This window comes from Diospyros lotus, chromosome 1 (assembly GCF_014633365.1).
Source record: "Diospyros lotus cultivar Yz01 chromosome 1, ASM1463336v1, whole genome shotgun sequence".
NCBI classification, from domain to species: Eukaryota; Viridiplantae; Streptophyta; class Magnoliopsida; order Ericales; family Ebenaceae; genus Diospyros; species Diospyros lotus.
The window spans coordinates 24,182,575-24,284,488 of NC_068338.1; the positions used below are offsets into that span (position 1 = coordinate 24,182,575).

Here is a 101,914-nt window from a genome sequence, read left to right on the forward strand (position 1 = left end):
GTTCCATAACTCATTTATCTTCTCAGACGCGTTTTCTGCCTATATCATGCAACAAGTTCCATAAAACAAAATGCAAGTCAAATTTAATTTCTGCTAGCATTGAATGCCCAATCAACCACGATGGTCTTATATTAAGGGCCTTTTACTGGTTTCTTCTCAAAACAAAGCTTCCTATTCTGTTCAAATTAGAATTATTAACAAAATTGCAACAGCTCCAATCTACCCTATATCGACATGATAGAAAGATATTCAATACTTAGATAGAAGAAAGAGCCTTTCCACAGAAACATCTTCACAGCTACAAAACTAAAGAAATATCAAAGTACCTAATGATGCGCACATGTAAGCATAAATCACATTAGAACACAAGCATCTCATGGCATTCCAGAAAAAAGGTCAAAAGCAAGGTTGCAGATAAAATCCATCATAAGGCTTTTATTCATAATCCACATAACTTGAGCATCAACCCCACATATTCATGTGGGCAAAACAATGGGATGATTACAGACAACGAAGATTGTTGGCAATACAACAGAATCGAAACCTAAAAACCTCAATCAACTGTAAACTATTATCTCCCTCCCTCAATTCAAGAAAGAACGAAGAATTTTTCTGGCACCAAATGTGGTTCAAAACAATTGTATAATTGTCAAGTTATATAAATATATGATTCTATAAAACCAAAATTGTGGTATTACCCATTGATCTAGCTCTTAGCAATCTCCTCCTCATGCCCTCCAGCCTCAATCTTCCTCTTATTCTTCTCAATCGCGGCCGCGACCTCCTGTGGCATATACTTTTCATCATGCTTCGCCAGCACCTCCGTGGCCGCAAAATAACACTCGCCGCTCCTCGCCTTGCCCGAAACGTTCTTAGGAGGCACCTCTCTCTTGATCTCCTCCGGAATAGGCTTAACAAAGCCTTCCACCACCACCGAATGGCCTTCACGGAACAAGTCGGGCAAGGAGCCCTGGTATCGGACCAAGATGTCGGTGATTAGGTCGGTGATGACGAACTCCATCTCGGTGGAGTTGGCCGGGTGGGCGACACTGCCTTCGAGCACCAGACCACCGAGCCGGAACTTGTTCTTGGTAGGGTTTGCGTTGTATTTGGCGAGAGCATCGGTTGGGGTCACATAGAAGACCAATTGGTCCTGGAAATTGTTGAGCACGATCACGACGAAACCCGCGATGCAGCTAAAGGTCAGGGCGTAAGTCCAGAGCCGGCGCTGCTGGAGCTGCCGCGCTCGGGCGCCGATGTCCACCCGGTTCGAGCGGACAGGTTGCCGCCGGGCGATCGAGAAGAAGCGGAAGCCCAAAGGGAGGTCGGAGGCGGTGATGGACGGCTCAGATTGGAGGATGGCGGAGGAGATCGAGGGTGGGAAGTTGGAGGAGAGGGAGAAGATTGGAGGATGGTGGTGGTGAGAGTGGAAGTGGCGGCGGAGAAGACGAGCAGCGAATCGGGAGCTTAGTGCGCAGGCCATCGCGATTTTCTCGGGAAAATTTTCTAAAGGGGAGAAAGTGAAAGAAAGGAAAAGAGGGGGGTTTTGAGGGGTTTCCACGGAGGCGCGTGATTAGCTACTTGGCTACTTCGCCTCGGTCAATCTCGCACAACAATTTATAAATAGTAATAATAATAATAATAATAATAATAATAATAATTTGATGGAACGACAAGTTAGATGATCAAATAGAACTTCGTCGTTTGAAGTTTAATTGAATTTTATGATCAAGCTTCATTCAAAGGCAGTAGCGGCAAGTGACGAGATGGTCAGTGGCAATGGACACGAGGCACAATAGCGAGGCAACAAGAAGATGCAATCGTGATCATACAAGGTACTTTAACGGAGCGACAGTGAGATACAGAGGTAGTAGTCCAAGGCACTATAACACGGTGACGAGAGGATACATCAACATTTAGCGAGGTGAAGCTTGCTGGAGACGACCGTGATAGATGAGAGAATAGGCAACCAAGGGTAAGGATGGTAAATTTACAAATTAGATGAGAGTATTTTTATCATTGGACATTTTTAATCATTCTCTCACTACTCAATTATTTATATAAGTAATATTTTTTTTTTAATTTTTCACGTGTCACTATATAACTAAATCTATTATCTATCTATTCTATTATATATTAACCTTTTTTATTATTTTGATGTTAAAGTTATTGACAAAGTGATTTTTAAAACATATTTTATATTGAAGAGATAGTATGTAACATATTCATACCTAATATTTTTTTTGTAAAATGGTGACGAAATTCTTTTCATTTTTTACTATAGGTATTTCATTAATTTATAATAGTAGGCATCAAACTAATAAAAGATAAATTTTGATCATAGAAAAAATTCTCTTCAAACAACCAGTCTATCATAACTTAGGTTTAAACTTGAAACTAATTTTACCCCTATACTAAGAATCTTTTTGACATAAATTTTACTTAAAAAATCTAAAGAATTGAATTTCAATTATTAAGTATATTTTTTATTTACACGTAAGCACGAGACACATCATTAATACCTATTTATATACAATTAACAAGGATTTAGAGTTAAAAACTCACAAAATTACACCTTATTTTTTTTTATTTAAGAGAGAGATAAGAGAATATAGTGAAAATTTTCAATAAAAAGAAATTTTATGTCGTAATTCAATCGCGCCTAACAATTGAAAATTAAGTCATTTTTATAGTTATAAAGATTCACATCTCATCAAAGAAAATTATAAATGCATCAATATCGGAATAACATCAATAGAAATTAACTTTTCTCCTCCTATGATATATTATATAAAATATTTGTGTTTTTTAAATATGCTTCAATATAACAATAAATTATCAAGAGACGCGTAACTACCTTAATCTGCCAATAATGCACCTAAACATTTATTTCTATTTATTTAGTAACATGTGGCCACCCCTACAATTGAGATTTAACTCAGCCTGCCAAATAAAAACTCTTTTAACATTAAATGAGTACAGATTTTTGGTGAATATTCTTTAATATATTATTGCCCAATAGAAATGTAATATGCACCAAGAGAAGGTGTACTCTCCTGCGTTGCCATATCCGTCGTGCTTTGCCTCTCTCAATCGATCTCCATTATTATTGTTGCCCAATACCGATGCAAAACACTGAAAATAAATTTTTAACAATATTTCATATTACAACCAAATAACCAAAAAACACATTTCAAAAAAATTCTTTTAAGAAATTGTTTCAGAAAAATTATTTTCCATCATAAAAACACTTTCCCCCAAACCAAACAAACAGAACCTGATTTTTCTTTGCTATTTCTTTACTTGAAAGCTTCTAATAATAATAATCCAGAACAGATAAAAGTTTGCTATATTATCTTTGTATACAGACGGCAGAGAGATTAATTTACCACAAAAGGAATGGCCGATAGGTTTGTTAATGATCAGCAAAAATACAGATCCATATATACACACCCATGTAGTGAGAAAACATAGGAGGGCATGGCTAAATATATTACCAACAAAAAGCTAGAGCTTCTGTAACAGCAAGGGCTTCTTCCTATTCTATGCTGCCGGCCTTTACACAATGTACAATGAAGCCAACCAACACCACAGTGCTTAATCCAATCTGAAGCCATCAAAATGAGAGAAATTTGTTATATATCCAGTCATTGTACCTGGGCAGCAGATTCAGATTCATTCTCTGCTGCAGAGGAAGAGTCCTTTGCCCCTTCAGACCCAGAATCGCCCTGCTGAGACGCTTCTAATCTATGTTGTTCCTCAGAGGGCCTGTCATTAAGGGGGGGATTGGGAGGAATTTCAGAAGGGGCATCAACTTCAGGCCCTGTAACCAGGCTTTCTTGCATGACATCTGTCAATTCTTCCAAGCTTTCAGGAGGACCAGTGTTTATCTGGTTTTCCGAAGGACCAGTATTTAGAAGATGAACTCCGTTTTCTTGCACTGCTGCATATTCCCTCCCTGCTGGCATATCAGCATCGATTACAATGGCCTGAACTGTGATTGCGGTGTCAGAAATTGAAGCATAAGGAACATCAGGTTTCTCACAAGGCACGTTTCCAGAAGAACCAACCACACTTTTACAATCTTTTCCTTCTGCACTAACTTCCTTCTCAGACATCTCAATATCAGGATCAACTTCCGGAGCAGCTCTTTCCAATATTGACATTGTTGAAACACTTTTTTCCTCCAATATCTTAGTCTCCCCATGATCTGAGGCAACTATGTCATCAGGAGCCTGACATTCCACTTCTTGTTCTTTAGCTTCATCTTTCCCAGATTGACTCTCAAATCGTGCTTCTGCATTAACCACCTCCTCAGACATCTCAGTCTCAGGATCAAATGCTGGATCACCTGTCCCTGACACTGACAAAGTTGAAAACTTATCCTCCTCCAAGATCTTACTCGACCCTGGATCTGAGCCAACCGCACATTCAGGAGCCGGACATTCAGTTTCTTGTTCTTTAGCTTTGTTGTTCCCTGATTGATCCTCGAACGTATCCACTGTAAGGTCTACACCTGGAGATTCCTTTCCCAAAACTGGAGGATCAGGCACAAGAAGTTTCTCATGACATTTGTCTTCCAATGGATCGGAAACAGCTGAAGAGTATTCCATGTTCGTTCCTGCACTAGAGTTTGCTAGGTCTGGACCTCTAGGATCTGCCTCATGTTCATAAGAACCAGAATTGATCTTTGTTTCTGGTCCATAAACCACAGGCTTAGCACACTGCAATAAAGGATCACTGCACTTTTGTGCTTCTACATCAGCTTCCTTATCAGTCTTTCCAGTTTCAGCATCAACTGAGGCAGCTGTTTCCAAAATTGACAGAGGGTAACACTTTTTCTCCTCAAAATTCTTGGTCACCCCAGGCTCCAAAATGACTAAATCATTTAGACCAGAAACCTTCCTTTCTTCTTCAACATTAGTCCCCACAATTGAGTTTGCTTGGACTAGACCTATCGGATCTGCCTCATATTCAAAAGAACCAGAAGCATTCTTGGTTTCCAGTGCAGAAGCCTCAGGCATTTCATCAATAATAGCCTGCGAAATAGGATCACTGCTCCTTAGTGTTTCTGCAACAGCTTCCTTCTCAGTTTCAGCGTCAGGGCCTGGAGCTTCTCTTTCCAACGTTGGCAAAGTAGAACACATTTTCTCCTCCAAGTCCTGTATCTCCCCGGGCACTGAAATGACTAATTCATCTAAACCAGAAGCCTTGCTTTCTTCTTCTACATTAGTCCCCACAATTGAATTTGCAAGGACCAGACCTCTTGGACCCGCCTCATGCTGAATAGAATCAGAATTGGTTTCAATTTCAGGTCCACAAGCCTCATCTGTAACAACACCCTGCAAAATACAATCACTGCTCTCTTGTGCTTCTCCATCAGCTTCCTTCATTTTTTCAGTATCAGCATCGATAACTGGAACTTCTTTTCCCAACCTTGACAAAGTACAAGTCTTCTCCGAATTCTGAGTCCCCCCAGACTCTGAAACAACCAATTCGTCTAGACCAGAATATTTCCCTTCTTCTTCTTTGTCATCTTGCTTCGTAGATTTAACCTCAGACTTGTCTAGAAGATGACCTTTGTTTTCTTGCTCTGCTGCATAATCCCTGCCAGGTGGAATATCAGCATCGATTACAATGGCCTGAACTGTAATTTCAGTGTCAGAAATTGAAGCATCAGGAACAGCAGGTTTCTCACAAGGCACATCATTCAGTGGTTCAGCATTGACATGGTCTGTAGGGCCCAATACATTTCCAGACGAACCAACGACACTCTTGCAATCTTTTCCTTCTGCACTAACTTCCTTCTCAGACATCTCAATATCAGGATCAACTGCCGGAGCAGCTCTTTCCAACATTGACATTGTTAAAAAACTTTTCTCCTCCAAAATCTTAGTCTCTCCATGATCTGAGGCAGCTATGTAGTCAGGATCCAGACATTCCACTTCTTGTTCTTTAGCTTCTTCTTTCCCAGATTGATCCTCAATTCGTGCTTCTGCATTAACCTTCTTCTCAGACATCTCAGTCTCAGGATCAGATGCTAGATCACCAGCCTCTAACACTGATAAAGTTGAAAACTTATCCTCCTCCAAAATCTTACTTGACCCTGGATCTGAGCCGACTGCACAGTCAGGAGCTGGACATTTAGTTTCTTGTTCTTTAGCTTTGTCCTTCCCTGATAGATCCTTGAACTTATCCACTGTAAGGTCCAAACCTGGAGGTTCATTTCCCAAAACTGGAGGAACATGCGCAAGAACTTTATCATGACATGCGTCTTCCAATGGCTCAGCAACAGCTGAAGAGTATTCCACGTTAGTTCCCACACTTGAGTTTACTTGGACTGGACCTCTAGGATCTGCCTCATGTTCAAAAGAACCAGAATTGATCTGTGTTTCTGGTCCGTCAACCACAGGCTTTGTAACAATAGCACACTGCAACAAAGGGTCACTGCTCTTTTGTACTTCTGCATCACCTTCCTTCTCAGTCTCTCCAGTTTCAGCATCAACTGGGGCAGCTGTTTCCAAAATTGACAGAGGGGAACACTTTTTCTCATCAAAATTCCTAGTCACCCCAGGCTCTGAAATGACTAAATAATCTAGACCAGAAACCTTCCTTTCTTCTTCTACATTGGTCCCCGCAATTGAGTTTGTTTTGACTAGACCTATTGGATCTGCCTCGTATTCAGAAGAACCAGAAACAATCTTGGTTTCTGGTGCAGAAGCCTCAGGCTTTGTATCAATAACAGTCTGCAAAATAGGATCACTGCTCTTTAGTGCTTCTGCGTCAGCTTCCTTCTCAGTTTCAGCACCAGGGCCTGGAGCTTCTCTTTCCAACTTTGGCAAAGTAGAACACATTTTCTCCTCCAAGTTCTGCATCTCTGCGGGCACTGAAATGCCTAAATCATCTAAACCAGAAGCCTTGCTCTCTTCTTCTACATTAGTCCCCACAACTGAATTTGCAAGGACCAGACCTCTTGGACCTGACTCATGCAGAAAAGAACCAGAATTGGCTTCAGTTTCAGGTCCACAAGCCTCATCAGTAACAACAGCACCCTGCAAAATATGATCACTGCTCTCTTGTACTTCCGCATCAGCTTCTTTCTCCATTTTTTCAGTATCAGGATTGACAACTGGAACTTCTTTTCCCAACATTGACAAAGTACAAGTCTTCTCCAAATTCAGAGTCTCCCCAGGTTCTGAAACAACCATTTCATCTAGACCAGAACACTTCATTTCTTCTTTCTCATCTTGCTTCATAGATTGAACCTCAGAATTGTTCCTTGAATGGTCCCCAACTGAAGCTATTGTTCCCAAAACTGAAGCATCAGAAGCAGGAGGTTTCTCATGAGGCACAATGTCTAATGGTTCAAAATTGGGAGGAACAATTGAAGTGCCTTCCATATTAGTTTTCAACTTCAAGTTCTCTTCATCTAGACCACATAAATTTTGCATATTTTCACGCAAACTAACATCAACTTTTTTTCCTTCAAGTTTATGAACCTCTAACTTTAAATCGACAGCATTCTGCATAACAGGATCACTTTGCTCTGGTATTTTTGCAGAAACATCCTTCTCCGTCTTTTGGATCTCGGTATCAACTTTATCTGCTGTCTCCAATGTTGAAAATTTGTTTTTGTCCTCCAAACTCTTAGTCCCAGACATTGAAGACTCTGACAAAACATTTGCCTCTAGAACAGGAACTTCTGTCTCTTGTGATTTTTCATCTCTTTTAACAGTTTGACTGTCACTTGCATCCAAAGAGATGGAAGCACTGTTACTTGCTATTGAGAAACAATTTTCCTGCTTGCTCTGGGACAAATAATCTGATTGGCCAGTTGGTTTTGCATCTGAACCATGTAAATTATCAGAGATCTGGACCTCAGATGAGAGTGCATGCGCAACATTTGTCAGCTCCATAGCTTCATTCTGTCTCTTTCTTCTCGTGACAACAGATTTTCTCCCTGATGATACAAGTTGTTTGCTCTGAGGTTGTTCATTAGAGTTTGAATCCTGGCCAGATAGACCATCTACAGCAACAGGTGCAACAGGATCTAGTTTCCTTCCTCTGCGCCGGGGTGCCTCCACTCCACTTTGAGGTGCACGACCTCGTCCTTTAGTTTGCTTTGGCATGGGAGGATTGGAAGGAACAGATTGTGAACCAGGGGGAACAGAAGTCAACAAAGAATTTGGCTGACAACTAGAAACAATGTCGGCTCCAAAATTAGGCACAGTTGCCTTAACACCTGTTACAATAGAAGTAGCAGGAGAAGAATCAGAAACAGAGACCATGAGATTGCAAGAAACAGGCTGTGTTTCAGATCCCAAATCCTGTTTCCCAGATTCAGATGATATTGGATCAACAGAAAGAGGATGCGTTTCTGATCCTAAATCCTTTTTCCCAGATTCAGATGATGTCGGTAGAACCAGAACAGAAGGTGAGACCATACCTTGTTCATTACAGTTCACCTTAGCAGAACCAGTTACAGAATCAAGACAAGAGGCTGCTGGGAGACTGGAAATCGGTTCCCTCTGTGCCACCATTTCTGTCGTCAAAGACACAGGAGGAACTGCAGGAACTGGAACAGCAGGTGGTAATGAAGCCTGCTTCTTGCTTCTACGCCTGGGTGCTTCTGCCCCAAATCTAGTTTTCCGAGTTTGTCCTTTCACTTGCACCATTGGAGAAGGGGAAGGAGCAACAGCTGTGGCATCAGCACCAACAGAAACGGAAGTTGCCGAAGTGGCCAGAGAAGAAATAGAAACAGAAGGAAGAGCGGGCGTTGACTCAGAGCTAGGAGCAATCCATACACCAAATTTAGGATGGGATCCACTAGCAGCTTTTTCTGTAACATAACTAGGCACTGAATCAGCTCCAGGTACCCCAGGAAAGCCAGAAGCTGGCCTGCTCTGGGACAACATATCTGTTTTACTGGCTCCAGAGAGTGCTGGAGATACTGCAGATTGGGAGACATCTGTAGTTACCCTCTTTGGCCTTCCACGGCCCCGTTTAGACGGAGGCGTTACCTCTTTGCTTTGCTGCATTGGCAGCTGTAGAGATGGTTGTGGGGACACCATGGCTACTGCTGGTGGCTCTGTTTTAACAGTGGAAGTGATAGACCCACTGACCACTACCAGTGAGTTGGCATCAACCCTTTCTTCCTTCAGTTTAGGGGACCCAGGGGACTCCACCTGGCACAACTTCTCAAATTCTTCTTCTGTCCATTGCTCTTCATAAGACCGCACCTGAAGAATAGAAGAATCTAAAATAATAAAAACACTAGAAAACGTACATATTACGTCATCTTATAGTTCAAACTTTTGTTTAATAGAAGAAGACAATTCAGCAAAAATATGAATCGTTGTTCTATTTATTCTTGATTAAGATTATTTAGTCCCTGTAAAGCTTTATCATGTGATAGAAATTTTTTTAGGCCAAAATTCATATTTTAAGAGTTATTTTCCAAAATTGTTTAAAGTTATTTCATGGGCTGCACTCCAGCCAGACCTTTTCTAGTTGTATACCTTGCTGGATTATGTTGTATAGGAAACATAATCCTGAGTCCTTTTCAAGAGTCCGTTTCATTGTTACATGGTTAGTTTAGAACTTATAAAAGTTTGGGAGTGAATTCCAGACAGAATTCATTGAGCACATTCCTATCTCCCTCTAGTTTGCGTTGCTTGATTTCCAGCACTTCTGTCTGCTTGACATCCACTCATTTTCAACCCAAAGAACCCCAGTCCTTCATTCCGCCTAAATCCAACAATTTTTCCATAGCAACAAAACCGGAATTCAGAGTAACAAGGCTGTCTTGCATTGTATTAGCGCATGTAGGACAGACTACAGCAATGAATGCATGGTTACGCTAAATATCATGTAGAATGACCAACCTCTCTTGCTCGTTTGCCCCTTCCATATTGTTGCGTATCCAGGCCTCCAAGATACTCACCCTTCCGCTTTGGCCCAACATTAGAAACCACTCTTGGATCGGATACTTCATATATTTTCATTGCTTCATAGAATGGCTTCAGATCATCATCTGTTATCAGCCGAGAAGGCAAGGGAGGTATAGGCTCAGAGCCATCTTTCACATATCCGAATACCATCTTTTTCCACATTCCCTGCACACAAAGTTGCTTTTTAGTAAGCCACTAATAAATAAGCACCAAGAGATGTTCCCAATGGAGTTATACTGCCAAAAGAAAAGTGATTAGAACACTCCATGGATGCCACATACCATCTCTTGCTCCTTCCTTTGCCTGTCAACTGATTCAAATATATCAATCTCTGATTCACTGCCAACAATAATAAGTATTGTCAGAGTACTCAAGTTGATTACCTTCAAACATTAGAAGGGGTAACTATCAAACCACCACAAAGGAAAACTATAATATTATGTCAAGACAAAAGAACAGCAAGATATGACAAGCAACAGCGTATGACAAAAGAACAGCAAGATATGACAAGAGCGACAGCAACATATGACAATTTTCAAAGAATATTCTGCCACACAAATTAGATAGACAATCTCAACCACACAAATATGACTTCATTAATGTTGAGAGTAAAATAATAGTATAAAAGATAAAAGTTAAGTATAAAAGATAAAGTTCACTCTCTATATAACAGTTTAAACTTTTAGATCAGATGATAGTTAACAATTCAACATAATATCATAATAGAGAAAGGAGTTAGAGTTCATGCCTCACCGCCAACCTAATATTTAAATTGTTGCACATGGTTGGACTAGTTATCAGTTAAGTCTGGTCACATGTGAGGGACATGTTGAGAGTAAAATAATAGTATAAAAGAAGTTAATCCTCTATCTAACAACTCTTTGATCAGATGGTTAACAATTCAACAACAAACAATTTTCTTTTAAAAAAGTCAAAGGTGGTGTCCAACAAATATGAACCCAGGCAGCAAAAAAATGGGTATGGAAGCCAAAAAAGATCTACCTGCGTGCTATGAGGTCATTTAGAGCATCATCATCCAAAACTGGTGCAGCTTCCTCTTTCTTACACACCCGCAGGAGGGACTCCAAGTATTCTCTCCTATCTTCTGCACTGTAGTGAGTAGAGATTATTTTGTAAAAACCAGAAGTGATTAGTAAAAATTTGAGATCCCTACATTCCCCACTCCAGACTTTAGCACATACTCAATCTGAAAAACAAACCTCGTATTATTGTCAAAAAACCCAGCAGTAATGCTCTGATTTGCAACTCCCAATTTGTGTTCAGCTGCAGCTCTAACTTGTTCCTCCACAGTTTGCACCTTATTTCAACAATGATTTAATATAATTTAGCAAATAGAATACCAAAACAAGAAGGAAAAACATTCAATCCAGCTGGCAACATTCAAAACCAACAAATCCAGACAAGCCCTAGGATCAAAATCTCAAACAATTCCATGCAATTCATCTAGCCATAGGATCCATACATCTTAGAATTTACTAAACAACCATATCTGATATGAGAAGGGACATTTTACCCTTTTCTCGGCTTACTTCTATGAGTAACATCCTCATTAATCTCCCTATCATTTTGGATAATTGATCCAAGATCGACATGAATCTGACCTATAAACCCTCCATCTTGAAACATTTCAATTAAGGAATTTTAAAATCTAAATCAACCAATTTACATTAAACACTTTAAAGGAGATCGTTGGACTTTTTTTCATGCTTTTTCCAATATTTCAGAATGAAAAAAAAAATGATTTCAAAAAATATGAAACAATTTATTTTCATCTTGTTCAGTAAGAAATCTAGTACCAAAAAATATATAGATGGTAAAAGGAATATTGAGGCACAATCCGCAAGGGTGGCAACATCTAACAACCAAATTTAGAGGGGACTGGCGAGAAATAGAACAAATTGCATGAATCCAGTCACAACCTAAGAAAATAGGCAATACCTAAAAACCACCACCACTAGAAAACTATCTTGAGCCCCTTTTCCTAGAACTTGAACCATCTTTAAACTGGATGATTGACTTGCAAAAGCCTTTCCTTAAAAATTCTCAAATTTTGGTCTTCTAATACAATTTCCTCTTCTTTGTCTCCCCTTTTCTTTCCCATATTAGGGAATCTTCTTCTGCTGTATGCAGCTTCTTTAAAAGGGCTTAGCACAGCTTCACCAATTTTATCATCCATAGGAATCTCTTCCCGAGGAGAATAAAAAAGGAGAACTTCCAGCACCATTTATGGAAAAATAAAAAAAAAAAGGATATCAAAGACATTAGATGTAAACAGAAAGGAGGTATCCTCCAATACAACCAATTTGTACCTTCATGCAGATCAATAAATTACTGTCTTCCCCATCTTATGTCATACTGTCTTGTGTTTGTTAGAATTTATTGCATGATGCCCCATGCGTCAAATGCTTCTTAGACTTCCAAATTGTAGAATTAATGCCCAATTTATTTGATTAGTTTCCCTCTAGAAGAATCAAGCGAATAAAGGTACAAGTGGATAAAGATATAAAAAGAAATTATTGAGACATACACCTCGAATAATCGAACCTTCAAACAATTTTATTTCTCAAGACTATCATTTTACTTTTGATTTTGACTTGCCGATTGGGGTGAAAAACAAGACAAACGAAATATCCATCCCGTCACTGGGAAATAGAAGGCAGCCTAAACTATCAAACCAACATAGATGTCATGTCAGATTACATAAAAGATGCCAATATTCCCAAGTTTAGGACAAACAAATTCATCTCAAGACAATAAAATGCCAACATATCCATATGCATAAAAACAATTACATCTAAGAATAGTTACAGAAAAGGAAACGGAACTTAAGAGGAAAAGCCCAAGGAATACAAGCATTTTCTTGAGTTTTTCTACCCGAAAATTCCCTGATTTCTGTATATGTCCGGCCATCAACAGAGCTATTTCAAGTTTCAAATAGATATCTTCAGAATATACTCAACAAATAACCCAAATTGTGAAAGTGCTCACCGTTTCTAATCGAAGAACAAGCACATCTTTCTTCTGACCAATCCTATGAGCCCTTGCCTGTGCTTGAAGATCAACCTGACAAGTGCAGAAGTTATATGTAATTAGAATCAGTAAGTTATACACTGAACCTGTTTGACAATCTTAAAGGCAAAAAGACCACATATTACCTGTGGATTCCAATCTGTATCAAAAATGATCACAGTATCAGCGGCTTGAAGGTTCACCCCAACACCTCCCGCTCGGATGCTAAAACCATATATATGAGCATAAGGAAAATTTTAATAAACATGGACTTGGCTAAGTGGGATGAAGCTATTGCTATTTATCATAGAAACATATTCAAAACAATGTGTGCTTGTGTTCACATTTAGGGATAAGGATTTACGCAGACCACTACAGAATCATGTAAAACAAGATCAACCATGTCTTCTTCTATCCAAAGTTACACATCAGGAACATATGTCTATCATCAGGAACAGCATCTGAATTACAGAACATAGGAGCTGCATACATTTTTCAAAATAGTCACTACAGGTTAGGCATGCAAGATGCAACAAGTATGTGTAGAGCTTAATGGCCTTTCTGTACATGAAGATCTTGATTGCAGGGCTAAATCAGTCAGCAGCTCGCTCAAAAGACACTCTAAGAAGCACCAATGTCGTATGGATAAATAATAAACACAGACAAGGACATGGACATGGATACAGAAACAAACATGAATAATGACACATGAGATACAGCCACGTTCAAAAAATAAGGATAAGGATATGCTATGGGTATAGTAAAAGATAATATTTTTTATATATTTCAGTAGCAACGCTTGTGAACGCCACAACGAAAAGGCAACCAATATTAATGAAAAAATGCCACCAATGTAATATCGGATTACCATTCAATCCTTAATAATGATAATTAATAAAGATAATGAAAAAATACCACTAATCTACCATGAAATTATTGTTTTCCAGATCTAGGACAACACTATTTTCAGACCAAAGGTTTTTGCATTACTTGTCTGGCTAGAGGTGATGAAAACAATGAAAGAAAAACAAGAGGGAATGGGATGGGAGGGGGTGAGAATAGAACCCAACCTGCTAACATTTTTCCCATCAGTGACTGTCTATCATTCAAATGAAAATAGCGTTCTATTTTATGTATTTCATTGTTTAAGGATGAACGTGTATTTGCATATTTTAACAATAGACTATCTGTTAAAAATTATATTCAAAACCCAATTGCATCCTAAGTACATCCTAACATGTACACACATGTCCACCGGTGTCCCAAATGTGTCCTAAAAAATAATAAATTAGGCAGGTCAGACATGTACCTATATCTAATATCTGACACTAGTGTGGCACACAAAACGAAGTATATGCTTCCAAAGTTGCACTCACAGGCAGTGAAAATTCTACCAGACAGTCTAGCAGGTAAATTTCTGCCAACCTAGGGCAGTACTATGCCACAATGGCATAAATCAAAAAGCTTCTAGTACTGAACTAGCTGGTGCAGTATCTGCAAGAAACTGACAGGATGTCACACATGCCAACTTAACAATGGATCCTGAATCAGGAAGGACCACCTGAGGTGAACCAGAAAAATGACAACTAGAACTCTAAAATGAAATAGATACTCACATCTTGCTACTAATACTTTTCATTAATTACCTGAGCAGAAATATGAAAAAAGGAGAACCCGGTTGATTGAAATTCTCAATAAGGGCTCCACGTTCACCCCCAGATGTATGCCCATCCAAGCGAAGATACCGGTATTGTTTCCAGCACAGATAATCTTCCATAACATCAAGCAGCCTAGTCATTGTGGAAAAGAAAAGGACCTGAATAGGGGGGGAAAGTTAGAAAGGAAAGAAACCAATTCATATTTGAATTTACTACCTGAACTCTAAACAAAGTACTTAAATGGAACATGTCAACCCAAGAATGTTTCAGAGGAAAAATGACCGTTCAACAAAAAGGAAAAGGAACATCATTAAATACCACCTCCTAAGGTATCATAAGTAGCATGATGCTAGGAACAGATATCCATGAAACTTCTTAAAAAGGGAAAAAATTTAGAAGACAATAAACATCAGTCACACAAACCTCAAGCTTAACTGTAAGAAGACATAAGTAACATATCAATCACAAAGACTGCAAGTATTACCAATAATGCATTTATATTATCACCATTAAGAAAGAAAAAAGCACAAAAATCAATTCTTCTGATGGTAAAAATTCCAATATAGCCTGGAACATAAGAAGGCTGTCTGTACCCGATGATCTGTCGCTTTTAGTTTTGGTAGTAAACGGTCTAACATTTCAAGCTTCCCACAGAGTCTCACAATATTTGGCAGATAATGGTTAGGGATAAATTCATGAACCTGCGAAGGACAGCAACATTAAGTCAAATGCTACAACGGAAGAATAATTTGAGCAGGTTTTATGCAACAAAACAGTCCAAAAATGTTGGTCAAATTCCAGAAAGTTCCAACTAAAAGAAAAGAAAATGCAGAATTTCCCAAGCATTGTTGTTAAAATCCCGATTTTACATGTACGATTTTACGATTCGAAGACCCCTAAACGATTCAAATCCCATGTAAAATCCAATTTGGGATAAAATCCTATAAAATCTCGATTTTAAATATACGATTTTACGATTCAAAGACCTTCATTGATTTAAGTTGCAATTTAGAGGATGCTTCCAACGTCTCAATGTCACCTAGCATCTGACATTAGAACTTATGCAATGAATTGTTATATTTTGCCTCTAAATTGGAACTTGATTTAACATTGATTGTATAAGTTTCAATGTCACATAGCATCTAACATTAATTGCATAAGTTCCAATTTACTTTATTTAAATTATAATTTTTACTTGATTTAACATTGATTGCATAAGTAAATCAAGACAAACAAGTAATTAATTAATGGACCACCAAACCCCAAATCAGGATTTTACTTGATTTAATCAATGTTAAATCAAGAAAAAAATGCAACATAAATCTAATAGAAGACGTTGAAAGAATCCTCTAAAGAATTTTAAGCTATATTTTATCTCTAAATTACCTATATTTTACCTCTAAATTGCCTATACCAACCTGCTAGTTTTTGAGCTATATTTTGGAAGTATCATCTTTTGAACTATAAGAAGGAATAATCAGGTTATTAAAAGATATTAATCCATTTTCTGCAAAATTATGTTATTATAAACATATATTTACAAAAATTAAAGGATATTTTTAATTATCTCTAAAATCTTACGATTTTACAATCCGATTTTATGGACACTTTTTCGATCCCACTTAAAATCCTGATTTTAACAACCTTGTTCCCAAGGAAGTTAACAATCACAGGCACATGCTCTCCTATGAAAGATCTTATGTTTTGCATTACCAAATGAAACATAAATTAACAGGGAAAGAGCATGCCTCTTCCACATGAAGCTGGCTCAGATATGGATGATTGCAAATGTTCCGCAGCTCCATAACAGAGTTGTGTACTGACCGAGCCTAACAAATAGTAAGGTCAGCATTAGTGGACATTTATCCAGGAAAAGCATATAGCATGTGTACCTGTATGTGTGTATATTAGTGTGTGAATATATATGTGTATACAGTTCAGAAAGTATGGAACAATGGTCATTTAAGGATTAAATATTCAAGCCACAACCATAAAATAAAACGGTACAAGGAAAAATACCTTTGAAGTTCCAATTGCTCCAAGATTCTCTTCAACCCTCTTCATTAAAAGCTTCTGATATGCAGAGGCCTCACATCTTACAAGTCTTTCAATCTTTTCAGGTAACTGATTTTCAACCTACCAAAACATTTGATATGCAAGAACATCAGTACATAATAAGAATAGGTTCCTTACAAGTCTAGTCTGAATTAAAAATTCTTTATTTGCAGTTTTCTGGCAAGCCCCACAAAAATTGTGTCAGATACCATGTTTCAATCAAATCCCTCCAGGACACAGAAAGTTCACTCATAAGGAAAGTCAATCCCATAAAGCCACAAACGATTTGAGGCTTTTGAAGTAAACCACTGTTTAAGATCCATAACATGGAATGTGTCCCAGGTGCATGCTCACCAGCTAAGTAGCACAGACTCACTCCAGATTTTCCAATGTTTTCAAAAGAAACAAATTGGGGGAAAACACAAGTACAAATGAGACCGTCACAGGAATTAACAGGGATTAAAAGAACATAAAACTATAAAAAGGAACTCTTTGAAACCAAAAGGAGAGAGAAAAAGTAAAGAATTGATGATGGTCATTGAAGGCCACATAATTCATTAGATCATATGTCAAACATGATATAATGTTAAGTCCTCTAATGGTGTAAAGTGTCCACGTTGGATACTTGATAATTCATAATCATATAAAATGAGCATTGTGTCTGACATGACTAACTGCACACAGGTTCAACAAAAATGACAATTAAAAGAAAAAGTTTCTTTATGAAAACATGTACAAAAATCTAAATCTACGATAAAAGGTTGTGTCCTAGTTTATAATCACAATTTCATGTTAGATAAATGCAAAAAGGAACTTAAAAGTTTGAAATTTTAACCATATTCTTATGTCCTTGTCATGAGATTAGATGAGTCTGACACCTGGACACGGACATACCCGCACTGACACCAGTATACAAGTTGGTCAAATTCACTCTCTCCATATCCTTCAAGAATATATCTTTAAGGCAGAAGGAAGCTTCCATTTCAGATTGCTTTTTACTTAGCCAGCTCTCACTGAGCTTATCTATGTCATATTAGTTTGACTGTATTAGGTGATGTATATATTAGTTGTACCTTGTACCTAGCTTAGGGAACTTGTACAAAGCAGTTACAGTATTTCAGTATAAATACTTGGAACCCTAGCTTAATAGAATTGAATCAGCTTTCCCTCCAATCTCTCTCTTCCCTTCTTCTTTTCTCAGAGTTCTGTATATCATTTCACATTGATGAATTTGTATATACAATTACTATAAGAAGGGAAAAGTCAATTAGGTGGATCTAGAAATGAAGTCAGAGCAGCATGCTCACCCTTTCTCCCAAAAAAGATATTTGGTACATTGGAGCATATCCCAAGGTAACCTTTTTAGCTTGGATAATTAACGGTGCCATCTAATATTACTAACTGATTAACATTCATGAGAGTAGCAGAAGGCTCAAATTTCTTGGTTCTTCAATGACTAGTTGCTAGGGAATAGAAAGACATCTTGTGATGGGAACTGTACAAAAAATTGCGGCATGTGGCCACATAGCATATGGAAGAAGCAAAATAGGAAGCCCTTTCCTTTCCATGCCTTAAAACACAAGGAATTCTTGGAGAGAGATTGCATGCACATTCGCATCATTACTCCAATCACAACACAAGGACATGACATCATAAGAACCCCTCACATCTATGATGAGATGGATATAAGTAAAACAGTAAAGCAGCATAATTCCACCAACAAAAACATAGACTTGTAACCAAAAAATTAATGGTTGAAGCATATGTTTATATCTTGTGAGAGACACAAGATATTGTTATAGCAGTGTACATGTTAGCCATGGAGAGCAACACATACATGGACCATTAATTGCTCATAGGGATTCGAAGGCCATATGGATTAGGAAGTTATCCAAATAGGATCATTGGAATAGTTATCTAACCAGAAAATCAAACCAACATTCAAGCATGTTCCTTAGCTGAACATTAGGTTAGCCAGCTAGTGCTCAAGTGTGTTCCTAAGCCAAACAATTTGGCTAGGGCGCTTTGGAAGGAAGGCAGTATGTATACCAAAAGCCTTGGGTAAGATAATTTTTAAATCTAGAGCTACATAGCTTTGGTGGCTTGAAACAAAAGCTCAACTCTCAGCACATCACCCTACTAGGAAGTTTGGTGCTAGAAAACCAATTTGATTAAGAAAGGTGCTAAGGATGTTCTCTTTTCAATCTAATAGTGAATGCGTTCAAAAGAATAAGGTATATTTGTTGATAATATGAACTGATTCCATGCAAGCTTATCCTCATACTTGATAGAAACCAAATTCTAGGCAGAACGGATAATCGTCCTCTATATATTGCAGGCTCTAACCCCAAATTGTGCACATCATGATCATGATCACAGTAATCTAATATAGTATTGAAATGCTATACTCTACCTCTCCTCCATTGTAGTCTTTTGATTTGTCTTTCATCCCACTTTTCATATAACCATAACTCTAGAGTGCTCACTGTGCCCTATAACTAAAGGATTTTTATAAAGTGATGGAGAATAATGATTAGTATTTTCTTTTTTAATTAAGGAGTCTAGATGTTTGTAGCAAGCTAGTCTTCTAACCTAGCCTTTAATTGAGTCCATGGAGAGTTTTGGGAAAATAAGTCAGTTAAGGACTAAGGAGTCTTGGAAAGTTAATTTTCGTAACTAAAGAGTCTGTGTAATTAAGAGTAGTCCAAAAGTCAGTCAAATGTCACTCATTTAGTCTGGAGGGGGTCTATAAATAGGGGTTTCCCTCTGTATTTTGAGGCAGCTTTGGAGAATATTTCAGTCTAATATCTTTTGAATTCTTTTCAGTCCACCTCCTTGGAAAATAGGGGTTTCCCTCTGTATTTTTATTTCCGTGGCTCAGTTATCTGAATTCTTCAGGTTTCTGTCCAAGGAGGTGGACTCCTCCCACACATCCAACCTTTTACTATTTTCCTCTGGGCTGCATCATATAGCCACAATATTAAATCATTACCTAATAATGAGACCTCATATTAAAGGTTTTTAACCAAGAAATGATGTGAAAAATGAGAATTACTACTGATTTACAAAACAGAAATAAACATGAACTAAGAGTAGGTCCAAGATGGCTAAAACCTTAGACGTAAATGAATCAAACTTCACTTCACACAACAAAAGACAGTATAAACATCCATAGTTGTCAAATCCCCTGGCCAACATACAAGAGCTGCCATTGGTACAACACAATACCGGTACCAAACACTGCCAAGTACCTTTTCATATATATTTGTTGGGAAGTATCACCACAAACACAGAAAATAAATTATAAAATACCCATAAAGGATCAAAATCAGAGAGACACAGATTAACGTGGTTCAAAAATATGCCTATATCAATGGGCAAAGGAGGAGGAGCAAAATCCACTATAAGAATAAAGAGATACAAAGATGATGAAACTCTTAACTCCCAACCCAAAACCCCAATACACCCAATCTCACTAAAATTTGCTTAAAAACTGCACCCCAAATAGGAACATAGAAAATAATCCATTATAAGGGGTATTTTTAGACAAGGATAGGTCAGAAATCCTAATCTCACTGAGCTTAGGACTGATTTGTCAAGCCTCAGGGCTAAGACTTGGATAGTTTCTGGAATTAAAGAAGAACCGAGAGGAAGAATAGAAAGGGAGGGAGGATTTGAAAGGAGGGAGAATTGAGGGAGAGAAAAGAGAGGGAAAGAGAAATTTAGAGGGAAAAATAAACTTTGTATTATTTTCAACATGCCCCTCATCCACTCTGCTTAGCCTCTTTATAGGCTTCTTTTCAGTTATAATATCTAACTAAAATGTACAATCGTTTCCAGCACTAACTGAAAGGAACAACACAACTTAGGTATTACGAGTGTAATGACTATGTTACCCCAAGGGTCGTGACAATCCCCCACCTTAAGAAAGTTCTTTTTCCCCAAGAACTTGAAATGACGGGCTACGGCTCAACCAATCCCTGTTTCACTTCTTGTTGTATCCTCCTCTCTTTCTTTCTCTCATGCTTTTCCTCATTGAGGAAGTGTAGCAACGTTCGCAGCCTTTGAATGTCCTTCCTCCGCTTCAGTCCTTTCTTCGAATTCAACAGCCTGTAGAGAATGCAACAATGACTCTTGAGACACTTTCTGTAATAATTTCTGCAACTTCTTCCTAGTGATCACCTTGCACTCACCAATTTCTTCTTGCAGAACAACCTTTTCGTCTTCTTCTTTTTCATCCAGTCCTTCCGTGTTCAGTAACAGTCTTCTACATTGGTGACTTGGACGGAATTTGTCTCCGCATTTATAGCACGATCCTAGCTGCCTCCTCTGTTCCAGCATAGAATGTTTTATTGCATTAGGGTTAAGAGTAAACCTCAAGATTTCCTTCCAACTGCTGACTAGTGGGAGGATTATTACTCGGTGCGATTCTGTGTTTTTTAAAAATTGCTTCTAGAGCAAGCTCTTGTAACCTTACCTTCTCTGTCGCCTCTCTCACCGTAACAGGCATCATCATCTTCACCACGGACCTTAGTTCATCCTTGAGGCCGCTGATAAAGCTTGACAAAAGATATTACTGCGTGAGAGATGATTGCGAGCTCCACATTAGAGCCCCTAGCTCCTCAAACTTCTCCTGATAGTCAGCCACCGATCCCTCCTACTTTAGCTTGTTAAAATCCCCAATTATATCTGCCATATTTCTCTCTCCAAAACATTTGCACAATTCCTCAACAAAATCAATCCACCTAGTATCAGTCCCTCTAGACTTGGTCCACCCTTGGTACCAAGAATTAGTCGTATCATTCAAATAGCTTGTTGCTAAGTTAATCCTCTAGTTTTCAGCCACATTGTAAAATTGGAAAAAAACGCTCCCACTGGCGGATCCACCACCTTGGCTTTGATCCGTCAAACTATGGTATCTCCAACCTTAGCATAGGAGTGTAATTGGAAGTATGAGGGGTAAATTCCCTTACTTGAACTCCTTGCTCCAAGTCTGGCATCTCCTCTGTCCATGTCACTCCTTGCGGCCTAGGGAGGATGCCCAAATCGGAGACTGCCTAGGGAGGAAATTCCAATGGTAACCAGAACCAAGGGAGGGATGACAACATATTGAACATGTTGTTAATCCACTGACCATATTGCTCCATCATCTCTCGATGCCTCTCCAATTCTTGTTGCATACTCTCCCGTGTGGCTGCCAGATCCTCACGCCAGCTCTCTCTAATCACAACCACATCCTCCTTACTTTGGGTGACCCCCTTATGTGTCTAAGTCATTCTGAACTCCAACACCTCCATCCTTTATTCTAATTGCCTCAACCTCATTCCTTCTGCCATAGTTACGATTCTAGTCTGCCTATAGGTATCACCTCCAATCACAGTCGAAAGTCACTTAGCTCCGCTTCGTCTTCACACTTCGAACAAGAATTGCCAAAATTCTCTGCCGAGAATCGTTGGCCTGTTCCACGTTTCGAAATCATGACAGCCAAGGTTGTGTATGCCCTGCTTTAATTCTCCTGAATTTAGTACCTCTGATCTGCAATTGAATTATCAATCAAAGCCGACAACCGCGATGGACTAGTAACCTCTAGATTTGCTCGCAATCACTACGGATTCAACAGTCGCCCCATGGCCTTCTTCTCCTTTGCACCTTCCTTACTTTGTCAGAATCAAGTTGCAATCGTCACGATTCAACGATAACCTCCCAGTCAACGCCTTCTTCTCACCCAATCACCATCCAATGGTCAGAGGACCACCAGTTCTGATGTCGCTCCTTGAGTTCACCTGGATGGCCGGAATTGTTACTTCAGTTCCCGTACCTAACTACCAACGATTGCCTAAATCACCACTGATGATTGTAGGAATTCACCTGGCCTTGGGTTGCTGCCCACTCGCCTGAGTTTCTACCAAAATTGCAAGACTCACAGCCAAGCATTGGCTCTGATACCAAAATGTCAAGCCTCAGAGTTGAGACTTGGATAGTTTCTGGAATTAAAGAAGAGCCGAGAGGAAGAATAGAAATGGAGGGAGGATTTGAAAGGCCAAGGGAGAATTGAGAGAGAGAAAAGAGAGGGGAAGAGAAATTTAGAGGGAAAAAAAAAAACTTTGTATTACTTTCAACATGCCCCTCATCCTCTTCACTTAGCCTCTTTATAGGCTTTTTTTCAGTTATAATGTCTAACTAAAATGTACAATCGTTTCCAGCACTAACTGAAAGGAACAACACAACTTAGGTATTACAAGTGTAATGACTAGGTTACCCTTGGGGTCGTGACATGATTGTGGAAATCCCATCTCTATCATGAATTAGTAAACACGATGTGAACCCGAATCAAACTCAATAATATTGCTATAATAATTTAGTAATATATATTATAAAATATACATTTGTACTAGCATTTTCAATACAAAATCACATTATATAAATATAATCATTACATTTGTGAAGAACATATCAACATGCTTTTAAAGAAATAATTTAATAGAACAAAATTTTATAATAATTACAGAAATAAGAGAAAAATATTCTATTTTTATCATCATAGCTAGGAACGCAATTTAATTGTAATTGAAATATTACATTTAATTTAGATGTTATTTTATGAAAATAAAATAGATAGTATTTAAACATTATTTCTAGTTTATAATTTTATAGAGATAGAAGAATAAAAAGAAATCAAGATAATTGTTTTAGTTTAATTATAAAATAAAATTATTATATTTAATATGCTCTTGTCACGCAGAGGTGAAAAGCTATGCCTGACAAGACAACATTTCCCAGGTTAGTAGCCTAGGAAAGGTAGTTCACTCTTTCAGCCAAGAGCATAGGCTCTCTGCCAATTAAATTCAAACCAACTATAGAAGAGAAGAAAGGTACTGGCCCACACTATGGGTAAAGATTAAAACTATAAACAAAAAGGAATTTAGATTCTAGGTGTACAGGTTTTATCTTAAAATGGTACATATCAACCAGTATATATGATATATTGATAACCATGTACACAAGTAACACAACCATCTTTTGATATGGGAAACCAACCATGAACCACTAAGTTTTGTAGCCAATGGTGGCAGGAATATGCAAAGCAGTAATTGTAGTACATTAGAGAGCATTGGTTACCTTTACTTTCAGGAATTACAGCATATATTCAACAGTTGAGCCACTAATCTAAATTTTCTTGCTCCTACGAGGAGAGGAGATAGAATTGAACAAGTTCTAGAAAAAGAGGTAGAAAAAAACCAAGAAAAACATACAGGGAGACTCTTAAGTATGATATGAGTTATTATGGCCTTATAGGAGATAAGGCCATACATAGAAATGATTTGGTGAGCTAGAATTCATGTAATCGACCATACATAGTGGGGTCAAGGATCAATATGTTGTTTTTTCCCTAAGGTAATTGAAGGTAACTAGAAACTAAGTTACTGATCCGGAAAAGCAGCCAGAAGCACTGGTGCATATCCTTATGTCACTAATTCTTTTTAGAACGGTTCAATTGCATTAATTTTTGTTTATTTTCTCTGAACTACAATTAACATGTTTCAAGTCCCAACAGTGCTAAATAAAGCATCAACTTACTAGGATAAGAAATCCACAACAGATGCATAAATATCCACTCAGAAGGGATAGCAGCTAACCAATAATGACTCTCCAGAAACTTTATTAACTTAGAACCAGATATTTCACTGACAAGGAAGACTAGAATGTTGAAATTAAGGACCTTGTGTTTCAGCCTCCGGAGTACAAATGGTCGCAAAACTTGGTGAAGGCGATTAATAATCAGAAGATTCTCCTCCTCAGACAGTAAGGCCTGGTTGATGAGCATTAATGATAATTATCAAATATTTCATGAGAAAAATTTAAAATAGATCAGTATCTCTTAAAATCTAAATATAAAGCTTACTTCATCAGGCGAACTATCACCATTGCTCTCAAATGGTTTATTGAACCATTGAGAAAAATCCTCCGAAGAATTAAAAATATTTGGCAACAAGAAATTAAGTAATGCCCATAGTTCCTCAAGATTATTCTACACAAACAAGAAGAAAGCACCAATCAGTGAGTATCATCAGCACAACAGAAAATTTTCAAAAAGCAATTGAGTAGGAATAACATTAACTCCACACACAATGGAGAAAGTTCAGTGCCTCTCTTGTATAGTTTGGGAACAGTTTCCTCTTAGGGTAAAAATAATTTTTTTAATAAGTAAGAATATGCACAAATAACTACCCTAAGCAGGTAAAACAAAAGAAAAACCTGAAAAACTACTAATAAAGAAAATGCATATTCCAATCTTTCTTTAAACTAGGTAAAACAGTTTTCCATTTTTAGAAATGAGTTCATGAGAAAATTAAAACAACCAAAAACAAGCTAGACCTTTAATTTTATTCCAATTTAAAGCCTAAAATGAACTCAATGGAAAGGCAAATGTCATCAAACCATCATTTGCATCTCAAGCTGAAGATCAAAGAAAAGTCAAAAACTAAATAAACCATTAAGATAATATATATGCTGCCGGACCTGTAGTGGTGTCCCAGTCAAAAGCAACCTGTGAGAGCTATGATAGTGCTTCAGATCAGCATTCAACTTGCAAGAAGCATTCTTGATGCGATGTCCCTCGTCAATAATGATATAATGCCAATGTACTTTGCTTAATTTTGGTCTATCATGCTTGTTCATCAGATACTCATATGTCGTCAAGAGGACATTGAACTTCTGCTGAATAATTCTTTCCCTGAAATGAGTAATCATATGACAAGTCTTTCAGATAATATTACCCAATTTTAGAAATTTTGACAAGATGAAGCAGTTTAATGTCCATATCTCCTTACTTAAATAGCCTGCGTCGTTCCTCTGGAGGCCCAGAATAGACAATTCTGTTGACACTAGGAGCCCAAAAGTTGATTTCTGATTCCCATCCGGGAAGAACTGAAGATGGGACTACAACTAAAAATGGTCCTCTGTCATTTTTTGCCTCCATTAGGTAACAAATTAGAGCAATAACCTACAAAAACTCAATTTGTGAGATTAAAGAGTTGACACAAAATCTAAAGACTGGCTAGATTGTAAAAATTTTGTAGACAAAATGATACCTGAACAGTTTTACCAAGGCCCATTTCATCTGCAAGTATGCCATTCAAATGGTTATTGTACAGTGAAACCAACCACCTTAGCCCATTCATTTGATACCTGGATGAGGAAGTCTATGCTCAGAGAAGAATACTAAGAAGTCCTATTTAATACACGTGAGACCAATAGAACCTTTTTTGTCTGACAAAAAAGGAAAAGATTGCAAATTCACTTACTCTCTCAGTTTTCCACCGTGAAGACAAGTTGGCTGCTCTGTAATATTCTCTTTTATGCTGCAAGGCATAACATGAAAAATAAACTATTTGGCAATAGCATGGACACTCAATGTTGCTAATAAGGACTGTATAACCCATCCCCCTCCCCCTCCCCCCCAACCAGCACCACCAAAAAAAAAAAAAAACAAAAACAAAAAAACAAAAATCCAAAGATACAGCCATATATCAGACAGCACTCCTAAAGCAGAATATCTTGAACACTTTAAGGAAATAAAGAATGGCGGAAAAAGGAAAATGCATCTCACACTCAACTAACATCAGATAGGATCACAGGAAAGGGATGGCCTAACAGTAAGACCATGCAAAAGGGAAAATAGTTTACAAGGAGAAGATGAAGAAGCAAACTACCTATGAGCCATCAGATAGTACTTTTCATTGCTTTCCAGATAATGCTGCAAAATAGATGAAGAATAAAAAAAAATTAATAAGTAAACTATGAGGAAATACTGAAACAGACAACAATTACAAACTTGCCTTTGCCTGATCAGCTTCATCTTCATTATCCACTACAATATCGTTGTCAATAAAATATGCAGCTTGGTTCTCATCAACATCAGTCTCAAATCGTCTCGCCACAACCTTTGCCGCTTGAAGTTTGGACCCTAACTTCTGAAGATATTTCTCAGTCTCTTTTAGCAGCTGCTTGACGCGATCTGATTTTGCATCCTGTGTAATTAAAGCCCCCAAAAGAAAGATTAAACAAACAATAGCACCAGAAGTACATCACCAAGTCAATTAACAGTAAAGAGCAAAACAAACCTGAACCATTCGAAGGTACCCCTCCACATCATTTATTTTCAACAAATTGATCTTCTCACGCTGTATACGGTCAATCTTCTCACGATGAATCCGCTCCTTCCTCTTATGGAACTCCCTTATGTATCTATTAAAACCCTTCCAACGTTCCCGCTTTATTTTGAATACATCATCCAGTCTCTCCCTATGGTCGGGTTTATCAAGTAAATTCATAATAAAAGATTAAAAAAATTAAACAAACATCTACAGAGAGAATCAGTAAGGGCACGAGAGATATCTTTACAGATGTGACAGTAGAAAACGTACTTGTGAACTTCTATTTCACTGAAGAACTCTTTCTGCCTCTCACGAATTCTTTTTTGGCGTTCTTCCTTCATTCTCTGCTCAAATCTTTCAATTTGTTTTGGCCTCCTACCTATTCTATGCTTCTTAATTGATTTCAAACGGTCCATCTCAGTTGCTATTGGTTTGAAGAATTCAGTCAATATATCACTGCTCAAACAAATGACAATAATATCAGAATAGTAAATTAACAAGTAAAATGAAGTAAAGATAATGATTTAGTTAGTTATGATCTTAATTGAAATACTATACTTCTATTAAGATTTAAAGTTGAAACAAAACAGAAAGACCGACTACCTACGGAGACGGCGCTGAAGCTCCAATAGTTGAAGTTTTTTGAGTTCTATAACACTTTTGGTTTTGGCAGAAATATCTCCAGATGAGCTCACTGATTCCTGCACAAGTGACAAAAAGGCACACCACAATGTGCATGTCATACAAACAGGAAAAGAATACAACCAGTTGTGCATCTTCTTCAGAAGCACTTCATGCAGTAACAATTAAGAAAAATCAAAGAAGGCACTCGGAATAGAAAATCATCAAACAAGCTTGAAACAGGAAATAAATCATTCAAACAGAAAAAAGCTAATAAAATTTTACAATTCAAACGTGAATAGAAGCAAATTATCAAGTACGTGTAGAAAATACATCACATTGCTCCTTCATAATCATAAATTCAATGCATCTTTGGCTTTTACTTAATTTACCACCTTTTGTGATAAAAGATCTGTACTAAAAATAGTGCAGTGCACTGAGTCAAATAGTAGCAGTCAGCATCAAATGCTAGCAGTTAGAATGATAAAAATAATTTAAAATTTTTTTCTCTTATACTCATCAGGAGTCTACGTGCTTAAAAACAAATTATGAAATTTCTCATTGGAAAAATTACAGGATCCATAGTTATCAACAGTTCAGTTTTCCCAAATTAAAGAGAATAATTATATTAAGTTTCAATGTCATCTGCTTCCCCACATGAATCACATGAAGTACATAGGCAGCATATCCGAGACTTGAGGAGCCTTTTCTGTTTAAAGGCTTATTACCAATCTTGCAGCTGCTAAATCAATCTTTCTATGAAAAGCGGTGGGCTGTCTCCATATAGGTTGCATTGTTGAGACCTGGACTGGACACTAGAAGTAGGGTTGATATCCAACCAAGAGTGAGTACCACCATATACCAAAACATCCCATGCACTGCCTCAAAGCATTCACACCAAAAGAGATAAGTTGAATAAACATCCTCTTTTTTGTTGGGAATGTACCCACTAGACCCAAACCGAGGTTATGATAGGCCGGTTCACTGGATGTATCAAAGACGATCCAAGGGGCAAGGGCAGGAGAGCAAATTGGCTGGCTAGCATAACAGCCAACCATGTGCGTAGGGGTAGAGTGGGAAAATCGCTGGGTTGTGTGTGGAAGCATCTAATGTCTTGTTATGACTGTTAGTGCAGTGTTACTGTTGATTTCCTTTAACTGTCTGTTTAGTTGCTGTTGTTAAGATTGGTAGCCGGTAGCCTTGCTTAGTTCATATAAGTTGTTAGGCGGTTGGTTCTTTCTGTTATGCTTGAGCAGTATATATATCAGCTTCTGCTCCTGTTATTTGTAATGTTTTTGTATTCTAATTTCTTAATTGAATCTCTCGAGGTATTCTTTCTCCCTTGTGTTCTATCTCTATTCGTGATACCTAGGGTTTTTTACATGGTATCAGAGCCTTATCATTCGTCCTAATGGCCTCAAATCAAGATCGTAACTCATTCTCCTCCTCCTCTCCTCATTCTTCCGCCTCCTTATCATCTGCTTCTCAGGCCGATTTCGCAGCTGTAGCGAAGGCCTTCAACTTTATTCCTATAAAGCTTGACTCCAGTAATTACATATTTTGGAAGGCTCAAGTACTTGCCACAGTGAGAGCGTTCGACCTGGTCTCATTTCTCAACAAGGTGCCACATCAACCGAAGAGTTTACCAGATTCAAATGGAGGCAAGTCCGTTGTCAATCCTGAGTACATGAGCTGGATGCGTTCGGATCAGCTCCTGCTCAGATAGTTGTTCTCTACTAGACATGGCCAAAATTGAACCGGACCGGCGGTTCGAACCGGAACCGGACCGGCCGGAACCGGACCCGGAACCGGCCGAACCGGAACCGGAACCGGATCGAACCGACGAAATTCGGTCCGGTTCCGATTCAAGGTTCCGGAGAACCGGAACCGGACCGTTGCCCCCCCCCTCCCTCCCCCGTGGCCCCCGCCCCCCCCAAATTGGACCGTTGGCTGCCACCCCCAGCCAATTTTATTTTATTTTTTTTTAAATTTTATAATTCCTATCTATATATACCCCTCCCTCCCCCACTCATTTTTCTCTCTCTCTCTCTCTCTCTCTCTCTCTCTCTCTCTCTCAAGTCTCAAGCTATTATTCTCTCAATTTTGTCTCTCATTTAATATTTTAATTTCAATTTCTTCAATCTTCTCATTTTGTTATTTATCAATTTATTCAATTATATTGTTAATTATTTATTACTTGTTACTATATTATTTTATCATTATTATATTTTTTTATTATCATACTTTTTTCAAAAAAATGGCAAGTGAAGGTAGAAATGTTGAAAATGTTGAGTTTGAAGCTCAAAATTTTCAAACACAAGAGAGTGAAACTCAACAAAAGGGAGGTGGAAAAATTTCTACTTCTGATATTTTTAATATTCATTTCAAGAAAACACCAAAAGGAGATGGTAAATTTGATGTATCTTGTAATTATTGTAATCAGGTATACAAATTCAAGCAAGGAGGTGGATATGGTACTTTCGCCCGACATTTGCAAACAAAGCACCCGCTCAAGGTTGGATTGAGCCGTGATCAAACACAAATATCCGGGTTTGCTACCTCTTCAAACTCTCCTCAATTATTTCATTATAATGAAGCTAATTGTAGGTCTGGTTTAGCTGAAATGGTAGCAATTGATCATTTATCTTTTAGTTTTGGTGAAAAATTAGGTTTTACTCGATTTTGTCAAAACTTTGTTAATCCTAGTTTTAAATCAATTCCTAGAAATACTTTGAAAAGGAATTTGTTAAAATTGTTTAAAAACTCAAAAATTGAATTGATAACATATTTTCAAAACAATAATATTAATGTTTCTATTTGTAGTGATATTTGGAGTGATCATTGGCAAACTCATTCATATATGGGTATTACTTGTCATTGGGTTAATGAAAATTATGTTTTACAAAAAAGAATTCTTGCGTATCGATGTTTTGATGAAAGTCATAATGCTGAAAATATTTGTAGATTAATTCAACAAATTTTATAAGAATATAGATTAGTTAATAGAATTTTTTCAATTTCTTTTGATAATGCATCGGCTAATACTGCTTCTATTAATGAATTGAAAAGAATTTGCCAACCAAATTTTGGTGGAAGATTTTTTCATGTTAGATGTGCATGTCATGTTTTAAATTTATGTGTTCAAGATGGTATTAAGTCACTTAATTCTTATTTAGATCCAATTAGAAATGTTATTTCTTATATTTGGGTACACCCTCGAACTGCAAAAGCATGGGCACATTTTTGCACCTCCAATGGTCAAACCCCAAAACGTTTTTCAAAAGATGTCCCTACTCGTTAGAACTCAACTTTTAAATTACTTAATCAATCTTTTGAATATAAAGATTTATTGTGTTCTTTTGCAGCAAATTATATTCCACAATATCCTATTTTTCCAACTATGTGGAATGTTTGTAGTTCAATTTTGAATATTTTACGAATTTTTAATGATGCTACTCATACACTTAGTAGTGTTTATAAACCAACTTCACATCAATTTTTAATAGAAGCAATGAATGTGGCCGGTGTATTAATGGAAGGAATTAATGTTGAAGAAATTTGTCATGCTATTTTAGAAATGAGAGAAAAATGGTTACGTTATTATCAATTTATTCCTGAAATTTTTCTTGTTACTATGGTATTTGATCCTAGGTGTAAATTTGATGGTTTAATTGAGTGTTTGTCTAACTATTATTCGTTGTTAGGATTAGAAAATAATGAATAAATTGATGTGAATATTATAATTTCTAAGGTTAGAACTTTATGCAATCAATTATATGAAGCATATGTTATTGCTCCTAGTAGTGAAGAATCATTTCCATCCATGGCTCCGCATTCCTCTTCCTCCCAACCAATGAAATGGGGTCATAAATTTTTAGATCAAAGGAGGAAAAAACCTAGATCGAGCTCACATTCGGAGCTCGAAACTTATCTAACCACAGTTTTTGAGTTTGGTGATGATACAGGTTTAAATTTTGAAATTTTGGAGTGGTGGAAAAGGCACAAGGAGACATTTCCAACTCTTGCAATTATTGCAAGTCAACTTCTTGCAGTTCCAGCTTCAACTGTAGCCGTTGAACAAACATTCAGTAGTGGAGGCAACATTTTGGACGAAAGAAGATCAAGATTGGCTCCAGAATCATTGGAAGCTCAAGTTTGCCTCGATGATTGGGAAAGAGCTAACATGCGACGTCAAGAAGAACTTATCCATTCATCATCATCTGACGAATGGGTTAATGATGGTTCAACAACGGCGACTTCCGACTCCAATGAAGATGCGTAGGATCCAAGTCCATATTTTATTTTTTTTCACATTTGTAAAAATTAATTACTTGTATTACATTTTTGTTGTAATTATTTTTTAATGAAATTAAGTCTAATTCTATTTTTTATTTTTCACATTTGTAAAAATTAATTACTTGTATTACATACTTGTTTAGTTGTTTTAATTATTTTTAATGAAATTATTACTTATATTTCTTCAATTTTTAGTAGTGTTTTTTTATTAAAAATATGGTTGAGAATATTTATATTTACAATTACATTTAACAATTAAAAATCGAAACCAAACCGAACCGAACAACGGAACAAGGACCAAAATTGAATACAACAATATTTAAAAAAAATTCGGTTTGAACCGGAACCGGAACCGTTGACCGAACCGGCTCAAACCGTTGACCGAACCGGTCCAAACCGTTGACCGAACCGGCACGAACCGGAACCGGAACTGAACCGTCCCAAACCGCCCTTGGGCGGTTCGGTTCAGGTTCAAAGATTTCTTGAACCGGAACCGGCGGTTCATGAACCGTGGCCATGTCTATTCTCTACAATTGGCGAAGAGGTTTTGGCACAGGTGATTCACTGTGAATCATCTGCCAAAGTATGGCTTTTTTTAGAGAATCTCTATGCTTGCCAAATGATAGCTAAAGATAGAAGGATGATAATAGGAGCAGAAGGGAGAAAGAATACGCTCAATTAAGTTAATCATCTTTATTAACTTAAGTTAATTAAGTTTATTAACTTAATTAAGTTAATTGAGATGATTAACTTAAGTTTATTAACCTCAATTAACTTTTGTCTTAGCTTAATTAAGTTAATTGAGATGATTGACTTAAGTTTATTAACCTCAATTAACTTTTGTCTTAGTTAATTAACTTAAGTTAAAGAATACGCATCTTTATGCTTAATTAAGTTAAGAATACGCTCAATTAACTTAATTGAGCCTTATCAGTTAGTGTATGCTTAAGAATACGCTCAATTAAGTTCATTGAGCCTTATAGTCGAGGTATGGTTTTCTTACACTTTTGTGAATCATCTTTATGCTCGCCAAAAGTTACGCTCAATTAAGGAGGATGATCTTTCCATCAATGATTATATCCTTAAGATGAAGACCATCGGTCTTGCTCTGGCAGCAATAGGCGAGCCACTAACTAATAAGGATCTACTACTTTCCATATTAAATGGACTGGATCGGGAATACAAGATTGTTGTGAGACTAGTGACTTATCAAATGGATGAGATTGATTTGAAAAAAGTTCAATACTTACTCTTAATGCATGAGCAACGGTTGTCTGTTAAGAATTCATCTTCGTCATCTATGACTACTTTCGATTCATTAAATTCTGGAATGCATGCAAATGTTGCGAACAATGCTAATGTTCCTTCACAGAACAGTACTGGTTTTGGTAATAGCAGTAGAGGAGGCAATACTATGAAAGGGACGAGTTATATGAATAGAGGAGGACGAGGTTGAGGACGCGCGTCTAATAGGCGTGTTTACTGTCAGCTCTGTGGGAGACCGGGGCATTTTGTGGATAAATGTTACCATCGGTTTGACAGAAACTTTCAACGATTTCCTAATCAGAATTTTGGTGACTTTGGTCGATCTAACGATGATAATCAGCTTCATTCAAAGGCCTACATGGCTGCCTTTAGTGACTCTAATGGTGCCTACATGAGTGAGGCTAGTTCTATATTAGGTTCTCCCTATGGACATTCTCCAAAACCTTCTTCTGATAATTTTGTTGCTCAGTCTTTCTTTTCAGATCCCTCCTGGTTTGTTGACTCAGGAGCAACCAATCATATCACCTCTAATCTGAGCAATTTGTCTTTGCATACTCCGTATAATGGTAGAGACAAAGTTACCGTAGGTAATGGTAAGAAGCTAGCTATTACTCATATCGATACTAGTCGATTATGCTCTTATCTTAAACCTGTTACTTTTCTGTCCATTCCTAATGTTCTTCATGTTCCTAGTATGAATAAAAATTTACTTAGTGTCTCTCAATTAACTCGAGAGCATAATGTTGTGGCTGAATTTCACTCAAATGTTTGTTTGGTTCAGGACAAACCTACAGGACAAGTGCTGCTCCAGGGACGCCTTAAGGATGGGCTTTACCAACATCTTGGTCCACTGCTAATAGTGTTTCAGCCCAACCTCTAGAATCCTTACCTGTTTCTTCCTCTGTGTTTCCTTCCAGTACATGTAATACTAGAAAAACATGTAATAGACAGAATTCATTCAATCATGAGCTGTCCAATGTTGTAAACATAGCTCAAAGCACCAATGTTTGTCAGGAATGGCATAATAAATTGGGCCATCCTTCTTTTCCTGTTCTACATCGTGTCTTGAATAAAATTAGTGTATCATGTTCTTCTTCTGATTTAGTCTTTTGTGATTCTTGTAAGATTGCCAAACTTAGCCAACTTCCTTTCTCCAGGCATGATATTACAGTCAACACACCATTAGAACTGGTTTATTCTGATCTTTGGGGGCCTGCACCTGTTGTTTCTGTTCAAGGGTTTAGATATTACATTCTCTTTTGTGGATGCATACACTAGATATACTTGGATTTATCCCTTAAAACTCAAGTCTGATACTCTTATCTATTTTCACTACCTTTCATAAATTTGTTGAAATTCAATTTCAGTCTAAACTTAGAGCATTGCAAACAGATAATGGAGGTGAATTTAAAGCTTTTCTGCCCTATCTCAAAGCTAATGGCATTCAACCTAGGTTCACCTGCCCCCACTCATCAACAAAATAGTGTGGCCGAGCGAAAACATAGACACATAGCAGAGATGGGATTAACTTTGTTGTCTCATGCTCAAATGCCCTTGAAATTCTGGATAGAAGCATTTCAAACTTTTGTTCACTTAATAAATCTCCTACCCGTTGCTTCTATTAAGTTTTCAGTCCCTTTTGAGTTACTTTTTCACAAAAAACCTAACTATCAGACCCTGCAGCCCTTTGGTTGTACCTGTTTTCCCTACCTTCGTCCTTACAACAAGCACAAATTTGATTTTCATTCTACCAATTGTGTCTTCATTGGTTATACCCAAGCTAACTACAAGTGTTTGCATCCATCAAGGAGAGTGTATGTATCTCGTCATGTAAAGTTCAATGTCAATGATTTTTCGTTTCCTCTCTTGTTTCCTACTCCTACCATGACTAAATCTTTGTGTCCTCCCTTGAGTTCTTCTACTGATTTTCTTCACTCTGCAGTTTCTACGTCTTCTTCACAATGTCCTCTGACAACACGACCTTCTGTAGTTCTTGTATTGCATGCCTCTCAGTCACAGTCTTCCGATTCTTCAATCACACCTTTTTCTTCAGCCTAAACCTATCCTAGCTCCCTCTATTCATCCTATGCTTACTCGCTCAAAGGCCAAACAGCTTGTAACCTGTTCTCCTCATGTCCTAGTAAGTAACCTAGAACCTAGCTCAGTTCGTGAGGCACTCTTAGATTCATGATGGGTTAAGGCCATGGAGGAGGAGTTCAGTGCCCTACAACAGAATAATACTTGGGCCTTGGTTCCCTTTTCATCCCATATGAATTTAGTAGGTTGCAAGTGGGTTTACCGAGTTAAATATAATGTTGATGGCTCTATTCTCAAATATAAGGCTCGATTGGTAGCCAAGGGATTTCATCAAACTCCCGGTGTGGACTATGAAGAAACCTTAGTCCAATGGTTAAGGCCCCAACAATTCGTGTTCTGTTTTCTTTGGTTGTTACCTATGATTGGCACATTCAACAGATGGATGTAGATGTAAATAATGTTTTTCTTAATGGGGACCTAACTGAAACAGTCTTCATGGCTCAACCTAATGGTTTTGTTGACCCCCGGTTTCCTCATCATGTCTGTCGACTAAACAAGTCTTTGTATGGGCTCAAGCAAGCCCCCAGGGCCTGGTATTCTAAGTTGAGAACAACCTTACATAATTGGGATTTTGTACGATCTACTTCTGATGCCTCGTTTATTAAACAGACATCCAGTTATGTGTTGTTTGTTCTGGTTTACGTTGATGATATTCTCCTTACAGGCTCAGATTATTTAGCTCTCACCTCTTGTATTCGCAATTTGGACACTCAATTTGCTCTTAAAACTCTAGACTCAGTGAATTATTTCCTAGGGTTTGAAGCCTATAGAGATACTAGTGGTTTGTATCTCACTCAGTCTAAATATGTGGTTGATCTATTAAAGAAGGCTGCCATGTCAGATTGAAAGCCTTGTAGCACCCCTATAGTTGCTGGTATGTCATTAAGTGATGAGGGGGAGTCTTTTTCTAATCATGCTCTCTATCGGACTTTAATTGGATCCCTCCAATACCTTACATACACACGCCCAGACATAGCCTTTACTGTTAATAAACTGAGTCAGTTTTTGTCTAATTCTAAGACTCAACACTGGTTGGCTTGTAAAAGGCTGTTGCGTTACCTCAAAGGAACTGTTGGTATGGGGCTGGTTTTTAAACCTTCACCAGATGATTTAACTCTAACAGTGTTCACTGACGCTGATCATGCCGGTTGCAAGGTCACTCGGCGCTCAACCAGTGGGTTTTGTGTTTACTTTGGCCGAAATCTTATTGTTTGGGGAGCGGTGGTTGCTCGCTCGGTTGGTGAGGAAGAATATCAGGTTGTTGCCCTTGGCATCACAAAACTTATGTGGCTAAAGTCTCTGTTTTTTGAGTTGGGGTATCCTTGTTTGTCCACTCATCTTGCTGCCAAGAGCATGGCTGAAAAATCTGGTTTTTCATTCCCGAACTAAGCATGTGGAGATTGATGTTCATTTTGTACGTGAAAAGGTCGAAAAGGGTGATGTGGAAATTAGATATGTTCCTACCTCCGATCAAGTGGCTAACATTCTTGCTAAAGGGTTGCCTAAGTCTCGGTTTGAGTTCTTATGTGCTAAGCTTGGTATTCGAATGTCTCCTATATGCATCCGTTCTTCTATGGCTACTTTGGCCTTTGTGGAGTCTGATTTGAAGGGGCATATGGAAGCATCTGGTGCAACCAAATTACCACTATCTACAGAGTCTGATTTGAAGGGAAGTGTGGAAGCATCTAATGTCTTGTTATTACTATTAGTGCAGTGTTACTGTTGATTTCCTTTAACTGTCTATTTAGTTGTTGTTGTTAAGATTGGTAGCCGGTAGCCTTGCTTAGTTCATATAAGTTGTTAGGCGGTTGGTTCTTTCTATTATGCTTGAGCAGTATATATATCAGCTTCTGCTCCTATTATTTGTAATGTTTTTGTATTCTAATTTCTTAATTGAATCTCTCGAGGTATTCTTTCTCCCTTGTGTTCTATCTCTATTCACGATACCTAGGGTTTCTTACAATAACAACCCAGCAGGTGCAAAACCGAATTCGGTTAGAGGAGGGAAGAGAATATAGGGGAGGGAGAAATTTGTAGGGGTAAGAAAATTTTAGTTTCAATTCTTAGGGAGAGGTAAGGGCCTCTCGAATGCCCAGTTTTTCCTTGTAATTTGATTGAAGTTGGTGAAATTGAATCCAAGTTTTAGTGATTTCTTTTCTAGTTCGCATCAATTTGGTATCAGAGAATTATCGATCCTGATAGTGAACCTGACGGACCGAGTAAGTGAATTGGAAGGGAGGATGGAAGGCATGAAACAGAGAGTTGATGCCACGAGGGGTGAGGTTCAATCGGTGGAGAAGAATGTCACAAACATGGAGCAGTTCGCATGGATGAGAATGAGGTGGGAAGAGCAGGAACGGGAGAGGAAGAACAAGGAGAAGTTGGGAGACCAACCACCATGATTCACTCAAGATTCCGAGGCGATGCCGGAAATAGGAGTACGGCGAGCTGAAGTAGGTGGTTCCAATGGGGGCTGGCAGCCAGAGATCCGAGGACGTCAATTGAAGATGCCACTCTTCGAGGGCGAAGATCCGAACGGTTGAATATTTCGAGTCGAACGATACTTTGTGGTGAACAGGTTGACTGATGATGAGAAGTTGGATGCAGCAGCACCGTGTTTGGAGGGTGATGCACTTTCATGGTTCCAATGGGAAGAAAAGCGACGAAGGGTGAGGAACTAGGAGGACTTCAAATTGTTGTTGAGGCGTCGAGTTGAGGGTGTTGAGGCCGAGGGGCTTGGAGCAGATGATGGATTTAGCTCAACGTATAGAGGAGCAGAATCAGGTGGTTCAGGGAGGCGGGATTGGATTGGGTTCGAACAAGGGACAGGCCATGCCAAACCCAATTTTGACTTACCGGCGAGGGGGAATTCTGCCACATTTGCAACAGCCCCCCAAATCAACGACAGTCAGTCCTACTAACCCATATCGACCCCAAGCCAATGGGAGCTGGTGTAACCCGCCCTTCAAACGGCTTAGCGAGGCAGAGTGGAAGGCAAAAAGGGATAAGGGCCTATGTTTTCGATGTGATGAGACATATACTATAGGCCACAAGTGCATAAATAAAGAGTTGCGAGTGATGATGATATATAATGAAGAGGTAGAAGAGGCGGTAGTTAAGGGAGAAACATTGGAAGAGGTAGAAGGAGAGTCGGGGCAAGGGGGGAGGTCATTGAGCTCTCAATGAACTCTATAGTTGGATTGACAACACCACAAACTATGAAGCTCAAAGGGGACATAGAGGGGCAGCCAGTAGTGGTGCTTATTGATGGAGGAGCAATGCATAATTTTATAGCAACTGAGTTAGTGCAGCAGTTGGGTTTACCAAGGGAAAAAACAGCAAGATATGGGGTAATTATGGGAACGGGAATGGCAGTGCAAGGGGCTGGAATTTGCAAAGAAGTGAAGCTAATCTCCAAAATCTGCAAATTGTAGAGGATTTTTTACATCTAGACTTGGGGAGCTTAGACGTAATTTTGGGAACGAAGTGGCTAGCAGCCGTTGGAAAAATGAATGTGGATTGGAAGGCCATTACAATGAAATTTCAGATAGGAGGCATAGCAGTAACATTGCAAGCGGACCCTAGCTTGAGCAAGACCTTGGTGTCCTTGAAGGCGATGGTGAAGGCCTTTAAGGAAAATGGAGAAGGAATGCTATTAGAATTGGGAACCATGGCGGCAAAGATCAAAGAAGCTCAAAAGGAAGCTCCAGTGATGCTAAGGGGGGTGTTGGCCGGGTTTGAGACGGTTTTCTCTACACCGGAGGGGCTGCCACCTTGCAGGAGGAAGGATCATGCTATAAATCTGGTTTCGAGAACCACACCGGTTAGTGTAAGGCCCCACTGATACCCTTATTTGCAAAAAAAATTAAATTGAGAAGTTGGTGGGGGAGATGTTGTCTGTTAGAATTATACAACCTAGTTCCAGCCCATTTTCGAATCCAGTGTTGTTGGTAAAAAAGAAGGATGTAGGGTGGCATTTTTGTGTGGACTATAGGGCCTTGAACAAGATCACTATACCGGACAAATTTCCCATTCCCGTGATAGAGGAGTTACTTGATGAGTTGCATGATGCCATGTGTAGAAGAGCATGTAACATTGAGATAGTGTTAGCTTGCTGTTTACTGTTCCGTTTTATGTTCTTTCTTGTAGTTGTTATGTTATTATTTGTGTTAGGCGGTAATGCCTCAGTGTTGGTTAAGTTGCATATATAAACACCTCTTGTTTAGTTGTTGTCATTGATTTTATTCATTCAATAAGATTTCCAGTGTTGAGTATTCTTCTTCTCTCCACCTCTCAGTCTCTTAAACCCTAGGTATCATTCTTACATGGCATCAAAGCCAAACACGCTAATGGCGTTAATTCATGAAAATCGGTCCTCCTCTCCTCCTCCTACTAGATCTACCTCAAATCTGTCATCGGTTTCTCAATTCGATTTTGTTGTAGCGTCTAAGGCTTTCAGTTTCATTCCACTAAAGCTTGATTCAAAGAATTATATCTTTTGGAAGGCTCGGATCTTAGCGACTATAAGAGCCTTTGATTTGGTTTCATTCTTGAACAACTCATCTCCTCCTTCAAAATATGTGATCCACTCGAATGGAGTTAGTTCAACTGTGAATCAAGAAGTCAATCCAGAATACATGAACTGGCTTTGATCTGATCAATTGTTGTTAGGCTGGCTCTTCTCCACGATTACCGAAGAAGTGTTAGCGCAAGTGATTCACTATGAATCATCTATTGAGGTATGGCTTTATCTTGAAAAATTGTACGCTAGACATATTATAACCAAGTCATTTCAACTAAAGCAACAATTAAGATTTGTTAAAAAGGAGAATTTATCGGTTAATGACTGTGTTTTAAAGATCAAGACCATAAGTCATTCTCTTGCAAGTATAGGAGAACCTTTGAGTGACAAGAAGTTGTTGCTTGCAATTCTTAATGGTCTAGAACAAGATTATGACCGTGTTGTGAGTTTAATCACCTATCAAATGGATGATATAGATTTGGAGAAAGTTCAATACTTGCTGCTCATGCATGAACAACGCTTAGCTTCTAAAAATGTACCTCCGTCTTCTCTACATTTTGATTCACTGTCCTCTACTATGAATTTTAATATGGTTTCACATCAGAATAATGGAAATTCTAGTTATAATAGAGGAGGATATTCTCAGAGAGGAGGAAGTTCTGGATTTAGAGGAGGTAGAGGCAAAGGTAGATCAAACAGAAAATTTTACTGTCAGTTGTGTGGAAAACCAGGACATCTAGTAGATAAATGCTATTATCAGTTTGATCGAAATTTTACTCGAGTAACCAATCAAGGCACTAGTAGATCCTCTGGTGGTTATAATCCTGGAAATCAGTTCGATTCAAGTGCTTATATGGCTACCTTTAGTGATTCTAATGGAGTTTACTCTAGTGATAACGGTTCAGTGCTAGGCTCACCATATAATAACACTCTCGAGCAATTTGCTACTCAACAACAACCATCTTTTCCTGATCCAGCCTGGTTTGTGGACTCCGGCAACATAAATCACATTACTTCGAACCTTAATAATTTGTCCCTGCATTCACCTTATCATGGTGGGGACAAAGTTACCATTAGCAATGGTAAACAGTTGCCTATTACTCATGTTGGTACAGGTATGTTAAATACCTCTTCCAATTCTTTTCTTTATATTCCTAATATTCTTCATGTTCCTAGTATACATAAAAATCTTCTAAGTGTTTCTCCACTTACTAGATATCATAATGTGGTGGTCGAATTTCATTATGATGTCTGTTTGATTAAGGACAAAAGAACCGGGGAGGTTCTTCTACGGGGACACTTTAAGGATGGGCTATATCGGCTAGTTCCAGCTTCTTGTTCTGCTGCAACAAGCACTCCAGCTCAATCCCTAGCGCCAATTTCTGTTAATTCAACTAGTACTTTGTCCACTTCCTGTAATAATAGGAAAGTTTGTAACCCACAGTCTTCATTTGTTCATGAACTGTCACATGATGTAAATTTGGCTCAAAATACTGGTATATGTCAGGATTGGCACAATAAATTGGGTCATCCCTCTTTGAATGTTCTTCGAACTGTGTTGAATAAAACTGAAATTTCTTGTTCATCTTCTTATTTAGTTTTCTACGATTCTTGCAAGATTGGTAAATTACATCAATTACCTTTTTCTACACATGAGATTATTGTTGTTCGCCCCTTACAACTAGTATATTCTGATCTATGGGGACCAGCTCCTATGTTGTCAATGCAAGGTTTTCGGTATTATGCCATTTTTGTGGATGCTTACACTAGACACACTTGGTTATATCCTTTAAAACTCAAATCCGATCTTCTATCAGTCTTTGCTACCTTTCATAAGCTTGTTCAAACTCAATTTCAAACCAAAATTCAAGCCTTACAAACTGATAATGGGGGAGAATTTCATGCCTGTCTACCTTATCTACAGAGTAATGGCATTCAGCCTAGGTTTACGTGCTCTCACACTCATCAACAAAATGGGATCGCTGAGCGTAGACACCGGCATATAGCTGAAATGGGATTAACCTTTTTGGCCCATGCAAAAATGTCTTTAACATTTTGGGGAGAAGCTTTTCTAACTGCTGTTCATGTGATTAATCTTCTTCCTTCCTCATTGATTAATTTTCAGACTCCATTTGAACTATTATATCAGAAGTCTCCCAATTATAATTTTCTTCAACCGTTTGGTTGTGCTTGTTTCCCTTTCCTTCGGCCTTACAACAAGCACAAGTTTGAGTTTCATTCAACCAAGTGTATCTTTATTGGATATAGTATCACTCAAGCTGGTTATAAATGTTTACATCCATCTGGTCGTGTGTATACAACCCGACATGTACAATTTAATGTTCGGGGTTTTCCTTACTCCACCATATTTTCTTCCTCTAATGTGCCTACTACATTACCTCATGGTTTCAAGCCCAGTGCTCCTTCTATTGAATTTCTTCGTTCTTTTGTTTCTTCATCTCCTTCTTGCAAGTGTCCCCTGGTAACTCATTCCCCAAGTTCTTTTCTGAGATCCACAAACACTATTCAATCTTCTACCACTACATTTCCTCCTACATCATCTACCCCTCCTATCTCTAAGACTCCTAAACATAAACTTGCTCCAACTCCTTCTATTCACCCTATGCTCACTCGACTTAAAGCCTGATGGGTCCATTTTAAAGTATAAAGCCAGATTAGTTGCCAAAGGATTTCTTCAAAATCCAGGTGTGGACTATGCAAAAACCTTTAGTCCAGTGGTTAAAACTCCTACCATTAGAGTTTTGCTTTCCTTGGCAGTGTCTTTTGGTTGGGAGATTCAGCAAATGGATGTTAACAATGCATTTTTGAATGGTGATTTAGTTGAGACTGTGTATATGGCTCAACCAGAAGGATTTGTTAATTCTGCTACTCATCATGTTTGTAAGTTGAAGAAGTCTTTATATGGATTGAAACAAGCTCCTCGTGCTTGGTATAATAAGCTGAAGAAAGCTTTAATTCACTAGGATTTTGTTAGATCAGTTTCTGATGCTTTTTTGTTTATCAAGCGAACAGTTGAGTATGTGTTGTTTCTGTTAGTATATGTGGATGATATCCTTCTTACCGGATCTAGTTCCACTGCGCTTCAGGCCTGTATTCGTGATCTTGATCAACAGTTTGCTTTAAAAACTCTAAGAGCTGTTAATTACTTTCTTGGATTTGAGGTGTATAGAAACAAGACTGGTCTTTATCTTACTCAAACTAAATACGTTGTGGATTTGTTTGTTGAAGAAAGCTGGGATGGAAGATTGTAAGCCTTGTGACACTCCTATGATTGCTGGTCTTTCTTTAACAAATGAAGGAGAAGAGTTTCCTAATCCAGCTGTCTATAGAACAATTATAGGATCTTTATAATATTTGACCTATACAAGGCCTGATATTGCATTTGTTGTTAACAAGTTGAGTCAGTTTTCAACACATCCTAAATGCCAACATTGGTCAGCTTGCAAGAGACTACTTCGGTATATAAAGGGAACTACTGATTTGGGCTTGTTTTTCTCCTCTACACCTGAAAATCTGACCATATCAGTATTTACTGATGCAGATCATGCTGGCTACAAGGTCACCAGGAGGAGTACTAGTGGATTTTGTGTTTATCTTGGTAGCAATCTTACAATTTGGGGTTCCAAAAAGCAGCCTGTGGTTGCTCAGTTAGTAGTGGAAGCTGAGTATAGGGTTGTTGCCTTGGGAGTGATGGAGTTACTATGGCTTAAGTCATTGTTTACAGAGTTGGGATATTCTGTTGGTTCAATTCCTATTGTATGGTGTGGTAATTTGGTAGCCAAGAGTATGGTTGAAAATCCAATTTTTCACTCTGGCACCAAACATGTTGGTGTTGATGTTCATTTTGTTAGAGAAAAAGTTGAAAATGGTGAAGTGGAAATACGGTATGTCCCTACTTCAAAGCAAGTTATTGATATTCTAACTAAGAGTCTGCCTCGGGACAGATTTCAACTCTTATGTGGCAAACTACAGCTTACTTGGAGTCCTATATGTACTTGTACACAAAGATATACTGCAAAGGAAGCATCTTCTAACAGCTTGTGTGTAGAGACACTGGAGAAGCTTGATTTGAGGGGAAGTGTAGAAGAGAATGTAACATTGAGATAGTGTTAGCTTGCTGTTTACTGTTCCGTTTTATGTTCTTTCTTGTAGTTGTTATGTTATTATTTGTGTTAGGTGATAATGCCTCAGTGTCGGTTAAGCTGCATATATAAGCAGCTCTTGTTTAGTTGTTGTTATTGATTTTATTCATTCAATAAGATTTCCAGTGCTCAAGTATTCTTCTTCTCTCTGCCTCTCAGTCTCTTAAACCCTAGGTATCATTCTTACACCATGGTCTTCTCCAAGCTCAATTTGAAATCTAGTTACCATCAGATTAGAGTCAAGTCTGAGGATGTTCCCAAGACCGCTTTCAGGACTCATGAAAGGCATTACAAGTTCCTAGTAATGCCATTCAGGCTGACGAATGCACCAACCACCTTCCAATCATTGATGAATGACATTTTCAGAGAATATTTGGGGCGTTTTATGTTGGTATTCTTCGATGACAGATTGGTGTATAGCTGAGATTTTGAACAACACACACAACACTTATGTTGTGTCTTAAAGGTACTAGCGGACAACCAGCTCTTTGCCAATAGGAAGAAGTGTGTGTTTAGGCAAGCTATGTTAGATTGGCCTACTCCTACATCGGTAAAGGAATTGAGGGAGTTCCTTGGCCTCATGGGGTATTATAGACGCTTTGTGAGGGATTATGGCAAGTTAGCAAGGCCTCAAACGGAGAGATTAAGGAAGAACAACTTCTTTTGGGATGTGGCAGCCGAGCAGGCCTTCCAGTAACTTAAGGCTAAAATGGTATCCCTACCCGTTTTAGCCTTGTCGGACTTTGGGATGCCTTTCGTCATTGAGACTGATGCCTCGGGATAAGGTATGGGGGCTGTATTAATGCAAGAACAAAGGCCTATTGCTTATTTCAATCATGCTTTCAATCAGTTAGGGAGGAAAAAATCTATTTATGAGAGGGAATTGATGGCCATAGTGTTTGCTGTGCAAAAATGGAGACACTACTTGTTCGGCAAGAAGTTTGTGGTTTGAACAGATCAAAGGAGTCTCAAATACTTGATGGAACAGCGGGTGGTGAGTCCGAAATACTTGAAATGGATGGTGAAATTGATGGGGTTCCAATTTGAGACACAATATCGGCTGGGTTTGGAGAATAAAGTTGTTGATGGGCTGTCACGAATCTGCCACCCAGCAACAATAATGGCCTTAACAGTGCCTAAAGTGGTCCAAATGGATCAGTTAGTCAGTGAGGTAAAGGCAAATGAAAGATCGCAAGGAATTATCCCAGATCTCCAAGCTAATCCTACTTCACACCCTAACTTCCAGCTAGTGGACAACCATTTCCTTTACAAGGGAAGGCTGTATTTACCCAAGGGATCCACTCTCATTCCATTGTTACTGCATGAGGGGCACAATGGAAGTGTAGGAGGACACTCAGGATTCTTAAAAACTTACAAAAGGATGGCGGAAAATGTTTGTTGGCAGGGAATGAAAAGGGATATATATCAGTATGTAAGTGATTGCTCAGTTTGCCAACGAAATAAATAAATGGCTTTAGCACCAGGGGGACTCTTGTAGCCCCTTCCTATCTCAAACCAAATTTGGGACAACATTGCTATGAACTTCATTGAGGGATTGCCGAAGTCTAGCAAAATGGACTCAATTTTGGTGGTGGTGGACAGACTAAGTAAGTACGAGCATTTCATTGGTCTTAAACACCCGTTTACAGCTAGGGAGGTGGCAAGAATTTTTATTAAGGAAGTGGTGAGGCTTCATGGAATGCCAAGGTCCATTATATCAGATAGAGACAAAATTTTAATGAGCAAATTTTGGGAGGAGATGTTCGGACTACAAGGTACCAAACTCAACAGAAGCATAGCCTATCACCCTCAAACGGATGGGCAAATGGAGGTACTTAACCAAACTTTAGAAACCTACCAACGCTGTTTTGCTTCCTCAAAACTGAAGGCATGGTACATATGGCTACCTTGGGCTTAATTATGATATAATACCTCCTACCACACCGCTGCCAAGGTGACTCCATTTCAAGCAGTGTATGGGCGAGAACCACCACCCTTATTGAGGTTTGAGAAGGGAACTACCTCTGTTTCAATGGTGGAGCAGCAGTTGATTGAGAGAGATTTAATCCTTGGGGAATTGAAAGCACAGCTGATAAGAGCACAAGCAATGATGAAGAAGGGAGCAGATCTGAAAAGAAAGGAGGTGAAGTACAAAGAAGGAGACTTGGTTTATTTGAAATTAAAGCCATATCATCAAAAATCATTGGTTGCCTGATATTATGGTCCATTTGAAATTGAGGAGGTAGGCCCGATAGCTTATAAGCTGATACTGCCACCACATTACCCTATCTATCCTGTATTTCACATGTCCCAACTACGGGAGGCAAGAGAGGCATTGGAAGCTAATGTGGAGATTCCTCGACAGCTTAATGAAAACCTTGAGATGCTGGTGGAACCGGAGGCAGTGCTTGGAGTTTGGTAGGGAACCGAGAAGAACTTACAGGGATTAGAGATGCTCATTCAATGGAAGGGGCTACCCCCGTTAGAAGCTACTTGGGAGCCCTACCACTTGATCCAGCAGCAATTTCCATTTTTCCACCTTGAGGACAAGGTGAAAGTGGGGGGGGGGGGGGGGAGTAATGATAGGGGTTCACTGGACGTATCAAAGACGATCCAAGGGGCAAGGGCAGGAGAGTAAATTGGCTGGCTAGCATAACAGCCAGCCATGTGCGTAGAGGTAGAGTGGAAAAATCGTTGGGTTGTGTAACAACCCAGCAGGTGCGAAACCAAATTTGGTTAGAGGAGGAGGGTAGAGAATATAAGGGAGGGAGAAATTTGTAGGGGTAAGAAAATTTTAGATTTAGTTCTTATGGAGAGTTAAGGGCCTTTCGAATGCCCAGTTTTTTCTTGTAATTTGATTGAAGTTAGTGAAATTGAATCCAAGTTTCAGTGATTTCTTTTCTGGTTTGCATCAGGTTATTAGGTAAAGCAACAATAAAGCAATTTATAAATGCCACCATGATAACATAATTTTACCAAAAACCATAAGAAAGTGCACTTCCTACCATTTACTTGTTGAAGAAACCATTTCTTACTTTGTGACAAAGCAATTTACAAGGTACATGCCAGAACAAATGAAATCGAAGCCCGCTACCGGAATGCTATTGCAGGTACGTGTGGAAAAAATGATAAAAAGTCTGGATTTTTCAACAGATTTTTTTTTTTTTTTTTTTTTTTTGGAGGGGGGGGGGGGGGGGGGGGGAGGAGGGAGTAACAGGGGCCAACTAATACAAGTACTCCTTTCAGGTCTCCAAAGTGATTGAATTGGCCTACTCCTAAGCTACCATATTTAGCTATAGAAGATCAGTGATTATTTTATATTAAACTCCTTGCAAAGAAAGGTAACCATCCTAAGGCTGTAGCTCCTTACAATTTTTATAAATAAGAACTACAGCTCCTAAACAACTAGGGAAAGCTAAAAGAAAAACTGAGAACAACCAGTGAGTGTCTCGAGTCATGCAGACAGGCTAGCATAAGAAAGTAACATCTGGAAGTGGCATGACTTAATTCTGCAATTCAACCAATGTCCTTGTTCTTTGTTTTATGCTTCCATAAGAAAGTAACATCTGAAAGATGATTTTGTCTACTTTCTGAATTCGCCTTTCAGTAGATTGAAGGGCAATAAGTGCATCAGTGGTAATAACAAAGGTAAGACACTGAGTTTCGTATTTTTTAGCAGTGTTGGTTCAACAATCAGATTAGGTAATGCAGGGTTGATTATATTAACCAGTTAGAGAAGTCACTGTCACTTTCTTAACACTTCAGTGCAAGAAAAAAAGGCACTCAAACACAGCCCCATCCAAATCATACCAAGGGAGCATGTGCCCCATTCTACACTAAAAGATTTTCTTTTTCAGGAAGGGAAAAAATAAATGACCTGACAGAAAACAATAAACACAAAAGAGAGTATAACCACAGATTACTTTTAACTCAGAAAATGAAATAAGAAAAACTCCACAAACAGGCATAAAATAGTACTTCATCACAAACCTTTAATTTTTCAGAACAAGAAGCAATTCTCCGTGCTGTCTTTTGTTGTTTTAGCGCCCAATTTTTCTCAATTGAGAGTTTCCTCTTCTGCTGTTCAATAATCCACTTCTCTGATGTGGTACAAGTAGGAGATGGTGCTAAATCTGCATGTGAAGACATATCTTCCTCCTGTTGGTCAGTTTCTGGCATTATGGGACCTCCACTACCATTCTTTTGCATGTCAGGAAGTATACTTTTGCATCCATCTGGAATACATCTTCTTTGAACCTCAGAAATTTTTTGATAATCTGGACAATGGATTTACTTGTAGCATAAGCAACAGAGCAGCACAAGTGGAAGTTACTGATTAAAAGGCTGATAATTTAATCCCAAATTGGGTTTATGAATAGGAAGGATTAAAGTCATCACCAACCCCAAAATTTTGAACTATACAATAACACAGAAATTTCATTATTGTGTAAGAGACATTAGAGTTTTACTTCTCCAATTTTTCAAGAAAATTCATTTTACTACTATTTTATAGTTAACTAGTTTCATTTTTAACGTCTTTTATTTTCTGAGTCATATGAAAGTTCAAAATGTGCCAAATAGCTAAACAGCCTAAACTTAGTCCCACCCCCCCCCCCCCCCCCCCCCTAATGCAAAAGCAGAAAGGGAGATGAGATTAAAAAAATTCAACCAGACATGATTAAGGGATTGAGGGATTCAAACCCATGGCAAGTATGAGACAAGTATGGCAATAGTTTTCTCTATTAGGAAAAGGCAAACTGAATCCATTTCCTCCCCTACTTGGCTAAAGGCATGATTCTCACCCTCAGACACATTCTTCAACAAGACATTTGCATCCTTCATAGTCATCACAGTTTGGCGTTCAGCTTCAGTTCCTGAAATAGGCTTCCAATGTTCTCCTGATGGAAAACTAGGCAAATGACTACCAGCATGTCGGCTTCCTTGAATGCTAGAGTCGGGAAGGATCTGCAATTGACTTGGAGCACCATCTCTTCTTTCTGACACTGATTCTTGAGAGATGACAGACCCAGGAACTGATCCATCAGCAAACTCATTACCAGCCCCAGTCCAGTTGATCAACTCAGGTTTTGTCTGCTTGTTTATGCCCATAAGAGAGGAAGCTTGCTTTGCATTCCCAGCCTGCTGTCCATTCCTTGAATCCTCTTTCTGACTACTAACAGATAAATCCCTCACTCTTGAAGAATCCAGTTGTGAGCCCCTAGATAGGAATGCCTGCGGATCTAGTATTTCCTGAATCGATGCCTCAGCCTCACTTCTTCCTCTTGTGGCTAAAGGATGCCACCTTTCTTCTGCTTGTGCAGAAAGATCAGAAGGCAGGTGACTCTTGTCCCCCATGAGGTTTGGGTCCTCAGATTCTTTTGACAAACTAGCCCCAGGGACAGGGAGAACTCCAGAATTGTAACTTTGATCATTAATTGAGAGCCCTTTTCCTTTATGATCAATCAGCTCTTTGCGAGAAGCATCTGCAGTGATGTGTGTTAATTTTCAAGTGATGGTGGGAAATAGAAAATAGAATATCTAATAGTAGTTACCTTCTTTTTGAAGGAAGTTTCCCAATGCAATTTCAAGATGTAGCTTCTTTGGCATCAGACCATTCCTGCATGTGCCAAGCAATTTTGTTTTGGAAATAATACAACTAGAAACAAGGATTATAGAAGCATAACAGGTTCTTTGTTTCTTTTTTTCTTTTGTTTTATTTATTTATTTATTTTTGGGCAGAGGGGGGTGTACGGTATATTCTCTATAATTAAGAGGTCGGAAGCTAAGGTAAAGCCACATATACCTGAATGCCAAGAACACGAGGCACTGAGCTCTGAGCTGTTTTAGATGTTGCTCCTTGAAAGGCATGTTAGATACACCAGGAGCCTGAGAAATCAGAAATTTTCCTGTATCTCTAGGAACTGGGCCTCTAAAGATGTTCATTTCCATAAAATTTCCCGGAATGCCACTCTGTGTAACAGAAACATCATTTTCCAAAAGCAATAAAACATAATGTTTCAACGCAGCTATGCGTAAGAAGACATATGCACAATGTGAAGATATTACTGAAGATCATTGAATAAAGATATAACCCCTAATTTAACACAGCATAATTGAACATCAACAGTCACAAAAAAACTACAGAGTAAAATATATATATATATATATATTGCTCACAAAATATCTGAGAACTAATTGAACAGGCAAGCAATTCGAAAGGAAGAACTAAGAACTCTAAGAAATCCAATTGCTCACAAGAATATCTCAAAATAAACTAAAATAGCTAGAAATTCTCAAGGAATAACACCAACGCCACCACCATGTCTTAATCCCACTAGTGCAACTAACCCAACTTTTTTGACCAAATCCTTGTTGCCATGAGTTTCAAACTATCATCCGCATCCTTTACCTTATTCCAATCATTCACCCCCTAGATCTCAGTTACAGACTCCTACTAAAAACTCTTGAGACCTTGACCAAGAGTCAGAGGCCTTCTCATCCCTCACCCAAATTATCATTATCTCAAACACCAATCATAAGAACCCACTGAGTAGCAGTATTGTTGCACATGAGAATGTAGAGAAGGAGAATGTAATCTGGAAATAGGATTCCTCCCAGCTATGGTGGCCAAAGCTGATATGGCTAAGATGGATTTCTCCTGGCTATCATGACATACATATATCATCATTGGTGGTAAATGAAGATATGGAAATTGTTATGTTGCCCGCGTTGGGCAACATAAGGTTTTCCTGACGCGGGCAACATCAGAGGGGGGTGGGGCCCATGCCCCCCCCCCCCCCCCCCCCACCACCACCACCACCACCACCACCAAAACCGTGAAGATACTGCATAGTAGTTACTGCAAACCGTAAATAGTTCCATCCATTCCCCTAAAAAAATACTCTTTAAGGTTCTATATTTTCTCAGCGGACATCTTTCGTTCTTCATCCAGACCTTACTAGCAATTACAAAGTCAAGCTAATCAGCTCACCCATAAGGGTACATAGCCATCCAATGCAACCACTTTCATCTTCAGCCTTTGTGAGCATGTTGAAGACAAGACCCAAGAATGGTTCATACGCAATACAGCAACATCATGAACATGCTTCTGATATTGTGGAGAATTAAAATGAAATTAGTGGCATTATCAAGAAGTTAAATCCGAGATAATGCTCCTAAATATTCGAATCATTCAAAGCTATAGATAAGGCCGAATCTCTCCCCTATATGTTAGCTGATTATTTCTGTTAGATAATTTGTAAAATTAAATAGATTAGATATTGTTCTTATAGATAGATTAGACTTGTACATTAGGTAGGACTTTTATCTCCTAATCATGTATATATTGAGCACTATCAAATAAAACAATGAATTATTCTCTTCTCTCAATTAATTCTACATGGTATCAGAGCAGAGTTTTGATTCACTCCCAAGCCTCTTCCGATAAACCACTACTCGCCCTTCCTCCCGTAGTGCTTTTCTTCTTTCAGCCACTTGTTTCTCCCTACTCATCAACATGGCCAGCAAGAGTTCTCAATCATCCAAAATTATCCCCTTACCCACCAACAATCAAGGAGCCATCGACAATAATATTTTCATTGTCATTGGACATAAATTGAATGGGCAGAACTACCTACAATGGTCTCAAGTCTTGATGTTCATATGTGGGAAGGGGAAGGACGATTACTTGACCTGAGCAACAATCAAACCAAAGGAAGAAGATCCTACATATCGGAGTTGGAAAGCTGAGAATAATATGGTAATGTCCTGGTTTATAAATTCTATGGTGAATGATATAGGAGAGAATTTTCCTTTATATGATACAGCCCAAGATATTTGGGAGGCTGCTAGAGAAGCCTATTCACATGTTGAAAACACCTCTGAATTGTTTGAGATTGAAAGCTTGCTTGATGATCTCAAACAAGGTGAATCTCATGTGACTCAATATTTCAATTCCTTGAACAAATATTGGCTAGAACTAGAGAAGTTTGATAACATTGAATGGAAGTGCACAGAAGATTTTGCAAAGTACAAAAAGATTGTGGAACAAAAGAGGTTGTATAAATTCCTAATGGGCTTGAACAAGAACCTAGATGGTATTAGAGGAAGGATACTTGGTACAAAACCCTTTCCCAAGTATTCAAGAAGCTTTTTTCGAGGTTCGAAGGGAAGAAAGTAGGTTGAAGATCATGCTTAAACCTGCAACATCTAATCTAGAACAGTCAGCATTAGTCACCCAAAGTACTCCACAGAATTTCAAACCGAGGAAGGGACCACCATGGTGTGATCACTGTCACAAAGCAAGACATACGAAAGATACTTGTTGGGAGATACACGGCAAAATCCCAGATTGGAAGCCAGCACATGAGAGGAGTAAGAGCAACCTAGTATCTATGGAGGAGCGCACTGCAACCACGGCACCAACATTGTTTAGTAAGGAACAAATGGAATGCCTGCAAACCATGTTTGGAAAGACTCAAATCAATCAGTCCTCTACCATAGCATCAGGATCTATAGCCCACAAAGGTACTCTTCTACATGCCCTTATCACTAAAAGAGATTTATCCAATGTTTGGGTGATTGATTCAAGGGCCTCAGATCACATGATGGGGCAAATCAATCTCCTATCCAATTTCCAGCCATGTAACAAAAATTGGACTGTAAGGGAGGTAGATGGCTCACTGTCAAAGGTTGTGGGAACTGGATCCATTACTCTTTCTAAGGATATTGTGCTGAAATCAGTCCTTTTGGTGCCTAATCTGAATTGCAATCTATTATCTATCAGTAAATTGACATCTGATTTAGATTGTATTGCTAAGTTCTCAAAGAATGTATGTGAATTTCAGAAACGGACTTCAGGGAAGATGATTGGCAATGCTGAGGCAGATTGGGGCTCTATCTTCTTACAAAGACAAACTCCGGAGGCAACCAAGCTCAGTCCAACACTTATTCAACAATTCCTTCCGTTTGTTTCTCTAATTCTTTTACTACTTATGATATTGCAATCATGTTATGGTACTATAGACTAGGTCATCCGAACTTTGTTTATCTTAAGAAATTATTCCCATCATTGTTTAAGAGTCAAGATCCACATAAATTGCATTGTGAAATCTGTCAATACTCTAAGCATGTTAGGAATAACTATCCTAGTCAAAATTATACTTCTTCACATTCTTTTGATTCATAGTGACGTATGAGGGCCTTCTTGAATTAAAAACAGTATGGGTTCTCGTTGGTTTGTTTCATTTATTGATGACCATACCCGACTTAGATAGGTATTTCTTATGAAAGAAAAATCAGAAGTTGACCCCATCTTTCAAATGTTTCATTCTATGGCTGAAAGACAATTCAATGCCAAAATTCAAATCCTAAGAACCGATAAAGCCAAGGAATATTTTTCTCTAATCCGTGGATCCTATCTTTCAAACCATGGCATTATACACCAAAGTTCATGTATGGATACACCCCAACAAAACAGTATAGCCGAAAGAAAAAACCAGCATATCCTAGAAGTGGCTCAATCCTTGTTGTTTTCCACCAATGTTCCAAAACATTTTTGAGGTGAAGCCATTCTCACAGCCACTTACCTCATTAATGGATTGCCCTCAGGATTCTAGATCATCAAACACCGAGCCACACCCTCCTCAAATACTATCCTCACACTCGGATTTTGTCTCATATTCCCCTTAAAATCTTTGGATGTACTCTGTTTGTTCATGTACACCAACAATTCTGAAGCAAACTCAATCCTAAATCCCTTAAATGCATCTTCATTGGCTATTCTCCTCATCAAAAAGGTTACAAGTGCTACTCTCCTGAGCATAAGCGAATTTTTAACTCCATGGATGTAACCTTCTTTGAAAACCAACCCTATTATCCCAAAACTAATATTCAGGAGGAGATCCATTCTTACAATTCTCAAGAATATCAATTTTGGGAAATTCTTGCAAGCCCAAGCCCTCAAACTCAACAACACATTGATCCTATGCAGCCTAAACCTATGCAACAAGAACCTAACCATCAGCAACCTAACCAATTGGACCCTACTCCTACAAGTCCTTTCATTAGTCCTTAGCCTTCTCCTACCAAAGCATTTCAGGTTTAATCTCGGAGGAAGTCTTAACAAGAGAGAGAACACCACTCCTACTCTCGGACTGACCAAGATACTAACCCGAATATTCTCCTAAGTGACAGTGTTGAAAAGTTTGGAGAAAGTTTGAACAATACAAGATGAAAGCATTGATTGGCCTATTGCATTACGAAATGGAGTAAGATCATGCACTCAACACCCAATACACAACTACACATCCTACAAGGATCTTTCATTAAAGTTTTGTGTATTTTTATCCAATTTGAATAAGGTGCAGGTGCCAAACACAATTAAAGAAGTCTTTCAACAACCACAATGGAAACAAGCCGTTCTTGATGAAATGAATGGCTTCGAGAAAAACGGAACATGAGAGATAACCACACTACCTCCTGGAAAGCAACTTGTCAGTTGCAAATGGATATTTATAGTTAAGTATAGGGAAGATGGGCAGATTGACCAGTTCAAACCTCAACTAATAGTAAAAGGGTTCACTCACTCCTACGGTATTGATTACCAAGGGACTTTTTGATGGATGCCCTAGTTCTCGGAAGGGGATTTATGCCTTGCTATTTCGGAATAGAAGGGTAAAATCGGAATATTAAGAAATAATGGTCTCTTTGTATATATTTACTTGATGAATACAAATGAGCCAGACAACTCTTTATATAGTGGTTGTTCATGACCCTTCAAAGAGATACAACTTATAAAAGAAAAGACATGACTGCTGGAAATGAAAATGTGCATCCATTGGCCTTGGCAGTTATTGGCAGTTATGGGCGGTTGCTGGCAATGGGTGCATTGGTTGGCCAGCAGTGGGCGTACTTCTGTGGCTGTGCGCCTGTTAGGGGCCTTGGTGGCCCTGCATGGTGCTGCATGGCGTAGATGGCCTATCTTCGGGTGCCCCTGCTAGCGCCTGCGCCCATGTCATGCGGCCTGCACCAAGACAAGTGGCCTCGGCCGGCCCTGCATGCGGTAGTGCGGCCTAGCCTGTTGCGGGTGCTTGCGGTGCTGGCTTGGCTTCCGCACCAGGCTGCAGCAAGTGTGGGGCTACAGCAGTCGCTTGTGACAAACTACGGTCATTGGATGGCACGATGGGAACCTCGGCTGTGGCGGCTGCAACTTGGGGGCTCAACACTTTTGCCTCGGTGGCAAAGTTGAATGCCATCTGGATCCTATTGTCTCTAGCTGCAAATCTAGATTGGCCTCTTCACCAACTAGATGTGAAGAATGCATTTTTAAATGGGACTCTAGAAGAAGAAGTCTACATGGAAATTCCTCATGGCTTTAAAACGAATCATACGAGAGATAATGTGTGCAAACTCAAACGATCTCTCTATGTTCTCAAGCAATCACCTAGAGCTTGGTTCGAGAGATTTACAAGGGCAGTCAAACAACGAGGGTACAACCAAAGTCAAGCCGATCACACATTGTTCATCAAGCATACATTGGGAGATAAATTGACCATTCTTATAGTATATGTGGATAACATTATTATTACAGGAAATGACAAGTTTGAAATAAATAATCTCAAAGGAATGCTTGCAAGGGAATTTGAAATCAATGACCTAGCAAATCTAAGGTACTTCTTAGATATGGAAGTTGCAAGATCAAAAGAAGGCATCTCGGTATCCCAAAGAAAGTACACTCTAGACCTACTAAAAGAAACCGGAATGTTGGGTTGCAAACTGGCTGACACACCTATGGATTCAACTACAAAGTTAGATCTTGGCAAAGAGTGTGCTCCAGTTGATAAAGAAAGATGCTAAAGATTGGTGGGAAAGTTAATATACTTATCCCATACACGACCGGATATCAGCTTCTCAATAAGTTGTGTTAGTCAATTTATGAATGATCCTAGAGAAGTCCATATGAAGGTTGTCTACCACACCTTAAAGTATCTGAAATTAACTCCTAGCAAAGGCTTGATGTTTCGTAAAACAAACAATCAAGGAATAGAAGTGTATAGTGATGCTGATTGATCTGGTTCAATTTGTGATAGGAGGTCAACATCCGGGTATTGCTCATTTGTTTGGGGGAATTTAGTCACTTGACGCAGCAAAAAACAGTCAATGGTCTCTAGGAGTAGCACGGAAACTGAATTTAGAGCTATGGCCCAAGGGTTTTGTGAAGGAATATGGTTGACGAGAATATTTCAAGAACTACGAGGGGTTGTCCCTAAACCAATACAAATGCTATGTGACAATCAATATACCATCAGCATTGCGAAGAATCCGATCCATCATGATCGAACAAAATATGTTAAAATCAGTGTTGTTAAGGGCCCAAGGCGCACTAAGGCGCAAAGAGTCTTGAAGCCTGAGGCGTAAGGCAAGGCGCACGCCTGGCAAGTGCAAGGCGCATGCTGACTAAGGCTAAATTATGCCCAAAAATGTTAAAAGAAAAACAAAGAAAAAGAAGCAGCAACAGGCATCAACAAATAAAAATTAAAAAAAAAAAGAACTAAAGAAGAAGAAGAACAAGAGGAGAGAAGAAGAAAAAGAATAAGTAGCAGCAGCGTAAGAAAGAAGAAGAAGAAAAAGAAGCAGGCTAGCAGTAGCAGCAGCGTAAGAAGAAGAAGAAGGATAGCAGAAGAACAAGAAGAAGAGAAGAAGGAGCAGGAGGATAGCAGCAACGTAAGAAGCAGCCGTGAAAGAAGAAGAAGGATAGCAGCACCAGCAACGTAAGATTAAGAAGCAGTCGCGTAATAAGAAGAAGAAGAAGCAACAAGGATTGTCGAAGAAGAAGCAGGCTAACAGCTGCCAGCAGCGTAAGAAGAAGAAGAAGAAGAAGCAGGGATTGTCGATATGTTATCTTGGCCTGGAGAAGTAGTGAAGCACCTCAATCAGAACTGGAGAAGAACTTGAGGAGTTGCAGTTGCTGCGTTGCATGAGAGAAGAGAGTGTTGCGTAAGAGAGTTGGAGCCTTGGAGATGTAGTCTCTTGGCCTTCTAGAAATCATATGAGCTGGAGCATGATATTTTTGAGTTTTGTTGACTTTTCAATATTGTATTTTATTATTTTCTTTCTCTTTAAGTTTTAACAGAAAAATGTTTAAAAAATAAAACATGCTGAAAAATCAGTTGCGCCTGAGGGAGGTGCGCCTGAAGGGCCTAGGCGCGCCTAGCTGGATCTTGCCTTGCCTGGGCATGGCAAGGCGAGATGGTTGCGCCTTGAGGGGCCTTGCGCCTAGGCGCGCCTTTAACAACACCGGTTGAAATAGACAGGCATTTTATTAAAGAAAAGATGGAAGAAGGGATGTTTCAGCTAGTCTACACTCCAACTAATAATCATGTGGCGGATATCCTAACTAAAGCTCTACCGAGAAGAATTTTTTTATGAAATGAGCTCCAAGCTTGGTTTGAACAACATTTTTCAGACCAAGCTTAAGGGGGATTTAACTTTTGATAATGGCACTAATTTCATTGTAATTCTCCACACTCCCCCTTAAGCTTGGTCTGAAAAATGTTGTTAAAAGTTAAATCCGAGATAAAGCTCCTAAATATTCGGATCATTCAAAGCTTGAGATAAGGTCGAATATCTCTCATTTCATCATTTGGCTTCCACTCCCCCTCGTATCTAGGAAGATCTTTCATCCTTCCACTTCATTAATATTATAGCCAAAGAACATTATGTTCATTACTAAAACAAATTTGGAGAAAGGAGCCAAGGAAACTAGGAAAAAGAAAAAGGCAAAAATTAACCTCTATGAGCACATGCATTGGGGCAAGAAATCTTAGCGGTGAAAGAAAAAAAAAGGAACACAAGTAAGGGTGCTTGAACATCCATCCTTAAATGGAAAGCGATAGTAATAAGGTGTGGAAAAGATGGAGCATTATTCTATGATGCACATGAAAATAATCAAACACAAAAGGTAAACCTCCTAGTGCATCTTCAAATAAAAAAATGCAATGACTAAGGTTGCATGTGCATAGGTTATACCATATGCACAAACACAAGAGGATAAGGTATTATCCTTGTACAGCTCATAGCATAGTCACAATCATTACATTTTGTCCCTTATAAGTTGAAATTCAATCATGTGCAAGACTAGTAAAACATAAAGGAAGCCAAATTAGTTGATAATGTGTAACCATAACATGATTTCACTTTGCTAGAAGGAAAAGGAATCGCAATAATAACATAGTAATATGTAAGCATGACATGATTTCACTTTTCCAGAAGGAAAGGGACCACAATAAAGAAATGAAATACCTGAACAATCTTACAGTAACTATGAAATGAAGAACCTGTACCATCCTACTACAACCATCTCACCACAATAATGAAATGAAATACCTGAACTATCTTATTTGCATTTGGTAGTTCATTCAAAGGTCCATCATTATGCTCCAATGTCTTCCCAGTAGACAGAGTTGAGGATCCTAATTCCCCACGATTAGCTGAAAAGATTTGGGGTTCTCCATGTCTCTCAGAAGTATTAGTTACTGCACCTTTCGTGAACCCATGCTTCCAGTACTCAGAATCTACTGTGACCTTACCAGCAGAGAACTCAACTGAAGGAGAGGCTGAAAAGGCTTCCCTGCTTCTTTCTTCATTAATCCTTGCGACCAAACCAGGATTTTCATATGAAGAACTCATGAAATGCATCGGACCCTGGACTGCAGTTTCTACTGGTGCACATGAACTAGAGTCACCAGGGGTTGTTCCGTGAACCTCACCAGATGGACCTAAAAATAAAGTAGAAGCATGTAGTGTATTAGAACTCAATATTGCTATGCATAATGGAACAACTTACAGTGCATGAACATTGATGCCTATATGAAAACTACTGTTGCTTTTCAACAAAAATGCAACAGGCACCATCCACACAGACCATGAGCAAATAATTTTCCAATACTACACCACAACATTTACAAAATCGAAAATTTGCTAAGGAAGTTTTCATGTTATTATATAGTTATAGATTGACCACTTTAACCAACTCCAGTCCTGTTCTAAATTTGATAATTGCTATGCTAATTCATTAAGAATTACTCACCTGATCCAATAGGAGCAGTTGACTGGTGTATCAATGTTTCTGCTGTTGAATTAGCAAATCCAGCACCAGAAGGAAACCTTGGCACTTGGGATTTTTCAAGTGAGAATCCTACTCTATTTTGATTCCACAAACCCCTAGAATTAAAGCCATACTGCGCTGGCAGCTGAGAGCCTCCTTGCTGTAGTCCTAAAGCACTATGAGCAGAAGAAACTTCCACATCTTCGGAGTACTTTGAATTTGCACCTCGTGACATCAAACTGGCAACATTTGATGATCTCATGCTACTAGGTAAAGATGCAATATTTTCCATCTGACTGCTTCCTTGAACCATATTGAACTGAATATTGTCGCTGTTTTTAACAGATAAAGTCCCAGATGGTTCAACCTTGTTTACTAAATTCCCCCTGCCTGAATTAATGCCACGATTATCAAGTTTCTGGGGATTTTCAATATGTGAATCAGTGGCAGTTGGCGGATCGGCCCTCTTTCTCTTACTGCCAGCTTTCTTAGAGTCATTTTGATTTGCCTTCTCCCAGTTTGATGTATCATGCCTTTCCTGTGACTGAGAATTGGCAGACCTAGTCTCAAAACTGGATGGACTTTCATGATCAAAAGACTTATTTCGGAGATGAGACACAGATCCTTGAAAAATATCACGTCCTGCACTGCTGGGCCCAACAGGCGGCCTGCTTGAAGCAGGCGAACTGGCAACCTCATTTTCAGTCCTTCCAAGTTTAGAATCCTTTGGAATAGTACCCATGAGGGAAGACCCTACATTGATAATATCTCCTTCATTAAATACAACAATAGTACCCAGGAATTGAGAATGACCCAATGCCATAGCCATTGCACTCAAAATTAGCCAAAGCAATCTGGTAGGTATAGTTTTACCTGCAAACTGTGTTGAAGAAGAATCTCCAATATGGGTACCGCTAGTCAAAGGAAGGTGTGACGACTTCAGAGACTCAATATCAAGGCCATGTTGATTGATAACAGTCTCCATTGCCCTTGAAAGAAGAAAAATAATATAAATATATGATAAATTAAATAAGAGATAAACCAGGACAATTTTGACAGGCCTCCCAAAAGTAGCTAGGGGTCAGCCATTAGTTGAGTGTTTTTTTATTTCCAACTGGGGAACTGTTATATAACCCTAAAACTCAAACTTAGAAGAGAATTAGATGACCACCAATGAAGAAAATATCAAGAAATCAATGCTAACCATTTATCAAACAAGAGAATATGGATGCTAAATGCTAGTTAGAAACCGTGTGGAGAAACAAAAGATAACTGAACACCAAATTAATAAATTAGATACAAATGACTTAAATAGGAAACTTCCGACCATTCAATCATTGCCACTCCTGAATTACACTTTTTGTTTTGGATCCTGCCACACTATCCTTCACTTGATATGTACATGGTACACTAGATTAAGAAGTATATATGGTACACCTGTGACAGATATCATTCTTTTTATCAGCAAAGATGAAATGAAGGCTACTCGCTAAATGCAAGAGAGAGATTCCAGTGGACAAAGAAATTATCAAACAATTGAAATTAATGAATAGTAGAGCTGCACTCACTAGAGTAGGAAAGTCTGGACTCCAGCAACAAGACCATCATGTCAAGCATTAATCCCACTAGGTAGGGTCAGCAACATGAATTCTAGCTCACTAATCATTTCTATCTATAACCATATCTTCGACAAGGCCCTTCTAACTCATATCATACCTGAGAGTTTGACATCAAGCTTGTTCTTGGTTTTCCTCTACTTCTCTTGTGTCACAACCCAAGGATATATAAGTAATTGTTAGAAATAATTGTTCAATACATGTAATTCTTCTTTGTTGTAACAGCGTATTAATAGGCTGGATTAGTTAGAGAGTGTAGTTGTGGAATAAAATCTGAACTCTTCCTTCTCGAATTCCCTCTCCCTCTGTTCTCACTGACTTCTCCCTCCATTCTTCTGATTTCTCCCTTCCCTTCTATTCTCTCTTCCCCAATTCCTTCCAAATTCCAATTCTAAACCCTCGGTAAACCCTAGGTGCATGACATCTTGCTCAAGATTTGTTCCATTTCATCCACTCTTCTCACAAAAGCCTAGATTGGTCTTCATCTCACATGAACAGATAATCTTAATTGTGTCTCAGTCAATGTTTTAAACAGTATGCTTAAGCTTACTTTAAGCCCAAAGCCCAACTCCTTTAGAGCTTTTTGTGGATGAAGCCCAGCAACTTTAGTTGAGCAAACAGGCTTAAGTTACACTTTTATCTAAGCTGTGAAGCATTATAAAGTCTGCTTTTAAATGGACTGTTGGATTTGCTTAAATTTTCGTTATGGTGTGGCTGCTTGTATGGAATCCTTACCCAGAAACATGTTTCATCTGATCTCAAAAAGATCTGAATAAAATTAAATATAAATTTTAAAAAATAAGACTCCATATCCCTAGAAATGGCAGATTTCTGATGGAAGATAGAAAGTTCAGACTTTTCATCTTTTCAGTGAAGAGTTCAGCATATTCATTGAAGAGTTTAGACCTTTCATCTTCTCTTTCTAATGATTGATTTTTACTTTTTAATAGTTTATATTTGTTTATGCTTATAAAAGTTTATACCCTTCATTTCATTTATGTGCGCTTCACTTCACTTAAGCGTGTGTTTGGGGTTTCACTTTATGCTTAAGCTTCACAGGCCTTTTGCGCTTAAGTGCTCTTAGTGCTTTTGAAAACTGGTCTTGGTCTCACACATCTTATCTTTAATAAGAGCCACTCCAACCTTATTACTAAATAGAACCAAATATCCTAAGTAGAATAGCCTTAGGTAAGAATAGAGATGAAATCAATCAAACTCATAGTTTGTATTGAACGGATGGCATATATATACAGGTGTAATGCTACGGTTTCTACTCCTAATCCTACAAGATATAGGATACAATTCTAATTTAAATAGGTTACAGATAACAGAAATCTTCTTCTTTATCTCAGCAATATCTTATTTTCTTCCTTATCTCCTTTAGATTTATTCGGCTCCTTATTCGGCTGCTTATCCTCCCAGCTTATCCTCCTTTTATTCAAACACCGATACATCCTTATCTAAACTCTTTAACCGAATTCTCCAACAATTACAAATAACCTCATTTATAATTATATCTTTTCTTGTATGGTTGCATCTCTATCAAAACATTCTCATCTCCATTACACTCGTATTTTGCACATGTTGCTGCTATAGGTCACAACCCCAAGGATCCCCAAAGATAGATTAGTATTAGGCTGTTGTAGTGTATTTAGTGTATTTCTCTTCTGGTTGTACTGTAGGCTGCTGTAGTGTTGCATCTTCAGTTTACAGCCTATAAATAGGCTAAGGTAGTTAGAGAATGTATGTTTTGAATGATAATTGAATTCAGTCATTTCCCTCTCATCAATTCTCTCTCAATTTCCCTCTGATCTCTCTCCCAATCCCTCTGAATTCTATCTAATCTCCTCCTCCTTGCTGTTCTGTCAGTAATTCCCCCCCCCCCCCCCAATTCTTGTTGTATTTCCCTCCCTTTTAGTCTAATTCCCCTCGGTTTCTTCCAATTTCCAATCCAAACCCTGGGTACATGACACTTTAGTACCCAACATTCTTTACTGTACAATAAAACTGATTTTATAGCCAACTTATAAATTTTCCTTTTAGCTTTATGTCATGTTCCTAAGAACTAAGAGGGGATACATTCTCAGGTAGAAGGAATGGGCAAATGAAAGGTCATTCTTCTAGAAGGAAGTTAGATAGTTGCAATATTTTGAAAGATGTAACTTTGAAAAGTGGCGGCCCTTTTGGCACCAAAAGCTAGCTACAATCAGTATAAAATTACTGATTGCATTCAGTGTAAAAGGAAGAAAATAAATTAATCAAAAACTTCTGATTTCCCTCTTAATCTCTCCTCTCTCTCTCTCGGATTTCCCTCCTATCTTTCTGTAGTCCCTCTCCCTCTGAAATTCTTCTCATTTCCTTCTAATTTCTTAACCAGATTCTCACCAATTCAATGAGAACTTCCTGTCAGATTCAAGGATCTGACACTTTAAAGGAATCTCCCTCTGAAATTCTTCTCATTTCCTTCTAATTTCTTAACCGGATTCTCACCAATTCAATGAGAACTTCCTGTCAGGTTCAAGGATCTGACACTTTAAAGGAATCTCCCTCTGAAATTCTTCTCATTTCCTTCTAATTTCTTAACCGGATTCTCACCAATTCAATGAGAACTTCCTGTCAGATTCAAGGATCTGACACTTTAAAGGAATCTATCACATAAAACACTGGATGCACTTTTACATTTTAATAGAGAAGTTTGAAGGTATAGGATAATAATGCAAATTCTGAATTGCACATCTTTTTTATTGGAACCCAACATATTATGCTTAATATGCATGTGTTACACTAGATTATGAGTTATATATAATGCTGACATCTGGAAGAAGCCTGCAAATTACTGGCCACAGAATGACGCTGTTATTGTTTAGATAGTTCAGAAAAGAGAAAATAAACTCGCATTTGGTAGCCAGGGGCTAAAAACCAAATTCAACTTCATTACATAAGACTTCAGAACTTGGACTGCACAAGTTTAATAAAACAATAATTAAAAGCAAAATCTTAATCACACCCCATTTATTCACTAAATGAATACTTGCACATGGAGTAAGGACTAAGCCACACACTGAAAAGGATCTCTAATTGGAAAAAAGTCTAGGCCACACTTCCAGGTGAAAACAACAAGCTGTTTTTTTACTTCATCAATTCAATTAAGCAAGAATACGAATCTCCGGGCATCTTATTTAACTCATATTATCAGTTAAAACATGACTGGCTGGATTTAAAATTGTCCCTCAATGCTTCCATAGCTGCCACTGCCTTAGTTGTCTCAAAACGTGAGAGATTTTCCAATATTAAAGGTAATCAAGAAATACTGATAGCGCTGGAAATGCTTTACCTTGATATCACATGATATGGCATAGAATTTTCTTTCCCACTTGATCTCATGTGTTGCAAAATCTGAAAATTTTAAGTAAATAATAAGCATCAAACAATTAAGTAAAACTAAACTTAAATCATGTCGATGCAAAAGGAAATTATACACACCACATAAAGTTTTCTAGCCAATTTTGTAGGCTCATCTGTAGATTCCTGAATGAGTTTATGTAGGAACTTTGCAGCTTCCAGCTCAACATTATGTGGAGCTGCCATCTCACTTGAACTACAAGACAATATCAAAAAGTCATAGACTGTCACTTTGAAATTCACAATCCAACTGCACACATGCCAAACTATAATTTCTACTTTTAGTCTGAAGCAACTTATCCTCACAATTACCTTTAACAGTGAAAGAAAAAGAAAAAGAAGAAGAAGAAAGAGAGGAGGGTGCTGCCATGAATGCAACTACTAGCCCTAAAAAGATAACCAAATGAACACTATAAGGTCATAGAAAGAGTATATAGGGTGAGAGAGGGAAAGGGATAAGCTAGACCAAAATGTCCTTGACACACAGACCCACCAAACAGAAGTTACAGAACACAGACATCAAACAAAACAACGTAGCGCATTTCTAAACTATAAAGCCTGCCAACATATTGCATACTTCAAAATCCAATTCATGGTCTGAGGTAAATAAAATAGCACAAAATGAAAAACTGAGGCGACCTTCAGCTCCTCCCCAGTTCCTCCTAACCACATTTCCTTTCAACGTCAAGAATCCACCACCAATGGTAGGAAAGTCCAACAGAAATCACAATAAATTAACTACTTTTTGTAGAACACAACAAAGTAGCGCAATCGAAAAAGAGGTCAGCCCACAAATATGGAAACCCAATTCGCCCATAATTTATTGCAACTATAGTAATTACACTCCGCTCCTTTTGCCACATCTATAAGCACACAAATAGACACCCAGAGAGAAAGGGAGCGAGAAAAAGAGCGAGGGAAGGAGAGAAGGAGAGAGTGTTCTAGTGCTAAGAACGCAGATAGAACTTTTCTCATTCATTTCAGATATGCCTTTGTTACGCAATCATCCACTACATGTATGTCTGTATATTCAGTTGATCAGGCATAGTTCAACAAGCCACTGCATACACGCTACGCAGAATCGTCTCCGTGTTTGTATATTCCTGAGCTACAAGATGAAGGAAAAGAGGAGAAAGAAAAAGGAAAAAAACATAGAAAACGAGTGAATTGGGGAATCGAAAAGCGGGAATCTACCTGATCGGAGTTCAGAATAGGAGAATTTGCTCTACATCGAAAGGAAACGGCAATTAGAAGAGTTGATTTTAGCTTCCTCGGCTCTCGCTTTCTCTCTCGTCGGGTGGGAGAAATGAGCCCTAGAAAGAGAGTAATTGCAGCTTCGCAGGCTCTTCAACGCTGGGAGTTCGTCCCGCACGAGGGAAGCAAAACGCCCGTGTGATGCTGTGAAATGCCATTTAAACCCTTCACAAATATCTCTTCCTTGTTATTGCATTTCTACCCCTAAACTTCCCGGTTTGTTTATTATTCACATACCCACTGTTCCAGCTCAAATTGTATCAATACCCTAAATTTTATTATTATTTCTTTTATAACTATTAAATTTACATAAATTGCATTATTATCATAAAATTTATGAATTAGTATGATGTCAAAATTTTTACTCATTGCATAAAAACCCATTTATATGACGCACGCACATATATTCATATTATTATCCCTTATAATTTAGTAGATAAAGAACGAGATATATTATTATTAATAAAATAATTAATATTTCATCCAAAATCAAACGATTTATTTTAATATACAATAAGTAATAATTATCATCTTATTTATTATAATAAGTATAGATAATTTATGCATATTATGAATTTGTTTATATGCATGAAAAATTATTTTGAAAATGTTATTAACTAGTTTCATCACTTAATTCGAGATAGTTAAACACGTCACAAATAATCTAAGTATTTTAAAGATAAAATAGAAGATGAAAAATTCAAGCATAATTATTTTTTAATAATTTCATATTCATTATAATGTTTAATTTCATTAATTCATTCCAACGTTAAAACATAAGATTTATGAACATGGTTTATTAATTTGATATAATTTAATTTTTAATATTAAATTTATGAGATTTTATCTAAATTACATTATGTGAAGAACTCTAATTAAAATAAAGATTTAGAGGTTATAATTGTAAGTTTTTTTTGTTTAATTGATTTTATTTTAACTTAATTAACATTTAATTAATATAATTTAAGTAAATTAAATTACAATGACTTCTAAAAATATTTCCAAATAAAAAAAATGTTTTAACCAATGACACAATCCATAGAGAGTCAAAGTATAATTTACCTTTTTTATTATTGTTTGTTCATGATATTAATTTTGTTATTGGAAAAATACAATAATTATAATTTTTAGGGGTAGGATACACGTGGATACCAACAGTCTCGGGATACGATTGAAATTCGGTCACAAGATTAAGGTAGGCCTCCAAAGGGGTATTCCGAATGGGCTTTCCGAAAGGTCTTTCAAAGTTGCTTGAGGTTCCTTCCAAAGGAAGATAGAATACTTAAGAGACTCTCATTCTGAAGGAATGTGCAAGGTCTTCCAATATACAAACACGTCTTACTCGCTAAATTATGGGCGGACTTTCGAAGTAATCATTCTACATAAGTCTTCCGAAACGCCTTCCCGAATATGCCTTCGTACGAGTTGAGGGTTTTACACAAATGAGGGTCTAGCCATCTGGAGTGCTTCTGTAGGGTTCATTCCGAAATAACTTAACTCTTCAAAAAAAACAAGTATAATGCTTCTGAATTGATTGTGAACAACGAACAACTGTTAGAAGGCTCGCGAGGTTTTTCTCCCGCAAAAATCCTCCGATGCTTAAGTCAGTAACAGAAGGAAAATAATCTCATGGAAATAAAGGTAGGCTAAATTTCAGAATGAAAGTGGAAATGGTATATCGATGTTTGGATCCCCTTTCTAAGAACTGTAGATGGGCTTTTATAGGGCTCGTGTTTCGAGGATGGTGGACAGGGGCACGTGTCACTAATCTAGGAGGACACGTTGCCTTGGATGGCTTCGCTTCGAAAAAGCCAAATAATCATTTCTGAAAGTCCCTCTCGAAAGCTTATTCTGAAAAGGCTATGGTCGTGTATTGGAGACGGCTACCTTGCCTCGCGAGGAATCATCCAAAAGCCAAATTCCTTCCAAATGACCCTTCCAAAGTGTTATCTCGGAAGCCCTTTCCCTAACAATTTCCTATCTTCTTAGCAATTCTTTTTTTCTTTTTTCCTTTCGATTATTGGGGTACAGCAGATTCTTTTATAAAATATTTTATTTATAAAAGTAAGGAAAATATTTGAAAAAATGACTTATTGAAAAAAATTTAGTATTTTTAGCTTTGAGACCAAAACTGTATTTTTACTATTTTTGTTTGATACATTATATTTTTAGTACTTTGATAAATCACACATATACACACAAAAATATAGTAAAATATTATATTGTATGGCCTTTTATTCTAATTATTGATTTGTATCACGTATTTTATATAAAATAAGATGAATATATCTTTTGTATAAAACAATTTTGACATAGAGAACATTTTTTAACCACATTTTTCATAAATTATTTGCACTACATTGTTTTCGCGTATATATTCTATGTACAAATACAAACTTGATATTAACATATATTTAAAGGTCTTTACTATTTTCTTTAAAATTTATTAAAGTTGAACTTAAACACCGAGAATAAGATGAAAAATAAATAAGGATTCAAAAGAATGCTTAATCAAGATTACTTAGCCTAGTAAAGGTTTATCGTTTAGAAAACCAAGGCTTATTGAATCTATCGATGATAACCAACAACTTTGCAACCTTTAGGACATGGGTTATGTTAATGTTTGTTGGAACGATAAAATGACATTTCATAAGTAACCAAACCTTTCTATCCAAATTGGGACAATAGGGTCAAAATAACACAAATGTTTCCCCAATTGTTGGAAAACTTTGACTACCCAGTAAGCAAATTGTTATGAAAATTAACCAACACCCATCTCTTAAGATTCGAGTAGTATTGAAGAATTTGATGAATAACTCTAGAGAAGGCTCCAACATTGGCTCATGATAGATAAGCATAAAACTCATTAGATATCTCCACACGTACAAGCCCAATTATGCAAAAACCATGCCAAATTACTCGAGTAACTCCTTCATTTTGCAACAAGGCAATAACTTAAATATGAATTTGAATGTTGCATTATACATATAGAGGTGTTCACGCATCAAATCGTAATCCCTCAAATAAGCTTTTAATGTGTAATAAAACCCTTCAGAAATGCAACTAGCCATTGCATCCATACGCAAACCTCAAGACTCATTAATGAGTGATTCTACCAATTTAATGATGACTTATCAATATGTTACACAAAAAATCATGAGCAATGTATTAGAAATAGTCCATCGAACTACTAATCTCAATTGTTGCCTCAAAGAAAGCCTTAAGCCATCCCCTATGCCATGTTTTCAATTGATATGCAAACAACACTTCAACCACTCTAAAAGGTAGCATTTTCCCAAGTCATTTAAAAAATGTCATATAACTATACAATGGAGATACTCCAAAAATAAGGAATGCTACAAAGAATTGGAACAGTGAGATAAAAGGTAGAAGATACATTTTTCACAAGAATATTATTTTAATGTTTCCCATCTTGTGTCATGCTTTTTTGGAACTTTTAACTATAGATGGAAGTGGGATTCCTATAGCATATCGAACAACATTGTTAGAAACCACGTTAGGTTATTTAGAATGCTAACAAGTAACGAGGTAGCAAATGACTAGAATCAATTACCTCATTTACCTTTTTATAATGTTCAAAGCTTGTACAATATTCAGGGTTTGTGCAAACAACTTCATCTATTTCATAAAATAATATTTATTGCACTTGATAGTTATAAAAGCTCGTGTAACATCTAATTAAGTGGGGGATTTTTATGTGGTTTAAACATGCACGTCATCTTGTCATGTACGTAATGAAGATCAGATCATGTGGTCTCGTAAATGTTTTATTCCTAATCAAGTTCCTTCAAACCAATGAGACGATGACAAGGTTTACCTTGTATTGTAATTGGCAAGATAAAAGACTAAAATTGATCTTTATCTTTGATCTAATATCAAGCTATATATTTTTTAATACAAATACATCCTTGACAAAAAGATACACCCTTGTGTTAATTAAGCCAACTAGGGAATTAGGACACAAAGTATAATAATAAATCTATATAATAAGGAAGAAGGGTTTTTAAAAATGTATAAAATATATCAGAGACGCATTTTATTTGTATAGTTGAGATGAATTTTAAATGTATATCAATGGCTGAGATTAATGAATGAATTTTAAATATATATATATAATTTTGTTATATATATTATTAAAAAATCAATTAATAATGTGATTGATGGAAAAAATAATTAATTAATAATGTGATTGGTGGAGAAAGTTGAAGAGATAGCTCTACAGGCACAATGAAGAGATTTCATTCTCTCCCACTCCCTCATTCATTGCCTCTATCTCTTCATCTCTCTTTCTCCCTCTCACAGACCCACTCATTCACACCATCTCATTTTTTTCTTTCTCCCATTCTCTCACTTACTACCTCTCTCTCTTCTTTTCTCTTTCTATATCTCATAGACCCACCAACCCACATCGTCTAATTTTTTCCTTTCTCCCACTCCCTCACTCGGTGCCTTTCTCTCTCCCTCTCTCACAAACCCACCCACCCACGCCGTCGTCAGTCCATCTTGTCGCCCCACCGCCCGTCGTCACCTTTCCCTTTGCCGTTCACTGCACCCCCTCTCGGCCCAGCCTCTTTCACTCCCTCACTCACTATCTCTCTTTCTCCCTCTCTTTTTTTTTTTCTCACAGACCCATCCACCCACGCCATCGCCAGCCTCCCCGGTCACCCTACCGACCATCTTATCCATTCCCTTCGCCTTTCGCTAAACCTTCTCTTAACCTAGCCCCATCGTCGTTGCCGCAACCCCATCTTAGCCCAGCCTTGCCATCATTGTGCCCCCAATCGTCGCTTGCTACCACTGCCTTTTGGCCCAGAACCATTGTTGTTCGCCGCCACCCCTTTTTGGCCCAAACCTGTCGTCAGCCCCTCTTCGCTGATCACCGCCACGCCCTCAAGGAGATTATGGGTAAGTAGTCTTATTTACTGCACACATTTCACACTGAATTTACAGAGCTTGGTGTCAATTGCATGGTACCCACATATGTATTTTCTTAATTTTTATGTTCAACATTGTACATGCTAGTTATTATCTTTAGGTGATTATAATAAAATATATTTTGCTAGATTTGTCTTTCACATTATGTCATCTTACTATATAGATGATATATTTGGCAAACCATTATTTTGAGTGAAGAAGGTGTTTTTTTCTATTCATTTTGTCTTACTTGGACCACTATTATAGTCAATGGCAGTGACGATAGTTAAAAGTATTTAACTGTACCCAAATCTCCAGAGTCTCTTATTTTCTACTGCTATTGCATTGAATGTATTTAAACTTTCATTAGACTTTAGAAATTGTTTAAAAAGAAAGTAAGAGTGAGGGTGATTTGTTGTGGAGCTATTTAAAAATAAAGCGAGGTTGATTTGTTTAGTTGATATTCCTGTAATAAAAAAAAATTAAACTCGCACACTCAAAAAAAAGTATTTAACATTTTATTATACAAAAAATTGTACCATTCAAATGTAATATATTTGTTGTGTGATTCTAAAAAGAAATAGATTATTTTAACATTTATGTGTAATATAGTAAGAGAGTTTATGTTTTTTTTTTTGGCACTTTTTTAAAGGAGTATAATATTCTATGTTGTATTTTAAAAAATTATGATAAATGTATATGTGTGTATTATTTTAGTTGCGTTCATGAAATAGTTTTTCATTATTGTTTATAAAATGACTTTGTTATCTGTTGATTTTTTTTTTTTCATAAATTTATGTTTTGACTTTCCAAGTGATAAATGGTGAACTTCAAATTTTCACCATTGTTGTGCTCCGATTTTAATTTAACGAGTTGTGAACTTCAAATTTAACGGGTTTTGATTTTAATTTTAATTTCATTTCTATAAAGTTAAAGTTAGTTAGAAAAGATAAAAGTTCAAAGTTGGACAATTGTTGTGCTCCGATTTTAATTTTATCATTTTAATATGATTATTAAAATACATCTATTCTAAACATTGGGTTTACCTTTTATCATTTTGATTTATATTTTTTTTTCTGCTCCTCTTGATTGTAACTCTTTAAGTATTTTCTATCCATGGCAGTTATTTATTTAAATAAAATATTAAATTTGATTATCTAATTTGGTAGCAATTGATTTGGAAATAACATTTCATTGCCAATGAAATCCATCTTAACTTTTAGTATTGCTAATTTTTTGTTTCTTGGTGTCTAAAATTATATAACCAAATATTTTTATATTGAAGTACAACATACAATATCACTATTTTTGTTCAAGTAACTTTTTTTTTTTCTTCATATAAATTTAAATACATCTTTTATAATGTAAAGCCTATTTTTTTAAAAAAAAACTTATCATATATGATTTTCTTATAATAAAATATTTTTTTCCTCATATTTTATAGGTGGATGGAGACTTATACCAAACCGTAATATCAACTCTATTTACTAATTTTTTTATTTATGTGTATAAAATTTTATTTATCACTATAAAGTGTTTGTATGTACATGTTCGATTTTTCAAAAAAGAAGTGTTAATGTTGTTATCCGCAATGAGCGTGACCATAATATTATTCACATTCGTGAGGTAAGTCTAAAAATTACTTGAACGTTAAATATGCATTTTTTTTATCATTTTAAAAATAATTTATAAATATATTATACTTATTTTTTATAGGCAAAGACAAAGAAAAAAAATAAAGTAATATTAAAGGAAATAGAAAAGGTTATCCCTTATGGCAAAGGAAAGGAAAATGCACATCCCATTGTATGATTTTTCAACAATTTTTAAAAGTTTTTTTTTTTAATATTGTCATATAGATTTTTTTAGGAATTGCATAGTGTCATATACTATTTTTTATATACATTTTTTAAAAGTTTATTTTTCAAATATTTATTTAAAATTCTTTTTATTGAATGCAAAATATTTTTCTAAAGCATGTTAAAGTAAGTATTAATTTTAATTTTTAATATGCCTGTCTATTTTTATGAACACGTGTTGCATTTACAACATAGCATAATAAAATTTTTATTATGTGCATTATTTGATATTTATTTTTTTATATTTAATTTGTTTGGAATTGTAGAATACAAAATGGTATTTAATTGTAAAATACAGACTGGAATGTAGAATACAAGTTGCTTTATTATATAGATTAATATTTTTTTTTCTTTTTATTATAAAACGTTAACAAGTATATAATAATTTTAATTTCTATTTTTTTGTTCAGTGTTTACAATTTTTTTTAATTGCTCTTATATTTTAATTTACAATATTGGTGATCATTATAAATCTTATATGTTTGCTTATTATTCAAGTTTTGTAAAAAGTTTAACGCAAACAAAATTATTACAAGTTTTTTACAAATTTCAACATAATATGTATAAATTATAATTGTATTTTAATCTTAATATTATTTATACTATACTTTTAGGTACGAGCATACACTAATACACCTTTATGCCAAGACTTTGTCAAGAAAATACATTTTGATTGTTTGAGTGTTCAGATAAAAGCAAAAAAATAACACGAAGACTAAAGAACAAAAAATAGTTACAATGTCCATGGAAAGCATCTAAGCTGGCACCGGCACCATATTGCCATGATGGCCACCAATATTGCCAACAATCGTCATTCTCATGTAATTATTGTACATAATTATATTTTTTTATTATGTCAGTCGACCTCACTAATTTTTTTTCATTTGTTATATCTGTACAAAGTTAAAGATTAATTATATTTTAATCTTACTAACAATGAGAATTTTTAAATGATCTCATTAAAAAAATAAAGAAAATTATTTGATCCACTGTAAAATGAATTTTCTTTAGCAATGCAATTACACGACACTATCAAAATATGAAAATTTGTCACGAACAATTATAACAATATAGTTATATATTTAAAATATTATTATAAACGTATAACAACTTTTTTATTATTTTATTTTATTTAATAGTTATATTTAATGAAGACTGAAGTCCTAAATTGGCCTACCTTGGCATGTAATTTGACAATCAGAGTGATTATGTAAGGGTAGAATGTAAGAATTACCCATCTTTTTGCAATATCTTGAAATTTTATGAAATTTTTTAAAAACAAGAAAAATTATTTGATTTTGAAATGGGTAAAAATACGAAAAATAATAATAATTTTATCTTTAAGTATTGAAAAAATATGTACATATACAATATAATAATAACAAAAAATCTAAGCAATATTGAAGAATAAATTAATAAAATTATTTAGATATTAAGAAACGTCTTCGGTAATAATTGGTACTAAGATAAGATTAAGTAATGATTAAAGGGCCTAATTGTACAAAAAATTAAAATATCTTGAGGGCTTATGGAGAAAAAATTTCAATTTCTGAGGGGGCTAAACTATAATTTTATAAACTAGGTGGGTTCAACTGGAATAAATAAAAGTTAATACACATATTGTGTAATAAAAAGAGGGCCAACCTAAATTTCTTAAAAGTTTCATGAAACTTACGCTACCACATTGCCACCACCGCCCACCACGAGACTCTAGGAAGGGCAGGAATCAGGTAAACTTTATGAATGTAGTGGACTTACGGGTCCATTTTTTCTGTAACATTGTCTTCAACTTAACTTCAAATTTAGAAAAGAAACAGAAAAAGAAACTTAGCTGACAGTGCTTAACCACCAAAGATCACTCCAAAAGGGTCAAAGTTTCACAACATCTAAACATGTGCAACACACATTCTTTTAGAGCCCTGATGACAAAACTCACACGTTTTTCCACCTTCAACGGAAAAAGAAAGAAGATATTTTGACAGAAAAGAAAACCAAAATAACTTATGTACATATGTACATTTTAAAAACACATAAAAGTATTTATCTTCCTTTGCTTTCCATTCCATAAATCTCAGTTCCAAACATACATAAATTAGGCTCATGTCACAATCATCCGTAAATCTTTGCCATCCCAAGTGCATGGAAAGAGAGAGGGAGAGAGATGTGCTCAGTACAACGGTGGATATTAACTATAAGAAGGTTTCCAATGCCATTCTAGTTTAGCAAACTAGATATACAGTATGTTCAAAGGAGGTTTCACAATTTGGGCAAATCTCAACACAGATGGAGGCCTTTTGTAATGCCAACAAGACAATCTGTGGCTCTCCACCTCCTCTTATTTATTTATTTATTTTTCTTGAAAGTCTAGCTAATACCAGCACAACTCACTGAATAAAAAATTTCTTCTCCTTCAAGCTTTCAATAGTTTCTTTGATGCTCTCCTTAGTAGGAATGAAATTGATGCCCAAGCTTTTTGCCTTTGACTTACATACCTGGAAAGTTGGCATAAATGGCTTGTCATCTGCACATCTGCAATAATTTGGGGGAGGAGCAAGTTAGAGATCAATAGGCAATGAGTTCATTTTAGAGTAAAAACTTGTTAGGGTTAGTGTTTGTTTTCATTTTGAAGTCTGTAACTTGTGGGAACAAGTTTATTCAAATGCATCTCAAATCTGGAATCTAGGCACCATATCATTTGGCACAAGCAATGACACGCATGACAGGTATCATGAATAACTAGAAATAGAGGCGCACACACACATGAAAGTTGTATTGTACGGGGTTATTTTCACAATAATCCTTGGAACATGCTCTAAAAACCTAGTAATATCAAATAATGGTTTTTCGGTTCAGTTGGGGTATCAAGTGGACCCAGTTTAGCCACATCAAAGGTTGGTTGATACCACGTAAGGAGAGTGTCTCCATTTGCAACAAATTTTTTTTTTCCAGGGAGGTAGGGTGAATTCTATTTAAACATTTACTAATATAAATGTCATATTGGGGAGTAAGTCATTTCCTCATATGTATGTATAGGTCATCATCTTTTCCCTTGTATGTTTATGTTGCAACATCTTTTTTCCCTCAAAAGTTGTGTATACTCAGTATGTCACTTTAATTTCAACTAAAAATACTCTTTTATTTGTGTGCTATTTTAAAAGAAAATATGCAAGTGTTTTTTCATACTGTATCTGGAATGTTTTTTGTTGTACAAGTTGAACTTAATCCACTCCAATATAAAAAATTGTTTATGGCAGATATACTAGAAAAATATTTTCTGTTATATCAGGGTTTCAAGGGGACAAATTTGATGACCACATCCGAAGATGGCTGATCTAGGTTATATGAAAGGGTAAAAGACATAGCAGCTAATGTATGCATACTTAATTCATGTTCATACTGGCTAAAAAATTGAAGCCGAAATGAAATATGTGTATTAACTATAATAGCCTCAGTATATTTAATAGTCCAAGACTCTTATGTAAAATCACTACTAAATGGTAATTTTGTGAAGGATTTCTTGCAACTTAAACATCATGCAACCCTATTATTCTTAAACATTTTCGAAATTTGAATAGTTGAAACAGAAATGTATAGACCCAGCCAAAAAAAAAAAACAGCGACTATGTATAGAACTGTTTCAACTGAAAGTTTGCCTCATCATCTTTGCTATATTTGTTCTGAATGTTTTTAATATCTCTGATATAACGGTATGTATTGATGAAATGATACTCCTTACATATATTGAATGACATTAAATATATGAATTGACGTCTTGCCAGTTTTCCACATTTTGGGGGTAAGAAGATACCTTTTTATGGAGAGAACGAATAATTCTTTTTTGGGTTGTATCCCCACTCTCTTGATATATTCATTTTCTCCAAATTATTGTGTCTCATATCAAAGCTTATTTATATAAATTTAATTGGTTAAAAAACTAGTAACATCCTAACTACTCTGAGAACAAAAATAATCAAATTAGAGCTTCATAAAAACTAAAAGAGTGATCTGGAGCCTCTATTTCTTGAGACAATTGTCACTTACTTTTCTGGAAGCTTAAGATCAGGAAAAAGCTCATGTATAATCTTCACGATTTCAGATAAGTGTGCAACTGTCTCAACCATGCAATATCTTCCATTAGCTGAAGGAATCTCAAATGCTTGAATATGCACATTGGCAACATCTTTGACATGAACCCATCCAATTGTATAGTTTGGAAATGTTTCTGAACCTGCATAGCAAAGGAGTTGGTCAGCAGGTTATGCAGATGAAGAAATCAAAACTCTCAGTTTATTTAGGACATTCCCATGCAGCAATTCTAGACAACCATGAATCTTAACATGTTCTGATCATGTTCTGTTTTAATTTTATTCACAATTAGATAAATGGACCGTATCTGAGCATATAAATGACTTGCAGGATTCTCAGGTTTTGTTTATCCCAATAGAATATAGAATAATGATGCTCCCCTGAGTCTGTCACTCCCTGGCGTCTCTTCCTTAGTTCTGGTTCAGTCTTCCTGTTTTCTACAGTTTGATTATCCCTCTGCAAGTTTCTGCCTCTATTTTCTCCTTATTTCTTCATCTCTTCTTTCTCTGCATCCCCCATCTCTTTAGCCATACATTTACAGCCATCAACGATAGTGGCACATTGACCATTCGAGCAGCAACATTCAGTTCCACAATTGTCACACACAGCAACAGACCAACGTGCAATCATCCACTGTCTTTCTGTCCACTCAATGCAACCCACCGCTTGCAGTCCTCTTCATTAATCTTGCTATTAGGGTGCACCTTGTAGAATTGTATTTCAAAATGGAACAATTATGAAGTGGGCTTTGTTAATCTTGAGGGTCATCCTATCACTTTCTTTATGACATTGTTATCTGTACTTACTTCTCCTCTTATAACACAGTCTAGGTCTATTGCATTACAAAATCGTTGGAAATGATTATCAATTTTGTTTTCATTATTCCATCACCAAAGTGTTATTCCATCACCAAAGTGTTTTCAAACCCCTACCTTTACTAGAGATCAACAGGTCTCCATTAGTAGCTTCCATCCTTCTTTAAGCATATATTCTTCCACTTTGGCCACTTCTCCCACAGTAAAGGGTCATCATGAAGATGTTATTGTAATTTGAGATGTTATTTTCTCACATAATGGTTTTGAAAAATATCTTCTGCTTGGGAAGAAAACTCAGATTTTGATGACAAAAATTTATAATTTTGATATGAACAATCTGAGTCGTAGCACTACCTTTTCTATTGAAGTGAGAGTTCTTTACTCAAGAGATATGGAGATCAGAAGATTTAAACTACTAGGTTATATGGGAATCTATATATATTTAGAGATTTAAGAGTATAAAAAATTTTATTCTATTTTGAGTGCTAGTCTTGGAAGAAATGGTATGGTTGCTCCTTTGTGACTAGAAGGACACAAGTTTGAGTCTTCGAAACAACTTCTTTGAAAATGAAGGATAATGGTGCATACAAAGAGGACCCTCCTTAACCCTCACACAGTGAGGAGCTTCATGCACTCGGGATACCCTTTGATAATTTTTCTATTTTAATTCCTACAGTAAGGTGGGTCATTCTGGGTATATAAACACCCCAAAGAAGTAAGGATTGTTCGATTCTGGATTATGCTGAATCAACTATCGAGTAATGATACTCTCATATCACATTCTCTCTCCTCCACCTCTCTTCCCTCTTTCTATGATTCTATCTTCAATTTCCAGTTCCCCTGCTCCCTGTTCTCCATTCTCCAAAGCTTCGGCTGCCACTTTGTCAGCACCCCCTTACTTCTTCATGTATCTTCTTCGCTTTTTCCTCTCTTATCAAATCTTTGTTCCTCTTCTTTTTGTCTGCTACCTCTACATCACAAGGTGACTATATCTAAATGATGAATTATGAATTACCATCCCCTTCCCTTGCGCACAAAAGAAGAAGAAGCAGACTGAAAAGAACGAAGTTGAATCAACTAAAAATTTTAAGCTTCCTGTTCCAGCAATAACTGATTTAGAATGGAAAAAATGGAGTCTTTATGTTCCTTGTCAATGAATAACAATCTTAAAATGAAGGAAACAGAAAGCCAAAACAATATATAAGATCTGGAGAATGCTTCGAATTAAAGAAACTAAACAATGCTGTTTCACAAGAGAATTTACTACTCCAGGTTTATGCAATAAAGGGAAACAAATCATCGCCAGTAAAAGAAAACTAATTAAGCAGATCATATACATGCAAGGAAGACATACCATTTATTAAGTTCAAAATTGCAGCAGCACTAGTATTAAGTGTTGGCTGCAATAACGGACCGATAACCATTGTAGGGTTTATTGTAACCATCTCAATACCCTTTTCTTTCACAAACTTCCAGGCAGCTTCTTCTGCTAAAGTCTTTGACAGCACATACCAAAGCTGATAGAAAAAAGGAAAGAGGGTGGACAAAGCCAGAATACTCAAATATATTAGAAAGAACAGCCACTACAGTTGTGAGTTATAAAAGGCATACAATGACATCAATTGAAACATAATACAATCAGAGAGTAAGAATTTGTTCTATAGTCATCCTACTTTCAGATATTAACAACACTTATAGGTGGTTGAATAAAGCAACAAACTATGTGGTAAATGAGCAAATGCTATATCTCAATAAGGGATGAGGATTTTTTCAATTTGCTTGGTCTAGAAACTCCAAATCACTTAATTGGGTTATCGAGATGACTAAGTTGCAGAGTTCTTGAGTCAATGGGTAAATCATATGTGAAATATATCCTAATCATTGAGTATTTCACCAGAGGTGCTGTAATTCCCAATATACCAGATCACGACCATATTCTCAGAAGCTCATTTCCACAGCTTCAAAACTTGGATGAACATCTAGAGTTCTGATTTCCAGCCATGGTTTAGCACACATATTTTGTCATGATTAAGAAAATGTACAGATGCTCGGAATTGTGAGATTATCAGTTACATAGAATAATTTGTTGGAACTTGGAAGCTAATCATTTCTAAGAATTGCACTCTCCCATGGCCAAATTTAAAAGTGAAAGCCCAGTTAAGACTCAGTGATTCACTGGAACTCGACTGCAGAATATTTGCTATGAATCCAGCTGTTATCTTGGGTGAAATTGTAATGCACTATATATTTCAGTAGCCTGCAAGCCTCAGTTAATACTCATTTGTGTTTAGATTAATTCAACTTAGTAGCATGATAGGGCAACTTTCTATGGGGAAAGGGGGCCCATTTCCTAGTGATTCTGATAATGTAACCTGCTGGTAGTCCAAGCAATTTGACAGCACTAAGTCCCTACACACACATGCAGCTACTTAAATAAATAGCACATAGAAGCACCTTATTTTGCTTGCAGAACTCCACATCAGAAAACCAGCTTTCATCAACTACTACTTCAGGAGTTCGGGGCTTGAAGTTGTATGACACTGCAGCCATAGAGGAAGTCAACACCACTCTTTTGACAGATGGGGTTTTTGCACATGCCTGAAGAACATTAAGTGTTCCCTTCAATGCAGGATCAATCAATTCTACCTGACATGAGAATGAGAAAGTTGAGTAACATAGAATAAAAGGTATTAACAAGAAAAGAAATGAAAAATAGCAGATGTCTAGTATATCCATTAAGGTTGCATTTGTCCGCAGTATACTTGATATATTTCCCCTGGCACTAGATGAACAAACCCACTAGCAAAAAATCATATGACTAGAGATTGCTGCTACAGTATTACTCACTGAGTAGATCATTAGTGAACTTCTGTAAATGGATTGTGAAGACATTTTGGTAGGGAAAAGATAGTGGCAATGCTGGCTGATCGTTATTATTTTTTTCCCAAGGATGTGTAGATACGTTGATAGATTGGTGAAAATGTTTGTCGATTTGGCAAAGGAAGCTCTAAACAAAGGACTGTATACTCCTTTACGAACCAAAGCACCTTGGCTTTATTTGAGCATGGATTTTTTGTTTAGACTTCAAAGGACAGCGAAAGGACTTGATTTGATTTTCTTTGTGGTGGACAGACATTGGAAAATGGAAAACATTAATCCATGCTGTAGAACTTTCGACTACATATTGATGAGTTATTTTTTTGAAAAGTAATCAAGTAATGTGAGCTTCCAACTTCTATTGTTTCGAGCAGAGATGTTAAATTTATGGGCCACTTTGGAGAACTTTATGGACGGAATTGGAACTCGATTCACAGATCAGTGCTTGTCATCTTCAATGTTTAAACCCATGGTCAAATGGAAACAATTAGTAGAAGCTTAGCAAACATGTTAAGGTGTCTTGAAGGGAATAATGTCAAGACATAGGGATTGGCGATATCACAAGTAGAATTTGCTCATAACAATTGAGTGAACAGGAGTACTATAAAGAAGGCACAATTTAAGTTGTGGACTTAAAACTCAATATGTGCTCCAGTTGATGCCAATGCCATTGCCACAAGAAGCTAGAGTAAATGATGACGGAAACCTTTCTCAACCCTATCCAGTGTGTCCATGAGGAAGTTAGAGCAGCTCTAAAGGTCAGCAGTGAAGGTTATTCTTCTGCTAGCAATCTACATTCATGAGTGAAAAAAATTGAAGAAGTTGACCTAGAACATTTTTGAAGAAGTTGACCTAGAACATTTTCACTTCCTGAGTCAAGATAAGCTTTCCTATAATGATACCTATCACAACACAAGCTTAAGACTATAAACTCCATATGAGAAACAAACAAGGAACAGTATACACGTGTGCCTATGTATGCAGAAACATGAATCATTTGAACCTGGGGATCTTTAACGTCATGATAGAAAGGCGATGCTGTGTGAAAGACACCCTCACAGTCATCAATTGCAGAATTAAAGGAACCTTCTTCCAGTAGGTTTGCTTTAAACAAGTGAAGTTTCTCTTTGGCTCCCTCAAGTGCATGCAAGTGCTCTACCTTCTTTGCATCACCTGCAAGTCAAAACCAAGAATCAAAATTTATTTTGATTGCACTATCTCCATTAGCTTGGGCAAGAATTTGTTAAACAGTTTGAGAGCACGGGGAAATGGCAAAAGAAATAATTATCAAATAGAATTTTCATCAGCTTGGCTAGGGTCATTTTCAAACCTAGCTATCACATAGGATTTTCTAGTTCTGGGTTTAAGATTTTTACTTTTGAAGCAACTGAAATTTCATTCATGTAAATTCACATAACCATTTGAAAAATAAAAGAAGCAATTATCAAATGATAAAGTATTCAGATTGTAATAGTGAAGTTAAAAGTTGAGAGCAAATTAAATCAAGAGATGATTAAAAGGTTAAACATTGCAATTATCATATTGTAGCGGGGTACATCGATTAGGGTGTTGTTTGGAGAGGGTGACTTTGGGTGTAGTGGGATTATAAGGTTGGATGCGAGGGTTTTATCTTTTCTATAAACTTGTTACTAGTTTTATCATCCCGTGCAATGCACGGAAGTTCATATGTATTGAATTTATTTAAAATTAATAATTATAATTTTTGTACGTGTAAATAAACATGACAATAATGAAAGCTTAAGAAGTGAATATAGTAATGTGATATATTTGTTTAAAAAGTTAATATATTTTGAGAAAATTACTATAAATTTAGAAAAATTACATAATGTATAAATATCGAAATAGAAACTGAAAATGGGCGGAAAAAGGATTTGGCGACTGTTTAGTTATAATATATAATATAGAAATGTGATAACATATGATAAATATAAATAGCCTATACAAAATAATAAATAATATGACAACATATGATAAATTATATTATTAAAAAAACATATGATAAATTAGTAACATAAATAATAAAAATATAAAACATAATAAAATTTTCAAAAGAAATATGACAACATATGTTAAATATAAATGGCCTATACAAAATATTAATTTTGTCAAAATAACTTAAACGACTTATTTAAAATAATTCAATTTTGCCTAAATAACTAATTTAACATAACTTACAAACTAATTATTTTTCAAAATTAAGTAATAACATAAACATATAAAAGATTTGTACTTTTTTTGCATGGTTTTGAAACTAATTAAGGGTTTTAGAGTTTGGAGTGGCGGTTTTATTGAGAGAGAATGAGAGGTAAATTATGGGAAATAAAATAAAAATTTAAATTTATTTTTTTAAAAAAATTTACTTGGCAGTCTGTATTCAGCAATATTACTTGATATCTCAAGATTTCTCCCGATTTAAAAACGTCTCCTTTTTTTTGTAATTTATTTCAATTAAAATTTTATGTTAATATTTACAAATTAATAATATAGATTAGATCTTAACTCTTCGTATCCCAGCATACATACACATTCTCTAAACACTATTCAACCATAAAAAAAAATCATCTACATGTTTCAAGAACTACACGTTTTTCACAAATCTAGATTTAAATTAATGACCTATAAAAATTTTATTTTGGGTAAGAAAAAAAAATAATAATAAAATATGAAAATAGAAACTGAAAATGGGCAGAAAAAGATTTGATGGTTGTTTTGTTATAATAATATATATATAGATATAGATTCACATAGCGAACCTTGTTCGTCCATCGACCATCGCCTGTGAATGCCCACAATTTGCTGAAACACGTTATTTCTGTGTTTCTTTGATTTTAATCCTTTGTGGATGTAGCAGAATTTAGTTTTTGCGTTTGATTTTTCTCAACACTTATGAAAGGATGTCAAGTTCCGTGTCTGGGGGTTCCAAATCGTTAAAAAGGGAGACTGCAAAGATATTATTTTTATCTAACACAAATGCACATAATTGAAAGACGAGCCTTAGTCTTAGTCTTAGTAGCAATCATAAAATCAGCTGTAATCGAGAATAATGCGGAAACTCAGATAATAGAAAGAAAGGGAGAAGCATGCAAACTTAAGTCTTAGTCTTAGTAGCAATCATAAAATCAGCTGTAATCGAGAATAACACCAAAACTCAGACAATAGAAAGAAAAGGAGAAGCATGCAAACGTGTGTGTGTGTGTGTGTGTAAGAAAGGGAGAGAGGACTGACTAGGATCTCGAACAGTAGCCTTGACAGTGTAGCCGCGTTGCAGTAAGAGCTTCACCAGCCACGACGCTATGTACCCCGACGCCCCCGTAACGCACACCGTTTTCCCGATCCCGCTCATCTCTGCTCTGCTCCTTACTCTTCTTCTCCCCTCTCTGATGCATATAAATAAATATGTCCGCCGCCGTGCCGGAGGTGCTGGTGTTAGACACGTATCTCAGCCGCCGGAGGTTTTCCTGATAGGCACGTCTCTTCTCCCCCCCCCCACAAGGCGTCACGGCTTACATTTGCGGACAAGATCATATTCCAGTCAGTCATTTTCATCTTTTACTATATTTTACTTGGCTAAGATTAAAAGTTTTTTCTTTTATTTTTTTGGAATTTAACAGTTTGATATAGCTTCAGTTTAAGGTAACAAGTATTCTATATACTGATTATACTAAGAAATTAAAAAAAATAAAATAAAACTTATACGATAGTTTAGTTCGTTTCAAGAGAATTTACATATTTCAACTATTTTGATTTTTTTTATTTTTTTTATTCAAATTAAGCTAATTCAAAACTCAAAATCAAATGTATTTCCATAAACATTCTCTCAAACTGGCATGCCTTGGTCTCCTTAATTTTTTTTTTTCTCCAAGATTAACACCACGATTATGAACACAAATATTGCAATATCTTGAGTTTTTATTATGAAAGAAATTAAATTAGCCTACCTTGGCATGTAATTTGACAATCAGAGTGATTATGTAAGGGTAGAATGCAAGAATTACCCATCTTTTTGCAATATTTTGAAATTTTATGAAATTTTGTAAAAATAAGAAAAATTATTCGATTTTGAAATGGGTAAAAATATGAAAAATAATAATAATTTTTATCTTTAGGTATTGGGAAAATATGTACATATACAATATAATAATAACAAAAAATCAAAGCAATATTTAAGAATAAATTAATAAAATTATTTAGAAATTAAGAAACATCTTGGCTAATAATTAGTATTAAGATAAGATTAGGTAATGATTAAAGGCCTAATTGCAAAAAAATTTAAAATATCTTGAGGGCTTATGGAGAAAAAAATTCAATTTCTGAGGGGGTTAAACTAAAATTTTATAAAATAGATGGGTTAAAATGGAATAAATAAAAGTTCATAGACATATGTGTAATAAAAAGAGGGCCAACCTAAATTTCTCAAAAGTTTCATCAAACTTATGCTGCCACATTGCCACCGTCGCCAACCACGACACTCCATGAATGGCTGGAATCAGGTAAAATTTATGAATGTAGTGGACTTATGGGTCCATTTTTTCTGTAACATTGTCTTCAACTTAACTTCAAATTTAGAAAAGAAACAGAAAAAAAAACTTAGCTGACAGTGCTTAACCATCAAAGATCACTCCAAAAGGGTCAAAAGTTTCAAAACATCTAAACATGCGCAACACATTCTTTTAGAGCCCTGATGACAAAACTCACATGTTATTCCACCATCAACAGAAAAGGAAAGAAGATATTTTGACAGAAAAGAAAACCAAAATAACTTATGTACATATACACATTTTAAAAACACATAAAAGTATTTATCTTCCTTTGCTTTCCATTCCATAAATCTCAGTTCCAAACATACATAAATTAGGCTCACGTCACAATCATCCGTAAATCTTTGCCATGCGAAAGAGAGAGGGATGTGCTGAAAACAACGGTGGATATTAACTATAAGAAGGTTTCCAATGCCATTCTAGTTCTAGTTTAGCAAACTAGATATACAGTATGTTCAAAGGAGGTTTCACAATTTGGGCAAATCTCAACACAGATGGAGGCCTCTTGTAATGCCAACAAGACAATCTGTGGCTCTCTACCTTCTCTTATTTATTTATTTATTTTTCTTGAAAGTCAAGCTAATACCAGCACAACTCACTGAATGAAAAATTTCTTCTCCTTCAAGCTTTCAATAGTTTCTTTGATGCTCTCCTTAGTAGGAATGAAATCGATGCCCAAGCTTTTTGCCTTTGACTTACATACCTGGAAAGTTGGCATAAATGGCTTGTCATCTGCACATCTGCAATAATTTGGGGGAGGAGCAAGTTAGAGATCAATAGGCAATGAGTTCATTTTAGAGTAAAAACTTGTTATGGTTAGTGTTTGTTTTCATTTTGAAGTCTGTAACTTCTGGGAACAAGTTTATTCAAATGCATCTCAAATTTGGAATCTAGGCACCATATCATTTGGCAAGAGCAATGACACGCATGACAGGTTTCATGAACAATTAGAAATAGAGGCGCGCGCACACACATTTAAGTTGTATTGTACGGGGTTATTTTCACAATAATCCTTGGAACATGCTCTAAGAACCTAGTAATATCAAATAATGGTTTTTCGGTTCAGTTGGAGTATCAAGTGGACCCAGTTTAGCCACATCAAAGGTTGGTTGATACCTCGCAAGGAGAGTGTCCCCATTTGCAACAATTTTTTTTTTTTTTTCCAGGGAGGTAGGGTGAATTCTATTTAAACATTTACTAATACAAATTTCATATTTGGGAGTAAGTCATTTCCTCATATGTATGCATAGGTCATCATCTTTTCCCTTGTATGTTTATGTTGCAACATCTTTTTTCCCTCAAAAGTTGTGTATGGTCAGTATGTCACTTTAATTTCAAATAAAAATACTCTTTTATTTGTGTGCTTAAAAGAAAATATGCAAGTGTTTTTTCATACTGTATCTGGAATGTTTTTTGTTGTGTAAGTTGAACTTAATCCACTCCAATATAAAAAATTGTTTATAGCAGATATACTAGAAAAATATTTTCTGTTATATCAGGGTTTCAAGGGGACAAATTTTATGACCACATCCGAAGATGGCTGATCTAGGTTATATGAAAGGGTAAAAGACATAGCAGCTAATGTAATCATACTTAATTCATGTTCATACTGGCTAAAAAATTGAAGCCGAAATGAAATATGTGTGTTAACTATAATAGCCTTGGTATATTTAATAGTCCAAGACTCTTATGTAAAATCACTACTAAATGGTAATTTTGTGAAGGATTTCTTGCAACTTAAACATCATGCAACCCTATTATGCTTAAACATTTTTGAAATTTAAATAGTCGAAACAGAAATGTATAGACCCAGCCCCCCCCAAAAAAAAAAAAAAAACAACAACAACTATGTATAGAACTGTTTCAACTGAAAGTTTGTCTCATCATCTTTGCTATATTTGTTCTAAATGATTTTAATATCTCTGATATAACGGTATGTATAGTTGAAATGATGCTCCTTACATATATTGAATGACATTAAATATATGAATTGACGTCTTGCCAGTTTTCCATATTTTGGGGATTATACAGAGAACGAACAATTCTTTTTTGGGTAGTATCCCCACACTCTTGATATATTCATTTTCTCCAAATTATTGTGTCTCATATCAAAGCTTATTTGTATAAATTTAATTGGTTAAAAAACTAGTAACATCCTAAGTACTTTGAGAACAAAAATAATCAAATTAGAGCTTCACAAAAACTAAAAGAGTCATCTGGAGACTCTATTTCTTGAGACAATTATCACTTACTTTTCTGGAAGCTTAAGATCAGGAAAAAGCTCATGTATAATCCTCACGGTTTCAGATAAGTGTGCAACTGTCTCAACCATGCAATATCTTCCATTAGCTGAAGGAATCTCAAATGCTTGAATATGCGCATTGGCAACATCTTTGACATGAACCCATCCATATGAATAATTTCGAAATGTTTCTGAACCTGCATAACAAAGGAGTTGGTCAGCAGGTTATGCAGATGAAGAAATCAAAACTCTCAGTTTATTTAGGACATTCCCATGCAGCAATTCTAGACAACCATGAATCTTAACATGTTCTGATGATGTTCTGTTTTAATTTTATTCACAATTAGATAAATAGACCGTATCTGAGCACATAAATGCCTTGCAGGATTCTCAGGTTTTGTTTATCCCCATAGAATATAGAATAATGATGCTCCTCTGAGTCTCACTCCCTGGCCTCTCTTCCTTAGTTCTGGTTCAGTCTTCCTGTTTTCAACAGTTTGATTATCCCTCTGCTCACTTTCTGCCTCCTCTATTTTCTCCTTATTTCTTCATCTCTTCTTTCTCTGCATCCCCCATCTCTTTAGCCATACATTTTACAGCCATCAATGATAGTGGCACATTGACCATTCGAGCAGCAACATTCAGTTCCACAATTGTCACACACAGCAACAGACCAACGAGCAATCATCCACTGGCAATGCTCCACTGTCTTTCTGTCCACTCAATGCAACCAACCGCTTGCACTCCTCTTCATTAATCTTCCTATTAGGGTGCACCTTGTAGAATTGTATTTCAAAATGGAACAATTATGAAGTGGGTTTTGTTAATCTTGAGGGTCATCCTATAACTTTCTTTACGACATTGCTATCTGTACTTCTCCTCTTAAAACACAGTCTAGGTCTATTGCATTACAAAATCGTTGGAAATGATTATCAATTTTGTTTTCATTATTCCATCACCAAAGTGTTATTCCATCACCAAAGTGTTTTCAAACCCTAACTTTACTAGAGATCAACAGGTTTCCACTAGTAGCTTCCATCCTTCTTTAAGCATATATACTTCCATTTTGGCCACTTCTCCCACAGTAAAGGGTCATCATGAATATGTTATTGTAATTTGAGATGCTATTTTCTCACATAATTGTTTTGAAAAATATCTTCTGCTTGCGAAGAAAACTCAGATTTTGATGACAAAAATTTATAATTTTGATATGAACAATCTGAGTCATACCACTACCTTTTCTCTTGAAGTAAGAGTTCTTTACTCAAGAGATATGGAGATCAGAAGATTTAAACTACTAGGTCATATGGGAATCTATATATATTTAGAAATTTAAGAGCATAAAAAATTTTATTCTATTTTGAGTGCTAGTCTCGGAAGAAATGGTATAGTTGCTCCTTTGTGACTAGAAGGACACAAGTTTGAGTCTTCGAAACAACTTCTTTGAAAATGAAGGATAATGGTGCATACAAAGAGGACCCTCCTTAACCCTCGCAGAGTGAGGAGCTTCATGCACTCGGGATGCCCTTTGATAATTTTTCTATTTTAATTCCTACAGTAAGGTGGGTCATTCTGGGTATATAAACACCCCAAAGAAGTAGGGATTGTTCAATTCTGGATTATGCTGAATCAACTATCGAGTAATGATACTCTCTCCTCCACCTCTCTTCCCTCTTTCTATGATTCCATCTTCAATTTCCAGTTCCCCTGCTCCCTGTTCTCCATTCTCCAAAGCTTCAGCTGCCACTTTGTCAGCACCCCCTACTTCTTCATGTATCTTCTTCCCTTTTTCCTTTCTTATCAAATCTTTGTTCCTCTTCTTTTTGTCTGCTACCTCTACATCACAAGGTGACTATATCTAAATGATGAATTATGAATTACCATCCCCCTCCCTTGCGCACAAAAGAAGAAGAAGAAGAAGAAGAAGAAGAAGAAGCAGAAGCAGACTGAAAAGAATGAAGTTGAATCAACTAAAAATTTTAAGCTTCCTGTTCCAGCAATAACTGATTTAGAATGGAAAAAATGGAGTCTTTATGTTCGTTGTCAATGAATAACAATCTTAAAATGAAGGAAACAGAAAGCCAAAACAATATATAAGATCTGGAGAATGCTTTGAATTAAAGAAACTAAACAATGCTGTTTCACAAGAGAATTTACTACTCCAGGTTTATGCAATAAAGGGAAACAAATCATCGCCAGTAAAAGAAAACTAATTAAGCATATCATATACATGCAAGGAAGACATACCATTTATTAAGTTCAAAATTGCAGCAGCACTAGTATTAAGTGTTGGCTGCAATAACGGACCGATAACCATTGCAGGGTTTATTGTAATCATCTCAATACCCTTTTCTTTCACAAACTTCCAGGCAGCTTCTTCTGCTAAAGTCTTTGACAGCACATACCAAAGCTGATAGAAAAAAGGAAAGAGGGTGGACAAAGCCAGAATACTCAAATAAATTAGAAAGAACAGCCACTATAGTTGTGTGTTATAAAAGGCATACAATGACATCAATTGAAACATAATACAATCAGAGAGTAAGAATTTGTTCTATAGTCATCCTACTTTCAGATATTAACAACACCTATAGGTGGTTGAATAAAACAACAAACTATGTGGTAAATGAGCAAATGCTATATCTCAATAAGGGATGAGGATTTTTTCAATTTGCTTGGTCTAGAAACTCCAAATCACTTAATTGGGTTATGGAGATGATTAAGTTGCAGAGTTCTTGAGTCAATGGGTAAATCATAAGTGAAATATATCCTAAGCATTGAGTATTTCACCAGAGGTGCTGCAATTCCCAATATACCAGATCACGACCATATTCTCACAAGCCCATTTCCACAGCCTCGAAACTTGGATGAACATCTAGAGTTCTGATTTCCGGCAGTGGTTTAGCACAAATACTTTGTCATGATTAAGAAAATGTACAGATGCTTGGAATTGTGATATTATCAGTTACATAGAATAATTTGTTGGAACTTGGAGGCTAATCATTTCTAAGAATTGCACTCTCCCATGGCCAAATTTAAAAGTGAAAGCCCAGTTAAGACTCTGATTCACTGGAACTCGACTGCAGAATATTTGCTATGAATCCAGCTGTTATCTTGAGACCCATACATTAGAGGACAATCCATCCATGCATGAAGTGGAGCAAAATGTAAATTCAACTCATGGCATGCTCATGCAAGGAAAAATAAACAACCATCTGAAACTATTGGTGCTCAAGAAACTCTTAATTGTGGTATATCTATGTGATAAAATCAAAATACTAGGTGAAATTGTAATACACTATATCTTTCAGTAGCCTGCAAGCCTCAGTTAATACTCATTTGTGTTTAGATTAATTCAACTTAGTAGCATTATAGGGCAACTTTCTATGGGGAAAGGGGGCCCATTTCCTAGTGATTCTGATAATGTGACCTGCTGGTAGTCCAAGCAATTTGACAGCACTAAGTCCCTACACACACATGTAGCTACTTAAAATAAATAGCACATAGAAGCACCTTATTTTGCTTGCAGAACTCCACATCAGAAAACCAGCTCTCATCAACTACTACTTCAGGAGTTCGGGGCTTGAAGTTGAATGCCACTGCAGCCATAGAGGAAGTCAACACCACTCTTTTGACAGATGGGGTTTTTGCACATGCCTGAAGAACATTAAGTGTTCCCTTCAATGCAGGATCAATCAATTCTACCTGACACGAGAATGAGAAAGTTGAGTAACATAGAATAAAAGGTATTAACAAGAAAAGAAATGAAAAATAGCAGATGTCTAGTATATCCATTAAGGTTGCATTTGTCCGCAATATACTTGATATATTTCCCCTGGCACTAGATGAACAAACCCACTAGCAAAAAATCATATGACTAGAGATTGCTGCTACAGTATTACTCACTGAGTAGATCATTAGTGAACTTCTGTAAATGGATTGTGAAGACATTTTGGTAGGGAAAAGATAGTGGCAATGCTGGCTGATTGTTATTATTTTTTCCCAAGGATGTGTAGATACGTTGATAGATTGGTGAAAATGTTTGTTGATTTGGCAAAGGAAGCTCTAAACAAAGGACTGTATACTCCTTTACGAACCAAAGCACCTTGGCTTTATTTGAGCATGGATTTTTTGTTTAGACTTCAAAGGACAGCGAAAGGACTTGATTTGATTTTCTTTGTGGTGGACAGACATTGGAAAATGGAAAACATTAATCCATGCTGTAGAACTTTCGACTACATATTGATGAGTTATTTTTTTGAAAAGTAATCAAGTAATGTGAGCTTCCAACTTCTATTGTTTCGAGCAGAGATGTTAAATTTATGGGCCACTTTGGAGAACTTTATGGACGGAATTGGAACTCGATTCACATATCAGTGCTTGTCATCTTCAATGTTTAAAACCCATGGTCAAATGGAAACAATTAGTAGAAGCTTAGCAAACATGTTAAGGTGTCTTGAAGGGAATAATGTCAAGACATAGGGATTGGCGATATCACAAGTAGAATTTGCTCATAACAAACAGGAGTATAAAGAAGGCACAATTTAAGTTGTGAACTTAAAACTCAACAAGCGCTTCAGTTGATGCCAATGCCATTGCCACAAGAAGCAAGAGTAAATGATGATGGGAAACCTTCCTCAACCCTATCCATTATGTCCATGAGGAAGTTAGAGCAGCTCTAAAGGTCAGCAGTGAAGGTTATTCTTCTGCTAGTAATCTACATTCACGAGTGAAAAAAATTGAAGAAGTTGACCTAGAACATTTTCACTTCATGAGGCAAGATAAGCTTTCCTAATGATACCCATCACAACACAAGCTTAAGACTATAAACTCCATATGCGAAACAAACAAGGAACAATATACACGTGTGCCTACGTATGCAGAAACATGAATCATTTGAACCTGGGGATCTTTAACGTCATGATAGAAAGGTGATGCTGTGTGAAAGACACCCTCACAGTCATCAATTGCAGAATTAAAGGAACCTTCTTCCAGTAGGTTTGCTTTAAACAAGTGAAGTTTCTCTTTGGCTCCCTCAAGTACATGCAAGTGCTCTACCTTCTTTGCATCACCTGCAAGTCAAAACCAAGAATCAAAATTTATTTTGATTGCACTATCTCTATTAGCTTGGGCAAGAATTTGTTAAACAGTTTGAGAGCACGGGGAAATGGCAAAAGAAACAATTATCAAATAGAATTTTCATCAGCTCGGCTAGGATCATTTTCAAACCTAGCTATCACATAGGATTTTCTAGTTCTGGGTTTAAGATTTTTACTTTTGAAGCAACTGAAATTTCATTCATGTAACTTCACATAACCATTTGAAAAATAAAAGAAGCAATTATCAAATGATAAAGTATTCAGATTGTAATAGTGAACTTAAAAGTTGAAAGCAAATTAAATCAAGAAAGGATTAAACGGTTAAACAATGCAATTATCATATTGTAGCAGGGCAGATCGATTAGGGTGTTGTTTGGAGAGGGTGACTTTGGGTGTAGTTGGATTATAAGGTTGGATGCGAGGGTTTTATCTTTTCTATAAACTTGTTATTCACATAGCGAACCTTGTTCGTCCATTGACCATCGCCTGTGAATGCCCACAATTTGCTGAAACACGTTATTTCTGTATTTCTCTGATTTTAATCCTTTGTGGATGTAGCAGAATTTAGTTTTTGCGTTTAATTTTTCTCAACACTTATGAAAGCATGTCACGTTCCGTGTCTGTGGGTTCCAAATCGTTAAAAAGGGAGACTGCAAAGATATTATTTTTATCTAACACAAATGCACATAATTGAAAGACGAGCCTTAGTCTTAGTCTTAGTAGCAATCATAAAATCAGCTGTAATCGAGAATAATGCCGAAACTCAGATAATAGAAAGAAAGGGAGAAGCATGCAAACTTAAGTCTTAGTCTTAGTAGCAATCATAAAATCAGCTGTAATCGAGAATAACACCAAAACTCAGATAATAGAAAGAAAAGGAGAAGCATGCAAACGTGTGTGTGTGTGTGTGTGTAAGAAAGGGAGAGAGGACTGACTAGGATCTCGAACAGTAGCCTTGACAGTGTAGCCGCGTTGCAGTAAGAGCTTCACCAGCCACGACGCTATGTACCCCGACGCCCCCGTAACGCATACCGTTCTCCCGATCCCGCTCATCTCTGCTCTGCTCCTTACTCTTCTTCTCCCCTCTCTGATGCATATAAATAAATATGTCCGCCGCCGCGCCGGAGGTGCTGCTGTTAGACACGTATCTCAGCCGCCGGAGGTTTTCCTGATAGGCACGTCTCTTCACCCACCCGCCCCAAGGCGTCATAGCTTACATTTGCGGACAAGATCGCATTCCGGTCAGTCATTTACGTCACAGCTTACTATATTTTACGTGGCTAAGATTTAAAGTTTTTTCTTTTTTCTTTTATTTTTTTGGAATTTAACAGTTTGATATAGTTTCAGTTTAAGGTAACAAGTATTCTATATACTGATTATACTAAGAAATTAAAAACAAAAAAATAAAATAAAACTTATACGATAGTTTAGTTCGTTTCAAGATTAACACCACGATTATGAACACAAATTTTGGATATATAATTCAATTATTTTCTGACGATGATAAAGTCATAAATATATATTTTTTATCATTACTTGGTTTAATAATAAGATTTTTTACAAATATGATTATGGGATTGAAAGTGATTGGTTAAAGCCTGTGAATGCTCTCTTCATCTAAATATTTGCAAATCCGTGGCCCTCCCCCTCCCTCTCACACAGTTACAAAATCTCTGAGCTGATCATGGAGCTTATGCCTAGTTTGCATGATTAACTAAAACTTGAGTGCCAGCGTGAATCGGGAAAGCTAATTGTGATGGGTAGTTTGGATGTGGTTCAATCACATCAATAATGTATTTATTCATGATTTCTCAACTCAGCCATGGGAACAAGGTAAGAGCATTGCATTGCCCTCCAAGCAATGGTGCTTCTTCACTGTCTATGCTACTTCTGATTGTGTTTTGAACTATCATCCTACAATATTATAAATCTTTTTATAATAACATTTTTATATAAATTTCCTAAAAGAGGTGGTTATGAGTCGCCATGGCCATATCGCAGTGGCGACAGAAGAGCAAGGGATGTGAAGAGATAAAAGAGTGATGAGCTGAGAGCATCAGTGGTTCATCCAACCAATGGCCATCACAATTCATAAATTTCAGTTCTAATTGAATTCCAAAATTTCAACAGTCTATAAATATAGTCTGTGTATACCCCCCCAGGCCCATTCCATGCTCCACCTCACCATTGCCGACGAATTCTCTTTTCTAAGGCTATGAATCACTAAACATATAAGATTACAGTCCTGAGGCAAAAAGATTGAAAAGCTATCTAAGAAAAATGGGAAGACAGCAGTGGGGAAAAGCAAGGAAATGGCACCATCATTGAGCTTTGGGTCGTCAAATTGATGGAAATGGAATCAACCCCTATTTTCTACCACAATCCAATGGCCTTCCACCAAACCCCTCCAACGCCAAGCCAAATGATGATGTTGACTATCGAGACAAGGAATCCATAGCCCCACCATTTGGCGAGGGGAACGTAGTTTGCGCCATAGAACACGGGTGCTGAACCAATGCCGTAGTGGGTGATGCCACCCATCAAGTTGGACAGGAAGGCCAGGACCATGGCTGCAAAGTATGGTGGGGTGCCTAAAGCACTCGCCACAGACAAGAATGCCGTAAACATTGCGCCAATATGAGCAGCTCCACTTGCAAAGAAGTAGTGAGAGTAGAAATAGAGAAGAACCAGGATGCCAAATGATAGCTGCCATGAGAGGCCCAGTCCTCCAACAAACTGTAATGCAAGTTTAAACACATTAGTTAATCAGATTCACAAGAATATTGCAATTAGGTTGTGCTCTCTTGCATTCACTTCATACTCAGAATAAGATTCTTGGAGGCTGAAGCCATACGAGTAAGATGGGGCAGTATGAACCCCCACAATACCATGTTGCAAACAGCCAAACCACATTGGACCACTAAATGAAAATATTGCAATTTACATTCCCAATGAAATTATACTCCCAAGTAGAGTTATTTTCTCCAGTTAAACTAGTACAGTTAGATAATAGGATATGATTTCAGAATCACCCTCACATTTTCACATAAACATATGAGAGGTACCATCGGTTGTTGGCATCTAATCAATCATTAGTTATCATGTTCTTTTCACAAGAATGAGTTTACCTACGTCAACTATTGTAGAGGGAAAAGAAAGCCCTTGTCAACAATAGATGAGCTACTGTAATAGGGGATATACCATATATTTCACCCATCATTGTCAAACACCAATCAAGAAGGTAAGATTTTCAAGCGGGTAGACAGACCTGAATGACCAAAATGTTTGCCCATTTAATTTTGGTATCAGTTTTAATGCATTCATTTTCAGTTGCTTTCAATTCTTTTGTGTTCGTTTTGGCTCTCAGTTGAAAAAAATAACAACTGAACATTACATTTGATAATGTTGCCTATTTTTGTAATTTTGAAAATACAAATAGAAAATGTTGGTTGGAAAAAAAATGGCATATTTTATTAGATGATCCAATAAGTGTAAAAATCCTTTTATATTGACAAAAATACCTTTTCCCTACAAATATTTTGACATATATCTCCTCTTTTTCTCAAGCTAAATAACCCACCAAGACATCTGCCATTCTTTTTCTTCTTCCTACCCATCTTTCTTTCTTCTTTCATTTCCTTCTTCACTGTAGGTGAAGTACTGTCATTGGACTGCCAGTGGGAAGCAAACAAAGAGTTGGAGTTGGCCAAAACCAGATCTAGGTTTGATCAATTCCACTGTCAGCGAGTGTTCACCAAACCCTCCCAAACAATGAAGAAGAAAACGTAAAAAAGACATGAAAAAGAAAAAAAATAAATGATTTTTTCCCTAAAATTTTGAAAATGAGAACAAAAAACTGAGAAGCAACAATAAAATCAAGTGGGACTTAGTAACCAGGATGAAATTTGTCAGAGAGAAACCACTTTAAGATGCATAAATGGGGGGATGAGAAGGGGGAGGGTCGACAAGAGACAGGCAAAGTTAGCAACAACAAGAGGGAAAGACAACAAACCTTGACAACAGTTTGGCTGAACCACGAAATAAGACCGTATTTGTTGAGATAACCAGCCATTGCAATGAGTGCTGCAAACCATGTGAGAGTATCCCAGGCAACTGATTCAGCTAAGCATTCCTTCCATGTTACAACCCCAGTTATAAGGAGAACAGATAACCCGAGGATGGCAGCAGTAACAGCATCCACATTCAGCACTCCTCCAAATACCCAGAGCCCAACCTAAGACAATGGAAAAACAGAATAGGTAGGAAACTAAAGGCAAGGAGTTTTAAATCAAAGCATGTATATTTAAAAGTATCATGTTGACTGATACTCATATCAGCACTCAGCAAAAACATTGAAAAGTGCAAAAGGCAACACGCGATCATGAATTGGCAGCCAAGAGAGATAATGATAGCTGCTGTTACTGCAATGCCATAGGTGAGAATAGAAAGTAGATCATACAGAATACAAAGATGAGATTATGCCATCTAGTGCCCCAACAGCTGCCAGCATCCGGCCTGTGAAACACCTAATAGCTGGATACTAGATTAAATGATGGAGTTTGCAAGGTAGTACTCAGAAAGCAGGTTATGTAGAAAGCAAGGATAATCACAAGCATGTGAGAGTGAAGGGTGAACAGCCAATGTTCATAGTAACTTGTTCATTATCAACTCTAGGCAGTGATTTCTAACTACTAGATCCGTTGCCTTCTGCAGCAATAAATGTAGCTGATAACAAAGAGTAGTGAAGAAAATAATCATATACATAAAAAGCTCTTAATTTTCTAAACCATTTTTTCTGTGATATAATCCAAATAATCAGTGCCATGCACATTCCCTGGACTACCTCCAAATCTGGTCTTACTCCGCCCAGTATATGGCTATGAAAGCCTATGATAAAGTTATCCACACTTAGCACCATGTTAAACTACTTGCTAGTCAGAGATTTCAAAGTAATACTGAAACAAATATTGCCTAGTTAACATAAAGAAATCCTGAGTACGAAAATGACCAGATTGATTATTTGGACAAACCATGTATGCGCTAGTGCGGGCGCACACAAAGATCACTATAAATAAAAAAATCTGATACTGATAAAACAAAGCACTATAAATAAAAAAATCTGATACTGATAAACCAAAGCTCATTATTTCTGGATGACATGCTATTTTGTGTTCATATGGCAAACAAAGTTGAAACAGAAACTGACATGTTATAAATTAATGGTTGTGACCAATTTTTTAGGATAGACAAGGTGATCTCCCACATATTAACTGAGGTTAATCTCAATGAAAAACGCAACCGTGTCTCTTAGCCACCAAAAAATTGGCAAGCAAGAGAGGAATAAAACACGAGATATTTGGTTCCTAATCCATCTCCTTTATCAACTTACCAACTCATGCAAATCAAAATCACACAAATAAATTGCAACCCAATTCTACTGTGTTTTCACTAGTCTGCACTGACACCTATGCAAGAGTTAGCAAACTTTTGAAGTATAGTAGTATAATTCCCACATATCCAGGCAGTAACATGTCATAGACAGGTGAAAAAAGGTCCAGGCAGCCAGAACTTAGACATGCATTGATAAACATGATATCTCAAAAAAAAAAAAAAAAAAAATAGCCATGCTATGATGCATAGACATAAGATAGTCACAGAAAAACTCCAATTGGTAACATATAACAAGCAGCCATAGAAAAGCAAGATTTGGGAGAATATATGGAATAAACAGGAGGTTTTTTCTTTTAACAAGAATAAGCAGTAGATTCATAAGACATAAGTGATTACAACATAGATAATATCAAGAGCTTTGATTAGATATTCATATTTTTGCAATAGGACCATCTACTTTGTTAGCTCAGTAATAGTGTAGTTAGTACAAGCCCAAACAAGGACCATGTCCAGGTACCTCATTCAAAAGATGCCTCTTTATTTGAAGTACAAGGTAAAAGTATGAGCAAAATGCCAGATGTGTACAACAGACAGAATAATCTTTTAAAAACTGCTGCTTGTAAGTTTGTTTCCCATGCAATCTTTTAATATGTTATCAATTGAAAATGAGGTGACAGTTTGCACAACGTGGGTTGCATGCACACAGATTCAGAGAAATAAAACAAGGATTTGGAAATGATAAAATCTAAGTTGTGTTTGTTACTCTTAGAGAAAAGCAAAGCGACACGGACCTTAACATCACTTCCATATTAGTTGAAGACCACAACATTTGGATGGTAATTATGATAGTGCATGTCCACACGTTTCAAATGGTATTATTGCATTAGTTTCCCTTTGTCCAAGCTAAGCTGTGCCTATATTTCATTTAAAACTAATTCATGCTTTAACTCTTATAGGTGCTTTAAAGAAAATATTTCAAAGAAGATTAAGCATTTGGCATTTGGAATAATAGAGGTAGCTGGAAACAAAGGGAAGAAAAATGTGAATTTCAGACATTTTTCAGTCCATCAGTCATTGCTAGCACTCAGATTGTTGAATTCAACTGGCCAGAAAGGGTTAAAAAACCATGTCAAATTCCAGGGACTTGAAACTGATGAGCTATCAGCCTGTTTGGGGATAAAGCATACTAAAGCCCTGAGTATATACAAATAGCTAAAATCTGAGAATACATCGGTTCCTTTGAACAGGCCCTGATGTCTCCTTCAAATGGGTTGTCCAAACAACTGGCATAGTCAAGATTTCAAATAATAACCAAAGTGTTCTCAAACCAACTTTTAACTGGAATTTCTAGTTCCCTCACATTTTCTGGAGCATTAGGCCTTATTTACTATTTTCCCTAGATTTTTTTTTCCTCTGTTATAATTAAACTTTTAAAGAAGACAAGGCCATAGATAGAAATGACTGGCAAGCTAGAGTTCCTGTAGATGGCCCAACATAGTGGGACAAAGGCTTCACATGTTGTTGCTATTATAATTAAACTCTTGCTTGGACTAGGTTGAAGCCAATCTTCAATTATATAACTTTCTATTCTTTTGATCAATAACATGGTTTAAAGTTTATTCCCTTCATTATCTATTTATGTTTAAGAAAAGTTTTTAGTTCTTATAATTCCTCAATTTACCATTAATGGATGAATGTTTCGATTGTGTTTTTTAATTTGTTACTGGAAAGTTGTGTGATTTTGCAACAATATATGCTTAGAATTATTCGAAAGTCAATAAGTCGGTTTTGTTGCTTTCCTGAAACATTCAGTGGAAGACTGATCTTTCAAAGAATTATTATGGTTTCCATTGTTAATCTTTTGATAGGAAAATGTTAACTTATAATGCGAAGTGATGGTTAGTCTAAAGAGCCCCCTGAGGGAAACCAGTCATTCAGTTTGAATGCTACATTAAGGGCATTAGTGAGATAAAAGAACAGGATAACCTACATAAAGAAGATCATTTCATTGTTTTCAACCCTTAAACAAAAGCAAATTCTTCTCTAGGTGATCCATAGTAATAGTTATCACTAACATATACATACATGGATACATGCATGATGCACATGCATATATAACAAGTTCTAGGGCAAAATCTGGGGAAAATAGTCACACGATACGAGGCCATAGCTGACTATAAATAACTATCAACAACATATTTTATTTAATATCAAAATATTTTCTAGAACATAGCTTGTGCAATTCAAGAAAATGTTTACTTTGTCCAGATTTAAAATTGCTTTCCACAATCTTAATTCTACTTAATCCATCCATAAATCCATATCTACACTCAACCACACACATCATAAATCAATATCAACGCATATAAGGCTAGCCTTATCTTACCACGATCTGGTACAAACAACATAACCACACGTATAAGCTTCATGTATCACAATAGCACATTCACAAGATCTGCCGATTGACAAATTAACTCTAATTTTGTGCAATCAAGATCTGCCAAATGCCTAAACCTTCAAAATTACAAACAAGGACTGAAAATGGGCAAGGAGAATCATAAGAAGCAACTTGAAGCAAATTAGTATGCAAATCTGTTGGTCATGTCAGTGAACAACTAAAGTTACATAGCACAAACAGGATGGAGTTGTAGGCAATGTATTCCATAGTTCCATCAATTAGATCTTCAAAAATGTCACCTTTCAAAGGCATTCCAGAGGCACATCAGTAGCATCTTTCTTTGGAGCTAGAATGAATTCTCTGTCTCTATTTACATACTGTTTCATTCTAAACTACTGAAATCTTCTTGTAAATACTAGTTGGCTTGGGTCATCTATTACTAAGAGCTCAGCTCTGATAAAACCCGTGTCAATCCAATAATTTGAATTATGGCAAGTTTGTCTGGCAAAACAATCCATTGATTTGAATTTCCATCCAGTCAAACAGAAAAAAAAAAAAAAACGAAATTACTAACTAGTAAACAGCCAAACAAGTAAAACGCATTCATAGCAACAAAGGTCGATGAAAAAATAAGAAAAAATGATCACTTTTTGTGCTAGTCATGTCTTTGCTACTATCAAATAAGAAAGCAGTCAGCAAGGGGAAAGAGTAAATTCAAATTTACAGAAGTTAGATATGCATACCGTAAGAAGCAAAGTTGCAGCCATTATAATTTCATTCTGAGACATTGGACCCATCTTCTCCAACTTCTCTCTCGCTAATTTGGGCGCATCGGGACTGCTCTTCACTGAGGGTGGGTAAATCACATACAAAAGCAACGGCACCACAATCAGCGACACCAATCCAGGTACTATAGCGGCCTTTGCCCAATCCATCCACCCAATTGTTTGATTAATGGTACCGAAGGCCAAATTTGCACTCAAAGGATTCGCAGCCATGGCAGTCAAGAACATGGCCGACGAAATCACCGAAGTTTGAAAGCAAGTCAGCATCAGCCACGACCCCAGCTTGTTCTCCGTCCCGTCTCCAGCATTGCTTCCGCAAGCAACGCACAGAGACTTCACCAGAGGCAGAAAAATCCCACCAGCACGTGCCGATACCGACGGTATTGCCGGCGCCAACAAGGCTTCGCTGAACACTAGACTGTAACCTAACCCTAGCGAGGAACTTCCGAACAGAGACACAAATTGATAAGCAATCCTGTTCCCAAGGCCAGTCTTGATAAACCCCCTAGCGAAGAAGAAGGCGAGCGCGATCAGCCACGGGATCGGATCGCCAAAGGCCGAGAAGGCGGCCGCGAAAGTTAGGGTTCTGGTAAGGACGCAAGCACCGAGGCCCATGAGCGCCACCGCCCCCAGCGGCAGCGGCTGAGTGATGATCCCCACGATGGTCGCCAAGAAGATCGACAACAACTGCCAGGCGTTCCGAGAGACCCCACTGGGCTGCGGAACCAACCACAGGATAACTCCAGTGGCAATGGACGCGAACAGAGGCTTCATTGCTGCCCCCTGCCACGGCTGCGCCGGCTTCGCCGGCACCGCCGTGGCTTTAACATAAACACTCCGGTTCGGAACCGAACCACTCTTCGCGGTAGCCGAATTCGACGTGAAGCTACCAACGAAAGGATTTGTAATGGAAAGCGAGCATGGCTGCTTCAAGTGGCTTCTCTGACTTTGACGATTCGATTTGAGATTCAACGACGGCGATCGCGTTCTGCAACTAGGCAGGGATCGGAACCCTAGGTTTACCGACGAGGTGAAAGCCATGGACGCCATCGCTACGGTGGCGTTGAGCGGAGAGGGAGAGAAACCTTGAGATCTCTGCTCAGACTTCAAGGGCAGCAATGGAGAAATGCGAGGTTGGAGAGGTTTATATAGGAGTAATTAGCCTCTAAATCAAGCCGTCAACTTTTGATCCAACGGTGAAATAGTTTTTCGGGATATTCGATCTGTTGGGGCCAGCTTGGAGAGGTTTGTCACGGTGCATTGTGAGCTCCGCCTGAGATTTGCCAATTGCCATGTCCGCCAGCGGCTGGGTAACGTGCGCGGGGGGTCAAGGAGGTAGGGCCATGCGGGACACGTGGAGGGATCCTACTGGTGGATAACTTTGAAGTTGAAAGTTCGACGATTGGTTGCGGAAAAAGGTGGGGAAGTGGGGTCACTGATGTAAAATCACCGAAGTGGGCTTTTGGAGGCACGGGGTCGGTGGACATAGCCATGCAATGCAACTGGAGTGAAGGGCACTGGCACTGTAATTGTGGGGCACCTGCCCTAAACCGGCAAGGACACCTCTTTCTCAGGGCCAAGGGTCAGAATTCAATTCCAGGTTCCAGCCAATCGGGGTATTGCCTGGGGTCAACACCTCAATCACAGCAAAAATCACAAAATTTTGGTAACTTTTCTA

The 101,914-nt window shown here is 37.1% G+C and overlaps 5 protein-coding genes across 6 annotated transcripts; all 5 read right to left on the minus strand.

Annotated features, from left to right (window-relative positions):
* Nucleotides 1-385: 385 nt before the first annotated feature.
* Nucleotides 386-1,579, minus strand: LOC127796290 (cytochrome c-type biogenesis protein CcmE homolog, mitochondrial). Its single transcript, XM_052328362.1, has one exon. It carries the CDS (start codon nt 1,481-1,483, stop codon nt 707-709), a length of 777 nt encoding a protein of 258 aa, XP_052184322.1. The 5' UTR covers nt 1,484-1,579; the 3' UTR covers nt 386-706.
* A 1,756-nt stretch (nt 1,580-3,335) lies between these two features.
* Nucleotides 3,336-65,307, minus strand: LOC127805065 (chromatin structure-remodeling complex protein SYD). 2 transcript variants are annotated; one of them, XM_052342224.1, is made up of 33 exons: nt 65,134-65,307; nt 64,021-64,135; nt 63,872-63,933; nt 59,795-59,910; nt 58,904-59,674; nt 58,201-58,592; nt 49,619-49,785; nt 49,368-49,432; nt 48,618-49,298; nt 47,806-48,092; nt 27,454-27,551; nt 27,121-27,306; nt 26,818-26,998; nt 26,533-26,724; nt 26,407-26,450; nt 25,999-26,055; nt 25,786-25,882; nt 25,525-25,697; nt 25,214-25,427; nt 24,597-24,722; nt 24,414-24,503; nt 16,658-16,774; nt 16,387-16,467; nt 15,232-15,339; nt 14,627-14,796; nt 13,127-13,205; nt 12,960-13,034; nt 11,171-11,268; nt 10,953-11,060; nt 10,232-10,289; nt 9,885-10,115; nt 8,447-9,239; nt 3,336-8,242 (listed from the first exon to the last, which is right to left on the minus strand). In XM_052342224.1, the coding sequence occupies exons 2-33, from the start codon at nt 64,123-64,125 to the stop codon at nt 3,648-3,650; spliced, it is 10,617 nt and encodes a 3,538-aa protein (XP_052198184.1). In that variant the 5' UTR covers nt 64,126-64,135; nt 65,134-65,307; the 3' UTR covers nt 3,336-3,647. The 2 variants fall into 2 exon arrangements, with proteins under 2 accessions (XP_052198184.1, XP_052198183.1); XM_052342223.1 differs by having other exon boundaries at nt 3,336-9,239.
* An 8,713-nt stretch (nt 65,308-74,020) lies between these two features.
* LOC127806529 (phenylacetaldehyde reductase-like) lies at nt 74,021-83,264 on the minus strand. The gene is made up of 6 exons (XM_052343894.1): nt 83,012-83,264; nt 80,769-80,938; nt 79,343-79,534; nt 78,243-78,405; nt 76,029-76,215; nt 74,021-74,516 (listed from the first exon to the last, which is right to left on the minus strand). Exons 1-6 carry the CDS (start codon nt 83,127-83,129, stop codon nt 74,372-74,374), a joined length of 975 nt encoding a protein of 324 aa, XP_052199854.1. The 5' UTR covers nt 83,130-83,264; the 3' UTR covers nt 74,021-74,371.
* Nucleotides 83,265-84,563: 1,299 nt separating this feature from the next.
* Nucleotides 84,564-92,865, minus strand: LOC127806522 (phenylacetaldehyde reductase-like). The gene is made up of 6 exons (XM_052343880.1): nt 92,598-92,865; nt 91,466-91,635; nt 90,077-90,268; nt 88,814-88,976; nt 86,577-86,763; nt 84,564-85,064 (listed from the first exon to the last, which is right to left on the minus strand). Exons 1-6 carry the CDS (start codon nt 92,713-92,715, stop codon nt 84,920-84,922), a joined length of 975 nt encoding a protein of 324 aa, XP_052199840.1. The 5' UTR covers nt 92,716-92,865; the 3' UTR covers nt 84,564-84,919.
* Nucleotides 92,866-93,750: 885 nt separating this feature from the next.
* LOC127814226 (dicarboxylate transporter 1, chloroplastic-like) lies at nt 93,751-101,482 on the minus strand. The gene is made up of 3 exons (XM_052355596.1): nt 100,195-101,482; nt 95,675-95,896; nt 93,751-94,398 (listed from the first exon to the last, which is right to left on the minus strand). Exons 1-3 carry the CDS (start codon nt 101,284-101,286, stop codon nt 94,036-94,038), a joined length of 1,677 nt encoding a protein of 558 aa, XP_052211556.1. The 5' UTR covers nt 101,287-101,482; the 3' UTR covers nt 93,751-94,035.
* Nucleotides 101,483-101,914: the final 432 nt, after the last annotated feature.

Excerpts from the sequence above, each read along its gene's own strand:
- LOC127806522 (XM_052343880.1), bottom strand. The coding sequence starts at position 92,715 with ATGAGCGGGATCGGGAGAACGGTATGCGTTACGGGGGCGTCGGGGTAC. Across the intron at positions 91,636-92,597 it reads GGCTACTGTTCGAGATCCTA|GTGATGCAAAGAAGGTAGAG; the intron begins GTCAGTCCTCTC and ends TTTGACTTGCAG. Across the intron at positions 86,764-88,813 it reads AATTTTGAACTTAATAAATG|GTTCAGAAACATTTCGAAAT; the intron begins GTATGTCTTCCT and ends TTTGTTATGCAG.
- LOC127796290 (XM_052328362.1), bottom strand. The coding sequence starts at position 1,483 with ATGGCCTGCGCACTAAGCTCCCGATTCGCTGCTCGTCTTCTCCGCCGC.
- LOC127814226 (XM_052355596.1), bottom strand. The coding sequence starts at position 101,286 with ATGGCGTCCATGGCTTTCACCTCGTCGGTAAACCTAGGGTTCCGATCC. Across the intron at positions 95,897-100,194 it reads CTGCAACTTTGCTTCTTACG|GTTGGGCTCTGGGTATTTGG; the intron begins GTATGCATATCT and ends CCATTGTCTTAG. Across the intron at positions 94,399-95,674 it reads TCAGCCAAACTGTTGTCAAG|TTTGTTGGAGGACTGGGCCT; the intron begins GTTTGTTGTCTT and ends CTTGCATTACAG.
- LOC127806529 (XM_052343894.1), bottom strand. The coding sequence starts at position 83,129 with ATGAGCGGGATCGGGAAAACGGTGTGCGTTACGGGGGCGTCGGGGTAC. Across the intron at positions 78,406-79,342 it reads AGTTCTGCAAGCAAAATAAG|CTTTGGTATGTGCTGTCAAA; the intron begins GTGCTTCTATGT and ends TTTTTCTATCAG. Across the intron at positions 74,517-76,028 it reads GATCTTAAGCTTCCAGAAAA|ATGTGCAGATGACAAGCCAT; the intron begins GTAAGTGACAAT and ends AAATTATTGCAG.
- LOC127805065 (XM_052342223.1), bottom strand. The coding sequence starts at position 64,125 with ATGGCAGCTCCACATAATGTTGAGCTGGAAGCTGCAAAGTTCCTACAT. Across the intron at positions 59,911-63,871 it reads CCATATCATGTGATATCAAG|GGCAATGGAGACTGTTATCA; the intron begins GTAAAGCATTTC and ends TCTTCTTTCAAG. Across the intron at positions 26,725-26,817 it reads GGTACCTTCGAATGGTTCAG|GATGCAAAATCAGATCGCGT; the intron begins GTTTGTTTTGCT and ends TTAATTACACAG.